Below are 144,179 nucleotides of genomic sequence, written 5' to 3' on the forward strand. Positions count from 1 at the left end.
AAATTCTTGAATTCTGGGACAGGACCAGACAGCATGTACTAAGTCCCCTTTATCCACCTCAGTGCCAGCATTCAGGGGTGTTTTTCAACCCTAATCTATGTAACCTTGCTGGAGTCCAGTAGAAACGGTGTAGGATCTTAAACTGAATAAGGCACACGCTCAGGTCTCTTGACATTGTTTTGACATTTTTGCCAATTTTGTCCCACTCTTTTGTCTCAGAAGTCACAACTCAGGTCTTTTTCCCATGCTCTTTTAAGACCCAACAGAACTTTGTCAGAGTAAATTTATTATCGAAGTACATGTATCAAGTTGAAATTTAATCGTCACTCAAAGCAACAGACGGAAAAACGCTTGGAGGGGCTCAGCAGTTCGGGCAGCATCAATGGAAATGAGCAAGCAGTCGACGTTTCGGGCTGAGACCCTTCATCAGGACTGAAAAGGATAAGAGAAGATGCCAGAATAAAAAGGTGGGGTGGGGGGGTGTTCAGTTTACTTCCCCTCAATAGATACAGCCCGACCTGCTGAGTTCCTCCAGCATTTTGTGCCTACCGCCCTGGGTTCAATAAGAACTTTCAAAGGGGAGCGGTGTTAGTTGGAGTGGCAGGGGGCTGAGGGGAGATCTGATGGGGTTGTGATCCGACAAGCTTATGAGAGGCACGGACAGCGTGGACAGTGTTTCCCAGGTCTGAAGTGTCTTAATACCAGAGGGCGTGCATTGGAGGTTTGAGAGGGGTTGAGTGCAGAGGAGATGTCAGGGGCAAGTTTTGTTCTACTCAGAGAGAGAGATGGGTGCCCGGAATGCGCTGCTTGGGGAGTTGGTAGAGGCAGAAACATTAGGGACTTTTAGATAGGCAGATGAATACAAGGAAAATGTCGGCTGTGGTCGGCTGCTTCCAAAGCATCGGCGGTTGTCGGTACCTGGAGGTTTATGGCAGGGATTTTCTCCCTTTTGCCGTCTGCTATCGGGGACTCGGGAGTCGATCGAATCGGGGACTTTTGAGATTTTATTTACTGTGCCCATGGTCTGTTCTTCATCAAATTATGGTATTGCTTTGTACTGCTGTAACTATATGTTATAATTATGTGGTTCTGTCAGTGTTAGTCTTTGGTTTGTCCTGTTTTCTGTGATATCTTTCTGGAGGAACATTGTATCATTTCTTAATGCATGTATGCATTTCTAAATGACAATAAAAGAGGACTGAGTGTTCTCATAATCTGAAAAAATGGAAGGATATGGACATTGCGTAGACAGAAGGGATTAGACCACAAGACCATAAGACAAAGGAGCAGAAGTAGGCCATTCGGCCCATCGAGTCTGCTCCGCCATTTTATCATGAGCTGATCCATTTTATCCTATTTAGTCCCACTGCCCCGCCTTCTCACCATAACCTTTGATGCCCCGGCTACTCAGATACCTATCAATCTCTGCCTTAAATACACCCAATGACTTGGCCTCTACTGCCGCCCATGGCAACAAATTCCATAGATTCACCACCCTCTGACTAGAAAAATTTCTTCGCATTTCTGTTCTGAAAGGGCGCCCTTCAATCCTGAAGTCATGCCCTCTCGTACTAGACTCCCCCATCATAGGAAACAACATTGCCACATCCACTCTGTCCATGCCTTTCCACATTCGAAATGTTTCTATGAGGTCTCCCCTCATTCTTCTAAACTCTAAGGAATACAGTCCAAGAGCGGACAAACGTTCCTCATATGTTAACCCTCTCATTCCCGGAATCATTCTCGTGAATCTTCTCTGTACCCTCTCCAACGTCAGCACATCCTTTCTTAAATAAGGAGACCAAAACTGCCCACAGTACTCCAAGTGAGGTCTCACCAGCGCCTTATAGAGCCTCAACATCACATCCCTGCTCCTATACTCTATTCCTCTAGAAATGAATGCCAACATTGCATTCGCCTTCTTCACCACCGACTCAACCTGGAGGTTAACCTTAAGGGAATCCTGCACGAGGCCTCCCAAGTCCCGTTGCATCTCAGAACTTTGAATTCTTTCCCCATTTAAATAATAGTCTGCCTGTTTATTTTTTCTGTCAAAGTGCATAACCATACACTTTCCAACATTGTACTTCATTTGCCACTTCTCCGCCCATTCTTCCAATCTATCCAAGACTCTCTGCAGGCTCTCCGTTTCCTCAGCACTACCGGCCCCTCCACCTATCTTCGTATCGTCAGCAAACTTAGCCACAAAGCCATCTATTCCATAATCCAGATTGTTGATGTACAATGTAAAAAGAAGCGGCCCCAACACTGATCCCTGTGGAACACCACTGGTAACCGGCAGCCAACCAGAATAGGATCCCTTTATTTCCACTCTGTTTCCTGCCAATCAGCCAACGCTCTATCCACGTATGTAACTTTCCCGTAATTCCATGGGCTCTTAACTTGTTAAGTAGCCTCACGTGTGGCACCTTGTCAAACGCCTTCTGAAAATCCAAATATACAACATCCATTGCATCTCCCTTGTCTAGCCTACTGGTAATTTCCTCAAAAAATTGTAATAGGTTTGTCAGGCAGGATTTTCCTTTAAGGAATCCATGCTGAGTTCTGCCTATCTTGTCATATGCCTCCAGGTACTCTGTAACCTCATCCTTGACAATCGACTCCAACAACTTCCCAACCACCGATGTCAAGCTAACAGGTCTATAATTTCCTTTTTGCTTCGTTGCCCCCTTCTTAAATAGCGGAGTGACATTTGCAATCTTCCAGTCTTCCGGAACCATGCCAGAATCTATCGACTTTTGAAAGATCATCGCTAATGCCTCCGCAATCTCCACAGCTACTTCCTTCAGAACATGAGGATGCATTCCATCTGGTCCAGGAGATTTATCGACCTTTAGCCTATTCAGCTTCCTGAGTACTTTCTCTGTCGTAATTGTGACTGCGCACACTTCTCTTCCCTGCCACCCTTGAGTGTCCTGCTGTCTTCCTCAGTGAAGACTGATGCAAAATACTTGTTCAGTTCCTCTGCCATCTCCTCATCTCCCATTACAATTTCTCCAGTATCATTTTCTATCGGTCCTATATCTACTCTCACCTGTCTTTTACTCTTTATATACTTGAAAAAGCTTTTAGTATCCTCTTTGATATTATTTGCTAGTTTCCTTTCATAGTTAATCTTTTCTCTCTTAATGACCTTCTTGGTTTCCTTTTTGTAAGATTTTAAAAACTTCCCAATCCTCTGTCTTCCCACTAATTTTTGCTTCCTTGTATGCCCTCTCCTTTGCTTTAACTTTGGCTTTGACTTCTCTTGTCAACCACGGTTGCATCCTTTTTCCACTCGAAATTTTCTTCTTTTTTGGAATATACCTGTCTTGCACATTGCTCATTTTTCGCATAAACTCCAGCCACTGCTGCTCTGCTGTCTTTCCCGCCAGTGTCTCTTTCCAGTCAACTTTGGCCAGTTCCTCTCTCATGCCACATTAGTTTAGTTAGTAATCTGATTACTAATTGGTTCTGTTTCTGTGCTGTATTGTTCTAGGTTCCAAACTGCTGTAAGGAGTTTTTTTGTGGTACTCACAAGTTCGGAAAGTGAGACTAATTGGCTAGCTCTGAAAGTACAGCATAGCTATAATGGGACGAATGGCCTGCGACATTATAGTGGGTCACCGGATCCCCTGAAGGGACAAATGTTCTCGTTTTGTCCGCAAGTGAACATAGATTATTAGATTAGATTATGAGGACACCCGGTCCTCGTTTATTGTCATTTAGTAATGCATGCATTAAGCCATGATACAATGTTCCTCCAGTATGATATCACAGAAACACAAGACAGACCAAGACTGAAAAAACTAACTAAAACCATATAATTATAACATATAGTTACAACAGTGCAAAGCAATAACGTAATTTTATAAAGACAGACCATGGGCATGGTTGAAAGACCATAGACAAGATTGACTGACAATCCCTTTGCCATATGCTTTCACTCAAAAAGGTGTTCACCGTGAAAATCTGTGCGCGGAGATGCCATTGGGAGTTCGATTAACTGACCATCTCTTTGCCGTGCGCTTTCAAACAGCAAGACGTTCACTATGAAAACTTCCTGTGCGCGGAGATGCCATTGGGAGTTCGATTAACTGACTGTCTCTTTGCCGTGCGCTTTCAGACAAACAGCAAGGCGTTCACCGTGAAAACCTCCTGCGTGCGGAGGCGCTATCGGGAGTTCGAGTGGCTGAGACGCCGACTACAGAAGAACGCCGGGCTCGTGTAAGTACAACCCGGAATGCGACTCCCGTCCGACCTTGGTTCCAGGGTGTTTGAGTTCGGATCCGGTCAGGGTTTGTTCGGCCCACGTAATTGAAACGGGTGGTGGAAGCCTGTCGTTTGCAACACGCCCAAGGGTGTTCTGAGGGGCAGCCCGCGAGTGTCGTTACGCATTCCGACACCAACGTAGCATACCCACGATATTTAACAGAACAGAATCAAAATCAGGCTTAATATCGTGCATTTTTTTTTGTGGCAGCAGTAGTGTGCAATGCATAAAATTCCTACAGTATTGTGTGCAAAAGTCTTAGGCTTATATATATATATATACACAACAAAGACTTTTGCACAATAATGTGTAACCCTATGGTTTGACCAGCGGTGTTAATCTAGGGGAAGACAGCCAAACTTGAGAAATCTTGTTGGGTGAATGCTGCGCGATGTGTTCCCCTGTTACAACTCAGTACCATGAAATCACAAGCAGTACACCATATCACCATATGCGACTAAACGATTGAGCTTTATAATTCTTAATTTCTCTATAGGGTTAGTAAAGAAAAGAAAAAAAGAGAGAAAGGGCCCATTCTCATGAAACAGCCTTAATGCACAGCGGTTTTCTCATCCGTTCGTTTCCCCATCGATTTCCCCCCGGGGCGTCGTCGACTCCCGACCCCCATTCCAAGTCCGCTCCGTCTTGCAATCTACGATTTCCCCGTTCTGGCACCTTCTCTCTCCATCTTCCGCTGAACAGAAGCCCGTGAATCCCTCGCTCTCGGGCACGCAAGAAAGAAGAACGCTCCCCCTCATTGGACGCCGCACATTCCAAAGCCCCCCGTCGTCGTCACCAGTCATAACCCAAACACAATGCTGCTACAACGAAACCACTACATTAGCAGTGATCCCTTTCCCAGGGCGTTATTAAAAGAAGGAGAGTAAAACAACAGTAATGAGAAAATAGCGCGTAGCCCTCCGGTAGGCCTCAGGCTCGCTCAGCTCGCTTTCGTCTAGGGGGAGCAGCCAAACTGGGTAATCAAATTTGTGTGGATGCTGTGTGATGTACCCCGCCATGCCAAATAACAGACAATACACCATATGGGATTAAATGATTACACTTTATAGATCCTACTTTGCCTAGGCCGGGTGCAGCCACAGATCACAGCCCCAGTGCTGGAATCCCATGAACCCCTGGACCCCAATTACCTCTCCCCAGTTACCCTTCACAATAACCAGACCATACACAGGTACAGAATTTAGGCCATTCAGCCCCTTTGCCATTCCATCAGGGCTGATTTACTGTCCCTCTCAACCCCATTCTCCTGCTTTCTTCCCGTACCCTTTGACGCCCTGACTAATCAATCTCTGCTTTAACTATACCCGGTGACTTGGCCTCCACAGCCGCCTGTGGCGATGAAATCCACAGATTCACCACCCTCTGGCTAAAGAAGTTCCTCCTCATCTCTGTTCTGGGGGGGCCACCCTAATTTAAGGCCGTGCCCTCTGGTCCTAGACTCCCCCCACTATCGGAAACATCCTCTCCACATCCACTCTATCTGTGCCCTCTGGTCCTAGATTCCCCTACGATAGGAAACATCCTCTCCACATCCACTCTATCTGTGCCCTCTGGTCCTAGACTCCCCCACTATAGGAAACATCCTCTCCACATCCACTCTATCTGTGCCCTCTGGTCCTAGATTCCCCTACGATAGGAAACATCCTCTCCACATCCACTCTATCTGTGCCCTCTGGTCCTAGATTCCCCTACGATACGAAACGTCCTCTTCACATCCACTCTACACGACAGTGAGAGTAGGAATGCAATGAGGTGGAGTATAAATGCGTGACTGAGGGATTGGAGCAGGGGGCAGGGATTCAAGTTTTTGGATCATTGGGACCTCTTTTGGTGCAGGTGTGACCTGTACAAAAAGGACGAGTTACACTTGAATCCAAGGGGGAGAAATATCCTGGCGGGGAGATTTGCGAGGGCTACTGGGGAGACTTTAAACTAGAATGGTTGGGGGGTGGGAATCAAATTAAAGAGACTCGGAGAGAGGAGGTTATTTCACAAATAGAGAAAGCTAGTAGACGGTGTGTGAGGGAGGATAGGCAGGGGACAGAGATCAGGAGCACTCAGACCAAAGATGTAGGGGACAAGGAAGAAAAAGATAAAGTTGTTTGCTCCATTAAGGATAAACAGAGAGTAAGAGGTGGAGAGTTTCTTAAATGCATCTATTTTAATACTAGGAGCATTGTAAGAAAGGTAATGAGCTTAGAGTATAGATTGATACCTGGAAATATGATGTTGTAGCTATTAGTGAAATGTGGTTGCAGGAGAGGTGTGATTGGCAACTAAATATTCCAGGATTTTGTTGCTTCAGGTGTGATAGAATAGGAGGGGCAAGAGGGGGAGGTGTTGCATTGCTTGTTAGAGAAAATATAATAGTGGTGCTCTGGCAGGATGGATTAGTGGACTCGTCCAGGGAGGCTATTTGGGTGGAATTGAGGAATAGGAAAGGTGTTGTGACGCTTATAGGGGTGTATTATAGACCACCTAATGGGGACTGAGAATTGGAGGAGCAAATTTGTAAGGAGATAGCAGATATTTGTAGTAAGCACAAGGTTGTGATTGTGGGAGATTTTAGTTTTCCGCACATAGACTGGGAAGCCCATTCTGTAAAAGGACTGAATGGTTTGGAGTTCGTCAAATGTGTGCAAGATAGTTTTTTGCAGCAATGCATAGAGGTACCAACTGGAGAAGGGGCAGTGTCGGATCTCCTGTTAGGGAATGAGATAGGGCAGGTGATGGAGGTATGTGTTGGGGAGCACTTCGGGTCCAGTGATCACAATACAATTAATTTCAATATAATTATGGAGAATGATAGGACGGTTGAGATTTTGGATTGGAGAAAGGCTAACTTTGAGGAGATGCGAAAGGATTTAGAAGGAGTGGATTGGGACAATTTGTTTTATGGGAAGGATGTAACAGAGAAATGGAGGTCATTTAAAGGTGAAATTTTGGGGGTACAGGATCTTTATGTTCCTGTTAGGTTGAAAGAGAAGGTTAAATGTGAAAAAGACTAAGGAGCAGGTGGCAGACCTGAGGAGAGCTAAGGTACCGGTGACCCCTGTTTCCATCCAGGGTGTCAGTGTGGACATGGTGGAGGATTACAAATACCTGGGGATACGAATTGACAATAAACTGGACTGGTCTAAGAACACTGAGGCTGTCTACAAGAAGGGTCAGAGCCGTCTTTATTTCCTGAGGAGACTGAGGTCCTTTAACAGCTGTTGGACGATGCTGAGGATGTTTTACGAGTCTGTGGTGGGCAGTGCGATCATGTTTGCTGTTGTGTGCTGGGGCAGCAGGCTAAGGGTAGCAGACACCAACAGAATCAACAAACTCATTCGTAAGGCCAGTGATGTCGTGGGGGTGGAACTGGACTCTCTGACGGTGGTGTCTGAAAAGAGGATGCTGTCTAAGTTGCATGCCATCTTGGACAATGTCTCCCATCCACTACATAATGTACTGGTTGGGCACAGGAGTACATTCAGCCAGAGACTCATTCCACCGAGATGCAGCACAGAGCGTCATAGGAAGTCATTCCTGCCTGTGGCCATCAAACTTTACAACTCCTCCCTTGGAGGGTCAGACACCCTGAGCCGATAGGCTGGTCCTGGACTTATTTCATAATTTACTGGCGTAATTTACATATTACTATTTAACTATTTATTACTATTCTATTACTATTTATTATTTCTATGACTATTACTATTTACTAATGGTAATATTACTATTTATGGTTCTATTACTATTTATTATTTATGGTGCAACTGTAATGAAAACCAGTTTCCCCTGGGATCAATAAAGTATGACTATGACTAAAAGTTTGAGAGAGCCATGGTTTTCAAGAGATATTGGAAACTTGGTTCAGAAAAAGAGAGAGATCTACAATAAATATAGGGAGCTTGGGGTTAATGAGGTGCCGAGGAATATAAAGAATGTAAAAAGAATCTGAAGTAAGAAATTAGAAAAGCTAAAAGAAGATATGAGGCTGCTTTGGCAAGTAAGGTGAAAATAAATCCAAAGATTTTCTACAGTTATATTGATAGCAAAAGCAGAGTGAGGGATAAAATTGGTCCCTTAGAGAATCAGAGTGGACGGCTATGTGCGGAGCCAAAAGAGATGGGGGAGATTTTGAACAATTTCTTTTCATCGGTATTCACTAAGGAAAAGGATATTGAATTGTAAAGGAAACAAGGCGGGTAGTTATAGAAAGCATGACGATTAAAGAAGAGGAAGTACTGGTGCTTTTAAGGAATATAAAAGTGGATAAGTCTCCCAGTCCGGACAAGATATTCCCTGGGACCTTGAGGGAAGTTAGTGTGGAAATAGCAGGGGCTCTGACAGAAATATTTCAAATGTCATTAGAAACGGGGATGGTGCCGGAGGATTGGCGTATTGCTCAGGTTGTTCCATAGTTTAAAAAGGGTTCTAAGAGTAAACCTAGCAATTATCGGCCTGTGAGTTTGACATCAGTGGTGGGTAAATGTTTGGAAGTATTCTTAGAGATGGTATATATAATTATCTGGATAGACAGGGTCTGATTAGGAACAGTCAACATGGATTTGTGCGTGGAAGGTCATGTTTGACAAATCTTATTGAATTTTTTGAAGAGGTTACTCGGAGAGTTTACGAGGGTAAAGTGGTGGATGTTGTCTATATGAACTTCAATAAGGCCTTTGACAAGGTTCCACGCAGAAGGTTAGTTAAGAAGGTTCAATCGTTGGGTATTAATATTGAAGTAGTAAAATGGATTCAGCAGTGGCTGGATGGGAGACGCCAGAGAGTGGTGGTGGATTAATGTCAGATTGGAGGCCGGTGATTAGTGGTGTGCCTCAGGGATCTGTACTGGGTCCAGTGTTGTTTGTCATATACATTAATGATCTGGATGATGGGGTGGTAAATTGGATTAGTAAGTATGCAGATGATACTAAGATAGGTGGAGTTGTGGATAATGAAGTAGGTTTTCAAAGCTTGCAGAGAGATTTAGACCAGTTAGAAGAGTGGGCTGAAAGATGGCAGATGAAGTTTAATGCTGATAAATGTGAGGTGCTCCATTTTGGTAGGACTAATCAAAATAGGACATACATGGTAAATGGTAGCGCATTGAAGAATGCAGTAGAACAGAGGGATCTAGGAATAATGGTGCATAGTTCCCTGAAGGTGGAATCTCATGTGGATAGGGTGGTGAAGAAAGCTTTTGGTATGTTGGCCTTTATTAATCAGAGCATTGAGTATAGGAGTTGGGATGTAATGTTGAAATTGTATAAGGCATTGGTAAGGCCAAATTTGGAGTATTGTGTACAGTTCTGGTCACCGAATTATAGGAAAGATGTCATTAAAATTGAGAGAGTACAGAGGAGATTTACTAAAATGTTGACTGGGTTTCATCTCCTAAGTTACAGAGAAAGGTTGAACAAGTTGGGTCTTTATTCTTTGGAGCGTAGAAGGTTGAGGGGGGACTTGATAGAGGTGTTTAAAATTATGAGGGGGATTGATAGAGTTGACGTGGTTAGACTTTTTCCATTGAGAGTGGGGGAGATTCAAACAAGAGGACATGAGTTGAGAGTTAAAGGGCAAAAGTTTAGGGGTAACATGAGGGGGAACTTCTTTACTCGGAGAGTGGTAGCTGTGTGGAACGAGCTTCCAGCAGAAGTGGTTGAGACAGGTTTGATGTTGTCATTTAAAGTTAAATTGGATAGATATATGGACAGGAAAGGAATGGAGGGTTATGAGCCGAGTGCAGGTTGATGGGACTAGGTGAGAGTAAGAGTTCGGCACAGACTAGAAGGGCCAAGATGGCCTGTTTCCGTGCTGTAATTGTTATATGGTTATATCTGTGTCCTCTGGTCCTCGGCTCCCCCACCATAGGAAACATCCTCTCCACATCCATTCTATCTGTGCCCTCTGGTCCTAGACTCCCCCCACTATAGGAAACATCCTCTCCACATCCACTCTATCTGTGTCCTCTGGTCCTAGACTCCCCCCACTATAGGAAACATCCTCTCCACATCCACTCTATCTGTGTCCTCTGGTCCTAGACTCCCCCACTATAGGAAACATCCTCTCCGCATCCACTCTATCTGTGTCCTCTGGTCCTAGACTCCCCCACTATAGGAAACATCCTCTCCACATCCACTCTATCTGTGTCCTCTGGTCCTAGACTCCCCCACTATAGGAAACATCCTCTCCGCATCCACTCTTTCGAGGCCTTTCAATATTCAATAGGTTTCAATGAGATCCCTCCCCCACCCCCCCATTCTTTTAAAATCCAGTGAGTACAGGCCCGGAGCCATCAAATGTCCTCATACGGTAACCCTTTCATTCCTGGGGTAAATCTAGAGTCTCTCTGGACCTTCACTAATACCAGCACGTATTTTCTTAGATAACAGGACCAAAACTGCTCACAACTCTCCAGCTGTGATCTGATCAATGCCTCATGAACCCTCGTTATTAATGACAATCGGGGTGATAAATGACCGTAATATTTCATGAGCTAAATAATCCTTGCTAATGCAAGTGACCTATTTCACTTCTTGTTTTGATGTAGGCATGACAAGCAAAGGTAATCTTTAATCTTTGTCAAGGGTTTCCTATAGTGGGGGAGTCTAGGACCAGAGGGCACAGATAGAGTGGATGTGGAGAGGATGTTTCCTATAGTGGGGGAGTCTAGGACCAGAGGACACAGATAGAGTGGATGTGGAGATGATGTTTCCTATGGTGGGGGAGTCGAGTACCAGAGGACACAGATAGAGTGGATGTGGAGAAGATGTTTCCTATAGTGGGGGGAGTCTAGGACCAGAGGACACAGATAGAGTGGATGTGGAGAGGATATTTCCTATAGTGGGGAAGTCTAGGACCAGAGGGCACAGATAGAGTGGATGTGGAGAGGATGTTTCCTATGGTGGGGGAGTCTAGGACCAGAGGGCACAGATAGAGTGGATGTGGAGAGGATGTTTCCTATGGTGGGGGAGTCTAGGACCAGAGGGCACAGATAGAGTGGGTGTGGACGGGATGTTTCCTATGGTGAGGGAGTCTAGGACCAAGGACACAGATAGAGTGGATGTGGAGAGGATGTTTCCTATAGTGGGGGAGTCTAGGACCAGAGGACACAGATAGAGTGGATGTGGAGAGGATGTTTCCTATAGTGGGGGAGTCTAGGACCAGAGAACACAGATAGAGTGGATGTGGAGAGGATGTTTCCTCTCGTGGGGGAGTCTTGGACCAGAGGACACAGCGTCAGAATAGAGGGGCGTCCATTTGGAATACAGATGAGGAGGAATTTCTTTAGTCAAAGGCTGGCGAATCTGTGGAATTCATTGCCACAGGAGGCCAAGTAATTGGGTACATTTATAGTGGACGTTGATAGGTTGTTTCTTAGGTTCTCAAAGATTACAGGGAGAAAGCAGAAGAAAGGGGTTGATAGGGATGATAAATTGGCCATGATGGAACAGCAGAGTTGATGGGCTGAATGGCCTATGTCTTATCGTCACATTCTTCTTCGGTACGTGTTGAATTTTACTTTTGCTTCTGCGTTTTCAGATCCCTCCCGGAACTGCCGGGCAAGAGGCCGTTCCTGCAGGTCAATGACGCCGAGAGCATCGAGAGGAGACGACAGGGTCTGCAGCAGTTTCTGCAGAGGTAAGCGCTGCCCTGGCGCCCTAGCCTGCGTGTCTGTGCTTCTCGGGCGCGGTGGCACTCTGTCCCGCGTCGCCGCACGGTGGCGTTTGGATCTGTCACCGGAATACCACCCGCCAGCTTCTCATCCAACTTTGTATGCGTCCGTGAGACACAGGTGCTGAGTGAGGTCGTTCACCCATCGACTCTGGCCGTCCGTTCCATCATGGCTGATTTATTATCCCTCTCAACCCCTGACTAATGAACCACAGCCGCATGTGGCAAGAAATACTACAGATTCACCGCCTATGATTTAAAAAAGAGTTTCTCCTCATCTCTGTTCTGTACGTCCCTCTATTCTTAGGCTGTGTCCTCTGGTCCTAGACTCCCCCCACTATAGGAAACAACATCTCCATATCCACTCTACCTGTGTCCTCTGGTCCTAGACTCCCCCACTATAGGAAACATCCTCTCCACATCCACTCTATCTGTGTCCTCTGGTCCTAGACTCCCCCACTACAGGAAACATCCTCTCCACATCCACTCTAACTGTGTCCTCTGGTCCTAGACTCCCCCCACTATAGGAAACATCCTCTCCACATCCACTCTATCTGTGCCCTCTGGTCCTAGACTCCCGCACTATAGGAAACATCCTCTTCACATCCACTCCATCTGTGTCCTCTGGTCCTAGACTCCCCCACTACAGGAAACATCCTCTCCACATCCACTCTAACTGTGTCCTCTGGTCCTAGACTCCCCCCACTATAGGAAACATCCTCTCCACATCCACTCTATCTGTGCCCTCTGGTCCTAGACTCCCTCACTATAGGAAACATCCTCTCCACATCCACTCTATCTGTGTCCTCTGGTCCTTGACTCCCCCACTATAGGAAACATCCTCTCCACATCCACTCTATCTGTGTCCTCTGGTCCTAGACTCCCCCCAACATAGGAAACATCCTCTCCACATCCACTCTATCTGTGTCCTCTGGTCCTAGACTCCCCCACTAGAGGAAACAACCTCTCCACATCCACTCTGTCTGTGTCCTCTGGTCCTAGACTCCCCCACTATAGGAAACATCCTCTCCACATCCACTCTATCTGTGTCCTCTGGTCCTAGACTCCCCCACTATAGGAAACATCCTCTCCACATCCACTCTATCTGTGCCCTCTGGTCCTAGACTCCCCCCACTATAGGAAACATCTTCTCCACATCCACTCTGTCTGTGTCCTCTGGTCCGAGACTCCCCCACTGTAGGAAACATCCTCTCCACATCCACTCTGTCTGTGCCCTCTGGTCCTAGACTCCTCCACTATAGGAAACATCCTCTCCACATCCACTCTATCTGTGTCCTCTGGTCCGAGACTCCCCCACTATAGGAAACATCCTCTCCACATCCACGCTATCTGTGTCCTCTGGTCCTAGACTCCCCCACTATAGGAAACATCCTCTCCACATCCACTCTATCTGTGCCCTCTGGTCCTAGACTCCCCAACTATAGGAAACACCCTCTCCACATCCACTCTATCTGTGTCCTCTGGTCCGAGACTCCCCCACTCTCGGAAACATCCTCTCCACATGCACTCTATCTGTGTCCTCTGGTCCTAGACTCCCCCCACTATAGGAAACATCCTCTCCACATCCACTCTATCTGTGCCCTCTTTCTCCACTTCCCTCCCACCCCATTCATCCCACCTCCAGTGAGTACAGGCTCAGAGCCATCAAACGCCCCACATACGTTAACCCTTTCATTCCCGGAATCATTTGGACGATCCGCCTCCCGGCCCTCTCCAATGCCAGCACATCCTTTCCCTGATGGTAGTCATGAGAAGACCAAACGACTACGAAAGCGGCAGCTCTGCGACGGTAAGTTGGGAGGGGTTGCAAACAGGAGTGTATCCGCGGTGTGCACCAAATGCTGGAGGAGTTCAGTGGGCCAGGAAAAGAGTGAGCAGTTGACGTTTTCGGGCCGGGACCCTCCAGCGGGTCCGGTACGGGTGCTGCTTCTGTCCATTATTGTTCGGTGTGCCCTCTGGTGGCTGAGCCGGGCGTATGCAAAGAGGTTGCATTGATACGGATACAGACAGGAGAGATTCTGCCGATGCTGGAAATGCAGAGAGAGATATACACACACACACACACACACACACACACACACACACACACACACACACACAATGGCAATGCTGGAGTAAGTCAGCAGCTCAGGGAGAGGGATCAACAGCCAGCGTTTTGGGCCGAGGCCCTTCGTCAGGACTGCAAAAGAAGGAGTAGGGGGGAAGATGTCAGGATAAGAAGTTGGGTGTACTCTCTTCTCGTTGCTGCCATCAGGGAGGAGGTACAGGAGCCTGAAGACACACACTCAACGATTCAGGAACAGCTTCTTCCCCTCTGCCATCAGCGAGGAGGTACAGGAGCCTGAAGACACACACTCAACGATTCAGAAACAGCTTCTTCCCCTCTGCCATCAGGGAGGAGGTACAGGAGCCTGAAGACACATATTCAACGATTCAGGAACAGCTTCTTCCCCTCTGCCATCAGGGAGGAGGTACAGGAGCCTGAAGACAAACACTCAGCGATTCAGGAACAGCTTCTTCCCCTCTGTCATCAGGGAGGAGGTACAGGAGCCTGAAGACACACACTCAACGATTCAGGAACAGCTTCTTCCCCTCTGCCATCAGGGAGGAGGTACAGGAGCCTGAAGACACACACTCAGCGATTCAGGAACAGCTTCTTCCCCTCTGCCATCAGGGAGGAGGTACAGGAGCCTGAAGACACACACTCAGCGATTCAGGAACAGCTTCTTCCCCTCTGCCACCTGATTTCTGAATGGACATTGAACCCATGAACACTACCTCACTACTTTTTTCTCTTTTTGCAATGCTGATTTAATTCAACTTGTGTATATAAACTGTAAATTACAGTACAGGTATGCGTCACCTAACGTCCACGATATGTTTTGTGAAATGGGACGTTAAGTGATTTGGACTTTGTGCGAGCACCATATTATATACTTATCAAACCTATATGGAGTACTGCAGTGTGCCTGTATTGACTGCGATCGGGACTACGGACGTATATGCGATCGGACACGGTCGAAAGGTTGGATACAGAGGACTGTTGTGGGGGGGGGGGGAGTGGTTGTCGCAGTAAGAGTCACTGGACTCCCGTTGAAGAGAAAGTTTAAACACCTGCAGGGTAGGCAGCCCTCAAAGGGGACTCGCAGCGGAGCAGGAAACCAGAAAGGCAGGAGATTCCGGAGATGCCGGAAGTCCTCAGCAAATGCCGGAGGGACCCGCCATTGTCGACTGTGTGTTTTTTTTCTTTTTTCCTGTTTCAAGCGCGTAGACTGTAGAATTTCAGAACTGTCTAGAACTATAGAGTCCCACCATGTTTGCGCCTACTGTCCGATCGATTTAACTCTACCACACACTCAAACAAACACAAACACACACACACACACACACACACCCCCCACCCAGGTGCCTAATGTATCTGTCTCCACCACCACCCCCGGTACTGCACTCCACGTTCCCACCACTCTCTGTGTAGAAAAACGTACCTCAGACATTTCACCCCCCCCCCCGCCCAATATTTTTTTTATCTGCCTGTTACCCCGCTGGCATTTCGGGCAGCAACGAAGGTCCTCCATCTCGGTGTTGTTCATCGTGTCAGTAGCTTCCTCTCCGTTTTCACTACTGTCAGTCACTCAAGTCCCGGGTGGAGACTCAGGAATACCGTCAGCCCTCAGGCGTAGAAGGATTCCTCACTGCTGTTTCCGTAACAGTTTTGTCGTTAGCCCTGAGCTGAGCCCCCCCTCCCTCCACCACCACCCCCGACCGAACCTGGAGGGCCGGCGGGCCGCTCTCAGTCTGCCCTCTACCCTTTGACCCTGCTTGGCAGTGGGCGACCCGACCGCGAGCCGAAGCTCGAGGCCCTGGCTCCAGCCGGCGTAGCTCTCCGGGTCACCGAGGCAGGCAAGCCCCCCCCCCCGCCCAGCCCCTCGGTCAGGTGCTGGCCCTCTTGGAGGGTTTTCCCCTCTACTCTCACCCCCCCCCCCAGACAGGTTAGAGTGCTGACCATAGCAGCCGTCCCATCCTTGTACTTATCCAAACTTCCCTTTGGTGTTGAAATCGAGCTGGCATGCTCCACTTGTGTTGACCGTCCATCATGGCTTCCCGTGACCCTGATCGGGGGTGCTAATCAGGTGCCACACCTCACCCAGGGGTGACCCGCAGGCCAGCGGAGGGAAGGAGCGCCTCGCACCTCCTCCGGTAGAGTAGTTTCTCCGTCCTGTTGTTCCGACCCTTTAACCTAGTGTAAGATCAAACTATCCCTTCCCGCCCAGGTGGACATTCATTCGTGCATCCATCAACTGTTCGATGAGAATAGTATAGGAGCAAAGAGGTCCTTCTGCAGCTGTACAGGGCCCTGGTGAGGCCACACCTGGAGTATTGTGTGCAGTTTGGGTCTCCAAATTTGAGGAAGGACATTTTTGCTATGGAGGGAGTAGAGCGTAGGTTCACAAGGTTAATTCCCGGGATGGCGGGACTGTCATATGTTGAAAGATTGGAGTGACTGGGCTTGTATACACTGGAATTTAGAAGGATGAGAGGGGATCTGGATTGAAACATATAAGATTATTAAGGGATTGGACACGCTAGAGGCCGGAAGCATGTTCCCGCTGATGGGCGAGTCCAGAAACAGAGGCCGCAGTTTAAGAATAAGGGGTAGGCCATTTAGAACGGAGTTGAGGAAAAACTTTTTCACCCGGAGAGTGGTGGATATATGGAATGCTCTGCCCCAGAAGGCAGTGGAGGCCAAGTCTCTGGATGCTTTCAAGACAGAGGTGGATAGAGCTCTTAAAGATAGTGGAATCAAAGGTTATGGGGATAAGGCAGGAACTGGATACTGATTGTGGATGATCAGCCATGATCACAGTGAATGGCAGTGCCAGCTAGAAGGGCCGAATGGCCTACTCCTACACCTATTGTCTATTGAGATGTACACCTCTTATCAAATCTCCCCTCATTCCCCTGTGCTCTAGGGAATAAAGTTCTCACCTATTCGGCTGTAACTTCAGCCCTCCAGTCCCACCAGCATCCCTGTGAATTTATTTTTAGATTATGAGGACACTCAGTCCTCGTTTATTGTCATTTAGTAATGCATGCATTAAGAAATGATGCCATGTTCCTCCAGTATGATATCAGAGAAACACAAGACAGACCAAGACTAAAATTGACAAAAACCACATAATTATAACATACAGTTACAGCAGTGCAAAGCAATACTGTAATTTGATGAAGAGCAGACCATGGGCACGGTAAAAAAAAGTCTGAAAGTCCGGGTAGCCCCAACATCTCACGCAGACGGTAGAAGGAAGAAAAACTCTCCCTGCCGTGAACCTCCAGTGCCGCAAGCTTGCCGATGCAGCATCCTGGAAGCACCCGACTTGAGTTCGACTCTGAGTCCGTCCAAAAACTTCGAGCCTCCGACCAACCCTCCGACACCGAGCACCGAGCACTGCCGAGTGTTTTGGCCCCGGCCCCGGCCACCAAGCAACAGGCAAAGCCGAGGATCCATGGCCTTCCCCTCTGGAGATTCTCGATCGCACAGTAGCAGCAGCAGCGAAGCAGGCATTTCAGAAGTTTCTCCAGATGTTCCTCCGTGCTTCTCACGTCCGTCTCCATCAAATCAGGATTGTGCCCGGCCTCCTACTTGACGGATTACAGATATTCATTCCGGAGTGGCCGCTGTGTGCTGCGTCGCGCCGCCATCTTCTCCTCAGAAATTTTCTCTGCACTCTTTCAATCTTATTGACATCTTCCCTGCAGGTAGGCGTCTGGAGCTGCAGACAGTACTCCAGGTTAGGCCTCACCAACGTCTTGTATAACTTCGCCACGGCATCGCAACTGCTGTGCTCAGTGCTTTGATCCTCGAAGGCCAAAGTGCTAAGAGCCCCTCTTTACGACCCTCCCTTTGACGCCCGCTGTCAGGCAATTGTGGACCTGCATTCCCAGATCCCTCTGTTCTATCACAGACCACTCACCAGGCAAGTCCTACCCCCAGCATCCCGCGTCCAGCACGTCTGCTGGCGCGAGCGGAAATTACTTCTAAAGTCCGCTGTGCCTTCTCTCCAGATTCGTATTTGCATATGTATTCGCCAACTGGAAAGGGGGCGACGCACGCGTTCGGGCGCCAACTTGCGGTAATTCCCTCCCCCTCCCTTCCCCTATCCCTATGTCACTCTGCCCCCTCCCCCAGCTGCCTATCACCTCCCTCATGGTTCCGCCTCCTTCTACTACCCATTGTGTTTTCCCCTATTCCTTCACCTTTCCTGCCTATCACCTCCCTGCTTCCCCTCCCCCACCCCTTTATCTTTCCCCTTACTGGTTCTTCACCTGGAACCTACCGGCCTTCTCCTTCCCACCCTCCCCCCACCTTCTTTATAGAGCCTCTGCCCCTTCCCTCTACAGTCCTGATGAAGGGTTCCGGCCCGAAACGTCGACTGATCGTTTCCATGGATGCTGCCCGACCTCCTGAGTTTCTCCAACGTGTTGTGGGTATTGCTTTGACCCCAGCATCTGCAGATTATTTTGTGTTTACTTTATTAGAGCTAGCATAAATGCAGTGCAGAAAGGAAAAAAAAATTCTGTAGTGGTATATAGTACTGTATATGGTAACATGTATGAACTGTGCAATTTGGTACGTATGTCATGGGGTGAATGGTCTGTGCATGTGACGTACCATTCTACGTTCTATATGACCCATCCGTTGGGCAGGGTAAACAGCAGATAGTTTGTGTTCTGCTTACTTAAATCCGGTTAATCAGGACACACAGGGACCACTATATTTTGGCCTAATCAACTTTGCCCCAAAGTTTCTCGGAAAGAGTTAAAAACGTGTATATAAAAAAAAACACAAACTGAGTAACAAATTATGAAATACAAAACAAATCAGAGGGCTATCAATACTATAAAAGTACTATAAAACTGTATATTAGTTCCTGATAGTCATCAATGGAGGAATTCATCCAGTGTAGTCTGCTGTGTTCTTTTGATTATCTGTAGACGAACAAAGCCAGTGCTGACACCCACTGCAGCTAGTGGACTGCCTTGATGCAATGCTTTCAATGCTTGCATCCGCCAAATCTTCCTTTTCGTTGCGAAATTCCGGATGATTGTCGATACCTTTAAAATCTTCGTAGTACCTAACTTGTTGAAGTCGCAAAATCGTTTAATTTCACTCCCGACCGTTTTTTGTCATTTCTAAGATTAACGGCGTTTCCAGTACGCAAGTGTAAAGGAGAGCTGTTACTCTGGATCCAATAGCACAAAGAAAAAAACAAAATAAGATAAAGAACACAATAATAAAAAAAATAGCTGAAACTTTGACAAACTTCTATAGATGTGTGGTGGAGAGTATATTGACTGGCTGCATCACGGCCTGGTCTGTAAACACCAATGCCCTTGAATGGAGAACAGTACAAACACTCGTGGATACAGTTTAGTCCATCACAACAAAAGCCCTCCCTGCCACTGAGCACATCTACACTGAGTTACAGGAAAGAAACATCCATCATCGGGGACCCCCACCTCCCAGAGCTTGCTCTCTTCTCGCTGCTGCCATCAGGAAGATGGCACAGGAACCTCAGGAAGGAGGTACAGGAGCCTCAGGACCCACACCACCAGGTTCAGGAGCAGTTATTACCCCCTCAACCATCAGGAAGGAGGTACAGGAGCCTCAGGACCCGCACCACCAGGTTCAGGAACAGTTATTACCCCTCAACCATCAGGAAGGAGGTACAGGAGCCTCAGGACCCACACCACCAGGTTCAGGAACAGTTATTACCCCCTCAACCATCAGGAAGGAGGTACAGGAGCCTCAGGTCCCACATCACCAGGTTCAGGAACAGTTATTACCCCTCAACCATCAGGAAGGAGGTACAGGAGCCTCAGGACCCACACCGCCAGGTTCAGGGACTGTGATTACCCCTCAACCATCAGGAAGGAGGTACAGGAGCCTCAGGACCCACACCACCAGGTTCAGGAACAGTTATTATCCCTCAACCATCAGGAAGGAGGTACAGGAGCCTCAGGACCCACACCACCAGGTTCAGGGACTGTTATTACACCTCAGCCATCAGGAAGGAGGTACAGGAGCCTCAGGACCCACACCACCAGGTTCAGGAACAGTTATTACCCCTCAACCATCAGGAAGGAGGTACAGGAGCCTCAGGACCCACACCACCAGGTTCAGGGACTGTTATTACCCCTCAACCATCAGGAAGGAGGTACAGGAGCCTCAGGACCCACACCACCAGGTTCAAGAACAGTTATTACCCCTCAACCATCAGGAAGGAGGTACAGGAGCCTCAGGACCCACACCACCAGGTTCAGGAACAGTTATTACCCCTCAACCATCAGGAAGGAGATACAGGAGCCTCAAGACCCACACCACCAGGTTCAGGAACAGTTATTACCCCTCAACCATCAGGAAGGAGGTACAGGAGCCTCAGGACCCACACCACCAGGTTCAGGAACAGTTATTACCCCTCAACCATCAGGAAGGAGGTACAGGAGCCTCAGGACCCACACGACCAGGTTCAGGAACAGTTATTACCCCTCAACCATCAGGATTGAGGTACAGGAGCCTCAGGACCCACATCACCAGGTTCAGGAACAGTTATTACCCTCAACCATCGGGAAGGAGGTACAGGAGCCTCAGGACCCACACCACCAGGTTCAGGAACAGTTATTACCCTTCAACCATCAGGAAGGAGGTACAGGAGCCGCAGGTCCCACACCACCAGGTTCAGGAACAGTTATTACCCCTCAACCATCAGGAAGGAGGTACAGGAGCCTCAGGACCCACACCACCAGGTTCAGGAACAGTTATTACCCCTCAACCATCAGGAAGGAGGTACAGGAGCCTCAGGACCCACACCACCAGGTTCAGGAACAGTTATTACCCCCTCAACCATCAGGAAGGAGGTACAGGAGCCTCAGGACCCACACCACCAGGTTCAGGAACAGTTATCACCCCTCTGTTGAACCAACTTTCCTCGCCCCCTCACTGAACTGATCCCACAGCCTGTGAACTCACTTTCAAGGACTCGTCATCTCACGTTCTCGATATGTGTTGCTTATTTATTTATTATTGTTATTATTATTATTATTATTGCTTTCTTTTTGAATTTGTTTTTTTGCTCATTGGTTGTTTGTCCGTCCCGTTGCAGTCGTCTTTCATTGATTCTATTGTGCTCCTTGTATTTCCTGTGAGTGTCTGAAAGAAAATGAATCCCAGGTTGTATATGGTGGTATAGGTGTACTTTGATAATAAGTTTACTCTGATAAGGAGCACAATAATAAGTACATGAGGTAGTTTACACACACAGATTGATTGTGTGTCCATAAAGTGACGCTGGGCACAGGAGTGTCTGTACATGAGGTGACTCTGACAGGAAATGATAAAGTAGTGGTGATTGGGTGTGTGTGGAGGGGTGGGTCAGTGGGTGGAGGTGTTGATCAGCCTCACTGCTTGGGGGGGAAGTGAAAATACAAACTCGAGGAAATCTGCAGATGCTGGAATTTCAAACAACACACATAAAAGTTGCTGGTGAACGCAGCAGGCCAGGCAGCATCTATAGGGAGAGGTACAGTCGACGTTTCGGGCCGAGACCCTTCGTCAGGACCAACTGAAAGAAGAGCTGGTAAGAGATTTGAAAGGGGGAGGAGGAGGAGGAGATCCAAAATGATAAGAGAAGACAGGAGGGGGAGAGATAGAGCCAAGAGCTGGACAGTTGATTGGCAAAAGGGATATGAAAGGATCATGGGACAGGAGGCCTGGGGAGAAAGAAAGGGGGAGGGGGGGAAGCCCAGAGGATGGGCAATAGCTGATGGGGTACGAGGGGGAGGTGGGGCATTAGCGCAAGTTAGAGAAATCAATGTTTATGCCATCAGGTTGGAGGCTACCCAGATGGAATATAAAGTGTTGTTCTTCCAACCTGAGTGTGGCTTCATCTTTACCGTAGAAGAGGCCGTCGATAGACATGTCAGAATGGGAAGGGGACGTGGAATTAAAATGTGTGGCCACTGGGAGATCCTGCTTTCCCTGGTGGACAGAGCGTAGGTGTTCAGCGAAACGGTCTCCCAGCCTGCGTCGGGTCTCGCCAATATATAGAAGGCCACATCGGGAGCACCGGACGCAGTATATCACCCCAGTCGACTCACAGGTGAAGCGTTGCCTCACCTGGAAGGACTGTCTGGGGCCCTGAATGGTGGTGAGGGAGGAAGTGTAAGGGCATGTGTAGCACTTGTTCCGCTTACACGGATAAGTGCCAGGAGGGAGATCAGTGGGGACGGATGGGGGGGACGAACGGACAAGGGAGTTGTGTAGGGAGCAATCCCTGCGGAATGCAGGGGTGGGGGGAGGGAAAGATGTGCTTAGTGGTGGGATCCCGTTGGAGGTGGCGGAAGTTACGGAGAATAATATGTTGGACCCGGAGGCTGGTGGGGTGGTAGGTGAGGACAAGGGGAACCCTATTCCTCGTGGGGTGGCGGGAGGATGGAGTGAGAGCAGATGTGCGTGAAATGGGGGAGATGCATTTGAGAGCAGAGTTGATGGTGGAGGAAGGGAAGCCCCTTTCTTTAAAAAAGGAAGACATCTCCCTCGTCCTGGAATGAAAAGCCTCATCCTGAGAGCAGATGCGGCGGAGACGGAGGAATTGTGAGAAAGGGGTGGCATTTTTGCAAGAGACAGGATGAGAAGAGGAATAGTCCAGATAGCTGTGAGAGTCCATAGGCCTATAGTAGACATGCCCCACCTCCCCCTCGTACCCCATCCCTTATTGCCTATCCTCTGGGCTTCCCCCCTTCCTCTTTCTTTCTCCCCTGGCCTCCCACCCCATGATCCTCTCATATCCCTTTTGCCAATCACCTGTCCAGCTCTTGACTCCATCCCTCCCCCTCCTGTCTTCTCCTATCATTTCGGATCTCCCCCTCCCCCTCCCACTTTCAAATCTTCTTTCAGTTAGTCCTGACGAAGGGCCTCGGCCCGAAACGTCGACTGTACCTCTTCCTAGAGATGCTGCCTGGCCTGCTGCGTTCACCAGCAACTTTTATGTGTGGCTTGGGGGAAAGTGACTATTTTTGAGTCTGGTGGTCCTGGCGTGAATGCTGCGTAGCCTCCTCCCCGACGGGAGTGGGACAGACAGTCCGTGAGCATCCTTCATGATATTACTTGGCCCCTTTCTGTATCTGTGTACATGATGATGGGTAGGCTGGTGCCAGTGATACGTTGGTCAGTTTTGACTCCCCGTTGTCCAGTCTTCCTGTCCTCCACAGTCCAGTGTCTGAACTGGGCAGTGATGCAGCTCGTCAGGGCGCCCCCTACTGGTCACCTGGAGAAGTTCTTGTCTATATATCGGAGTGTTTCGATTTCCAGTACGCTTTCTTTCCAGGACAACAGGCTTCCAACATGCTCCCGGTATATTTGTATTTTAAAAAAAAGCATTAACTAGTGAAACTAGTTGGAAGCAAACCAGAGCGTTCTGGATTGCTGATCAACTTTCCTCCTAGATGTTTGTGTCAGAGCCTGCCTTAATAGTGTTTGGAAACGGGAGGAGGGGTAATGTGTAAACCTGTAGGATATAGGAGCTGAATTAGGCCTTTCAGCCCATCGTGTCTGCCCTACCTCTTGTGCCGAGATGAGGCCACACTCAGGGTGGAGGAGCAGCACCTCATATTCCATCTGGGTAACCTCCAACCTGATGGCGTGAATATTGATTTCTCCTTCTGGTAAAAAAAAAGATTCCCTCTCCCCTCCCTCCTTCTATTCCCCACTCTGGCTTCTAACCTGTTCTCACCTGTCCCTGGGTCGTCTTCCCTTTCTCCCACGGTCCTCTCCCCTCTCCTGTCAGATTCCTTCCTCTCCAGGCCGTTACCTTTCCCACCCACCTGGCTTCATCTATCGCCCTCGAGCTACCCTCCTCCCCCCCCCACCTTTTTATTCTGACCTCTTCCCCCCCTTCCTTTCCAGACCTGATGAAGGGTCTCGTCCCGAAATGTCGACTGTCTATTCATTTCCCTGGATGCTGCCCGAACTGCTGAGTTCCTCCAGCATTTTGTTGCTCTGGATTTCCAGCAACTTGTGAAGTGAATATATTCTGGCCCTGGAAACCTCCATGAAATAACCACACACCGACCAACTTCTGCCTGAAACGCTCCCAATGGCTTGGCCTCCACGGCCGTCTGTGGCGATCAATTCCACATATTCACCACTCTGCAGCTAAAGAAATTCCTCCTCATCTCCGTTCTATAGGGTGCCCTTGTGGCCTGAGGCTTGACAGGCTAAGCCCACAGTCCCTCAGCAACGTGTTGACCCAAGGCACTGTCAGTGGGCTTCCAACCACCAGCATCTAGTGTGAGAGCGATCACCGTGGTGGGAAGGGTTAGACCAGAAACGGTGGGGGGTGGGGTGGAATTCAAACTCTTGAGGGGCGAAAGAGACTTGGAGATCCTGGTGCAGGTTACCCTGCAGGTGAGCTTTCAGCTTGAGCTGGTGGTGAGGAATGCAGATGGAAGTCTCAGGAAGGACGTTCAGGTATTGGCGAGGGTCCAGAGGAGGTTTCAAGAGAATGGTCCTGGGAATGAAAGGGTTAACCTATGAGGAGTGTTTGACGGATCTGGCCTTGCCCCTCCCAGAGTTTAGAAGAATGAGGGGATATCTCATTGAAACCTGTTGAATATTGAATGGGCTAGAGCCAGTGGATGTGGGGAGGATGTTTCCTATAGTGGGGGAGTCTAGGACCAGAGGACACAGATAGAGTGAATGTGGAGAGGATGTTTCCTATAGTGGGGGAGTCTAGGATCAGAGGATACAGATAGACGGGATGTGGAGAGGATGTTTCCTATAGTGGGGGAGTCTAGGACCAGAGGACACAGATAGAGTGGATGTGGAGAGGATATTTCCTATACTGGGGGAGTCTAGGACCAGAGGACACAGATAGAGTGGATGTGGAGAGGATGTTTCCTATACTGGGGGAGTCTAGGACCAGAGGACACAGATAGAGTGGATGTGGAGAGGATATTTCCTATACTGGGGGAGTCTAGGACCAGAGGACACAGATAGAGTGGATGTGGAGAGGATGTTTCCTATAGTGGGGGAGTCTAGGACCAGAGGACACAGATAGAGTGGATGTGGAGAGGATGTTTCCTATAGTGGGGGAGTCTAGGACCAGAGGACACAGATAGAGTGAATGTGGAGAGGATGTTTCCTATAGTGGGGGAGTCTAGGATCAGAGGATACAGATAGAGTGGATGTGGGGAGGATGTTTCCTATAGTGGGGGAGTCTAGGACCAGAGGACACAGATAGACTGGATGTGGAGAGGATGTTTCCTATAGTGGGGGAGTCTGGGACCAGAGGACACAGATAGAGTGGATGTGGGGAGGATGTTTCCTATAGTGGGGGAGTCTAGGACCAGAGGACACAGATAGAGTGGATGTGGAGAGGTTGTTCCCTATAGTGGGAGAGTCTAGGATCAGAGGGCACAGATAGAGTGGATGTGGAGATAATGTTTCCTATAGTGGGGGAGTCTTGGACCAGAGGACACAGGTAGAGTGGATATGGAGAGGATGTTTCGTATAGTGGGGGAGTCTGGGACCAGAGGACACAGATAGAGTGGATGTGGGGAGGATGTTTCCTATAGTGGAGGGAGTCTGGGACCAGAGGACACAGATAGAGTGGATGTGGAGAGGATTTTTCCTATAGTGGGGGAGTCTAGGACCAGAGGATACAGCCTTAGAAGGAAGTCCCTTTGGAACAGAGATGAGGAGGAATTTGTTTCGGCAGAGGGTGGTGAATCTGTGGAATTTGTTGCCACAGACAGCTGTGGAGGCCAAGTCATTTGGTATATCTAAAGCAGAGGTTGATAAGTTCTTGGTTAGTCAGGGTGTGAAAGGTTACGGCGAGAAGGCAGGAGAACAGGGTTGAGAGGGATAATAAATCAGCCATGATGGATTGGCGGAGCAGAATTAGGCCATCCAGCCCATCGAGTCTGCTCTGCTGATTTACTATCCCTCTCAACCCCATTCTCCTGCCTCCTCCCCGTAATCTTTGACATCCCTACTAACCAAGAACCTGTCGACCTCTGCTTTAAATGCGTTTACCCCAATGACGGCCTCCACAGCCGCCTGTCTCTGTCAGCGTTGGTCACCCAGGGCTGCTTGGGGTTGGGAGTTTAACTGTTCGCTGCAGATTAGCCCCCCAGAGTGAGGGCAGTCGGGGGCAAAGAGACGGCACGTAGAGCTGGTGTGGGCTTGAAGGGGCACAGGAGATCCTGCAGATGCTGGAAATCCAGAGCAACACAGACACACACACACACACACACACACACACACACACACACACACACTCACACACACGGACACACACACTCACACACACTCACACTCACACGGACACACACACACACACACCACACACACTCTCACACACAGACACACACACACACACACACACACACAGACACACACACACACACACAGACACACACTCACACACACGGACACACACTCACACTCACACACAGACACACACACACGGACACACTCACACACACACACACAGAAACACACACACACACACTCACACACACACACGCACTCACACACACTCACACACACACACGCACTCACACACACACACACACCACACACACTCTCACACACACGCACTCACACACACACACACCACACACACTCACTCTCACACACACAGACACACACCACAGACACTCACTCTCACACACACAGACACACACCACACACACACTCTCACACACACACACAGACACACACACATACACACTCACACAGACACACACGTGCGCGCACACATGCACAGACAGACATACAGACACTCGCGCGCGCGCACACACACACACACATACAGACACACGCACGCATAGATACACACACGCACAGACACACACACGCACAGACACACACGCACAGACACACGCACAGACACACACACACACACAGACACAGAGATACACAGACAGACACACACACACCCTCACACACTCTCACACACAGACACAGACACACACACACACACAGACACACATGCGCACACACACACAGACACACACACACATGCACAGACACACACTTACACACACACAGATACACAGTCACACACACAGTCACACACACACACACACGCGCACAGACACACTCATGCACAGACACACACACAGACACAGACACACAGAGACACACACAGACACAGACACACACATACTCACACAGACACTCACACAGACACACACTCACACACACACAGATACACACACAGACACGCACACACACGGATACACACACATAAAGTATGACTATGACTATTTAAGGGGGCCATGAGGGGAAACTTCTGCACTTGGAGGGTGTTGAGAGTGTGGATGGAGCAAGTTTCAACATTTAAGAGAAGTTTGGATCGGTGCATGGATAGGAGGGATATGGAAGGCTGTGGTCGATGGGAGTAGGTAGATTAAATGGTTTGGCATGGTCTAGATGGGCTGAATGGACTGTTTCCCTCCTGTGGTTTTCTGTGACTATGTAATAATGATTGAGTTGTCGGGGATGATAAACTGATTGTCAATAGTGGCTCTACTCAAGCCGATTTAGGTGCTGCAGTCTGGAGTGCTTGAGTTGGCAGAGTTGGGAACAAAGAACAACGCCCTGATGCAGGGTTTCCACTTGAGTTGTCGGCAAATCCTTCCCCACCCTCGGGCGCTGCTGTCTTCTTGCTGCTGCCAGCAGGAGGAAGCTACAGCGGCCGCTGGCCTCCATAAGGTCACGCAAGGCATAGGGAGCAGAATTAGGCCATTTGGCCCATCGAGTCTGATCCACCAATCATGGCTGATCCTTTTCTCCCCTCCTCAGCCCCACACCCTGGCCTCCTCCCTGTAACCTTTGATGCCATGTCCAGTCAAGAACCTATCAATCTCAACCTTAAATACACCCAATGACCTGGCACGTGGCAACAAATTCCACAAATTCACCACCCTCTGGCTAAAGAAATTTCTCTACATCTCTGTTTTAAATGGACGCACCGCTAGCCTGAGGCTGTGCCCTCTTGTCCTAGACTCCCCCATCATGGGAAACATCCTTTCCACACCTACTTTCAACATTTGAAAGGTTTCAATGAGGTTCCCCCTCATCCTTCTGAATTCCAGTGAGTACAGACCCAGAGCCATCCAACGTTCCTCCTCTCGTAACCCCGGAATCATCCTTGTGAACCTCCTCTGAACACTGTCCAGTGCCTGAACATCTTGTCTTAGATGAGGAGCCCAAAACTGTTCACAATACTCAAGGTGAAACATCACCAATACCATATAAAGTCTCAGCACCACATCCCTGCTCCTGTATTGTGACCTTTTGAAATGAATGCTAACATTGCATTTGCCTTCCTCACCACCGACTCTACCTGCAAGTTAACCTTTAGGGTGTTCTGCACAAGAACTCCCAACCCTTTGCATCTCAGATCTTTGAATTTTCTCCCTGTTTAGAAATTAGTCTGCACATTTATTTCTACTATCAAATTGCATGACCATGCACTTTCCAACATTGTATTACATTTGCCACTTTCTTGCCTATTCTCCTAATCTGTCTAAGTCCTTCTGCAGCCTACCTGTTTCCTCAACGCTAACCGCCTGCAAACCTGGCAACAAAGCCATCTATTCCATCATCTTAAATCATTTATATACAGCATACAAAGAAGTGGTCCCAACACTGACCTCTGCGGAACACCACTAGTAACTGACAGCCAACCAAAAATGGACCCTTTCGTTCCCACTTCTTGACCCCTACCGATCAGCCAATGCTCTAACCTTGCCAGTAACTTTGCTGCAATCCCATGGGCTTCTAACTCGGTAAGCAGCCTCATGTGTGGCACCTTGTCAAAGACCCACACCACCAGGTTCAGGAGCAGTTATTGCCCTGCAACCATCAGGAAGAAGGTACAGGAGCCTCAGGACCCACACCACCAGGTTCAGGAGCAGTTATTACCCCTCAACCATCAGGAAGGAGGTACAGGAGTCTCAGTACTTACACCACCAGGTTCAGGAACAGTTATTACCCCTCAACCATCAGGAAGGAGGTACAGGAGCCTCAGGACCCACACCACCAGGTTCAGGAACAGCTATTACCCCTCAACCATCAGGAAGGAGGTACAGGAGCCTCAGGACCCACACCACCAGGTTCAGGAACAGTTATTACCCCTCAACCATCAGGAAGAAGGTACAGGAGCCTCAGGACCCACACCACCAGGTTCAGGAACAGTTATTACCCCTCAGCAATCAGGAAGGTGGTACAGGAGCTTCAAGACTCACACCACCAGGGTTCAGGAATGGTTATTACCCTCAACCATCAGGCTCTTGAACTAAAGGGGATAACTTCATTCAAGAGAAAAACTGCGGTGCTGGAAATCCAAGCAACACACACAAAATGCTGGAGGAACTCAGAAGGCCAGGCAACATCAGTGGAGGAGAGTACAGTAGACGTTTTGGGCCGAAATCCTTCAGCAGGAGAACCTGCTGAGTTCCTCCAGCGTTTTGTGTGTGTAACCTCACTCAACTTCACTTGCCCCATCACTGAAATGTTCCCGCAGCCAGTAGAGTCACTTTCAAGGACTCTTCACCTCATGTTCTCAATATTTATTGCTTATTTAGTAATTGTTATTTATTTTCGTATTTGCACAGTTTGTTGTCTTCGGCACGCTGGTTGAATGCCCGAATTGATGCGGTCTTTCATTGTTTCTGTCATGGTTGTTATTGTATTGTGGATTTATTGAGTATTCCCACAAGAAAATGAATCTCAGGGTTGTATGTGGTGACGTGTATGTACTTTGATTTTAAAATAATTACTCTGAACTTAGACTCACTGAGTCCCGCCAGCTGATTGTTCCTTGATCATTGATATCGTCGAGTTGTTTGAAATGAAAAAAAAAGAGCGAGAGAGAGTTTTTGGTCGGATCACAAGTACTTTTACCCAGAATTTGTATCCATTTTGGTAACTGGAACACACACGTGTCACTGAGAAGCCGTGTCCAATCCAGAGGTGGCACGGTAGTTTGGCGGGTCGTGTTAACGGTGTTTACAGTGCCGGAGGTCGGGGTTCAATTCCCACCGTGGGCTGTAAGGAGTTTGTATGTTCTCTCCGCGACCGCGTGTGTTTCCAGCTAAGGCTACGTTGGCGCCGAAGGAGTGTCGACGCTCGCAGCCCAGAACATCCTCGGGCTGTGTTGGCCATTGATTGAACGATGCTTTTCGCTGCATGTATCTGTGACAAAAAAAGCTAATCTTTAACATCAGGCATACCGGAAATTATACCAGCGAAGGAAAACTGTTGATGGGATCAATCACCGAGCAACGCGCACGAAACGCTGGGGGAACTCAGCACTCCAGGCAGCGTCTGTGGGGGAAAAGAAGGGAACAGATGACCCTTCGGGCCGAGACCCTGCGGCGGGACTTCGGTTCCGGGCCCGAAACGTCGACCGTTTACTCTTCTCCGCACACGCTGCCTGACCCGCTGAGTTCCTCCGGTGTTGCTCCGGATTTCCAGCGTCTGCAGATTCCCTCGTGTCTGCCATGCGATCACAAGTGCTTTTTTCCGGCTTTTAAAATTTATTTTAGAGATAACAGTGCAGACCGGCTCAGCAACCCCGCGATTTAAACCCTCGCCGAATCGTGGGACAGTTGACAGTGACCGATTAGCCGCCCAGCCGGTACGTCTTCGGACTGTGGGAGGAAACCCACGCGGTTCACGGAGGAGAGTGTGGAGGCTGCTTGCGGATGACCCCGCAGTCTGGCAACCCGAGCTGTAAAGGGCGCCACGCTGCCCTCCCGCTCTGCGGGTACACTGCCCAGAATTTATTTCCATTTTGGACGCTAGTATGCGCTTGTGTCACGGGGCAGCCAGGCCCAGTCCCAGGGGGGCGGCACGGTCGTGTCGTGGTTGGTCGGGGACACGGGCTACAACGCCTGGCGCTGTCTGTACAGGGTTTGTACGTTCTCCGGTTCCCCTTCCACCTTCCAGAGGCGCACGGGTTAGGGTTCATACCTTGCGAGAGGGCTACGGTGGCGCTCATCGATGCAGGCAGCGCGCCGCGCCTTACGCATCGATGTAGTCTCTTAATCCTTAACAGCGTCGACTCGTTTGGAAATAAACAGGGGCGAGGGAGAGATTTTGGTCGGATCGCAAGTATTTTATCTAGAATTTCTGAGCATTTTGCGAAGCAGATTCCTGGGGTCTGGCGAGAGACTGGCTTGTAGCCAGCGAACGCGACCCTGTGCGAGCGGCAGCACCCCCCCGGCCCGGTTTCGAAGTCACTTCTCCTGGAGTTTCAGCTGCTGCAAGGCGGCCTTGAAGTCGAACTCTCTGATGGGAGGCCCGTGCACGGCGATCCTGAGCAGGTTGCCCAGCGCCTCGGCGGACAGCGAGCCCCCCAGCAGGTCCCTCAGCGCCCGCTGCCTGCCGAAGAGTGCCTCCAGCTGGTCGGAGGGGGTGGGCAGGCTGAGGAAGCGCTCCGCCAGCGAGCCCACCAGTGGGAACGTGAGCCTCTGCCCGAGGGCCAGCCGGCACACGTCGCCGACGCTGCCCAGGGCGCGCACGCCCGGCCGGGACTCCACGAAGTCCAGGAAGCTGACCAGCTCCTGCCGGCAGCTCATCCGGAAGTGCTCCCCCTCCCCTCGGCCCAGGCCCGACAGGTAGCCGGTCAGGGTGTGGACGTGCCGGGTCTTGGAGTCCGGCGGGTGCGCGGGGTCGAAGACCGCGGTCATGGCCGTCACCACGTCGGCGTCGCCGGCCTCCGAGAACCTGGCCCTCAGGTCCCGCGTGAGGCTCTCCAGGAAGGCGGCGCAGGCGGCCTCCGCCTCGACCCGCTGCCGGGAGCCGTCCCTGATCACCTGCCCCCGGAAGGTGAAGGAGCCGTCGGGCGGGCAGGCGCCGGCCGGCAGGGCGGCCAGGAAGTGTTTCAGCGCCTCCCCGGCGCCCGGTTTACTGACGGTGGTCACCGTCGACTTCAGCAGGGGGTGGACGATGGAGAAGTCGGGGTCCGGCCTCTGGTAGCTCTTCCCCAGGATAGAGAGCTGGTGGAGGACGTCTGCCAGGAAGTGGCTGCAATGCAGGAATTTGTAGGTGCACAGGGTCTTGGCCAGGCCGGCACCCGCAGCCGAGCCCCCCTCGCGGAGCAGAGGGACGAGCCTGCCGAAGTTGCGGAGGACGGCTTCCAGTGGAGCCCTCGCCGCCAGCCAGTCAGGCAGGGTGGAGTCCCTGCTCTGCTCGTCCCGCAGGCCCAGGGCCTCCTCCACGGCCTCCAGCCCGCTCCCGCCGCAGGGCAGCTCGGCGAGGTGCGCGTAGAGGGAGTTGAGGGCCTGCCGGTACTTCACCAGGTAGGGGACAGTGTCGGCCGCCGTCGCACCGCTCAGGGTCAGCCTGTGGGCCAGGCAGCGGATGCACAGCAGGCCGGGCGCCCGGGCCCTCAGCTCGGCCTCCACGCCGTCCCGGCACTCGGCTGAGAGGTCCGTGCCGTCCAGCGCCAGGCCGCACATCAGCCTCGGGTCCAGGCCCTTCCGGGTCAGCGCCCGGCTCACCGCCGCCGTGATCGCCTCCGCCGTGGCCTCCCCCGGCACCTCCTCGACCGACAGCAGGTAGGTCCGGGGCTCGTACGCGGCCCGGGCGCCCTCCACGACCCGCAGGTAGAGGAAGAGGCGGGGCCGGGCGCGGCGGTCCTGGGGCACGTCGATCAGGACGCTGTAGCAGTTCAGCGAGCGCACCCGCTCCAGGACTGCCCCCTCCAGCACGGCGGCGATGGCCCGCTGGAACCCCTCTACCGGCCTGCGGCGCTGGCAGGCGCTGAGCTGGCCGGCCAGGTCTCCCGGGCCCTGGAGCAGGTACAGCTCGTTCAGGGCCCCCACTGAGGAGCTGGGGAGCATCTCCTTGGCCGCAAAGTACACGTTGCGCAGGAGGGCGGTGGCGGCCTGCTCGGTCTTGTCGGTGCACCCCGCCGGGACTTTGGGGCCCAGAGGCGGCTCCTTCCAGTAGCTTCTCTCGCCTAAAGGGTGAAAACAGAAAGGGAAACCCGTTCAGTCTGAGGGCCAGAGAGATTCTGCCCCATGTTAGTGCTCAGCCTTTCCCAGTTAACATCTGAGGCGATTCGGTCCCGGTTAATCTATGAGGTGCACTTGATGGCTCTGGGCCTGTCCTCACTGGAGTTTAGAAGAATAATGGGGGTAGGGGTTTGGGATCTCATTGAAACCTATTGGATTTTGAAAGTCTCTAGTAGAGTGGACGTGGCGAGGATGTTTCCTACAGTGGGGGGAGTCTAGGATCAGAGGACACAGATAGAGTGGATGTTTCCTATAGTGGGGGGAGTCTAGGACCAGAGGACACAGATAGAGTGGATGTGAAGAGGATGTTTCCTACAGTGGGGGGAGTCTAGGATCAGAGGACACAGATAGAGTGGATGTGGAGAGGATGTTTCCTATAGTGGGGGGAGTCTAGGACCAGAGGACACAGATAGAGTGGATGTGGAGAGGATGTTTCCTATAGTGGGGGAGTCTAGGACCAGAGGACACACATAGAGTGGATGTGGAGAGGATGTTTCCTATAGTGGGGGAGTCTAGGATCAGAGGACACAGATAGAGTGGATGTTTCCTATAGTGGGGGGTGTCTAGGACCAGAGGACACAGATAGAGTGGATGTGAAGAGGATGTTTCCTACAGTGGGGGGAGTCTAGGATCAGAGGACACAGATAGAGTGGATGTGGAGAGGATGTTTCCTATAGTGGGGGGAGTCTAGGATCAGAGGACATAGATAGAGTGGATGTGGAGAGGATGTTTCCTATAGTGGGGGAGTCTAGGACCAGAGGACACACATAGAGTGGATGTGGAGAGGATGTTTCCTATAGTGGGGGAGTCTAGGATCAGAGGACACAGATAGAGTGGATGTTTCCTATAGTGGGGGGAGTCTAGGACCAGAGGACACAGATAGAGTGGATGTGAAGAGGATGTTTCCTACAGTGGGGGGAGTCTAGGATCAGAGGACACAGATAGAGTGGATGTGGAGAGGATGTTTCCTATAGTGGGGGGAGTCTAGGATCAGAGGACATAGATAGAGTGGATGTGGAGAGGATGTTTCCTATAGTGGGGGAGTCTAGGACCAGAGGACACACATAGAGTGGATGTGGAGAGGATGTTTCCTATAGTGGGGGAGTCTAGGATCAGAGGACACAGATAGAGTGGATGTTTCCTATAGTGGGGGGAGTCTAGGACCAGAGGACACAGATAGAGTGGATGTGAAGAGGATGTTTCCTACAGTGGGGGGAGTCTAGGACCAGAGGACACAGATAGAGTGGATGTGAAGAGGATGTTTCCTACAGTGGGGGGAGTCTAGGATCAGAGGACACACATAGAGTGGATGTGGAGAGGATGTTTCCTATAGTGGGGGAGTCTAGGATCAGAGGACACAGATAGAGTGGATGTTTCCTATAGTGGGGGGAGTCTAGGACCAGAGGACACAGATAGAGTGGATGTGGAGAGGATGTTTCCTATACTGGGGGAGTCTAGGACCAGAGGACACAGAGTGGATGTGGAGAGGATGTTTCTTATAGTGGGGGAGTCTAGGACCAGAGGGCACAGCTAGAGTGGATGTGGAGAGGATGTTTCCTAGAGTGGGGGAGTCTAGGACCAGAGGACACAGATAGAGTGGATGTGGAGAGGATGTTTCCTACAGTGCAGGATTTAAAGCAGAGGTTAATAGATTCTTGATTAGCCCGGGTGTCAAAGGTTATAGGGAGTATGGACTTGAGAGGGAGAATAAATCAGCCAATGTGGAATGGTGGAGCAGGCTCGATGGGCTGAATGGCCTTATGGTCTCTGCAGACCTTTACCCTAGGGTGAACCTGGGTCGCCAGGCGCAGACTTTCGTGACTCCAATTGTACTTTATAAAGGCGACACTACAAAAAGGTAGTGTCCACCATGAAGGACCCCCCACGCCATCGTCTAGGACATGACCTTTTCTTGTTAGGGAGGAGGTACAGGAGCCTGAAGACACACACTCAACGATTCAGGAACAGCTTCTTCCCCTCTGCCATCAGGGAGGAGATACAGGAGCCTGAAGACACACACTCAATGATTCAGGAACAGCTTCTTCCCCTCTGCCATCAGGGAGGAGGTACAGGAGCCTGAAGACACACACTCAACGATTCAGGAACAGCTTCTTCCCCTCTGCTGTCAGATTTCAACGGGATGCAATATCGTGCAGGGAGTCTGCCTGGGAGTCGGCTGCTGTCAAGAGAGTGCTATCAATATTAACAAGGAGCGACCGTCTCGCCTTCAGCTGATGTCAGTAGGACACTCAGCAAACCTCTGCAGACGTACCACGGACAGCATTCCGGGTTTCCGAGGCGCAGAGGGGATTGGGAGTCGTCGTGGAAGGGCTCCTTGAAGGACCTGCAGGTGGAGGCCGCCCAAATGCCGTGCCAGCACTCGTTCCGAGAGGACTGGAATACGAGGGGGAGGGCGTGACGCTGAGGCTCTGCGAGGCACTGGTCGGATGGCGCCTGGAGTGTTGCCAGCGGCGTTGGGCCCCTTTGTTCAAGTAAGTCCAGTGAAGATCCAGGAGAAGGAGCAGCAAATAAGACGATAAGATACAGGAGCAGGAGTGTGTCGAGTCTGCTCCACCATTCAATCATGAGCTGATCCAATTCCTCCAGTCATTCCCTCTCCCCTGCCTTCTCCCCACACCCCTTGATGCCCCGGCTAATTTGATGGCTCTCTGGACTGTTCTCGCCGGAGTTTACGAGGAATGGGGAGGGGGTGGTGTCATTGAAATCTAGCGAATATTGAAATATTAATTGAACACGATCTCGTGGCTGGTTGCACCGTTGTCTGCTGTGGAGCAGCTGCGGCACAGGACTGGAGGAAGATGCGGGGGGTTGTAAACTCGGCCAGCTCCGTCCCAAAGGACTGGCCTCTCCCCCCCCCCCCCCCCCCAGCATCGAGGACGTCTTCAAAAGGCTTCAAAAAAGATCAGTAAGGACCCCCACCACCCAGGGCACGCCCTCCTCTCATTACTATCATCAGGGCGGACATACAGGAGCCTGAAGGATCGCACTGTTGAGTGGTTTAGGAGCAGCTTCTTCCCTCTACCATCAGAATCCCAATGGCCCCCCCCCCCCCGTGAACATCATCTTAATACTTTCCTGTCTTTTCCTGTGCCCCCCCTCCTCCCAGATGAGGTGGTAAAGAGAGCTTTTGGTACCTTGGCCTTTATAAATCCAAAGTATTGAGTATAACAGTTGGAACGTTATGGAGAGGTTGTATAAGGCATTGGCGAGGCCGAATTTGGAGTATTGTGCGCAGTTTCGGTCGCCAATTTACAGGAAGGATATAAATAAGGTTGAAAGAGTGCAGAGAAGGTTTACAAGGATGTTGCCGGGACTTGAGAAACTCAGTTACAGAAAAAGGTTGAATAGGTTAGGACTTTATTCCCTGGAGCGTAGAAGAATGAGGGAGATTTGATAGAGGTGTATACAATAATGATGGGTATAGATAGAGTGAATGCAAGCAGGCTTTTTCCACTGAGGCCGTGGGTGGAAAAAACCAGAGGACATGAGTTAAGGGTGAAGGGGGAGAAGTTTCAAGGGAACTTTTTCACACAGAGAGTGGTGGGAGTGTGGAATGAGCTGCCAGACGAGGTGGTAAATGCGGGTTCTTTTTTAACATTTAAGAATAAATTGGACAGATACATGGATGGGAGGTGTATGGAGGGATATGGTCCAGGTGCAGGTCAGTGGGACTAGGCAGAGAAATGGTCCGGCACAGCCAAGAAGGGCCAAAAGGCCTGTTTCTCTGCTGTAATGTTCTATGGTTCTGTGAAGTCTTTGGAGATTCTGTCGCCATTTCTGTAGCTCTGTGTTTTTACAGGACGGGGTAGCTGGCCCCCATGCACATCTCTCCCACTTTTGCAGCCAGGCTTGGGTCCATGCATGGCGAAGTTACTTCTAATTAAAGTCTATAATAATATTTCTTAATGAATTGCACTGTACTACTGTTGCAAACCAACAAACTTCCTGAAATACAGTACTGTGCGAAAGTCTTAAGGTAACTATATATATATATATATATATATATAGTGAGGGTGCCTAAAGCTTGTACATGCAGTACTGTAGTAATTTTATGTATTGCACTGTACTGCCACAAAAAAAAAAGAACAAATCTCATGACATATGTGAGTGATGATAAACCCGATTCTGAGATGAGTCTCTGTTGTGGATTGAGAGTGGGAAGGGGGCAGGGAGAGGGGGAATTATGGTTGGGAAAAGGGGAGGGAGAGACATTCCGTAATGATCGATAAACCGATTGTTTGGAATCCAATGACCTTGCCTGGTGTCTCAGAGCTGGGTGTGCCTGCCCCCCCGACCCCCAACACTCCTTCTCTGCCACCTGTCCCACGCCCCTCCCGCGGGCGCTCCACCCTCGCCATTCCCAGTATCTTTGCTCCGGCCAGATTTACAAACTTGCTCTCCGCTGCACGTTGACAAATAAAGTACTGTGCTAAAGCCTTGGGCACCCTCGTTCTATATATATTATATATATCAGGTTTTCATTGTTTTCATTCCCACATCACATCAGACTGTGGGATCGGTTGGGGACTGAAAAGGAATTTTTAGGGACATCAGAGGCAAACAGGGTGGATGGTTGGTTGGCCAAAGAGCTTCAGTTCGTTTACATAAGAGGATCGAAATTCCGTCTACACACACGTCGGTAAAATATGCTGGTCACTTTCAGATCTACTTAATGCAAATATGAAACCAGCCAATTGTGTGTGGCAGCAACTCTGTGTAAAAGCACGCAGACATGGTCAACGGGTTCAGCTGTTGATCTTAAGTGACTTTGACCGTGGAATGGTTGTTGGTGCCAGATGGGGTGGTTTGAGTATCTCAGAAAATGCTGATCTAGGATTTTCACACTCAGCAGTCTCTAGAGTTTAGAGCGGTGCGAAAAGCAACAAAAAAAAATATTTTAATCCGGTGAGTGTCAGTTCTGTAGGTGAATGAGAGAGGTCAAGGGAGAATGGCCAGACTGGTTCAAGCTGACAGGAAGGCGACAGTAACTCAAATAACCACACGTAACAACAGCGGTGTGCATCTCTGAACGCACAGCACATCGAACCTTGAAGTGGACGGGCTACAGCAGCAGGAGATCACGGACGTCCACTTGATCCACTTTATTAGATGCAGGAGGTACCTGGTACAACAGACGACACTCGTCGTAACTGGGCTACATGAGAATACCTTTGCAGGACTGGTTTCTCTCCTCGAACGTGGAATCATCCCTTATCTGCCCCCTGTATTGGTCATGGGGTAGCTCTTCCGGCAGTTCGTACCAGCCTGGTAAAGGACGTTGAGACCCTAGCTGCTGAAGAGCTTGCGTGTGTATCTGCTCCCCTGGAAGAGAGAGTGGCACGAGACATGGATGCTGTTAACGCAGGAGATCCTGTAACACACGCTAAATGGTAGAGGGACTCGGCAGGTCCTGACAGCATCAATGGAGAGGAATAAACAGTGGACGTTTCGGACAAGGGCCTTAATTACGACTCTGCTCAAAACCTCAACTGATTATTCCTTTCCGTAGATGCTGCCTGACCTGCTTGAGTTCATTCGTTTGTTCCTTATGCGCCGTGTCATTATGACCTGGGTGGTCACGGTGACCATGATTGTTCTTGGCAAATTTTCCAACAGGAGTGCTTTGCCATCGTCTTCTTCTGGGCAGTGACTTTACAAGACGGGTGATCCCCCAGCCGTTATCAATACTCTTCAGAGATTGTCTGCCTGGGGTCAGTGGTCACATCACCAGGGCTTGTGATCTGCACCGGCTGCTCATACGACCGTCCACCACCTGCTCCCATGGTTTCACCTGACCCTGATCAGTGGGGGCTAAGCAGGTGCTACACCTTGCCCAAGGGTGACCTGCAGGCTAGCGGAGGGAAGGAGCACCTCACACCTCCTTTGACAGAGACGCCTAATGCTGAGTTCATCTATCATGTTTTGTGTGTGTGTGTGTTGCTGTAGATTACCAGCATCTGCAGAATCTCTTTAAAGTTAAGTCCCCTAGAGACTTAATGGATGTTTCCAGTATTTTGGAATTTTATTTCAGATTTCCAGAATTAGCGGTTTTTTCCCCATTCGCAGGCATTCCGTTTGCTGTTGTGGATCGATACGGAGAGAGTACCTTTGTGCGATGTACTCTGGCCGTTATACACACTCCTGCTCGTGCAATATTTGGTCCGGTCTATCGCGCCGTGCGATAAATCGGGGTCTTGGTCTTCACGATCTCATCTGATGGGATGTCGGGGCCGCCGCGGTTTGCTATTCTGGCCTGGCGCTTTCTTCCCCCGGCCTGTCCGAATGCCGCAAGTTATTTATTTCCGAGGGAGTGATCTCCAACCTGGTGAATTACAGCCCCGCCCTGCCTGAATCTACCTCTTTCTTGTGCAGCGTCAGCAGTGACTGGTTTAAAGGTCTTACTGATTAGCTTTGCTTGACACGCCCAAATACAGTGAAGGACTTGTGGAGTTCGTTGCCGCAAGCCACTGGGTGGCGGCCAGGTCACTGGGTGGAGGTTGATAATGTTCTTGACTGGGCAGGGTGTGGAAGGTTATGGAGAGAAGGCACGGAGAGTGGGGCTGAGAGAGGAACGGACTGGCCGTGACGAAGTGCCAGAGCAGACTCCTGGGTGGGATAAGCCTGCTTGGTGTGTCTTCATCTTCGCTCTCCTCGAGGTTTCACTTTCAACTTTTTTTTTATTTTCAACCATAAGACAGAGGAACAGAATTGGGCCACTCAGCCCATCGAGCCTGCCCTGCTGTCCCTCTCACCCCCATTTCCCTGGCTTCTTCCTGTAGACCTTGACTCCCTTACCTACTACACAGTTTTCACTGCCTCTTTTTAAACCCACGGGAGGTGGAGTGGAGATACCAAAGGAGGTGTAAGCTGCCAGTTCCCTCCTGGGCAAGGTGCAGCACCTGCTTAGCCCCCACTGATCAGGGTCAGGTGAAACCATGGGAGCAGGTGGTGGGCGGTCGTACGAGCAGCCGGTGCAGATCACAAGTCCTGGTGATGTGACCACTGACGCCAGGCAGACAATCTCTGAGGAGTATTGATAATGGCTGTGATCACCCGTCCTGTGAAGTCAATGCCCAGAAGAAGGCGATGGCAAACCACTTCTGTAGGAAAACTTGCCAAGAACAATCATGGCCACCCACGTCATACAGCGCGGCACATGATGATGATGTCATATGACATGGCACATGATGATGTCATATGACACGGCACATAACGATGAGCAAAACAGGCCTTTCAGCCCACATCACTCATCCCTGCTATCCCATCTCCTTTAACTCTGTTCTATCCGTGTACCTGTCCAACTGTCTTTTAAAAGCTCTCACAGCTTGTTCCATACGCTGACCAGTCCCAGTGGTCCCTCCAGCACCTTTCCTGCCTGTTGGAGAATTTCACAGAATATTGCATTCAGTTCCGGTCCCCTCACAAGAGGAAGGATGTGGAAGCTTTAGAGGGGGTGCGGAGGAGACTTACCAGGATGCCAGCTGGACTGGAGAATGTGCCTTATGAGGATCGGCTGGGCGGGCTAGGGCTTATTTTCTTAGGAGCGAAGGAGGGTGAGAGGCAACTTGTTAGAGGTGTACAAGACGATGGGAGGCATAGATTGAGTGGCCAGCCAGAGACCCCCCCCCCCCCAGGTGGAAACGACTGATGCGAGGGAGCGTAACTTGAAGGTAGATTGGAGGATGGCAAAGGGGGTTGTCAGAGCCAACTGTTTCACACGGAGTGGTGGGTGCGTGCAGCGTGCTTCCTGGGGCGGTGGTACAGGCAGACGCACGGGGGGGGGGCAGACATTTGAATGGGCACGTGCGGACGATAGAAAAACAGAGGGCTGTGTGGGGGGTGGGAAGGGCTAGTTTGACATTGTGGGCTGAAGGCCCTACACTGTTCTATGTCCAGGACCTCTGTTCCCCCTATCTCCCCGCTGCTGGTCGTCCGTGTCCTCCAGCTGAGTACAGAGGATATTGCGGGGAACTGCGTCGTAGGGAACGGCGGAACAGGTTTGGACTTTATTCCCGGGACAGCAGGAGACTGAGGGTGAGATGTGACAGAGGTGCGCCAGATTATGAGGGGTATGGATAGGGCTTTCCCCACTAGAACCAGAGGTCATGGGTTAAGGGTGAAAGGTGAAAAGTTCAAAGAGAACTGGAGGGGAAACTTCTTCACCTGGGGCAGGGGTTCCCCTTCTTTTCTGCGCCATAGACCACCAGCCAAGGGGTCCGTGGACCCCTGACTGAGAGGGTGGTGCGAGCGTGGACTGAGCTGTCAGCGGAAGTGCTGGATGAGGGTTCTGTGGTAACTCCTTCAAAGAGAAGTTTAAGGTTAGGCACGTGGATGGGAGGGCTATGGTCCAAGGGCAGGAGACCGGTCAGAATGGACTAGACGGGCCGAAGGGCATGGCTCTTTGCAGTGGAGGTCTACAAACACAGCCGCAGCATAGAAACCGGTCCTGGGCCCACCGTGTCTCTGTAACCCTCTTCTCTGTCTATACTAATCCCACCCATCTGCACTGAAAGCTCCACACCGTAGTCAGGGCTAGGCCTTGCCACTGGGGGGGAGGGGGTTCGATTTTACCTCCACAGAAGGGCTCTTCGTGCTTGACTGGAGCTGCTGCTCGACGGGTGGGGGGCTGCTTCACCGAGGCCTCATCGGATGAGGTGTCCGACGTGTCCGATTTCAGCTCCTGCTGGTCTGGGGGGTGGGTAGGGTGCGGGGGCAGAAAAAGAGACTGTGAGCGCCCAGAACCTGATAAGAACAACCGTTTCAAAAACGAGTTCACCAGTCGATCACTAAAGGAAAAAATCGGTGCACTCGGCAAGCCGGGCGGCATCCGTGGAGGAGGGTAAAACTGGACTGAAAGGGGTCCCAGCCCAGAAGGTCGACTGTTTCTCCCTTCCTGTGGATGCCGCTGGACCGGCTGAGGTCCTCTGGCACCTCTTGCGCGTCGGTCTGGATCTCCGGCGTCTGCAGGGCGGCTCGTGTTCAGTCTGGACTGCGTTTGCAGAATCAGAACGGGCCCTTTAAGACTGCACTTTCTGGGGAAGCTTAAACAAGCATCACTCCCCACAAACATCTTAACCACATTCTACAGAGGCGTGGTTGAAAGTGTGCTGACCTTTAGCATCACAACCTGGTACTCCAGCTGCAGTGCTGTCAACAAAAAAGCCTTGCAGAGGGTGGTTAGGGGAGCAGAGAAGGTTATTGGGGTCTCCCTACCTTCTGTCCAAGACCTCTTTCAGAGTCGATGCCTCCAGAAGACACGGTGCATCATTAAAGACCCTTCACACCCTCTCCATGAACTGTTTGTTCTTCTGCCATCAGGCAAACGTTACAGGAGCATCAAAACTAAAACCACAAGGCTTTAAACAGCTTCCTCCCACAGGCAGTCAGGCTGCTAAATAGCTGCTCCACCTGACTCTGCTTTGGACACTTTTAACTTGCACTGGACACTTATAACTGATTTTAACTGACATGTGGCTGTTGTGTTTTACTATTTATTGTTATGTTTATTATTTAGTGTTGCATTTGTTATGTTATGATTGCACTGCTGCTGGGAAACACTGTCTCATTCTGCCCTGCAGAGCTGATGTACAGTTAGAACGACAATAAAGTTTTTTGAATCTTTGAATCTTTAAAAGGTTGTTCCACACGACGGGCTTCAGGATAAATGCTGGCTCATTCCATGTCAAAAATAGACAAGTCGCAATCGGAATTAAATATCACTGGTGTATGTCATGAAATCTGTTGTTATGCGCTAGCAGTATCTAGTAATAAAATAAATCTCAAATTATTTTACACACACACGCACACATACACACGCGCTTAAATTGAAATCAGTTGAACATTGAACAACATTGAATCTAGAAAACAATCCATAAGAATTACAAACAGGAGAGATTCTGCCATTGTTGGAAGTCCAAAGCAACACACACGAAAGTGGGTCGCTGAAACTACGCCGGGTCTCGCAGAGGAGGCCGCGCTGGGGACTCCGAAAGTGGTAGTCAGATTCGCCGGTGAAGTGCGGCCTCACCTCCTGGGATTGTTTGGGTGGGGAAGGTGGGGAGGTGAAGGGGCTGCCGGCAGGGATAAGCGCCAGGAGGGAGGGAATCGTGGAGCGAGCGATCCCTGCGGAAAGCGGCGGGATGGAGACGAGTCTGGTGGCAAGATCACGCTGAAGGTGGGGATAGTTGCTGAGGTAAGGTGGGCTGGATACCTGGGCTTATGGGGTGGTAGGTGAGGACAAGAGGAACTCCGTCCCGGTTAATATCAGCAGGAAAATGGGGTGAGGGCAAATCTCCGGAGAGCGGATGAGACACAGTTGGTAGGGCAAAGGGAAACCCCATTCTCTGAGCAAGGAGAGCATTCTCCGATAAAAGCCTCATTCCCGGAGGCGGGGGACACTGAGAAAAGGCACTTTCACAAGCGACGGGGTTGCGAAGAGGGCGCGGGAGTCGGCGGGTTTATAAAGGACAACGGCCAGCAGCAGACCGCCTGTCTCGGGAGGTGGAGACAGAGGGATCGAGCGGAGGGAGAGAGGAGTCCGAAATGGGCCACTAAACAGAAATTATACCTGTTTATACACACACACAAAACAATTTAGAACCAGGAAAAAACACTGCCGGGCAAAGTGCTGTGACTGCTGTTAATATGTTTATCTTTCAAAGCTGATACATGAACCTCACCACTCTCTACTATCAGTTTGTTATCTGATTAGCATAGATAACGACGGCATGCTAGCAAAGACAAATCACGTTCTGTATTCTCCTGCTCCATTCCTTACTTCCCAATCGCTGAGGTCTATCGCCCTGTGTCTCTGACACTTCAGCCGGGAGCTTTAAAGAAACCCAGTCAGCTCTCCTTCTATCGATTTTGTCTTTGCAGTTAGACCACAAGCTGTCCAGGGTGATGAATTCCACAGTTTCACCACACTCTGGCGAAGAAATTCCTCATCTCTGTTCTAAATGGGTGTCCCTCCATCCCAGACTTCCCCACCATAGGAGACATCCTCTCCACATCTACTCTATCTGTGTCCTCTGGTCCCAGATTCCCCCACTACAAGAAACATCCTCTCCACATCCACTCTATCTGTGTCCTCTGGTCCTAGACTCCCCCCACGACAGGAAACATCCTCTCCACATCCACTCTATCTGTGCCCTCTGGTCCAGACTCCCCCACTATAGGAAACATCCTCTCTACATCCACTCTATCTGTGTCCCTCTGGTCCTAGACATTCCCAATATAGAATACATCCTCTCCACATCCACTTTATCTGTGCCCTCTGATCCTAGACTGCCACACTATAGGAAACATCCTCTCCACATCCACTCTATCTGTGTCCTCTGGTCCTAGACTCCCCCCACTATAGGAAACATCTTCTCCACATCTACTCTATCTGTGCGCTCTGGTCCTAGACTCCCCCACTATAGGAACATCCACTTCACATCCACTCTATCTGTGCCCCTCTGGTCCTAGACTCCCCCACTATAGGAAACATCCTCTCCACATCCACTCTATCTGTGTCCTCTGATCCCAGACTCCCCCACTATAGGAAACATCCTCTCCACATCCACTCTATCTGTGTCCTCTGGTCCTAGACTCCTCACTACAGGAAACATCCTCTCCACATCCACTCTATCTGCGCCCTCTGGTCCTAGACTCCCCACTATAGGCAACATCCTCTCCACAATCCACTCTATCTGTGTCCTCTGGTCCAGACTCCCCCACTACATGAAACATCCTCTCCACATCCACTCTATCTGTGTCCTCTGGTCCTAGACTCCCCCACGACAGGAAACATCCTCTCCACATCCACTCTATCTGTGCCCTCTGGTCCAGACTCCCCCACTATAGGAAACATCCTCTCTACATCCACTCTATCTGTGTCCTCTGGTCCTAGACACTTCCACTATAGAATACATCCTCTCACATGCACTTTATCTGTGCCCTCTGATCCTAGACTGCCACACTATAGGAAACATCCTCTCCACATCCACTCTATCTGTGTCCTCTGGTCCTAGACTCCCCCACTATAGGAAACATCTTCTCCACATCTACTCTATCTGGTGCCCTCTGGTCCTAGACTCCCCCACTATAGGAAACATCCTCTTCACATCCACTCTATCTGTGCCCTCTGGTCTAGACTCCCCCACTATAGGAAACATCCTCTCCACATCCACTCTATCTGTGTCCTCTGGTCCTAGACTCCCCACTACAGGAAACATCCTCTCCACATCCACTCTATCTGTGCCCTCTGGTCCTAGACTCCCCACTATAGGAAACATCCTCTCCACATCCACTCTATCTGTGTCCTCTGGTCCCAGACTCCCCCACATCCACTCTATCTGTGTCCTCTGGTCCTAGACTCTCCCACGACAGGAAACATCCTCTCCACATCCACTCTATCTGTGCCCTCTGGTCCCAGACTCCCCTACTATAGGAAACATCCTCTCTACATCCACTCTATCTGTGTCCTCTGGTCCTAGACACTCCCACTATAGAATACATCCTCTCCACATCCACTTTATCTGTGCCCTCTGATCCTAGGACTGCCACACTATAGGAAACATCCTCTCCACATCCACTCTATCTGTGTCCTCTGGTCCTAGACTCCCCCCACTATAGGAAACATCTTTTCCACATCTACTCTATCTGTGCCCTCTGGTCCTAGACTCCCCCACTACAGGAAACATCCTCTCCACATCACTCTATCTGTGCTCCTCTGGTCCTAGACTCCCCCGCTATAGGAAACATCCTCTCCACATCCACTCTATCTGTGTCCTCTGGTCCTAGACTTCCCCACTACAGGAAACATCCTCTCCACATCCACTCTATCTGTGCCCTCTGTTCCTAGACTCCCCCACTATAGGAAACATCCTCTCCACATCCACTCTATCTGTGCCCTCTGGTCCTAGACTCCTCCACTATAGGAAACATCCTCTCCACATCCACTCTATCTGTGTCCTCTGGTCCTCGACTCCACCACTATAGGAAACATCCTCTCCACATCCACTCTATCTGTGTCCTCTGGTCCTAGACTCCCCCACTATAGGAAACCACCCTCTCCACATCCACTCTATCTGTGTCCTCTGGTCCTAGACTCCCATACTATAGGAAACATCCTCTCCACATCCACTCTATCTGTGTCCTCTGGTCCTAGACTCCCCACTACAGGAAACATCCTCTCCACATCCACTCTATCTGTGTCCTCTGGTCCTAGACTCCCCCACTATAGGAAACATCCTCTCCACATCCACTCTATCTGTGTCCTCTGGTCCTAGACTCCCCCACTACAGGAAACATCCTCTCCACATCCACTCTATCTGTGTCCTCTGGTCCTAGACTCCCCCACTACAGGAAACATCCTCTCCACATCCACTCTATCTGTGTCCTCTGGTCCTAGACTCCCCCACTATAGGTAACATCCTCTCCACATCCACTCTGTTGAGACCTTTCACTATTCAATAGTTTTCGATGAGATCCCACCCCGCTTCACCCTTCGGAAATCAGCAGGTACTGGCCCGAGTCGTCAGACACTCTGCATGCGTTAACCCTTCCCTTCCCGGAAATATTCTTGTAAACCTCATCAGGGCCCTCTCCAATGTCAGCGCGTCCTTTCTTAGGGAAGGGGCCCAAAACTGCTCCCGATACTCCCAAGTGCGGTCTGCAAATGCCTTATAACTCTCAGTGTTACATCCTCACGTTGATAATCTCGTCCTCTTGAAATGAAGCCTGAAGACACACACTCAGCGATTCAGGAACAGCTCCTTCCCCCTCTGCCATCAGGGAGGAGGTACAGGATCCTGAAGACACACACTCAACGATTCAGGAACAGCTTCTTCCCTCTGCCATCAGGGAGCAGGTACAGGAGCCTGAAGACACACACTCAGCTATTCAGGAACAGCTCCTTCCCTCTGCCATCAGGAAGAGGTACAGGAGCCTGAAGACACACACTCAACAATTCAGGAACAGCTTCGTCCCCTCTGCCATCAGGGAGAGGTACAGGAGCCTGAAGACACACACTCAACGATTCAGAACAGCTCCTTCCCCTCTGCCATCAGGGAGAAGGTACAGGAGCCTGAAGACACACACTCAACGATTCAGGAACAGCTTCTCTGCCATCAGGGAGGAGGTACAGGAGCCTGAAGACACACACTCAACGATTCAGGAACAGCTTCTTCCCCTCTGCCATCAGGGAGGAGGTACAGGAGCCTGAAGACACACACTCAGCTATTCAGGAACAGCTTCTTCCCCTCTGCCATCTGATTCCCGAATGGACATTGAACCGTGAACACGACCTCACTACTTTTTTTGCCCTTTTTTTTCACACTAGTTAATTAACTTCTTAAATATATATATAGACACATACATACATTTCCTGTAAGTCCCAGCTTTTAAAATTATTGTTTATTGATATGTACCGCTGCCGCCTAACAACAAATTTCATGACATATGCCGGTGATATTAAACCTGATTCTGATGAATGCCAACATTCAGCTCGCCTTTCTTACCACAGACTCAACCCGCAAGTTAAACTTCAGGAAGCCCTGCAGAAGGGACTCCCAAGTCCCCTTGCACCTCTGATCTCTGAATTTTATCCCCACTTAGAAAGTTGTCCACGCCTTTATTGCTTCTACCAAAGCGCGTGACCGTACTCTTCCCGACACTGCCACTTGTTTGCCCCCGTTCTCCCAACCTGTCCAAATCCATCTGCAGACTCTCTGCTCCCTCAGTACTACCTGTCCCTCCACCTATCTTCGTGTCGTCCAGAAACGGGGCCTCAAAGCCATCAATTCGTGAAGTGTCGATAAGCTTTTCCCACCGTGCGAGAGCTTGACCTGCCCTGGGAACCACCAGTAGACCGATTTGGATTGAGAGCAGAAAGACGGGCCAATTGTCAGTCAGGCCCACCCCACCCCTGGCAACAGGAGACTGATCTGCATACGATTTATCACAAAAAGGAGGGCGTGAGGCTCATTCTATTCCACACCGATCAGAAGAGGCTCTCCAAATTCGTCTCACTGGAAGCCCTGCTAGTCGTGGATCTTCTCAGGCTCAAAATCAAGTCTCTTCCCCGAGCCGTCAGGCTGACCAGCAACGCCCGCTCATTAATCCACCCCGCCACCGTTAACATCCACAGCCCCTCAGCACCCTTCACCACCCTCCCGCCCCCGCCAAGCTCACCCTACCCTGTTTCTGGATTGTTTGTCCCGCACTCGTAGGCAATAAAATACCAAGAACCTGAGATGGAGAGTCCCGGGAAAGTGAGTCCTTGGGTTGTGGGAACAGTTCAGTGAGTGAAGTTATCCCCTCTGGTTCAACAGCCCGATGGTTCAGGGGGTAAGAACTGTCCCTGAACCTGGTGGTGTGGGTCCTGAGGCTCCTGTACCTCCTTCCTGATGGTTCAGGGGGTAAGAACTGTCCCTGAACCTGGTGGTGTGGGTCCTGAGGCTCCTGTACCTCCTTCCTGATGGTTCAGGGGGTAAGAACTGTCCCTGAACCTGGTGGTGTGGGTCCTGAGGCTCCTGTACCTCCTTCCTGATGGTTGAGGGGTAATAACTGTTCCTGAACCTGGTGGTGTGGGTCCTGAGGCTCCTGTACCTCTTTCCTGATGGTTGAGGGGTAATAACTGTTCCTGAACCTGGTGGTGTGGGTCCTGAGGCTCCTGTACCTCCTTCCTGATGGTTGAGGGGTAATAACTGTTCCTGAACCTGGTGGTGTGGGACATGAGGCTCCTGTACCTCCTTCCTGATGGTTGAGGGGTAATAACTGTTCCTGAACCTGGTGGTGTTGAGTCCTCAGGCTCCTATACCTCCTTCCTGATGGCTGAGGGGTAATAACTGTTCCTGAGCCTGGTGGTGTGGGTCCTGAGGCTCCTGTACCTCCTTCCTGATGGTTCAGGGGGTAAGAACTGTTCCTGAACCTGGTGGTGTTGAGTCCTCAGGCTCCTATATCTCCTTCCTGATGGTTGAGGGGTAATAACTGTTCCTGAACCTGGTGGTGTGGGTCCTGAGGCTCCTGTGCCTCCTTCCTGATGGTTGAGGGGTAATAACTGTTCCTGAACCTGGTGGTGTTGAGTCCTCAGGCTCCTATACCTCCTTCCTGATGGTTGAGGGGGTAATAACTGTTCCTGAACCTGGTGGTGTGGGTCCTGAGGCTCCTGTGCCTCCTTCCTGATGGTTGAGGGGCAATAACTGTTCCTGAACCTGGTGATGTGGGATCTGAGGCTCCTGTACCTCCTTCCTGATGGTTGAGGGGTAAGAACTGTTCCTGAACCTGGTGGTGTGGGACCTGAGGCTCCTGTACCTCCTTCCTGATGGTTGAGGGGTAATGACTGTTCCTGAACCTGGTGGTGTGGGACCTGAAGCTCCTGGGTGGTGGGGGTCCCCGATGATGGAGGCTGCTCTCCTGCGACAGTGTTTCATGTCGATGTACTCAAATGGTTGGTGGGGGGGGGTGGTGGCTTTACCCTGGTGATGGACCGGGTCGAATCCACTATATCCTAACTTCAGAACTAGCATCAAGCCCGAGGTTAATGTTTACTGGAAAACACACAACATCCGTCTCCTCGGCCAAGACCCTTCATCAGGACGTCGCCTGTTCACCCCCTCCATAGATGCTGCCTGACCTGCCGAGTTCCTCCACCGTTTTGTGTGGCTCGTTCCAGGTGTATCTCACCTCCAGAATCTCCTGCAATTATGATATTTCTACTTATTCCCAAAACGCCCGAGGAAGTCAGCAGGTCAGGCAGCTTCCGTGGGAATTGAATTACCAGTCGCTGTCTCCGTCGGAGACATGGACTGTTTATTCCCACCCATCGCGGCTGAGTCCCTGACGAGATACAGCCCGATTTTGCCGTACATCTCAGGGAGCGGGAAGTCGTACCTTTGTAAGGCTGATAGGCGTAGTCCCTCTCTGCTTTGACTCTTTCCGCCCTATTCCGGCTGCCTGCCGCGGCGTTTCCGTGTGACGTTCCAGGTACCTCCTGCTGACTTCTGAGATCCAGCGGTGCTGCGGACAAACAAAGCCCGACACGCTCGTCAAACGCAGCCCTGCACTCTCGCGTGCCAAGTCCGCGATTCACCTCGCAGCGGTGGCCCGGTGGCTCCCGCGGCCGCCCCGGTCACCCACGTGCAGTCCCGTTCACGGATTGAGGATTTGACCGACACAGGAGACCCCCGCAGGTGCTGGAAGCCCGGAGCATCGCGCGCAGAGTGCAGGGGGAGCTCAGCGGGTCGGGCAGCGCCTGTGGAGGGGAGCGGAGCGTCGACTTTTCATACCGAGACTCTCAGTGGGCTGGCTTCGTGCTTTCACCTCCGCTGTGCTGTTCATTTTCATTCATGCCCACATAACAGACACTGAGGCTGATCGCAGGGGCACAAGGGATTCTGCAGATGCTGAAAACCCAGAGCAACACACATAAAATGCTGGAGGAACTCAGCAGGTTAGGCAGCATCTATGGAGATGAAAAACTAGTCGGCGTTTCCGGCCGTAGCCCTCCATCGGGACTGGAAAAGATGGAAGAAGCCAGAATAATTCCTCTCCACAGATGCTGCCTGACTGGCTGGGTTCTTCCTGCATTTTGCGTGTCTGGCGTTGGATTCATTGTCTTCATCAGGACTGAAGAACGGAGGAGTCTCGGCCCGGAACATCGGTTGCTTGTTCTTTTCCCTGAGCTGCTGAGTTCCTCCAGCATTTCGTTTCTGTTGCTCAAAGATGCAACATTCAACATTGTCACTCTTTGGTACACGAGAGCGAAACGATTATTGCTCCCAGTAACACACATCAAAGTTGCTGGTGAATGCAGCAGGCCAGGCAGCGTCTATAGGAAGAGGTACAGTCGGCGTTTCAAATCTCCTACCATCTCTTCTTTCAGTGAGTCCTGACGAAGGGTCTCGGCCCGAAACGTCGACTGTACCTCTTCCTAGAGATGCTGCCTGGCCTGCTGCGTTCACCAGCAACTTTGATGTGTGTTGCTTGAAATTCCAGCATCTGCAGAATTCCTCGTGTTTGAGTGAATATTACTCCCAATCTGTTGCAGCATTAAAAAAAATCACAATAAGCATAAAGCACATTATTTAAAAAAAACAATAAATGTAAATTATATGAAAATCAATACAATTATATTATAGGTGTGCGCCGCTTAATGTCCATTCGGACAACGTTCGATCGCATATACGGCCGTAGTCCCGATCGGAGAACGTGACATAGCGGACATAACCAATCTTGTGTATCGCACATCACTTGAGTGTCGCAGCGTTCTCTCTCTGTTTAATTTTCTTCCAAAAATATTACCGTAAAGTGCATCATGGCTTCCAAATGCAGCAAAACCACTCCTACTGACAGCAGCAGCAAGAGGCAAAGGAAAAGTAGAGTATGGATTATGATCAGAGATTAAGGGAGCTAGGGCTTTACTCTTTGGAGAGAAGGAGGATGAGAGGAGACATGATAGAGGTGTACAAGGTAATAAGAGGAATAGATAGAGTGGATAGCCAACGCCTCTTCCCCAGGGCACCACTGCTCAAAACAAGAGGACATGGCTTTAAGGTGAGGGGTGGGAAGTTCAAGGGGGATATTAGAGGAAGGTTCTTTACTCAGAGAGTGGTTGGTGCGTGGAATGCACTGCCTGAGTCAGTGGTGGAGGCAGATACACTAGTGAAGTTTAAGAGACTACTAGGCAGGTATATGGAGGAATTTAAGGTGGGGGGTTATATGGGAGGCAGGGTTTGAGGGTTGGCACAACAATGTGGGCTGAAGGGCCTGTACTGTCCTGTACGATTCTATGTTCTATGTTAAAAGTATTGATTTGGAAGTGAAACAAAAGGTTATTAAACAATATGAAGGTGGAAAACCAGTGAATGCCATTGCTCAAAAGTGCGAGAGGGACCTATAATCGTATATGGAGAAATTGTTAATGACGTGGGTTGATGACCAAACATTGGTCAGCACGTTACGATCACTGCTAAGGGACGGAGCCTGTCGAAATGCTTAAAGAAAAAGCAGGACCAGATTACGATATCAAGTTTAGTGCTTCTACATACAGGTTTGCTAAGTATATAATATGGTGTCCGCACAACGTCCGGTTTCACAGAACGTATTGTGGTCGTTAAGCAACGCATACCTGTATATAATTGCTTCGTAAATTATATAAAACACAGTGTGCGGGTAACTGTTCTATATATAGACTGATTGTACATTGTTGGGTGTTTTGGGGGTTTAGCACATATAGCAGTTAACTTCGACAACTGACTTCAGCAACAAACCTTCAGATCTGAATATGGACGGTAGATTAAATTTGAAATGCAGCCCTGAACAATGGATTCTGAAGAGCCGTAAACCACAGTATAATTGGACGGACCCAGCCGTGCTGATTTAAATTCATTATTTGGGGCTGTCATTTAGGTGTCCGTAGTGTAGGTGCGAAACGGGAGCTGTGAAGGTTGTGGTGTAGTTCAAAGAAAGCATTGTAGATGCATTGTAAATATGGAATTGTTCTGAATTGCCCCTTGACCTTCAGCGTTGGGTCGGACAGGCCCTTTTCCTCTGAAAGGGGTCTCAGTGTGATACCTGCTGTGTCTCGTTTTGTCGTTTAAAAGAGACTCCTTCTCCCGGGTGACTTCATTCACGTGACAACGTACACAAAGTGACGCTGGGTGACACGTGTACAGTGTTGGTGGGGGTGGTGGGGTGGGCTGATGTGTGTGTGGCCTGCAATGTTGCCTGTGTGGCCTTTGCGTCTTCTCCCCTGAGTGCATGGGTTCTCCCAAGGGGCTCTGGTTTCTTCCCACATCCCGTAAGACATAGGAGCAGAATGGGACCATTCAGCCCATCGAGTCTACTCCCCATTCCATTGTGGCTGATTTATTATCCCCTCTCAACCCCATTCTCCTTTCTTCTCCCCGTAACCTTCAACGCTGTGAAAAATCAAGAATCTGTCTACTTCCGCTTTAAATGCACCCAGTGACTTGGCCTCCACAGCCGTATGTGGCAATGAATTCCACAGATTCACCATTCTCTGGCTAAAGAAATTCCCCCTCATTTCTGTTCTAAGGGGAGGTCCTTCTGCCTTGAACCTGTGCCCTCTGGTCCTAGATTCCCCCCACTATAGGGAACATCCTCACCGCATCCACTCTATCTGTGTCCTCTGGTCCTAGACTCCCCCACTATAGGAAACGTCCTCTCCACATCCACTCTATCTGTGTCCTCTGGTCCTAGACTCCCCCACTATAGGAAACACCCTCTCCACATCCACTCTATCTGTGCCCTCTGGTCCTAGACTCCCCCACTATAGGAAACACCCTCTCCACATCCACTCTATCTGTGTCCTCTGGTCCTAGACTCCCCCACTATAGGAACCACCCTCTCCACATCCACTCTATCTGTGCCCTCTGGTCCTAGACTCCCCCACTATAGGAAACACCCTCTCCACATCCACTCTATCTGTGTCCTCTGGTCCTAGACTCCCCCACTATAGGAAACACCCTCTCCACATCCACTCTATCTGTGTTCTCTGGTCCTAGACTCCCCCACTATAGGAAACAACCTCTCCACATCCACTCTATCTGTGCCCTCTGGTCCTAGACTCCCCCACTATAGGAAACATCCTCTCCACATCCACTCTATCTGTGCCCTCTGGTCCTAGACTACCCCACTATAGGAAACAACCTCTCCACATCCACTCTATCTGTGCCCTCTGGTCCTAGACTCCCCCACTATAGGAAACATCCTCTCCACATCCACTCTATCTGTGCCCTCTGGTCCTAGACTCCCCCACTATAGGAAACAACCTCTCCACATCCACTCTATCTGTGCCCTCTGGTCCTAGACTCCCCCACTATAGGGAACATCCTCTCCACATCCACTCTATCTGTGTCCTCTGGTCCTAGACTCCCCCACTATAGGAAACATCCTCTCCACATCCACTCTATCTAGGCCTTTCATTATTCAATAGGTTTCAATGAGATCCCCCCTCTGCTCCTCATAAACTCCAGTGAGTACGGGCCCAGAGCCACCAAACACTCCTCATCTGTTAACCCTACCAATCCCGGGATCATTCTCGTGAATCTCCTCTGGGACCCCCCCCCCCCAATGCCAGCATGTCCTTTCTTGGATAAGGAGCCCAAAGCTGCATCGCAGTACTCCCAGGTGCGGTCTGACCGCTGCCTTATGAGGCTGTTGGGTTAGTTAGCTGTTGTGGGCGGACAGCGGGAGGTTGGAGGGGTGTCGACGGGCGTTTGAGCGAGAACGGGGTACAGGGAGATCAGAGGGATGTTGAATAGGTTTCAGGGAGTCGACAGAGGCCCCCTGCTCTCCTTCAGTGCTGTGAACAAATGTGCAAAAGAACCGAATTCAGGCTTAATATCGTGAAATTTGTTGTTTTGCGGCGGCAGTACATGGCAATACATAATAAAAAGCTGTAAATCACAGTACGAAGTGTATACTGTGGGCTACTGGCAGAACGGCAATGGCTGCAGTTTCTGGGGGCAACTCGGAAGGCACAGGATAGATACCTCCCTGAGATGAGGAGGTGTTCGAAATGGATGACGAGCCAACTGCGACTGACAAAGGAGGTCAAGGAAGACATAATGCAGCAAAAATTAGTGGGAGTTAGGGGGCTGGGAAGTTTTTAAAAACCAACAGAAAGCCATAAGGGGGGAAGAGATGAAATAATGAAGGTAAGCTAGCCAGTAATATGGAAAAGGACAGTGAAAACTTTTTCAGATGTAGAACATAGAAGAGTACAGCACAGGAACAGGCCATTCGGCCCACAGTGCTGTACTGACCCGGCTAAAAAGCAAATCAAAACCACCCAAACACTAATCCCTCCTACCTACACCATGTCCGTATCCCTCCATCTCCCTCACATCCGTGTGCCTATCCGAACGTCTCTTAAAAGCCTCTAATGTATTTGCCTTTACCACCATCCCAGGCAGCACATTCCAGGCATCCACCACTCTCTGAGTGAAAAACTTACTCCTCACATCCCCCCTTGATCCTATCCCCTCTCACCTTCAATGCATGCCCTCTGGTATTGGACACGCTAGAGGCAGGAAACATGCTCCCGATGTTGGGGGAGTCCAGAACCAGAGGCCACAGTTTACGAATAAGGGGTAGACAATTTAGAACGGAGTTGAGGAAAAACTTTTTCACACAGAGGGTTATGGTTCTGTGGAATGCTCTGCCTCAGAAGGCAGTGGAGGCCAATTCTCTGGATTCTTTCAAAAAAGAGTTAGATAGAGCTCTTCAAGATAGCAGAGTGAAGGGATATGGGGAGAAGGCAGTTAAAGGGTACTGATTGTGGATGATCAGCCATGATCACAGTGAATGGCGGTGCTGGCTTGAGGGGCTGAATGGCCTACTCCTGCATCTATTGTCTATTGCATTAGATATTTCAACCCTGGGAAACAGATACTCTCTGTCCACTCTATCTATGCCTCTCATAATCTTATAAACTTATATCAAATCCCCCCTCAGCCTCTGGCGCTCCAGAGAAAACAACCCAAGTTTATCCAGCCTCTCGTGATAGCACACGCCCTCTAAACCAGGTAACATCCTGGTGAACCTCTTCTGCACCCTCTCCAAAGCCTCAACATCCTTCCTATAGTGAGGTGACCAGAAATGTTCGCAATGCTCCAAATGTGGACAAACCGGAGTTTTATAAAGTTCAGATAAAGATATATAAAGTGTAAAAGAGAGGCGAGGGAAGGTATTGGACTGCTGGAAAATGATGCTGGAGAGGTAGTAATGGGGGACAAGGAAATTACAGGCGAGCTTGTTACGTATTTTGCATTATTCTTTACTGTGGAAGATAATAAAAGTATGCCAGAAATTCAAGAGTGTCGGGGGCAGAAGTGAGTGTCGTTGCTATTACTAAAGAGAAGTTACTTGGGAAGCTGAAAAGTGTGAAGGTAGGTAAGTCACCTGGACCAGATGGACTGCACACCAGGGTTCTGAAAGAGGCAGCTGAAGAGATTGTGGAGGCATTAGTAGTGATCTTTCAAGCCTCGCCAGGTTCTGGAGTGGTTACGGAGGACTGGAAAATTGCAAATGTCACTCCACTCTTGAAGGAGGGGAGGGAGAAGGGAGGAGATTATAGGCCTGTTAGCCTGACATCAGCAGTTGGGAAGATTTTGGAGTCCATTATCAAGGATGAAGTTTTGGGGTGCTTGGGGCCACATGATGAATTAGGTCAGAATCAGCATGTTTTCCTGAAGAGGAAATCTGACAAATCTGTTGCAATTCTTTGAGGAAATATCAGCCTGGTAGCAGAGTGTCAGTGGAAGTTGTTTACTTGGGTTAACTAATGGTTGAAGTGCTTAACAAGATGGTAAACCTGTGGTATTACAGGAAAGATACTAGCATGGATAGAAAATTGACTAATCGGTAAGAGGCAAAGAGTGGGAATAAAAGGGGCCTTTTCTGGTTGGGTGCCAGTGACTAGTGGTGTTCCACAGGGGTCAGTATTAGGACTGCTACTTTTAACATTATATGTCAATGATGTAGATGACGGAATTGATGGCTTTGTGGCCAAGTTTGCAGACGATGCGAAGATAGGTGGAGGGGCAGATAGTGCTGAGGATGCGGAGAGTCTGCAGAAGGACTTAGATAGATTAGGAAAATAGGCAAAGAAGTGGCAGATGGAGTATAGTGCAGGGAAGTGTATGGTCATGAATGTTGCGAGAAGTAATAAAGGTGTTGACTGTTTTCTAAACAAGGAGAAAATTCATAAACCAGAGGTGCAAAGGGACTTGGAAGTCCTCGTGCAGGATTCGCTAAAGGTTAACTTGTGGGTTGAGTCGGTGGGAAGGAAAGCCTAGACAGAGTGGATGTGGAGAGGATGTTTCCTATAGTGGGGAGTCTAGGACCAGAGGATACAGATAGAGTGGATGTGGAGAGGATGTTTCCTGTAGTGGGGGAGTCTAGGACCAGAGGACACAGATAGAGTGGATGTGGAGAGGATGTTTCCTGTAGTGGGGGAGTCTAGGACCAGAGGACACAGATAGAGTGGATGTGGAGAAGATGTTTCCTATAGTGGGGGAGTCTAGGACCAGAGGACACAGATAGAGTGGATGTGGAGAGGATGTTTCCTGTAGTGGGGGAGTCTAGGACCAGAGGACACAGATAGAGTGGATGTGGAGAGGATGTTTGCTGCAGCGGGTGTGCCTGCATTAAATACATCAAGGTAGTTACAAATCAGCACCCACCTGTGTAAGACGGACAGCCGGGGCCTGACTGCGGGGGCAACCCCTCCTTCTTAACCCGCTTTGGTCTGCGCTGCGTGTCCGCGGCCGGCTGTCCGGCTGGAGTCTCGTCAGAGGAGCTGTCGGATGACCCGGCCCCTGCTGCTCGCCACTGGCCCCGTGGGAGGCTGGGCGTCGAAGAGAACTGGGCGCCACCTGGAACGAGGAAATGCCCCTGGTTAGCAAGCCTATCATGGGCGCAGCGCCTCAGCCAGTGCAGCCGAGCTGTGACCTGAGCAAGACTTCGTCGCTGAAACAACAGAGCATTAGTTAACGTTGAGGCCAAGCTCCTTAATATCCCGTGGACTCAATGTCAGGCATTCTACAATTCACCTTCTCAGTTTCTTTCGGTTTATCTATCTATTTAATATTGTTAATTCATCTATCTATCTATTTATAGAACATAGAAATCTACAGCACATTACTGGCCCTTTGGCCCACAATGTTGTGCTGACTGTATAACCTACTGTAGAAACTGCCCAGAATTACCCTACCGCGTAGCCCTCTAATTTTCGAAGCTCCATGTACCAGACTAAGAGACTCTTAAGAGACCCTATTGTACCCATTGCCGGCAGTGCATTCCACGCACCCATCACTCTCTGTGTGGAAAAACTTACCCCTGACATCTCCTCTGTACCTACTTCCAAGCACCTTAAAACTGTGTCCCCTCGTGCTAGCCATTTCAGCCCTGGGGTAAAAGCCTCTGACTATCCACACGATCAATGCCTCTCATCATCTTATACACCTCTATCAGGTCACCTCTCATCCTCCGTCGCTCCAAGGGGAAAAGGCCGAGTTCACTCAACCTATTCCCATAAGGCGTGCTCCCCAATCCAGACAACGTCTCCTCTGCACCCTCTCCATAGCAACCACATCCCTCCTCTACTGAACACTGAAGCCTTTTTGTCTGTTTTTAGGGTTTTCTTTTATTGATTTATAGTTTGTTTTCTGTATTTGCAGAGTCTGTCTTTTGCACGGTAGTTAGTTGTCAGACTCTGTGTCTGTTTTCACACTGGGCCTATTGTATTTCTGTTCCTCAACTCTGCTGTGAGTGACGGCAAGAAAAGCAGCATCAGGTTGAAACACCACCGGCCTATGTTGTGAAATTGGTTGTTTTGCCGTAGCAGTACATTACAATACGTAGTGATGATAGAAAAAAAACTACCAATTGCAATAAGAAATATATATTTAAAAAAATAAATTAAACAAGTAGTGCAAAAAGAGAGCAAAAAAAAAACACGAATCTCAGGGAAGTATATGGTGACATGTAGGTACTTTGATAATAAATTTAGTTTGGACTTCAAAGCCTGCTCGGGGTAATATCAGGACGCACTTGTTCTCATAAAGGGGAGTGGGTAATCCGGGGCACGAGAGTGATCCCGGGGATGAAAGGGTTAATGAATGGGGTGCGTTCGATGGCTCTGGGCCTGTGCTGGCTAGAGTTTCGAAGAGATGGGGAGGGATTTCCTTATCGAATATTGAAAGGCCTAGATGATGTGGAAGTGGAGAGGATGTTTCCGGTGGTGGGAGAGTCTCGGACCAGAGGACACAGATAGAGTGGATGTGGAGAGGATGTTTCCTATAGTGGGGGAGTCTAGGACCAGAGGACACAGATAGAGTGGATGTGGAGAGGATGTTTCCCATACTGGGAGAGTCTCGGACCAGAGGACACAGATAGAGTGGATGTGGAGAGGATGTTTCCTATAGTGGGGGAGTCTAGGATCAGAGGACACAGATGAAGTGGATGTGGAGAGGATGTTTCCTATAGTTGGGGAGTCTAGGATCAGAGGGCACAGATAGAGTGGATGTGGAGAGGATGTTTCCTATAGTGGGGGAGTCTCGGACCAGAGGGCACAGATAGAGTGGATGTGGAGAGGATGTTTCCTATAGTGGGGGAGTCTAGGACCAGAGGACGCAGATAGAGTGGATGTGGAGAGGATGTTTCTCATAGTGGGGGAGTCTAGGACCAGAGGACACAGATAGAGTGGATGTGGAGAGGATGTTTTTTATAGTGGGGGAGTCTAGGACCAGAGGACACAGATAGAGTGGATGTGGAGAGGATGTTTCCTATAGTTGGGGAGTCTAGGACCAGAGGGCACAGATGAAGTGGATGTGGAGAGGATGTTTCCTATAGTTGGGGAGTCTAGGATAAGAGGGCACAGATAGAGTGGATGTGGAGAGGATGTTTCCTATAGTGGGGGAGTCTAGGACCAGAGGGCACAGATAGAGTGGATGTGGAGAGGATGTTTCCTATAGTGGGGGAGTCTAGGACCAGAGGACACAGATAGAGTGGATGTGGAGAGGATGTTCCTATAGTGGGGGAGTCTCGGACCAGAGGGCACAGATAGAGTGGATGTGGAGAGGATGTTTCCCTACAGTGGGGGAGTCTAGGACCAGAGGGCACAGATAGAGTGGATGTGGAGAGGATGTTTCCTACAGTGGGGGAGTCTAGGACCAGATGGTGCAGATAGAGTGGGTGTGGAGAGGATGTTTCCTATGGTGGAGGAAGACTAGAACCAGAGGACCCAGCCTCAGAATGGAAGGACAGACCTTTTGAACAGAGATGAGGAGGAATTTCTTTAGCCAGAGGGTGGTGGGTGTGTGGAATTCATTGCCTCAGACGACTGTGCAGGCCAGGTCATTGAGTTATTCAAAACGTTGGCCGACAGGCTCTTGGATTAGTCAGGGTGTTAGGCTACGGGAAGAAGGCAGGAGAATGGGGGTTGAGGGGGACAATAAATCATCATGATGGAATGGCGGAGTTGAGTGGATGTCTGATCGGCCTAATTCTGCTCCTGTGTCTCATGGTCTTCCCAAAAATGCTGTAGGCGGTGGGCAAAATGGACTGAGAATTTTTTTGTTTGCAGATGGCTATGAAGGAATACGGGACCACAAACGTAAACAGGGTTAAGATGCGTGATAGAACAAGGAAGGGCGATGTAGGAGGGACGGGTTCGATCGGAGTAGGTTAAAAGGAGACCAAAGGGGTTTGTACTGTGTTGTAATGTTTTGTGTCAAGGTCAACGTCAACCCTTGTCAAAGTGGTTGGTGGTGCAGGCTTGAGGGTCTCGATGTCTCTCTCTGTTCTTATATGCCACACAGACCTGGAATTGATGTGGACACCGTGATAGCACAAATTGCATCTCAGCCTTTAGCCTCAAGAACTGAGATAAAAAGCAGAAAATATGGGAAACGCAGTCAAAACGTTTCAGGCAGCAGGGGCAGGGCCCATGGCCTGTAACCTTACCCCCGTTTCTCTCTACTCAGACGCTGCCTGACCTGCTGAGTGTTTCCAGCGTTTCCTGTTCTTAAACACAAGAGATTTTGCTGATGCTGGAAATCCAGAGCAAAAAAAAAACACACACACACACACACAAAACGCTGGAGGAACTCAGCAGGTCAGGCAGCATCTATGGAGAGGAGTAAACAGTTGACGTTTTGGGCAGAGATCCTCCATCTGGACTGGGGAGGAAGGGGAAGATGCCAGAATAAAAGGTGGGGTTGGGGAAGAGGGTGGAGGAGAGGTGGAAGGTGATAGGTGAAACCAGCTGGGTGGGAGAAGTAAAGGGCTTGAGAGGGAGGAATCCGATCGGACAGGAGTGCGGACGGTGGGAGAGAGGGACCCAGGGGTGAGGTGATAGACAGGCGAGGAGGTCAGGGTAGGGATTAGAAGAAGAGGACAAGGGGGAGGGAACTGGAAGGAGAAGTCGATATTCCTGCCATCAGTTTGGGGGCTACCCAGACAGAATATAGCACATCACAGACACTTTTAGTGCAGGACTTTTAACACATGTCAGTGAATCTCAGGACTGCATTTGGCGACGTGTGTACTTTGATAATAAATTTGCTGCTTCTAACTTCCCTTCCCCGCCTGCGGTTTACAGTTTATGCGAAGAACTGAAGCCTGGCTCTTGTTTGAATTGATCACTGCTGTACTCACGTTACCCCAGAGCACCCCCCTGGCTGTTGGGTTATCGGAGGATTCGCGGGGGGGGGGGGCCCGCTCCTCCGGCCCCGTGCACTCTGCAGCCTGGTCATGGGAGTCTTCCTCCGCCTCCTCCTCCTCCCGTGGCTGCGTCGAGGTTCCTTCTCTGCAGCACTCTGGGGCAGGCTGCCCGTCTTGCGGGTAGAGCGGTGAGGTCGCGAGCACGGGCAGACCTGAGATGGCCAAGGCGTGTTTACGGGGAGGGGGCCGCTAATGCCGCGAAGGACCCCACCCACCCTGCTGACGGACTGTCTATCCCACTCCCATCAGGGAGGAGGCTACGTAGCATCCACTCCAGGACCACCAGACTCAAAAACAGTTACTCTCCCCAAGCAGTGAGGCCGATCAGCACCTCACCACTAACCCATAACACCAGCATGCCATTAGACAGTGAAGAAAGCTAATGGCATTGCTGGCCTTCATAACAATGGGAATTGAGTATAGGAGCAAAGAGGTCCTTCTGCAGTTGCACAGGGCCCTGGTGAGACCACATCTGGAGTACTGTGTGCAGTTTTGGTCTCCAAATTTGAGGAAGGACATTCTTGCTATTGAGGGAGTGCGGCGTTGGTTCACGAGGTTAATTCCCGGGATGGCGGGACTGTCATATGTTGAAAGACTGGAGCGACTGGGCTTGTATACTCTGGAATGTAGAAGGATGAGAGGGGATCTGATTGAAACATATAAGATTATTAAGGGACTGGACACGCTGGAGGCAGGAAACATGTTCCCGCTGATGGGTGAGTCCAGAACCAGAGGCCACAGTTTAAGAATAAGGGGTAGGCCATTTAGAACGGAGTTGAGGAAAAACTTTTTCACCCAGAGAGTGGTGGATATGTGGAATGCACTGCCCCAGGAGGCTGTGGAGGCCAAGTCTCTGGATGCTTTCAAGAAAGAGCTGGATAGAGCTCTTAAAGATAGCGGAATCAAAGGTTATGGGGATAAGGCAGGAACAGGATACTGATTGTGGATGATCAGCCATGATCACAGTGAATGGCGGTGCTGGCTCGAAGGGCCGAATGGCCTACTCCTGCACCTGTTGTCTGTTGTCTATAACCCAGCCCTCCACACACACACCCCCAACCACCACTACTTTATCATTTCCTGTCAGAGTAACCTTGCGTACAGGCATTATTTCCACCTCCTCCAGACGTTCAACAATCTCGAGTACCGAACGCGAATTGACTTTGTGGGGAAAAACTAGGAAGTGGCGGTGGACGGTCGGGCTGGCTGAATGGCTGCTGGTGTGCCACAGATTCCGCGCTGGGCCTGCTATCTGTAGCAACGGTCCGGGCGGTGATGTGGCCAGCGCGTCGGCTAGCTTGCGGATGGCACCAAGGCCGTGGGCTATTCCGGGCCCCGGTCTTTGGAGAGGGTTCCGGAGGAGGTTCACAAGAATGATCCTGGGAATGAAAGGGTTAACGTTTGTGGAGTGTTTGATGGCTCTGGACTCACTGGGGCTTACGGGGGGTGCAGTCGAATCACATTGAAACCTACTGAATATTGAAAGACCTAGATGGGGGGCAGGTCCCAACCTCTAGGTTTAACGGTCGGGGTCGGTGGGTTAAAAAAAAAGGTCGGGAATCCCGGACCTAGATTGAGTGAACGTGGAGATGTTGTTTCCTGTCTTGAGAGAGTCCAGGACCAGGGAGCACAGCCTGAGAATGGAAGGGCGCCCCTATAGAGTGGAGAGGAGGAGGGATTTCTTTTGCCAGGGGATGGTGAGTCTGCGGAATTCATTGCCAGAGATAGCATTGGGTGCATTTAAAGTGGAGGTTGGTAGCTCCTTAATTCGTGAGGGAGTCGAAGGCATTCGTTAGTCTTGCGAGACCATGGATCTGCGCCTGGAAAGTCTTCACTCTCCAGGGCGCAGGCCTGGGCAAGGTTGTATGGAAGACCGGCAGTTGCCCATGCTGCAAGTCTCCCCTCTCCACGCCACCGATGTTGTCCAAGGGAAGGGCACTAGGACCCATACAGCTTGGCACTGGCGTCGTCGCAGAGCAATGTGTGGTTAAGTGCCTTGCTCAAAGGACACAACATGTTCCCTCGGCTGGGGCTTGAACTCACAACCTTCAGGTCACTAGTCCAATGCCTTAACCACTTGGCCACGTGCCCGCATATAAGGCAGGAGTCGAAGGCAGGAGAAAGGGATTGGGGGGGGGGGGCGCGGGGAGATAATGAATCAGCCATGATGGAATGGCGGACCAGACTCGATGGGCTGAATGGCCTGATTCTGCACCTATGTCTAATGATCAAGTGACCTTAAGATTTGTGCGTTTCCTCTCTGCAATTGGAAGCTCTTGTCCTAAATACAAGAGACTTTGCAGGCGCTGGAAACCCAGAGTAAAACACACACATACACACACACACACACACACACGCAAAACGCTGGAGGAACTCAGCAGGCCAGGCAGCATCTAACGGAGAGGAATGAACAGTCGAAGTGTTTCGGGCCGAGACCCCTTCATCGGGATCTCTTGTCATTATCGTGACAACTGTTACGATCTCTGTTCGTTGGCGTCTCCTGTCACGTAATTCACGGTGCAGGGGTTTGATGGAGTCACCATGTGGTCTGATTGGGACAGAAGCCGGCAAATTTTATGGGAAAATTGGATAATTTTATGTGTGGTTGTCATAGCTGGAGAAGGTAATGGAGACGAGCCCCCACTACCTATTAAATGCTCCCAATGTCGTGCACCTCAAACAGCCTCTGATAACCAAGTCCAGCTCCCGGCCTTCACGTGTGGTTTAGCTACTAAGCCCGGCGGAACCGTGTCTACTGACAGGAGGAGGGGCAAAGGCAGGTTACTGGCACCTTAAAACCAGTCGCTCCGGCAGACGGGGCTCGTCAGCCGTGGATGGCAGCTCATCTAGGAGAAGGAAAACTCTGTTCTCAAACCTCCTGCTGCCTTGCAGCTACACCCACTCGTGGGGAAGGCTCCGGGAGTGAACCCCGAGGGAAAAATCTGGAGCAGGAGTCCCTACGTTGAGTTCAACGCTGACCGGCAACTCCTGGTGTTGGTCCCCGCTGTTCCTTTGCGTTGGAGAGGGGGAGCTTGCTACAAGGGCAACAACTTGCTCTCTGTGTTGTACTGCCCTGGCTTGCGTATCTAGACAGCTGGGATGCAGTATCCATGGTCGACCGAGGCCAGCGGAGGCCTCAACAGCATAACGTCTAGTGTGGGCTATTCTGGAATCAACGATCAGGATTTAGTTCCCTCTTGCCTCCTGTAAGGAGTTTGTACGTTCTCCCCGCGACCCGGTTTCCTCCCACAGTCGAAAGACCGGTCGGCAGATTAATCGGTCTCGTTGTAAATTGTCCCGTCATTAGGTTGGGGTTAAATCGGGGGCGGGGGGGGGGTGCCAGGAATTACTGGGCGGTGCGGTTTGAGAGGCCGGAAGCGTCTACTCCTTTTTGCATCTCAATAAATAACTACAGAAACAGCATTTAAACAAAAATATTATTTTTTTCTCTGCTAGATTATGTATTGCATTGAACTGCTGCTGCTAAGTTAACAAATTTCATGTCACATCCAGTGATAATGAACCTGATTCTGATTCTGAACAGATTAGATATGGCAAAGTTATTTCCCATGGTAGGGGAGTCTAGGACAAGAGGGCACGACTTCAGGATTGAAGGACGTCCATTTAGAACAGAAATGCGGAGAAATTACTTCAGTCAGAGGGTGGTGAGTCTGTGGAATTTGTTGCCACGAGTGGCCGTGGAGGCCAAGTCATTGGGTGCATTTAATGCAGAGATAGATAGGTTCTTGATTAGCCAGGGCATCAAAGGGTATGGGGTGAAGGCAGGGGAGTGGGGATGACTGGAAGAATTGGATCAGCCCATGATTGAATGGCGGAGCAGACTTGATGGGCCGAATGGCCCACTTCTGCTCCTATATCTTATGGTCTTGTGGTCTTGCTCTTTTCCTAGACGCTGCCTGGCCTGCTGAGTTCCTCCTGTGCGTAGCGCGATTACAGAAGTCAGTTGGGAAACACCAAAGGAAACATTTCACCGGAGGGTGCTTTTTTTAAAAAAAATCTATTGGGAAACATTTCATCATGAAAATGCTACACTAACTGTTTGGTAGTCTGCGCGGCCTACGTGCCGTCCCGTCCTGATTTGTAAGCCTGCCTGATCGGTCTGGCTGTTTGTCATCCCCTGCGTGAGAAAGTCCTCCTGTAATCCACCCGGTATTTACTTTTCCCCAGCTCCAAGTTCGACCTTTGCTTTCGTCACTCTGTCGTATCGCAAAGTAACTCTTAGGAATTCTACTACCTCAGATGTTCAACACTTTATATACTTCAATCGGATCCCTCACGGCCTCCCGCCCTTCGCCCTGCTCCTCCTAACGCGTTGTCCCTCCATCCGCAATCATTCCCGCTCTCGATTTTTAAAGTGAATAAGTCACGTGCATTGCCCACACATTCTGCAGCACCCACCATCCAGGCCAATCTCTTGCCATCGGGTAGGAGGTACAGGAGCCTCAGGTCCGACTCCACCAGGTTCAGGAACAGTTATTACCCCCTCAACCATCAGGAAGGAGGTACAGGAGCCTCAGGACCCACACCACCAGGTTCAGGAACAGTTATTACCCCTCAACCATCAGGAAGGAGGTACAGGAGCCTCAGGACCCACACCACCAGGTTCAGGAACAGTTATTATCCCTCAACCATCAGGAAGGAGGTACAGGAGCCTCAGGTCCCACACCACCAGGTTCAGGAACAATTTTTACCCCTGAACCATCAGGAAGGAGGTACAGGAGCCTCAGGACCCACACCACCAGGTTCAGGAACAGTTATTACCCCTCAACCATCAGGAAGGAGGTACAGGAGCCTCAGGACCCACACCACCAGGTTCAGGAACAGTTATTACCCCTCAACCATCAGGAAGGAGGTACAGGAGCCTCAGGACCCACACCACCAGGTTCAGGAACAGTTATTATCCCTCAACCATGCAGAAGCAGATTTACCAGGATGCTGCCTGAATTGGAGAACACGTCTCATGAGGATAGGTTGAGTGAGCTGGGGCTTTTTTCTTTGGAGTGAAGGAGGATGAGAGGGGACTTCATAGAGCTGTACGAGATGATAAGAGGCACAGATCGAGGGGGCAGCAGAGACTTTTTCCCCAGGACAGAAGGGGCTACTACAAGGAGTAAATCTCCTCTGCGCCCTCTCTGAAGCTGCCACATCCTCCTGTAACGAGGAGACCGGAACTGAGCTCAATTCTCCAAGCGTGGTCAAACTGGAGTTTTATAGAGCTGCGACATTATTTTGTGGCTGTTGAACTCAGTCCCCCGGCTAATGAAGGCCAACACACCTCAAGTCCAGGGGTGCAGTGCTAGCTGGAGCGCGTCTGGCACCTCTTTAAGAAAAAAACCGAAATAAACAAGCTGATTAATTAGGCGCCTCCCAGGGTGATTTGAGTCTCTCAGAAGCTGCTGATCTGCTGGGATTTTTACGCACAACAGACTCTAGAGTTCAGAAAGAATGGTGCCAAAAACAAACAAAAAAAAATCCAGCGAGTGGCTGTTATGTGAGCGAAAACATCTCGTTAAATCCACTCATTGGGTGCCTGGAATGAGCTGCCTGGGGTGGTGGTAGAGGCAGAAACAGAGGGGACTTTTGAGAGATGTTCAGGTAGGTACGTGAACGTGAGGGGAATGTAAGGACGTGGACATTGTGTAGACAGAAGGGATTATTTCAGTTGGCTCTTTGATTACTAATTTAACTGGTTCGGCACAACACTGTAAGCCGAAGGGCCTGTTCCCGTGCTGTACCATTCTGTGTTCTAAACAGCAACTTAACATTGCCGTTGTGGCCTCACGAACCAAGCATTGCCCCCCCCCCCACCCGACCATCCTTCCAATCAGATCAGACTGTGTCTCACTGACACACAGTCTGACCTGAAACCGGTCTTGATTTTATCGAGAGAGAATTGAGGGTTTTATTTCCACCGCCCCTCCGCTGGGCATGGGACTGATGAGGTGGGTATACATATGAAACAGCAGGATGTGATTTTTAATTTAGATAACTTGTAAAAGGATCCTCCGTCGTTGGCCTGGAAGGGCTGTGCCGTTAACCCTATCAGTGCTGTGTTGCTGGGGCGGTTCCAATTCCAGCCGTTGCCTGCAGGTCCCTGGATCTCTCACTTCCATTTATCCCCGTCCTCTCCCTCCCTCACGCGTTACGTCAGCTTGTTTCAACCAGACAGAAGCTATACGTATACATTATAGATATAAATATATATAAAATAGTTAAATTAATTAAGTAGTGCAAAAATAGAAATAAAAGGGTAGTGCGGTAGTGTTCATGACGCTGCCCCACAAGAAGGCGATGGCAAACCACTTCTGTAGAAGGATTTGCCAAGACCAACCACGGCCAAGGAAAGACCGTAGCCGCCCTCGTCAGAACGACACGGCACGTAATGATGATGTCATACAGAAGAGCACGTAACGATGATGTCATACAACACAGCACAAGATGACGTCATACGACGTGGCACATGATGATGATAATACGTTTACAGCCGTTAGGAATTTGCTGTGCCGTGTTGATCATGACATGACATTCGACAGTTATAAAGCATTACTGTATATAGAAGTAATTATATATTTTAAAAAATCACTGTCCTGCCCTATCAGATTCCTTCATCAGACGTTTACCACCGTCACCTATCACCTCCCAGCTTCTTACTTCACTACACCCTCCCCTCCCTTCACCCTCACCTGATTTCACCTGTCACCTGTCGGCTTGTCCTCCTCCCCCTCCCCTACCCACCCACCTTCCCCCTCACCTGTCACCTGTCAGCTTGTCCTCCTCCCCCCTCCCCCACCCACCCACCTTCCCCCTCACCTGGTCTCAGTTGTCACCTGTCAGCTTGTCCTCCTCCCCCCTCCCCCCACCCACCCACCCACCTTCCCCCTCACCTGTCACCTGTCAGCTTGTCCTCCTCCCCCCTTCCCCACCCACCCACCTTCCCCCTCACCTGGTCTCACCTGTCACCTGTCAGATTGTCCTCCTCCCCCTCTTCCCCACCCACCCACCTTCCTCCTCACCTGGTCTCACCTGTCAGCTTGTCCTCCTCCCCCCTCCCCCACCCACCCACCCACCTTCCCCCTCACCTGGTCTCACCTGTCACCTGTCAGCTTGTCCTGCTCCCCCTCCCTCACCCACCCACCTTCCCCCTCACCTGGTCTCACCTGTCACTTGTCAGCTTGTCCTCCTCCCCTTCCACTCCCTGCCAACTCTCCTATTCTGGCTTCTGCCCCTTCCTTTCCAGACCTGATGAAGGATCCTCAGGCCTGAAACATCGACAGTTTATTCCTCTCCATAGATGCTGCCTGACCTGCTGAGTTCCTCCAGCATTTTGTATGTGTGTGTTGCTTTGGATTTCCACCATCTGCAGAATCCCTTGTGCTCGTCTTCAATCGTGAGGCAAATCTTATTGTACCGATCGCATAGTGGGTGCTGTGGCTGTCCCATCGCGGTGTGGCACCGTAGTGTAACTGCTAGCCTATCGGTACCACTGTGCCGGCGAACCGGGTCCAGCTCACGCTGCTGTCTGTAAAGGGGTCGCTGCGTCCCTCCCCGTGACCGTGTGGGTTTCTTCCGGGTGCTCCGGGTTCCTCCCCCCACTCTAAAGACGTGCCGGCCGGTCGGTTGATCAGTCACGTAAACGCGAGAGGTTCTGCCGAAGTTTTGAGATTCGGTTTACAAATAGGTTGTGCAGAGCCACAATAATAAAGTCAATTTATTATCTAAGTCCACATACGGTGCCGATAGAAAGTATTCACCCCCCCCCCCACACTTTGGAAGTTTCATGTTTTATTGTTTTACAGCATTGAATCACAGTGGATTTAATTCGGCTTTTTTTTAACACTGATCGACAGAAAATGACTCTTTGGTGTCAAAATGAAAACAGATCTCTACAAGGTGACCTAAATTAATTACAAATATAAAACACAAAATAATAGATTGAGTAAGTATTCTCCCCCTTCCAAGTCAGTACTTAGTAGATGCACCTTTGGCAGTAATTACAGCCTTGAGTCTGTGTGGATAGGTCTCTATCAGCTTTGCACATCTGGACACTGCAGTTTTTCCCCTTTCTTCTTTACAAAACTGCTCAAGCTCTGTCAGATTGCATGGGGATTGTGAGTGAACAGCCCTTTTCAAATCCAGCCACAAATTCTCAATTGGATTGAGGTCTGGACTCTGACTTGGCCACTCCAGGACAATAACTTTTTTTGTTTTTAAGCCATTCCTGTGTAGCTTTGGCTTTATGCTTGGGGTCATTGTCTTGCTGGAAAACAAATCTTCTCCCAAGTCACATTTCTCTTGCAGACTGCCTCAGGTTTTCCTCCAGGATTTCCCTGTATTTTGCTGCATTCATTTTACCCTCTACCTTCACAAGCCTTCCAGGGCCTGCTGCAGTGAAGCATCCCCACAGCATGATGCAGCCACCACCATGCTTCACGGTAGGGATGGTGTGTTTCTGATGATATGCGGTGTTTGGCTTATGTTTAGTCTGATAGCCAGAAAGCTCAATTTTGGTTTCATCAGACTATAGAGCCTTCTTCCAGCTGACTTCAAAGTCTCCCACATGCCTTCTGGTAAACTCCAGCTGAGATTTCATGTGAGTTTTTTTTCCAACAGTGGCTTTCTCTTTGCCACTCTCCCAGGAAGCTGAGACCGGGCAACAGTTGATGTACGCGCAGTCTCTCCCATCTCAGTCACTGAAGCTCGTAACTCCTCCAGGGTTGTCATCGGTCTCTTGGTGGCCTCCCTCACTCGTCCCCTTCTTGCTCAGTTTTCGAAGACACTCGGTCACTCAGTTCTTGAGGATGGCCTGCTCTGGGTAGTTTCATACCTGTGCCCATATTCTTTCCATTTCTTGACATTTGACTTAACTGTTCTCTAAGGGATATTCAGCGACTTGGAAATTTTCTCGTATCCATCTCCTGACTTGTGCTTTTCAATAACCTTTTCGCAGAGTTGCTTGGAGTTTTCTTTTGTCTTCACAGTGTAGTTTTTGCCAGGATACTGACTCACCAGCAGTTGGCCCTTCCAGATACAGATTACTACAATCAATTGAAACACCTTGACTACACACGGTGATCTCCATTTAACTAATGATGTGACGTCTAAAACCAGTTGGGCTGCACCAGTGATGATTTGGTGTGTCATATTAAAGGGGGGGAGAATACTAATACGATCATAAGTATTGTGGTTTGTATTTATAATTAATTTAGATCACTTTGTAGAGATCTGTTTTCACTCTGACACGGAAGAGTTTTTTTTGTTGATCAGGACCCAAACAAAAGGCAAATTAGATCCACTGTGATTCAATGTTGTAAAACAATAGAGCATGAAAACTTCTGGTGGGGAGGGCTGAATTCTTTTTATAGGGCTGTGTATCTCCTCCCGTTCCCTGGCCTGGGGCTGAATCTGGCTCTTAATGACTTGGGCGTCTTGATTGTCATCACTGAGCTTCCGACCCTAATCCCCCCAAACCCCCCCAAAGCAAAAAGACCACCTTGGCCCCCTCTCTCTCCCGCCGCCCTTTGCCTGTGCCCAAGGGAAACACTTACGGCAGCGCATTACAGCATCAGTGACCCGGGTTCGATTCCCGCTACTGCCTATAAGGATTTTGTATGTCTGCCCCCGACCCTCATGTTCCAAAGATGTAGCGGTTGGTTGGGTTGATAATTGGTCACACAAGACAGGAGATTCTGCAGATGCCGGACATCCAGAGGAATGCGCGGCACACACACAAACACAAGGTGCTGGAGGAACCTAGCAGGGCCAGACAGCATCTGTGGAGCCATTTCGGCTGTCGAGATTTTGGGCTGAGACCCTGCTTCGGGACTGGGAAGGGAAGGGGGAAGATGGCGGAGTGAAACGGTTGGGGGGGTGGGGAAGATGGGTGAGGGAGGACGAGCGGGAAGGCGATAGGTGGGTGAGGGAGGGGAGGAGAAATGAGAAGATGGGAGGTGATAGGTGGAAAAGGTCAAGGGGCTGAAGAAGACGTGTTCTGATAGGAGAGGAGGGTGGACCATAATTGGTCAGGTGGTGTGATTGGACGATGTAGGCTCCATATATGCTACGTCTCTCAGTAAACTAAGTTGCTCTTCGGGTCCCTTTTAAATCTTTACCCTCCACCCACCCCCTTATTTCGTTCAAGGAAGAGGCTGTTTGGCCCATCAGGCTGTGCTGGATAGCAGGCAGCGTCACAGCCTAACGCCGTCCCTTGTTCAATTCCAGCCCTGTCTTTAAGGAGTTTGTACGCTCCCCTCTTCCCCTCCCCCCCCCGCCCGTGATCGCATGGGTTTCCTCCGGGTGGGCTGGTTTCCTCCCCCATCCCAAAGACGTACGGGCTAGTAGGTTAACTGTCCCACCGACTCCATGGGCCAAGAAGGGCCTGTAAATCTGCTGCATCTGTGAACGAACTTCGAACATGAGCCGTCTCTTCTCACAGTGCGGCGACCAGATCTGTACACAACAGCCCCCACCCCACACCCCCCCGCCTCAGCCACAAGACGTGGCTCGGTGCAGTTTCCGGGTAATCGAGCCATCATCGCGCAGATGGGCTTTTCCCAGGAAAGTGAGGCGTCCTGTGTTCTCCGCAGTGACATGGGATCGAAATAAGCTGCAGAGTCGTAAACTCAGCCAGCTCCATCACGGGCGCCAGTCTCCCCAGCGTCTGGGACATCGTCAAGGAGTGGTGCCTCAAAAAGGCAGCGTCCATCAGTAAGCTCCCCCACCACCCAGGGCGTGCCCTCTTCTCATTGCTACCATCAGGGAGGAGGTACAGGAACCTGAAGACACACACTCAACGATTCAGGAACAGCTTCTTCCCTTCTGCTGTCAGGGAGGAGGTACAGGAGCCTGAAGACACACACTCAGCGATTCAGGAACAGCTTCTTCCCCTCTTCCATCAGGGAGGAGGTGCAGAAGCCTGAAGACACACACTCAGCGATTCAGGAACAGCTTCTTCCCCTCTGCCATCAGGGAGGGGGTACAGGAGCCTGAAGACACACACTCAACGATTCAGGAACAGCTTCTTCCCCTCTGCCATCAGGGAGGAGGTACAGGAGCCTGAAGACACACACTCAGAGATTCAGGAACAGCTTCTCCCCCTCTGCCGTCCGATTTCTAAATGGACATTGAACCTGTGAACACTACCTCACTAATTTTTCTTTCCTCTTTCTGCAGTACTTATTTTATTTAACTTTTTAAATATATATACTGTAATTTAGAGTTTTATTTATTACGTATTGCAATGTAGTGCTGCAACAAAACAACAAATTTCACGACATAAGCGGGAGATGTTAAACCTGATTCCGATTCCTCGCCATCTTGTCAAGCTGAAACGCATGGCCGTTTTTCAACACTTCCAAGGACTATTCTAATACCGGGGCATTTGTGGCACGGTAGCGGTTAGCGTGACGATATTATACTCGTCCCGGGTTCAATTCCTGCCCGCTGCCATTAGGGGTTTGTAAGTTCTCCCCCCTCCCCCCCACTGTGACCGCGCAGATTTCCTCCGGGTGCTCTGGTTTCTCCCACAGGGAGGTCAGTCGGTCACAGGGTTGTGTGTCTCAAACAGGTAAAGAAAAAGACAAGGTACCGGTCCTGTGGGGGCCGGCGGTCCGGCCCTCGCCCCTCTCCCTGGCGCCCGCCGGTAGGCCAGGTTGTTGCGGTTTTTCCAGGCGGCACAGCCACCCGTTGGTGGGCTTGAAGTCGACCCCCATCTCGTCGGCCAGCGCCTTGGCCTTGGCCATCAGCACCGGCCCCGAGATGGGCCCCTCCTCCTTGCTGGCCAGCCAGAACAGCTGAGCAGGGCGTCGTCGGACGGTCTGGTTCTTGCCCTCGCGCTTCCGCTTGCGCTCCAGGTTCCCGCCGCGCAGCCACTCCTCCAGGATCCCCTCCTTCTTCTTGGCGATCTTGGAGATGGCCGAGGCGGTCAGCCCGTACTCCTGGGCGACCTCCTTCTGCTTGAAGGAGGGGTTGTTCAACTTGAGGATGATCTGGACCTTCTGGGCCAGGGTTATGGCCGTCCGCTTGATCTTGACTGGCGCTTCCATGCCCACGCTGGGATGGCACAGAAGAACGTTTTATACAAAGCCAGCTCCTCAACTCCTAGCCATAATCCACTTTCTTTCAAACCGCCTGGCAGCCAATTGCAGTTGTGTAATGGGTGTTTCTCTTTGTGCGTGTGTGTGCGTGCAGCGGTTACGACTCAGGCGTCATGGCAAAGGCGTTGCAGGCTCCAAACGCGGCTGATGGCGGGAGCGTGGGCAGAGGCAGAGAGTGCTCCTCGGATCGCCGTGCTCAGCTCGGGAACAAAGAGGTCTGTGAGACGTGAGGCTGGTGCTGAATAGCGAAGTGCTTTGTGTGATCTCATCTGAAATTTGATACCACGCATCAGCCCTGATAATATCACTCCCCCCGCCCCCCCAAACCCGGACCCACTCTTGAGGATGTGCTGTGGCGGCGGGGAGCTTATGTGCCGCGTTGTCCACAAGGGAAGCAGGCTGTGGTCGCTCCCTGTGGGATAATTGTAGACGAGAGCCCCGGGAGGTGGGGGGAGAAGAAAATGCCACAGCCTCATCTCAAACAGGCTCCCGGTGCATTAGCAGTCAGGAGGCAGAAGGAGAATTTTAAATAGGCCTTAACCGTCTCACTACTGAGCGATGCGCAGTATTGAAAAAAAGGATTAAGAACAGAGAAAAGGGAAAAATTAAAGGCACGTGTGTTTCGCTGGCAAAACTGAACATTATAACTTTATACTTGATTATCGCCAAACAATTGATACCAGAACGTACAATCATCACAGCGATATTTGATTCTGTGCTTCCTGCTCCCTGGAGTACAAATATTAAAAATAGTAAAAATTAGTAAATATTAAAAATTTAAATTATAAATCATAAATAGAAAATAGGAAAATTGGAAGTAAGGTAGTGCAAAAAAAAAAACCGAGAGGCAGGTCCGGATATTCGGAGGGTACGGCCCAGATCCGGGTCAGGATCCGTTCAGCAGTCTTATCACAGTTGGAAAGAAGCTGTTCCCAAATCTGGCCATACGAGTCTTCAAGCTCCTGAGCCTTCTCCTGGAGGGAAGAGGGACGAAAAGTGTGTTGGCTGGGTGGGTCGTGTCCTTGATTATCCTGGCAGCACTGCTCCGACAGCGTGCGGTGTAAAGTGAGTCCAAGGACGGAAGATTGGTTTGTGTGATGTGCCGGGCCGTGTTCACGATCTTCTGCAGCTTGCTCCGGTCTTGGACAGGACAACTTCCATACCAGGTTGTGGTGCACCCTAGAAGAATGCTTTCTACGGTGCACCTATAAAAATTAGTGAGGGTTTTAGGGGACAGGCATTAAAAGATACATACATATAAAATATAGCTCCAAGTAATTTTTTAATCAAAATGAATCTCAGGGTTGCGTATGGTGACATATGTGTACCTTCATAATAAATTTGCTTTGACTTTATATGTCACCCTGAGAGCCATTCTCTTGCGGGCCTGTTCAGTGAATCCACGATAACCATAATGGAATCAATGAAAGACTGCGCCAACTGGGGCGTCAACCGGCGTGCTAAAGACCACAAACTGTGCAGATACGAAAAGGAAGAAATAATAATAATAATAAATGAATAAGCGGTAAATATTGAGAGCACGAGATGAAGGGTCCTTGAAAGTGAGTCCTGAACACTTCAGTGATGTGGGCGAGTGAAGTTCGTTTCAAGAGCCTGATGGTTGAGGGGGTAATAACTGTTCCTGAACCTGGTGGTGTGGGTCCTGAGGCTCCTGTACCTCCTTCCTGATGGGTGAGGGGGGAATAACTGTTCCTGAACTTGGTGGTGTGGGTCCTGAGGCTCCTGTACCTCCTTCCTGATGGTTGAGGGGTAATAATTGTTCCTGAACCTGGTGCTGTGGGACCTGAGGCTCCTGTACCTCCTTCCTGATGGTTTAGGGGTAATAACTGTTCTTGAACCTGGTGGTGTGGGATTGAGGCTCCTGTACCTCCTTCCTGATGGTTGAGGGGGTAGTAACTGTTCCTGAACCTGGTGGTGTGGGTCCTGAGGCTCCTGTACCTCCTTCCTGATGGTTGAGGGGTAATAACTGTTACTGAATGTGGTGGTATGGGTCCTGAGGCTCCTGTACCTCCTTCCTGATGGTTGAGGGGTAATAACTGTCCCTGAACCTGGTGGTGTGGGTCCTGAGGCTCCTGTACCTCCTTCCTGATGGTTGAGGGGTAATAACTGTTCCTGAACCTGGTGGTGTGGGTCCTGAGGCTCCTGTACCTCCCTCCTGATGGTTGAGGGGGTAATAACTGTTCCTGAACCTGGTGGTGCGGGTCCTGAGGCTCCTTTACCTCCTTCCTGATGGTTGAGGGGTAATAACTGTCCCTGAATCTGGTAGTGTGGGTCCTGAGGCTCCTGCATGTTCTGCTTGATGGCAGCAGTGAGAGGAGAGTGTGTCCTGGGTGGCGGGGGGCGGGGTGTCCCCGATGGTGGATGTTGCTTTCCAGCGACAGTGTTCCTCGCAGATCTGCTCAGTGGTGCTGAGGGCTTTACCCGTGATGGACTACACCAGGACTGGATTGGGGACTCTCAGTAGCTACTTTATTGTGTACCTTCTGTACCTGATAACGCGGCCAGTGAGTGGACGTCCATGGTCTTCAGCCCATCCACTTCAAGGTGTGACACATTGAGCGTTCAGAGATGCTCTTCTGCACACCGCTGTTGTCAGGTGCAGTTATCTGAGTTACTATCACCTTCCTGTCAGCTTGAACCAGTCTGGCCATTCTCCTCCGACCTCTCTCATTTATAAGGCATTTTCACCCACAGAACTGATGCTCACTGGGTGTTTATTGTTTTTTTTTGCTTTTCCCATCGTTATCGGTAAACTGTGGAGACGGTTATCTGTGAAAATCCCAGGAGCTCAGCAGTTTCTGTGGTACTCAAACCACCCCGTCTGGCACCAACAATCAGTCCACGGTCAGAGTCACTCAGATCATATCTCTTCCCGCGTTCTGATGTTTGGCCTGAGCAACTGCTGAACCTCTTGGCCGTGTCCGCGTGCTCTTATGCATCGACCTGCCGCCACGGGATTGGCTGATTAGATACTTGCGTTAGCGCGCAGGTGGTACGGCTGACTGTGCTGGAATAAACGGCGGAGATGTTCGGCTCTGCAAAGGGTTGGATGTGCAGCAAAGACCGACGACCTTGGGGAGTGAGAAATAAAGCACGAATGTTGCCGTGCAGAAGGAGAGCGAGGGGCATATTCTTGGGTGAAAGCATCGGTGAGGGATGCCAGAGGTGACTTGAGACTGATGTACAAGATGATAAGAGGCGTAGATCGAGTGGACAGACAGAGTCTTTTCCCCAGAGTGGAAACAAGAGGGCGTAGGTTGATTGGAGGGAAGTGCAGGGGTGATGTCAGAGGTAGATTTTTTTTTAACACAGAGAGTTCTTTGAACACCCTGCCACTCTCTGTGTTAAAAAAAAACTACCTCTGCTGGCTATCTTGTGATTGTAAGAGGGTCACGCCTCCGGTTGGCTCTGCAGTGGCCGCTGCGACTCCCGGCGCGCCGCCGTCTCCCCACGGATTATTGCAGCCACGTGGACGCGCGTGTGGAAGGTAGGCATTAAAAGTACAGGCGTATGTGAAGTGGCGGGGGGGGTGGGAGGCGGAGAAGGTCACAGTTCGTGCGCACAGGAACAGGTACAGAGCTGAAGTAATCGGAACCGGGTTCACTATCGCTGATGCATATCGTGAAACTTGTTGGTTTGTGGCAAGTCGTAAAAATGACCATTTTATAGGCATCCGTTAGTCTCGTGAGACCGTGGATTTGCGCCTTGGAAGGTTGTATGGAAGACCGGCAGTTGCCCATGCTGCAAGTCTCCCCTCTCCACGCCACCGATGTTGTCCAAGGGAAGGGCATTAGGACCCATACAGCTTGGCACCAGTGTGGTTAAGTGCCTTGCTCACGGACACAACACGCTGCCTCAGCCGAGGCTCGAACTAGCGACCTTCAGATCACTAGACCGACGCCTTAACCACTTGGCCACGCGCCCCAACAACAAAAATGACCGTAAACGTACCGGAAAGGGGTACAGCACAGGAACAGGCCCTTGGGCCTGCAATGTCGGGTCTAACCCATTAAATTAGTCGTCAGAAGGCCAACTGAACTAATCCCTTCTGCCCGCACAATGCCCGCATCCTTCCATTTCCCTCACACCCATGTGCCTATCTTGGAAGTCTCTAATGTTTCTGCTTCTACCACCACCCCGGTCATCGCATCCCAGGCACCCACCACTCTCTGTGTAAAAAAAAACTTGCCCCTCACATCCCCGTGGAAATTACGCCCCCCATCCCCGTCCCTGCCCCCACATTCACCTTCAATGCTTGGCCTCTGTTTTTTTCTCGTTTGTGCTGTATTGGATCCGGAGCATCAATTAATTTCGTTCTCCTTTACGCTGGCCTGCGGGAAATGACATTAAATGATCTCGAATCTTGATTAGGCGTTTCGGCCCCCTTGGCAAAAGGCACTGTCTGTTAAAACCACATCCTGCTCGGCAGTAACTGCTGTGAGGCATTCCAGGTTACTAACGTTAATCACCAGTGACTGAAACGTGTTTCCACCCGCCCCCGAGTCATTCAGCAGTAACAGAAGAAAGTTTCTCCCTGCATTTCTCGGTGACTCTGATTTCTCCCTGTTTTGTTTTTCTGCGCTATTTATCTATTTGTCTGTAAACTTGTATCTCAAAACCTGCTGATCTCCTGGGATTTCCACACACACACACACACACACACACACACACACACACACACACACACACACACACACACACACACACACACACACTCACACACACACACATACACACACTCACACACACACACACACACCACACACACACACACACACTCACTCACTCACAGACACACACACACTCTCACAGACACACACATACTCTCACACACACTCACAGACATACACACACACACTCACTCACTCACAGACACACACACACTCTCACAGACACACACATACTCTCACACACACTCACAGACATACACACACACACACACTCACTCAGACACAGACACACACACTCACAGACACACACATACTTTCACACACACTCACAGACATACACACACATACACTCACACACACACACTCACTCAGACACACACACACACTCACAGACACACATACTCTCACACACACTCACAGACATACACACACATACACTCACACACACACTCACAGACACAGACACACACACTCACTCACACGCAGACATACACATACACACACACACTCACTCACAGACACACACACACACTCACAGACAGACACACACATGCTCTCACACACACTCACAGACATACACACACACTCACTCTCTCACACACACATACACATACACACTCACAGACATACACACACTCACACAGACACACAGAAACACACATACACTCACAGACATACACACACTCATACAGACACACTCACAGAAACACACACACACTCACAGACAGAACCACACACACACACACACAAAACAGTCTCCAGAGTTTACAGAAAAGAAAAGACCATGAAGACATCCAGTGAGTGGCAGTTCTGTGGCTGAAAAAGCCTTGTCCTGAGAGAGAGAGAGAGAAAGTGTGGGAGAGAGAGATAGATAGATATCAGAGGAGAATGGCTGGGCTGGTCCAAGCTGGCAGGGAGGTGACAGTAACTCAAACAACCACTCATTACAGCAGCGTTTGTGGCAAAGGGCAGCTCCAGATGCCCAGGTTCCACTCCTGTGGCCACTTCACTCCTGTATCTAGTAACGAGGCTGCGTTTGGAACATACTCACTGATACAGTGCAGGGGACTAGTCAACTAGTCTGGGACGCAACAGGGTTCTACAAACAGAAATGATAAAAACGGGCAGATGAATGTTTAAAGAGGTCGCTTGAGGGATAAATGTTGGCTGGAATCACCTTTTCAGAGGAGTAGTTTAAGATCTTTCAATTAGAACATAGGAACTAGGAGCAGGAGTTGGCCATCTGGCCTGTCGAGCCTGCTCTGCCATTCAATAAGATCATGGCTGATCTGACCATGGACTCGTCTCCACCTCCCTGCCTTTTCCCCTTAACCCTGAATTCCCTTACTGTGCAAAAATCTATCCAACCTTGCCTTAAATATATTTACTGAGGTAGCCTCCCCTGCTTCCCTGGGCAGAGAATTCCACAGATTCACCACTCTCTGGGAAAAGCAGTTCCTCCTCATCTCCGTCCTAAATCTACTACCCCCCCTCCCCGAACCTTGAGGCTACACCCCCGAGTTCTAGTCTCTCCCCTCCCAGTGGAAACAACTTTCCTGCCTCTATCTTCTCTATCCCTTTTCTTTCTTATCCCACTTATTAATCGAATCAGCGTGTGAGTTGGACTCTGTAGTCCAAGTTATGCTGTGTTTCGGGTTTCTGGTTCCCTCCCCCCTTTTTTTGTTTGTTCCTACTTCGGGCGATTTTTATCGGGCAGTCTGCAGGTAACGAACAGCACAGCGCTGGATTGAGCTGAACCGAATGCGTGCGGCCCCCTTACGTTTTGTGTTTCATATTCTGCATTATTCATACATTTTACACAATTAGTTTCTTTTTCGTGTTGGAGAGGGGGTTGGTTTTTCCTCTCCGAGCTGGTTCCATGGTGTTTCTTTGTTTCAAGGCTGACTCTGGAGAGGACCAAACTCGGGGTTGTATACTGCAAACGGACTTTGGTAATATATGTACGTTGAATCTTTCAAGTTTTAACAAGGCACCTGGAACTCTCACTGTGGCAGCTCAGTACTCCCTCTACATTGTACGACAGCTTTAAACCAAATTCAGAGCCCATTTTAGTCAAAGGAACAAGTTATTATCAAAGGGCATATGTGTCACCATATACAAATTTGAGATTCATTTTCTCGCAGGGGTTTACAGGAATGTAAAGAAACGCAGTAGATTTTATAAAAACTATACATAAACAAGGACTGACAAACAGCCATTGTGCAAAAGAAGGCAATCTTTGCCTGTTAAAAAAAAGAATTATTTTGAGAACATGAGCTGTAGAGTTCTTAAAAGTGAGTGCGTAGGTTGTGGAGTCAGTTCAGGGTTGAGGTGAGTGAAGTTATCCACTCTGTGATTCAGGAGCCTGATGGTTGAGGGGGTAATAACTCTTCCTGAACCTGGCGGTGTGGGTCCTGAGGCTCCTGTACCTCCTTCCTGATGGTTGAGGGGTAATAACTGTTCCTGAACCTGGTGGTGTGGATCCTGAGGCTCCTGTACCTCCTTCCTGATGGTTGAGGGGGTAATAACTGTCCCTGAACCTGGTGGTGTGGATCCTGAGGCTCCTGTACCTCCTTCCTGATGGTTGTGGGGTAATAACTGTTTCTGAACCTGGTGGTGTGGGTCCTGAGGCTCCTGTACCTCCTTCCTGATGGTTGAGGGGTAATAACTCTTCCTGAACCTGGTGGTGTGGGTCCTGAGGCTCCTGTACCTCCTTCCTGATGGTTGAGGGGTAATAACTGTTCCTGAACCTAGTGGTGTGGGACCTGAGGCTCCTGTACCTCCTTCCTGATGGTTGAGGGGTAATAACTGTTCCTGAACCTGGTGGTGTGGGACCTGAGACTCCTGTACCTCCTTCCTGATTGTTGAGAAGTAATAACTGTTCCTGAACCTGGTGGTGTGGGTCCTGAGGCTCCTGTGCCTCCTTCCTGATGGTTGAGGGGTAATAACTGTTCCTGAACCTGGTGGTGTGGGTCCTGAGGCTCCTGTGCCTCCTTCCTGATGGTTGAGGGGTGATAACTGTTCCTGAAGCTGGTGGTGTGGGTCCTGAGGCTCCTGTACCTCCCTCCTGATGGTTGAGGGGTAATAACTGTTCCTGAAGCTGGTGGTGTGGAACCTGAGGCTCCTGTACCTCCCTCCTGATGGCTGAGGGGTAATAACTGTTCCTGAAGCTGGTGGTGTGGGTCCTGAGGCTCCTGTACCACTTGCCTGATGGCAGCAGTGAGGAGAGAGCACGGCCTGGAATACATATTCAAATCGCTCTTGTGGGATTTGAACTCAAGTGTTGTCTGACTCCAAGTTAATATCTGAACCAGCAAACCAAGCCTGGCGACCACTTTGTTAACTCAGTTAGTATATCTGTGAGATCTTATTGCAAATGTTTGAGCCTCAGAATTGATTAGCATCTCCTGTGTATCGTTTTAAAAATAAAATAAAATTAAACACTGCCTCGGAGACCCACTGACTGCAGGAGGAGGTGGGCAGAGCCCTGTCCCTCACAGGAAAGGCCTTCCCCACCACTTACAAGGAACGCCGTTCGGAGAAAGCAGCATCCTTTGTCAAAGACCCCCAATCACACAGGCTATGCTGTTTTCTCATCAAGGAGGAGGTACGGGGGTCCTCAGGTTTTGTAGACGGGGACAGTGTCCGTACAGCTCCTGGGCTCCGGAAGGTTCTTTGCCGGCCCGTGCTCGGGAGGTGGACGGCGGGCGCGTGAGTGCAAAGCCTGTCTTCACCAAAGGGGAGGGGGGCCGAAGTTCAGATAATTGGAGCCTGCCAGTCTGGTTGTGGTCGTGGACTGGCCTTTACGCGCAGAGTAATGGTCCTCGAATTACAAAGTGGTCCTGCTGCCTTCGCTGAGGCTTTCTCAGTGAGCTGAGCAAATCGAATTGCGTCTGAAAGATTAACTTTCAGAAATTTGTTGCTGACAAGGATGTTATTAATAGACCTCCCACCCCCCACTTCCCATGGTTCAGAATTACACCGTTGATTCGAGCCTGCCGAATGTTTTAATGGAGGTGAAGTTATAACTCTACAAGTGTGTTAATGAACCATGACAGTTTTGCGTTCTCCACTGCCTCGCCTCGCAGGGAATGTTGGAGCAGAGAACACACTGCAGGACATAGTACAGGCCCTTCAGCCCACTATGTTGTGCTGACCCTTTAACCTCCTCTGGGATCAATCGAACCCTTCCCTCCTACACATTCCTTCGTTTTGTCTATCGTCCACCTGCCTCGTTAGGTTAGATTAGATTATGAGGACACTCAGTCCTCGTTTATTGTCATTTAGAAATGCATGCATTAAAAAAATGGTACAATGTTCCTCCAGAATGATATCTCAAGAAAAGCAAGACAAACCAAGTCTAAAACTGACAAAACCACATAATTCTAATATTTACACGAGAAAATCTGCAGATGCTGGAAATTCAAGCAACACACATCAAAGTTGCTGGTGAACGCAGCAGGCCAGGCAGCATCTCTAGGAAGAGGTACAGTCGACGTTTCGGGCCGAGACCCTTCGTCAGGACTAACTGAAGGAAAAGCTAGTAAGAGATTTGAAAGTGGGAGGGGAGGGGGAGATCCAAAATGATAGGAGAAGGCAGGAGGGGCAGGGATGGAGCCAAGAGCTGGACAGGTGATTGGCAAAAGGGAGATGAGAGGATCATGGGACAGGAGGTCCAGGGAGAAGGAAAAGGGAGCGGGGGGAAAAACCCAGAGGATGGGCAAGGGGTATAGTCAGAGAGACAGAGGGAGAAAAAGGAGAGAGAGAATATATATATATAAAATAGTAACAAACAACAAAATAAAACGGATGGGGTGGTGGGGCATTACCGGAAGTTAGAGAAGCTAATGTTCATGCCTAACATATTCTAACATACAGTTACAACAGTGCATCATCCACCTGTGACGACCCTTTCACCTGCTCCTGAGATCAATCGAACCCTTCCCTCCTGCCCAGTCCTGGTGAGGGGTCTCGGCCCGAAACGTTGACGGTTTATTCCTCCCCATCGATGCTGCCTGGCCTGCTGAGTTCCTGCAGAATTCTGTGTGCGTTGCTTCCCCCCTAGACAGCCCCACCCCCGTTTTTACGGTCCTCCACGCTTCTTGAATACCCCTAATGTGCCTGCCTCCACCACTACCCTTGGCAGGGTGTTCCACGCACCCACCACTCTCTGTGTAAAAAACTTGTCCTTCTGTTTATTGAGATACAACAGGCCTCCCAGCAATCCCCCGATTTAACCCTAGCCCAATCACAGGACGATTCACAAAGACCAATTATCCTACCAATCAGTACATCTTCGGACAGTGGGAGGAAACCAGAGCACCCGGAGGAAACCCACGCGCTCACGGACACCTTACAGGCAGTGGCGGGATTTGAACCCGGGTCGCGTGTACCGTGAAGTGTCGTGCAAGTCACTATGCTACCGAGCCGCCCCTTATCACTAACAATCCCCACCCCCCTCAATACTTTCCTCTAATTACCTTAAAATTATGTCTCCCATTATTAGTCATATGCATCTTGCGAATAAAATCACCGGTGGCCTCCAACACCCAGGACATGCTCTCTTCTCACTCCTGCCATTGGGTAGGAGGTACAGGAGCCTCAGGACCCACACCACCAGGTTCAGGAACAGTTATTACCCCTCAACCATCAGGAAGGAGGTACAGGAGCCTCAGGACCCACACCACCAGGTTCAGGGACAGTTATCACCCCTCAACCATCAGGAAGGAGGTACAGGAGCCTCAGGATCCACACCACCAGGTTCAGGGACAGTTATTACCCCTCAACCATCAGGAAGGAGGTACAGGAGCCTCAGGACCCACACCACCAGGTTCAGGAACAGTTATTACCCCTCAACCATCAGGAAGGAGGTACAGGAGCTTCAGGACCCACATCACCAGGTTCAGGAATTGTTATTACCCCTCAACCATCAGGAAGGAGGTACAGGAGCCTCAGGACCCACATCACCAGGTTCAGGAACAGTTATCACCCCATCAACCATCAGGCTCTTGAACAAAAGGGGACAACTGCACTCATTTGCCCCATCATGAGATGTTCCCACAACAAATGATCTCACTTTAAGGACTCTTTATCTCATGTTCTCGTTATTTATTGATATTTATTTATATTTGCGTTTGCACGGTTTGCTGTCTTCTGCACTCTGGTTGATCTTTCATTGGTCCCGTTTACAGTTACTGTTCTATAGATTTGCTGAGTTTGCCCGCAGGAAAATGAATCTTGTGTTCTTTGATAGTGAAATTTACGTTGTAGTTTGAAGTGGAACATAGCGTACAGAAGTGTATGGTCATGCACTTTGGCAGCAGGAATCCGGCCGTCAGCTCCTGGAGCTGTGTCAATCGCCTCGGCAGCTTCTGTCTGTGGATTCTACAGTCTGGTGTTTTAATGTTCTGTTTGTTATTTTTGCTGTTGGTGTGTGAAACCCTCCCCCCCACCACACCCCCTGGTTTCCTCGGCTGCGTAAGTCCAGGGAAGACACTCTCAAGTTCCGCCAAACACGTGAGGTTGTGACGGCTCGATCCCTCCCCAAACCCCGGTCTGTGCGGACGCTGTGTGATTCGCTACCCTGTCACGAATCAGCGCCGCAAAATACCGGACAGTAAACCGCATACGATTAAAGGAATTATATTCATGAATCTTAACTAAAGGGTTAGTAAAGAATAACAAAGAGAAAAGGGCCCATTCTGATCAAACAGTCAAACGTGCGCAAGTTGAACTCCTCCGTCACTCGCGGGCTGGGCCCTCGGTCCGCGTGAACGGCCACACCGCCTTCCGAACATCGCTCGCAATCCGTCTCGAACTGACGGGTCTCCCCACCGGACCGTGTGCTACCCAGAGTCTTCTCTCTTCATCTTCTCTCGAACAACAACCTCAACCCCAACCTTACTGTCCCTCACCAAGAAAACACCCCTCGCCCCGCTAATTGGACGGTGCACGTTCTACATGATCCCTTACCTGCAACAGTAATCCGAACAGGCTGAAAGCAGAGCAGACGGCCCCCGCAGAGCTGCTGGGTGAAATACCTACAGCACAACAGGAAAGATATGAACCAGGGCGTTAACACGTGATTAGTTCTTTTTTTTTGGTAGGTTTGATGGTCCTTGTTGCATAGGGGTATTTTCTTTCAACGTGTTCCACGGCAGCCGTCCCCAAACACCAGGCCGCAAAGCCTGTGCTACCGGGCCGTGAGGAAACGATACGAGTCAGCTGCACCTTCCCTCATTCCCTGTCACGCACTGTTAAACTTGAACATAGGGTTGCCAACTGTCCCGTATTTGCCGGGACATCCCGTATATTGGGATAAATTGGTTTGTCCCGTATTTCCCCGCAAACGTAGAGCGTTCCTATGAAACCTTTTGTGCCGAAATGGCATTAAGGGAAGAAGCAATTACCATTAATTTATATGGGAAAAATTTTTGAGCCAAAAAAACCTACCAAACCATACCAAATAACACATGAAACCGAAAATAAATAGCACTAACATATGGTAAAAGCAGGAATGATATGATAAATACACAGCCTATATAAAGTAGAAATAATGTATGTACAGTATAGTCGGGAAGATAAAGGCAAAACCGATTTGTGGGGGGAAAAATCAGCACGTCACGCATGCGCACACAGGTGCCCGCGCAAGACTTCATGGTCACGGTCGTCTTTCCTGGGGTAAACACAGGTGTCCTGTATTTGACTGCTACTTTTGTCCCTTATTTGTGAGTGAGAAAGTTGGCAACTCTAACTGTAAAAGACATGTTGAGGTGAGTTTAACCCTACTTGAACAACCCTCCCCCCGCCGGTTGGCCGGTCCGTGGTGCAAAAAAGGTTGGGGGACTCCTGTTCTATGGTGTTATTTTGTTTTGTGGCTGCTAGCCACAAAAGTGATTGTACTTTACACTTTGAAAAGCATAGACTAAGTTCCAAACAGGGAGAAAAATCAGAAATCAGAGGTGCGAAGGGACTTGGGAGTTCTCGTGCAGGATCCCTAAAGGTTAACTGGCAGGTTGAGTCTGTGGTGAGGAAGTCAAATGCCATGTGAGCGTTAATTTCAAGAGGACGAGAATACAGAAAGGGAGGATCTAACGCTGAGGCCTTGGCAAGCATTGGTCAGACTGCATTTGGAGTATTGTGAACAGTTTCGGGCCCCTTACGTAAGAACAGATTGGGCAGGATCCAGAGGAGCTTCATGAGAATGAACCCGGGAATGAAAGGGTTAATGTAGGAGGAGTATTTGATGGCTCTGGGTCTGTACTCGCTGGAATTTAGGGGAGTGAGGAGGGATCTCATTGAAAACTATCGAATATTGAAAGGCCTCAATAGAGTGGATGTGGAGAGGATGTTTCCTATAGTGAGGGAGTCTAGGACCAGAGGGCACAGATAGAGTGGATGTGGAGAGGATGTTTCCTATAATGGGAGAGTCTAGGACCAGAGGACACAGATAGAGTGGATGTGGAGAGGATGTTTCCTATAATGGGAGAGTCTAGGACCAGAGGACACAGATAGAGTGGATGTGGAGAGGATGTTTCCTATAGTGGGGGCGTCTAGGACCAGAGGACACAGATAGAGTGGATGTGGAGAAGATGTTTCCTATAGTGGGGGAGTCTAAGAGCAGAGGACACAGGTAGAGTGGATGGGGAGAGGATGGGGGAGTCTGGGAGCAGAGGGCACAGATAGAGTGGATGTGGAGAGGATGTTTCCTATAGTGAGGGGAGTCTAGGACCAGAGGACACAGATAGAGTGGATGTGGAGAGGATGTTTCCTATAGTGGGGGAGTCTGGGACCAGAGGACACAGATAGTGTGGATGTGGAGAGGATGTTTCCTATAGTGGGGGGAGTCTAGGACCAGAGGACACAGATAGAGTGGATATGGAGAGGATGTTTCCTATAGTGGGGGAGTCTAGGACCAGAGGACACAGATAGAGTGGATGTGGAGAGGATGTTTCCTATAGTGGGGGAGTCTGGGACCAGAGGGCACAGATAGAGTGGATGTGGAGAGGATGTTTCCTATAATGGGAGAGTCTAGGACCAGAGGACACAGATAGAGTGGATGTGGAGAGGATGTTTCCTATAATGGGAGAGTCTAGGACCAGAGGACACAGATAGAGTGGATGTGGAGAGGATGTTTCCTATAGTGGGGGCGTCTAGGACCAGAGGACACAGATAGAGTGGATGTGGAGAAGATGTTTCCTATAGTGGGGGAGTCTAAGAGCAGAGGACACAGATAGAGTGGATGGGGAGAGGATGGGGGAGTCTGGGAGCAGAGGGCACAGATAGAGTGGATGTGGAGAGGATGTTTCCTATAGTGGGGGAGTCTGGGACCAGAGGGGCACAGATAGAGTGGATGTGGGGAGGATGTTTCCTGTAGTGGGGGAGTCTCGGTCCAGAGGACACAGATAGAGTGGAGGTGGAGAGGATGTTTCCTATAGTGGGGGAGTCTGGGACCAGAGGACACAGATAGAGTGGAGGTGGAGAGGATGTTTCCTATAGTGGGGGAGTCTGGGACCAGAGGACCCAGATAGAGTGGATGTGGAGAGGATGTTTCCTATAGTGGGGGAGTCTGGGACCAAAGGGCACAGATAGAGTGGATGTGGAGAGGATGTTTCCTATAGTGGGGGAGTCTGGGACCAGAGGACACAGATAGAGTGGATGTGGAGAGGATGTTTCCTATAGTGGGGGAGTCTGGGACCAGAGGGCACAGATAGAGTGGATGTGGAGAGGATGTTTCCTATAGTGGGGGAGTCTGGGACCAGAGGGGCATCCATTCAGATCAGAGAAATCGAGGAATTTCTTGAGCCAGAGGGTGGTGAATCTGTGGAATTCGTGGCCACGTTCATCTCTTTGGGCATATTTAAAGCAGAAGCTGATAAGTTCTTGATTAGTCAGCATATCATAGGTTACGGGGAGAAGGCAGGAGACTCGGGGTGAGAGGATAGTAAACCAGCCATGATGGAATGGCGGAGCCGACTCGATGGGCTGGAGCAGCTTCGGGGGGGGGGGGGGGTGCACTGGTTATGTAAGAGGCCCGATATAAACTCATGCCTTTTGTTCTTTCAGGGTCCTGCACACAACTGTCCTCCTGTCCGACAGCCAGCTCCACCTCTTCCTGCAGACGCAGCTGTCAACAGCCGAGATTGAGTCCTGCGTCCAGGGCCGCACGGCCTTCTCCGTCAACGAGGCCATCCTGAGCAGCGCCCACTGCAGGAAGAGCCTGGCCCGCCGGGGGGAGGCGGAGGCGGACTGCCCCATCGGCTACGAGTCCGAAAGGTAATGCAGCACGACCTCCTTCTGGTCCTCCGTCTCACGCTCCCGTGGTCTTGTGCAAGGGGGGATGTCAGAGGGAGTTGAACACACCGCCAGGTCTGGCAGTGGAGGCTGTAAAACAGTACAGCGCAGGAGCAGGCCCTTCGGCCACAATGCTGTGCTGGACCAAATCAGGATCAGGTTTTATATCACCAGCGCATGTCACGAAATTTGTTAACCTTACTGCAGCAGTACAATGCGATGCATGATAAATTTTGGGGAAAAAAACTGAATGACTGTAAGTATATTTAGTTAAAAGTTAAAGTCTGTCACGAGCCTTGTGGCCCAGCAGGCCAGTACTTATGCTGGTTTCCGTAGCGTGAAGCGACTGAGAGTACGAGACTCGCCCCCAGATAGGATGCCAGTCTATCGCGAGGTTAACCCCCAGCTTTTTGCTGGTACCCCATTCTCAGCTGGGTGGACTGGAGCATTGTGTGGTTAAATGCCTTGTGCAAGGACACAACACGCTGCCTTGGCCGAGACTCGAACCCACCACCTTCAGGTCATGAACCCAACGCCCTAACCACTTGGCCACGTGCCACACATATATGGATATTAAGTAGCCAAAACAGAAATTAAAAAGTAGTGAGATGGTGTTCACGGGTTCAATGTCCATTCAGAAATCAGATGGCAGAGGGGAAGAAGCTGTTCCTGAATCGCTGAGTGTGTGTCTTCAGGCTCCTGTACCTCCTCCCTGATGGCAGAGGGGAAGAAGCTGTTCCTGAATCGCTGAGTGTGTGTCTTCAGGCTCCTGTACCTCCTCCCTGATGGCAGAGGGGAAGAAGCTGTTCCTGAATCGTTGAGTGTGTGTCTTCAGGCTCCTGTATCTCCTCCCTGACGGCAGAGGGGAAGAAGCTGTTCCTGAATCGCTGAGTGTGTGTCTTCAGGCTCCTGTACCTGCTCCCTGATGGCAGAGGGGAAGAAGCTGTTCCTGAATCGTTGAGTGTGTGTCTTCAGGCTCCTGTACCTCCTTCCTGCTGGCAGAGGGGAAGAAGCTGTTCCTGAATCGTTGAGTGTGTGTCTTCAGGCTCCTGTACCTCCTCCCTGATGGCAGAGGGGAAGAAGCTGTTCCTGAATCGTTGAGTGTGTGTCTTCAGGCTCCTGTACCTCCTCCCTGATGGCAGAGGGGAAGAAGCTGTTCCTGAATCGCTGAGTGTGTGTCTTCAGGCTCCTGTACCTCCTCCCTGATGGCAGAGGGGAAGGAGCTGTTCCTGAATCGTTGAGTGTGTGTCTTCAGGCTCCTGTACCTCCTCCCTGATGGCAGAGGGGCAGAAGCTGTTCCTGAATTGCTGAGTGTGTGTCTTCAGGCTCCTGTACCTCCTCCCTGATGGCAGAGGGGAAGAAGCTGTTCCTGAATCGTTGAGTGTGTGCCTTCAGGCCCCTGTACCTCCTCCCTGATGGCAGAGGGGAAGAAGCTGTTCCTGAATCATTGAGTGTGTCCCTTCAGGCCCCTGTACCTTCTCCCTGACGGTAGCAGTGAGAAGAGGGAACGTCCTCGGTGGTGGGTGTCCTTAATGATGGACGCCGTTGCTCCTCGAAGATGTCTTGGATGCTGCAGAGGCTAGTGCCCATGATAGAGCAAACCATTTTTACAACTTTCTACAGCTTACCTTGATCTTGTGCAGTAGACCCCCCCCCCCCTTTCCCACCCCACACCAGACGGTGATGCAGCCAGTCAGAACGCTCTCCAGGGTACATGTGTAGAAGTCTTCAAGTGTTTTAGGTGACAAATCTCCTCAATCTCCCAATGAAGTATAGCCACTGTCTTGCCTTCTTTATAGCTGCGTCGATATGTTGGGACCAGGTTAAGTTAGTAATCAAATGGTAAACTGAACTTATTCCTTCTGCCTACACAATGTCCATATCCTTCCATTTTCCTCACACCCATGTGCCTCTCTACATGTCTTTTAAAAGTCCCTAAAGTATCTGCTTCTTCGTTAGATAAATCACCATCATCATTATACGCACTACCTTACTTTCTCTTTTCTATTTTCTATTTATGATTTATAATTAAATTTTTAATATTTACTATCGATTTGTAGAGCAGAATCAAATATCGCTGTGATGATTGTATGCTCTAGTATCAATTGTTTGGCGGCAATAAAGTATAAAGTATTCTTTAGTATTTTGCTCAAGTGCTTGAACATGCATTTAGCAATCTCAATCCTCCTTCGAATTTCGACATCAGCCCTATCGTCAGATGTTATTGTGCTCCCCGAGTAATTGAACTTACAATTTGTTTAGTTCCATTGCCTACTTTCTGTTCATGTTTCTGTATGACCTCCTTCTTTGTGACAAACATACACTCGTTCCTCTGCCTTTGATGGTCGTTCCTCTCTGTGCAACTTCTCCGACGACTTTATCTAGTATTTCCTGGAGCTTCTCCTTAGAAGCAGTCATATTAGAAGTACTGGGGGGGCTGTTGTGACTGTCAACAAGGTCACCGGACAGAGACTCAAGTCTTTATTCAGCAGTTGTCATATCTGAGACACACTCGGAAGACGAGGCCTGCCTGACCCAATATCACACGACATGATTATGTGCTGAAGGTCGAAGATAACAGCAGGACAGTTCTAGAGTGACACTGGAAATACGATGCTTCCCTTGAATAACATATAATTTTCACCCACCTCCATCTCCGCTACCACACTCCAGGCACCCAGAATGAATGTTAATTCCCACTGATGCTGGGTTGCATTCATGCATATGCAGACATCTCAGTTCCAGGAAGACCAATGTTCAGAACTGAATATTAAATTCAACCTACAATCCACCTTCAGGTCTGCTGTTAAGAGTTAGCATTTGCTATATACCATGACTCCAGAGCACACCCGAACAGGGACATTTAAGAGGCTCTTAGATTGGCAAATGGATGATAGGAAAATGGAGGGCTATGCGGGAGGGAAGGGTTAGATTGACCTTAGAGTCGGTTAAAAAGAACCTGTCCTATATTCTTTGTGTCCTGTCATATGTTATGCTGCTCATGTGGACATGGAGGAAGTCCATCCATCACTGGGAACTAACTCGCCCTTTGTTTGTACGTAGCTCGCCCTGCCACGCTGTGCTGACCAGCATCGAAGGCGCTCCAGGGAACTCTGAGCCCGTGGAAACGCCGGCCGCCTCGGGAGGGCCGTGAGGTCCACGCTGGAGTGAAATACTCTGCACGGTCGCGAGCACACCCCGAGTTCTCAGACTCCTGCGGACGACTGACTCCCGTTCACTGTCAAAGCACTTCAAATTGTCAACTGGATTGAACACCAGATGTGTGTCCTGAGCACCAACCTGTCCTCTGTAACCCCGGGATCTGGGACTACCAATCGATTGATACCCCCCTGTTGTCTCAGTAACAGGCGCGCAAAAGTCAGTCAGGCAAGAGCTTTGCGGCAAGTCCCGAAATGCCCTGGGTGGCTCTGGGACCTCCCAGCCGAGGCACCCTGTTAGTGGAGTGTCCCATACTCTGGGGGGGGGGGGGTTGCCGTGGTTACTTGAGGATAACCAATCCCCGATCTTCCACTGACCACCTACTCTCCTCTACGGACACCGGCTCACCCCGATTCCTGCAGGCTGGCCCCAGGCTACTCTACTTCCTCGTGTCAGCTGGGCTGGCTGTCTACTCTCCTCTACAGACACGGGCTCACCCCGATTCCCGCAGACTACCCCGTTCACTCAGCCCTTCCTCGTGTTTGCTGGCCCGTTTGCCCTGGTTTGTTCCGACAAAAACTCCAGTCTAACATTGAACGCCCGTGTCCTCAGCTGCCACCTCCCCCCCCCCCACCCGCCATCCCCACCACTCCAGCCCCCAAAGCCCTCCGAGGTCTCTGCATGCCTCAGCTTCTTTCATGGACAAAATCAGTATCACTCCAAAGGTGTCAATACCCACGGTGGCTGACAGCTCTTGCGTTCTGCTCCTCTAGGACTTAATTTAAAATCTACCTCTTGTACCAGACGGTGGTTTTACTGTCCCCAGCCCAACGGCACTGTGTCAGATTGTGGTATCCTGTGAAACACTTTCAGATGAATCACTGCAATAAAGGATTATGTTACTGTGTGAAACTATGTCGACTTTTAGCAATGGAAACTGCTTGAGCCTTGTGTAAGTGTTTGTGTGTGTGTGTGTGTGTGTGTGTGTGGGTCTGTGTGAGTTTGTGTGTCTGTGTACCTGTCTATATATGTGTGTCTGCGTGTTCTGTGTGTGTCTGTGTGTTCTGTGTATGTCTATGTGTTTGTGTGTGTCTGTGTACCTGTCTGTGTGTGTGTGTCTATGTGTTTGTGTGTGTGTGTCTGTGTACCTGTGTGTGTGTGTGTGTGTGTTTATGTGTTTTGTGTGTGTGTGTCTGTGTACCTGTGTGTGTGTGTGTGTGTGTGTTTATGTGTTTGTGTGTGCGTCTGTGTATACCTGTCTATATGTGTGTGTGTGTGTGTGTGGGGGGGTCTGTGTGAATTTGTGTGTCTGTGTACCTGTCTATATATGTGTGTGTGTGTGTGTGTGTGTGTGTGTAACTGTCTATATGTGTGTGCGTGTTCTGTGTATGTCTGTGTGTGTCTGTGTGTTCTCTGTATGTCTATGTGTTTGTGTGTGTGTGTGTGTGTTTATGTGTTTGTGTGTGTGTCTGTGTACCTGTCTATGTTTGTGTGTGTGTGTGTGTGTGTGTGTGTGTGTGTGTGTGGGTGTGTGTGTGTGGGTGGAGGGGGTGTTGGTGAGGAAGGACGGTACTTATGTGACACTGAACCATCAGAGCTCAGAGTGGAATGAGGCCATTCCATCATGGCTGATTTATTATCCCTCTCAACCCCGTTCTCCCCGTAACCTTTGACCACCATACTGGAATGGAGTGCTAGTTTAAACACCTTGCCCTGGTCAATGTCTGCTTGCATTTACCCTATCTAAACCCCTCATCATTCTGTACAACCTCCATCAAATCTCCTCTCACTCTCCTACACTCGAGGGAATAAAGTCCGAACAACAGACAATAGGTGCAGGAGTAGGCCATTCGGCCCTTCAAGCCAGCACCGCCATTCACTGTGATCATGGCTGATCATCCACAATCAGTACCCTTTTCCTGCCTTCTCCCCGTATCCCTTCACTCCGCTATCTTTAAGAACTCTATCTAACTCTTTCTTGAAAGAATCCAGAGAATTGGCCTCCACTGCCTTCTGAGGCAGAGCATTCCACAGAACCACACCCTCTGGGTGAAAAAGTTTTTCCTCAACTCCGTTCTAAATTGTCTTACCCCTTATTCTTAAACTGTGGCCTCTGGTTCTGGACTCCCCCAACATCGGGAACATGTTTCCTGCCTCTAGCGTGTCCAATCCCTTAATAATCTTGTATGTTTCAATCAGATCCCCTCTCATCCTTCTAAATTCTAGTGTATACAACCCCACTCGCTCCAATCTTTCAACATATGACAGTCCCGCCATCCCGAGAATTAACCTTCTGAACCTACGCTGCAGTCCCTCATTAGGAAGAATGTCCTTCCTCAGATTTGGAGACCAATACTGTACACAATACTCCAGACCAGGCAGCATCTCTAGGAAGAGGTACGGTCGACGTTTCGGGCCGAGATCCTTCGTCAGTGTCTTCTTTCAGTTAGTCCTGACGAAGGGTCTTGGACTGAAACGTCGACTGCACCTCTTCCTAGAGATACTGCCTGGCCTGCTGCGTTCACCAGCAACTTTGATGTGTGTTGCTTGAATTTCCAGCATCTGCAGATTTCCTCGTGTTTGCACAATAATCCAGGTGTGGTCTCACCAGGGCCCTGTAAAACTGCAGAAGGATTTCTTTGCTCTTATACTCAATTCCCCTTGTTATGAAGGCCGACATGCCATTAGCTTTCTTCACTGCCTGCTGTACCTGCATGCTTACAGGTGACTGATGAACAAGGACACCGAGATCTCATTGTACTTCTTTTCCTAACTTGACACGATTCAAATAGTAATCTGCCTTCCTGTTCTTGCCACCAAAGTGGATAACCTCACATTTATCCACATTAAACTGCATCTGCCCACTCACCCAACCTGCCCAAGTCACCCTGCATTATCTCAACATCCTCCACACATTTCACACTGCCACCCAGCTTTGTGTCATCTGCAAATTTGCTAATGTTACTTTTAATCCCTTCATCTAAATCATTCATGTATATTGTAAATAGCTGAGTCCCAGCACTGAGCCTTGCGGTACCCCACTGGTCACCGTCTGCCATTCTGAAAGGGACCCATTAATCCCTACTCTTTGTTTCCTGTCTGTCAACCAATTTTCTATCCATGTCAGTACTCTACCCCTAATACCATGTGCTCTAATTTTGCCCACTGATCTCCTATGTGGGACCTTATCAAAGGCTTTCTGAAAGTCCAGGTACACTACATCCACTGGCTCTCCCTTGTCCATTTTCATAGTCACATCCTCAAAAAAAAACCTGTTCAACCTTTCCCTATAACTCGGGTCCTCAAAATCCCGGCAACATCCTGGTAAATCTTCTCTGTACTTGTCTCACCCAACCTCAGTGGTAGAAGCCCGCTTGTGTTTACGCTTTCTATTCCCCTCATAATATTGTACACCTCTATCAAATCTCCTCCCAATCTTCTACGCAAGTCCTAACCTGTTCAACCTTTCACTACAGCCGAGGCTCTGAAGTCCTGGCAACACCCTTGTAAGTTTCCTCCGCACTCTTCCAATCTTACTTACATCTTTCCTGTAGGTAGGTGACCAAAACTGCGCACAATGTTACAAATTAGACCTCACCAATGTTTTACACAACATTAGCATAACATCCCATCCCCTGTACTCAATGCGACGATTCAATGAAGGCCAACGTGCCAAGACCTTTACTTACGATTCTATCTACCTGTGGCCCCACCTTCAACGAATGGTGGATCTGTATTCCCAGATCCCTCTGTTCTACTGCACTCCTCAGTGCCCTACCGTTCACTGTGCAAGTTCTGGTTTGTCGCTCCCAAAGTGCAACTCCTCGCACCTGTCTGCATTTGGCAATGCAGAAAAGTTTTTCTGGCTGAGAATGGGCAGCCAACTCTTTGCGAGTGGTACCCACCTGCATGTAGACCAGAAATCTTCGAACACCATCTTTTTAGTTTTACTCAGAGACACGGCCCAGTAATAAAGCCAAAAGACCATCCAGCATAGCATCAGGAGTGGACCACTCGGCCCATCGGGTCTCCTCTGCTATCCCATCATGGCTGATTTTTTTAAAAAAATCTCTCTCGAACCTCGTTCTCCCCGTAACCTTTGAGACCCTTACTGCACCGGAGTACGAGACTAGATTTTGTGGCCATGTCCGAAATGGGACGGGGGCCACCGCCTTCAGGTTCGGCTGCGGGAGAGCTCCACATTGTATTCAGCTGTGAGGCCACGCACCATACTGCAGGATCGGTGTGGTGATAGCGGTTCCTCCCGACTACCCCGTGACTTAATCGTGCATAATATTATTTTATGAAGTGCACCTGCTTATTAATGCAAGTATCTAATCAGCCGGCCCTGTGGCAGCAGCTCAACGCATAAAAGCACGCAGGCACGGTCAAGAGGTTCTGATGTTGTTCAAACCAAACATCAGAATGGGTGGGGGGACCGGAAGAAATGTGATCTAAGTGACTTTGAACGTGGCATGTGGCATGATTGTTGGGATGGTTTGAGTATCTCAGGAAGTGCTGATCTCCTGGGGATTTTTCACGCGCAACAGTCTCTAAAGTTTACAGAGAACGGTGCGAGAAACAAAAAGAATCCAGTGAGCAGCAGTCGCAGAAAAAAAAGACCCTCCCCGCCCCTTGCAGCCCAGCTGCCCAGCAAACTTGCCTAATCACAGGGACAATTTGTAATGACCGGTAGGTCTTTGGACTGTGGGAGGAAATTGGAGCACCCGGAGGAAACCCACTCGGCCACAGGGAGGACGTTACAGACTCCTGTACAGGCAGTGGCGGGGATTGAACCCTAGGTTGCTGGTACTGTAAGGCGTTGTACTAACCACTACACTACCTTGTCACCTCCCTCCACCCCCCGCCCCGTCTGTGGGTGAAAAAACGCCTTTTTTAATGAGAGCGGTTGGAGGAGAACAGCCAATCTGACAGGACGGCGACAGTAACTCAAATAACCAGGTGTTACAACAGTGGTGTGCAGAAGAGCATTTCTGAACACACACCACATCGGACCTTGAAGTGGACGGGCCACAGCAGCAGAAGACCACGGACGCACGCTCAGCGGGCGCAGGAGGTAGCTGAGAAAGCGGCCGCTGAATGTCCTTAAGTTACCTGGAGAATCTCCGTGGTAATCAATTGGCGATTATTTCGCAATTAGGCCCACAACAAAGACAGAAATGCTGACCTCTGAAGTGTGACCACCAGTGGGCGTCAGCGAGGAGGAGGCAAACTGACGCCAAGTGGCGGGCAGGCACAGGCAGGGAGAGGGAGCGCAAGTGGGCTGATGATAGAGGTTGTAACAGGAGACATGAAGAGCGTGCCCGCAGTAATCCAATTGCAGTGTCTGGGAGATTAGATTACTGCCTTGCAATCACTCCCCTGACGATAATGTACCGCTGTTAGCGATGATTTCACTATCAGTCCCAGAATAATGTGACATAGACTCATGGCACACTACAGCACAGAAACAGGCCCTTCAGCCCATCTGGTCCATGCCGTACCATTAATCTGCCTACTCCCATCAACCTGCACCCGGACCCGTAGCTCTCCACACCCCTCCCATCCATGTACCGAGCCAAACTTCTCTTAAACATTGAAATCGAGCCGCATCCACCACTCCCTCTGGCAGCTCGTTCCGCACCCTCACTGCCCTCTGACTGAAGTTCCTCTTTCACCCTTAACCCATGACCTCCAGTCTCACCCAGCTTCAGTGGAAATCGCCAACTTGTGTTTCCCCTATCTATACCTCTCATCCTTCTGTATACCTCTACCAAATCTCCCCATCATTCTCCTACGCTCCAGGGAATAAAAGTTCGAACCTGTTCAATCTTTCCCTACAATTCAGGTCAAAGTCCTGGCAACATCCTTGTAAATCTACTCTCTACTTTTTCAACCTCACTGAGATCTTTCCTGCAGGTCAATGACCCACACAGTGACCGACTGCTGCTCACCGGATTCTTTTTGTTTTTTGTACCGTTCTCTGTAAGCTTTCTTTACGATCCTATCTCGTTTGTACCTGTGGTGCCTCTCTCAGGGAATTATGGACCTGTATTCCCAGATGCCTTAGTTCTACCCCACCCCTCAGTGCCCTACCGTTCACTGCGTTAGACCTACCCTAGTTTGCCCTCCCAAAGTGCAATTCCTCACACTTGGTTAGGGAAAATGGAGAGGACATTTAGGCATCCAGCTCTTTGAAAGTGGGTTCCACCTGCATGTAGACCAAAATACTTTGAACAGAATCTTGTGTTTTTATTTTTCCCTCGAGCTCTTCCAAGAGGACCACGACCTCATCAATGGGTTTGGAGTCTTGTGTTCCTCAATGACTCAGAGAGCTATGTTGGCTGGAGTCAGGGCTTTGTGCTTTGGTTCTTGGTGGGGTCACTCATGCCAAACAGGTCAAAGGGTAGAGGTCAGACTAAGAGTGGTCCACCGGTCCTCCAGGTTCAGGGGTTCAGCTCAGGGCCAACAACCCTGACTGGTCAAATAAAATTGTTACGGAGACAGCAATAAAGAATCTTTCTACATCTGAGTGGCTGTGGACACACAGGGATCGGGGGGGGGGGGCCTTCATTGCTGCCCCAAACGCCAGCGGCGTAAAGGGCAGTAAGTAAGAATCGGGCCATTTGGCCCATCAAGTTTGCTCTGCTATCCCATCATGGCTGAATTATTATCCCTCTCAACCCCGTTCTCCTGCCTTCTCCCTGTATCCTTTGATGCCCTAACTAATCAGGAACCTATCAACCTCCGCTTTAAATATACCCAACGAATTCCACAGCCGTCTGTGCTAATGAATTCCACAGATTCTCCACTCTGTAGCGAAAGAAATTCCTCGTCATCTCCGATCTAATGGGGCGTCCCTCTGGTCTTGGACTACCCCACTATAGGAAACATCCTCTTCACATCCACTCTATCTGTGTCCTCTGGTCCTAGACTCCCCCACTATAGGAAACATCCTCTCCACATCCACTCTATCTGTGTCCTCTGGTCCCAGACTCCCCCACTATAGGAAACATCCTCTCCACATCCACTCTATCTGTGTCCTCTGGTCCCAGACTCCCCCACTATAGGAAACATCCTCTCCACATCCACTCTATCTGTGCCCTCTGGTCCTAGACTCCTCACTATACGAAACATCCGGGCAGCATCTTGGTAAATTTCCTCTGCACCCTCTCTAATCGAGGCAGCATCCTGGTGAATCTCCTCTGCATCCTCTCTAATCCAGGCAGTGCCCTGGTAAATCTCCTCTGCACCTTCTCTAAACCAGGCAGCAACCTGGTAAATCTCCCTCTGCATCCTCTGTAATCCAGGCAGCATCCTGGTGAATCTCCTCTGCACCCTCTCTAATCCAGGCAGCATCCTTGTAAATCTCCTCTGCACCCTCTCTAATCCAGGCAGCATCCTTGTAAATCTCCTCTGCACCCTCTCTAATCCAGGCAGCATCCTGGTGAATCTCCTGTGCACCCTCTCTAATCCAGGCAGCATCCTGGTAAATCTCCTCTGCACCCTCTCTAATCCAGGCAGCATCCTGGTGAATCTCCTCTGCACCCTCTCTAATCCAGGCAGCATCCTGGTGAATCTCCCTCTGCACCCTCTCTAATCCAGGCAGCATCCTGGTGAATCTCCCTCTGCACCCTCTCTAATCCAGGCAGCATCCTGGTAAATCTCCTCTGCACCCTCTCTAATCCAGGCAGCATCCTGGTGAATCTCCCTCTGCACCCTCTCTAATCCAGGCAGCATCCTGGTAAATCTCCTCTGCACCCTCTCTAATCCAGGCAGCATCCTGGTGAATCTCCCTCTGCACCCTCTCTAATCCAGGCAGCATCCTGGTGAATCTCCCTCTGCACCCTCTCAACGTAGGACTTCCTCAGGGACTCCAGCTCCAGATTTTTTCCTCGGGGTTTATTCCCAGAGCCTTCCCTGTGAGTGGGTATAGTTGCAAGGCAGCGGGAGGTTTGAGATCAGATTTTTCCTTCTCCCAGATGAGCTGCCAGCCACGGCTGACGAGCCCCGTCTGCCCAGAGCGACTGGTTTTAAGGCGCCAGTGACCCGCCTTTGCCCCTTCTCCTGTCAGTAGAAACAGTTCCACCGGGTTTAGTAGCTAAACCACATGTGAAGGCCGGGAGCTGGTTGTCAGAGGCTGTTTGAGGCGCACGACATTGGGAGCATTTAATAGGCAGTGGGAGCTTGTCCCCACTACCTGCCCTGGATATAACAGCCTCAAGGATCCAGTTGTGGACGGAGAGAGCATCAATTCAGTCCCTGGTGGGAACAGAGATAATGATATGATAAAATGATTTTTTTAAAAAAATTAGTTCCACAGGAAGCTGGAGTGTTAAATCTGAGCACATTAAACGATGAAGTCACAAGGGACGAGCTAACTAAGGCTGGCTGGAAAGGTACGGTGTAGAGAATGGAGTTCAAAAAGTTCAGAGTAACTTTATCATCGAACTACGCCACTCGCCACATACAAGCCCTGAGACTCATTTCCTTGCAGGCATTGATGGTAAAACAAAGAAATACAGTAGAATCAATGGAAATCGACGCAGGAAGACCGACATAACCATTGATGTTCAGGAAGACAAATTGTGCAAATACAGGACGTGGAACGACTTTGTTATGAAGAGGCATTTATTTATTCCGATCGTGGTTAATATCACCGGCATACCAAACTGTTTGTGAGTGTGTGTGTGTGTGTGTGTCTGTCTGTGCGTGTGTGAGTGCCTGCGTGTGTGTGTCTGTGTGTGTGTGTGTGTGTGTGCGTGAGTGTGTGTGTGTGAGTGTGTGTGTGTGTGCCTGTGTGTGTGCGTGTGTGTGTGTGTCAGTGGGTCTGTGTGTGTGTGTGTGTGTGTGTGTGTGTGTCTGTGTGTATGTGTGTGTGCGTGAGTGTGTGTGCCTGTGTGTGTGTGTGAGTGTGTGTGTGTGTGTGTGTGTGTGTGTGTGTGTGTGTGTGAGAGTGTGTGTGTGTGTCAGTGGGTCTGTCTGTGTGTGTGTGTGTGTGTCTGTGTATATGTGTGTGTGCGTGAGTGTGTGTGCCTGTGTGTGTGTGTGAGTGTGTGTGTGTGTGTGTGTGTGTGTGTGTGAGAGTGTGTGTGTGTGTCAGTGGGTCTGTCTGTGTGTGTGTGTGTGTCTGTGTGTATGTGTGTGTGCGTGAGTGTGTGTGCCTGTGTGTGTGAGTGTGTGTGTGTGTGTGTGTGAGTGTGTGTGTGTGTGTGTGTGCCTGTGTGTGTGCATGAGTGTGTGTGTGTGTGTGTGTGTGTGTGTGTGTGTGTGTGCGCGCGTAGCTGGGGTGTCTAAGACTTTTGCACACAGTACAGTATTTGTCAACATGGAGCAGAGAGCGAGTTTGTAAATCTGATGGGAGCAAAAGGTGTTGGGAATGGCGAGGGTGGGGCGCCGCGGGAGGGGTGTGGGGACAGGCGGCAGAGAAGGAGTGCCAGGGGTGGGGGGAGTGGCAAACATGCCCAGCCCTGAGACACCAGGCAAGGTGATCTGATTCCAAACAATGGGTTTATTGATCATTACTTTAAGTTCCTCGTGCTCAATATCACAAATGACCTGACTTGGTCCAACCAAGCAGAGTTCACTGCCAAAAAGGCCCACCAGCGCCTTTACTTCCTGAGAAAGCTAAAGAAATTTGGCCTGTCCCCGAAAACCCTCACTAATGTTTATAGCTGCACCGTAGAAAGCATTCTTCTAGAGTGCATCACAACCTGGTATGGAAGTTGTCCTGTCCAAGACCGGAAGAAGCTGCAGGAGATCGTGAACATGGCGCAGCACATCACACAAACCAATCTTCCGTCCGTGGACTCACTTTACACCGCACGCTGTCGGAGCAGTGCTGCCAGGATAATCAAGGACACGACCCACCCAGCCAACACACTTTTGGTCCCTCTTCCCTCCGGGAGAAGGCTCAGGAGCTTGAAGACTCGTACAGCCAGATTTGGGAACAGCTTCTTCCCAACTGTGATAAGACTGCTGAACGGATCCTGACCCGGATCTGGGCCGTACCCTCCAAATATCCGGACCTGCCTCTCGGTTTTTTTGCACTACCTTACTTCCCATTTTTCTACTTTCTATTTATGATTTATAATTTAAATTTTTAATATTTACTAATTTTAACTATTTTTAGTATGTTTAATATTTAATATTTGTATTCAGGGAGTGGGAAGCGCAGAATCAAATATCGCTGTGATGATTGTACGTTCTAGTACCAATTGTTTGGCGACAATAAAGTATAAAGTATTACAGAATGTCTCTCTGGTGCTTCCCGCTCCCTCCCCTCTCCCTTCCCCTTTTCCCAACCAGGATTCCCCTCCCTCTGCCCCTTCCCCACTCTCAGTCCACGATAGAGACCCAGATCAGAATCAGGTTTATCATTACTCACACATGGCATGAAATTTGTTTTATTTTTGCAGCAGCAGTACAGTGCGATACATAAAATTACTACAGTACTGTGTGTGAAATTTTCAGGCTCCCGAGCTATATACATTTGGCTCAGACCTGTGCCCAGTATGTTGTGAAATTTGCTATTTGCGGATGCAGTATATTACAACACATCATTAAAAGACTACAAATTACATAGAGAAATAAATATAATTAAATTAAATAATTAGTGCAAAAATTGAGAAGAAAAAAGTAGTGAGGTAATATTCATTCCGAAATCGGATGGTAGAGGGGAAGGAGCTGTTCCTGAATCGTTGAGTGTGTGTCTTCAGGCTCCTGTAACCCCTCCCTGATGGCAGAGGGGAAGAAGCTGTTCCTGAATCGTTGAGTGTGTGTCTTCAGGCTCCTGTACCTCCTCCCTGATGGCAGAGGGGAAGAAGCTGTTCCTGAATCGCTGAGTGTGTGTCTTCAGGCTCCTGTACATCCTCCCTGATGGCAGAGGGGAAGAAGCTGTTCCTGAATCGTTGAGTGTGTGTCTTCATGCTCCTGTACCTCCTCCCTGATGGCAGAGGGGAAGAAGCTGTTCCTGAATCGGTGAGTGTGTGTCTTTATGCTCCTGTACCTCCTCCCTGATGGCAGAGGGGAAGAAGCTGTTCCTGAATCGCTGAGTGTGTGCCTTCAGGCTCCTGTACCTCCTCCCTGACGGCAGAGGGGAAGAAGCTGTTCCTGAAGCGTTGAGTGTGTGTCTTCAGGCTCCTGTACCTCCTCCCTGACGGCAGAGGGGAAGAAGCTGTTCCTGAATCGCTGAGTGTGTGTCTTCAGGCTCCTGTACCTCCTCCCTGATGGCAGAGGGGAAGAAGCTGTTCCTGAATCGCTGAGTGTGTGTCTTCAGGCTCCTGTACCTCCTCCCTGATGGCAGAGGGGAAGAAGCTGTCCCTGAATCATTGAGTGTGTGTCTTCAGGCTCCTGTACCTCCTCCCTGATGGCAGAGGGGAAGAAGCTGTTCCTGAATCGTTGAGTGTGTGTCTTCAGGCTCCTGTACCTCCTCCCTGATGGAAGAGGGGAACAAGCTGTTCCTGAATCATTGAGTGTGTGTCTTCAGGCTCCTGTACCTCCTCCCTGATGGCAGAGGGGAAGAAGCTGTTCCTGAATCGTTGAGTGTGTGTCTTCAGGCTCCTGTACCTTCTCCCTGATGGCAGAGGGGAAGGAGCTGTTCCTGAATCGTTGAGTGTGTGTCTTCAGACTCCTGTACCTCCTCCCTGATGGCAGAGGGGAAGAAGCTGTTCCTGAATTGTTGAGTGTGTGTCTTCAGGCTCCTGTACCTCCTCCCTGATGGCAGAGGGGAAGAAGCTGTTCCTGAATTGTTGAGTGTGTGTCTTCAGGCTCCTGTACCTCTTCCCTGATGGCAGAGGGGAAGGAGCTGTTCCTGAATCACTGAGTGTGTGTCTTCAGGCTCCTGTACCTCCTCCCTGATGGCAGAGGGGAAGAAGCTGTTCCTGAATCGTTGAGTGTGTGTCTTCAGGCTGCTGTACCTCCTCCCTGATGGCAGAGGGGAAGAAGCTGTTCCTGAATCATTGAGTGTGTGTCTTCAGGCTCCTGAGCCTCGACACCGACAGCCATCACAGCTCAGGAACTGCAGGCTGGACCTTCCCAGCCAGTGTGGGAACTGGAGCACGGTGCTTAAGCAGCCGGTCGAGGGGCTGGAGGTGAAGAGTTCAAATCCCAGTGGGGGATTTAAACTCCAGGCAGAGGAACGAAAGTCCCCTCAGTCACTGTGTCTGTGGAATCACCAGATCCCCACAGAACCCCTCTGGCTGACGGATCTTCTATGGCCAGGCTCCGTGTGAGGGGGTGAGGAGACTTTGCGGCATATTGGGTGTCACTGTTGTTTATTGTGTTCGGAATTTTCCCACTGCCCAGTTTAACCCGGTTTCTTGTTTGTTTTGTATCTCATCTCCCAGGACTTGTCCCCTTCTCATTGTTACCATCAGGGAGGAGGTGCAGGTTATATACATGTGTAACAGGGGCATGTATAGATACATACACGTGTAACATAGACATGTACAGATACATACAGATGGAACATAGGCATGTAGAAATACAGACACGTGTAACAGTGATACGTACAGAAATTTACACATGTATGTAAAGTGTATAACACACACACACACTCACACACACTCACACACACACACACACTCACACACACTCACTCACACGCACACTCGTATAGACACACACCCATGACTGGGCACACACACACGTACAGATACAAGTAGACACATACACTCACACAGACAAGATCACAGATGCAGACATGACATGACAAACATAGACACAATTAGGCACGGACAGACACACACACACATGAGTGATTACACATGCGTGACTGTAACACTACACGTGTGTACATAGACAAAGGCAGACACACTAAGCATTTAAACATGTATGACTGCTATAACTCTACACACATGTACACACGCAGTATGTAATGTTACACAGAAAGACACACACACACACACACACACACGTATGACTGTAACTACACGCGTGAACACATAGGTAATGTTACACAGACAGAGAGACACACACACGTGCGTATTTGTACACACATGACTGCATCAAGGAGTCTGAGTATGTTGGGGAAGTTTGGACAGGATCGTGGTTGGGAGGGCTATGGGGGCCTGTGGTCCGGGTGTAGGAATGGGGGTAGGCAGTTTAAATGGTTCGGCATAGACTAGATGGGCCAAATGGCCTGTTTCTGAGCTGTACTTTTCTATGACTGTATGAGTCCAGGACTAACTCACCACAGAGACTGAGAGTTCAAACCCCAGCTCGGTAACCCATGGACTGAAAACAAAGACCTGGTTAGTCTTTCTCAGCGGTTCGAAGCCGTCAGTTCCAGGTATCAGACAACTCATTAACGGCTGAAAAGGAAGCGGCCGTTGGCGTCTGGTTCAGTAGGAGGTGAGCGCGTTGTGACTGGGCTCAGTAAAGATTGAGATCGATTTATCACAACATGTCGAAATGTAGAGCGACCTGCATCCTCTGTGTTAACAAACTGACACAGCCTAGGGGTGCACTCGGAGGGGTGGGGGGGAGCTGCCCACAAGCGTCCACACACACACACACACTATAGCGTCAACACCGCGTGGCCATGATGCTCGACAGAACAGCGTGGAACACAACAGGCAACGAAGTAGCAGCAAAGCAAACCCCTTTCCTTCATCCCTCCCTCCCACCTACACACCCATATACATGGACAGTCCTCCAAATCTAGGGCAGGCTTTGGGCCTCCAGTCTCCAGGCCTTGGGCCTCCAGTCTCCAGGCCTCAAACCCCCAGTCTCCAGGCCCGGGCCTCCAGTCTCCAGGCCCCGGACCTCCAGTCTCCAGGCCTCGGCCCTTGGCTCTCGACTTCCGGGCTACCGATCGACCTTCGGTTTCCAAGCACGGGCATCGATCAGAAAGAATGGAAGCAGGAATTAACTCAGGGCGCTACTTTAGAGCAGGGTCGTGCATCTTGAGTGTGCAGAAGCTCAGTATAGGGTTTAAAATCACTGGCATATGTTGCGAGAGATGGTGTTTTGTGACAGCAGCACAGGGCAAGGCAGAATTAAACAAAAACTGTGAATTTGAATAAGATACATATAAATATAATACTGTGCAAAAGTCTCCAGCACATACTGTATCGCACCATGTACAACCGTAAGATTCACCTTCTTGCAGGCATTCACAGTAACTACAAGGACCACAATGGAATCAGTGAAAGATTGCCACAACGGGACGCACAAATTACCCGTGTGCAGGAGACAGCAAACTGTTCAAACACAAAAAGAGAGGACATAAAGCAATATATATCGAGAACGTGAGACGAAGAATCCTTGAAAGTGAGTCCATTGGTTGTGGGAACATCTCAGTGCTGGGGTGAGTGAAGCTCAGTGAAGTTATCCCCTTTGGTTCAGGAGCCTGATGGTTGAGGGGTGATAACTGTTCCTGAACCTGGTGGTGTGGGTCCTGAGGCTCCTGTACCTCCTTCCTGATGGTTGATGGGTAATAACTGTCCCTGAACCTGGTGATGTGGGTCCTGAGGCTCCTGTACCTCCTTCCTGATGGTTGAGGGGTAATAACTGTTCCTGAACCTGGAGGTGTGGGTCCTGAGGCTCCTGTATCTCCTTTCTGATGGTTGAGGGTAATAACTGTCCCTGAACCTGGTGATGTGGGTCCTGAGGCTCCTGTACCTCCTTCCTGATGGTTGAGGGGTAATAACTGTTCCTGAACCTGGAGGTGTGGGTCCTGAGGCTCCTGTATCTCCTTTCTGATGGTTGAGGGTAATAACTGTCCCTGAACCTGGTGGTGTGGGTCCTGAGGCTCTTGTACCTCCTTCCTGATGGTTGAGGGGTAATAACTGTTCCTGAACCTGGTGGTGTGGGACCTGAGGCTCCTGTACCTCCTTCCTGATGGTTGAGGGGTAATAACTGTTCCTGAACCTGGTGATGTGGGTCCTGAGGCTCCTGTACCTCCTTCCTGATGGTTGAGGGGTAATAACTGTTCCTGAACCTGGAGGTGTGGGTCCTGAGGCTCTTGTACCTCCTTCCTGATGGTTGAGGGATAATAACTGTTCTTGAACCTGGTGGTGTGGGACCTGAGGCTCCTGTACCTCCTTCCCAATGGTTGAGGGGTAATAATTGTTCCTGAACCTGGTGGTGTGGGACCTGAGGCTCCTGTACCTCCTTCCCAATGGTTGAGGGGTAATAATTGTTCCTGAACCTGGTGGTGTGGGACCTGAGGCTCCTGTACCTCCTTCCTGATGATTGAGGGGTAATAACTGTCCCTGAACCTGGTGGTGTGGGTCCTGAGGCTCCTGTACCTCCTTCCTGATAGTTGAGGGGTTGAAGTTAGAGAAGTCAATGTTCATGCCATCAGGTTGGAGGCTACCCAAACGGAAAATAAGGTGCTGTTCCTCCAACCTAAATGTGGCCTCATCAGGACAGTGGAGGTGGCCGTGGATGGACGTATTGGAATGGGAATGGGAAGTTGAATTGAAATGGATGGCCACTGGGAGATCCTGCTTGTTCTGGCGGACGGAGTGAAGCAGTCTCCCGCTCTCTGCTGGGTCTCACCGATATACAAGAGGCCACATTGGGAGCACCGGATGTGGTAAATGACCTGTCTACACATATTACACATCTATAGATGTTTGTTGAAGTTTTCAATATCGTGCCAGATCTCGGCAAACTCCTGAGGAGGTAGAGGCACTGCCGCGCTTTCTTCGAAATCCAGGATCCAGGGCAGGTCCTCCGAAATGATAACACCGAGGAATTTAAAAGTTCCTGACCCTTTCCACCTCTGATTCCTCCGAAGAGGACTGGCTCACGGACCTCTGATTTCCTCCTCCTGAAGTCAGTCATCAGCTCCTTGATCTTGCTGACATCGAGTGAGAAGATGTAGCAATCTCCCTCCTTTGTACAATTTCTTCACCACCTTTGATTCAGCCAACGACATAATGCTGTGCTGAGCCTCCGGTAGAAAGTGAGCAGAGCAGGGGCTAAGCACACAGCCTTGTGGTGCACCTGGGCTGATGGAGATTGTGGAGGAGATGTTGTTGCCAACCCAAACTGACTGGGGTCTGCAAGTGAGGAAATCGAAGATCCAATGACAGAAGGACGTATTGATGTCAAGGTCTCGAAGCTTATTGATTAGCTTTCAGGGGATGATGGTATTGAATGCAAAGCTGTGGTCGATTTGAAGCGTGCAACCTGATGTCTGCATCTTCACAGCCCAGATGTCCCGAGACTGAGTGAAGAGCCGATGAAATGCCTTCTGCTGTTGACCTGTTGTGCCGTACGCACGTGTAGTGAAGGCTGGAACTTCGACCAGGAAAAGGCAATGTGGTGCCAGTATTTAAGAATCAGGTCGACTATCAATGGCATTTCATTTCATTTTTAAATCTTTTTATTAATTATTATTGAAAATCAACAACAAAAAAAACAATAAAATAATCAAGACAACATATCAATATGTAGAATAAGAGTTAAACTATCAACCAAGCTAAACAGTATATCAATAATAATAATAAAAACACAAAATGTTAAAGCTTTTTTTTTGGAATAAAGAAAGAAGGAAAAAAGAACCTCTACTAACTAAAACAAATAAAATCCTACTAACAAAAAAAACAAGAAAAAAAACCCATTTGGAGCACAAACCCGGAGCTATACGCCATACAAGCTTCCATAAAATGAAGACATCAATCCGCCAACCAAATCCATTTACCCAAGAATCAGAAAAGGAAACCATCTTAATTAACTCAAATCAAATGATAGTAGCGGGCAAAAGAACCCCACCTTTTCTCAAAGTCAAATCAAGGATTAAAAGTTCGACTTCTGACTTTCTCCAGACTAAGACATAACATCACCTGAGAGAACCGTTGTATCAAAGTGGGAGCAGAGGCAGCTTTCCATTTCAATAAAATAGCCCTTCTGGCCAACAATGTGACAAATGCAATTACGTGTTGGTCTATCAATGGCATAAAGGTGTTTGTGGAACTGGGTGACGACCTTCTGTTCGTCCACGAAACAGTTTAAATATCCCATTCCCGTGTCTCTTTTTCGCCCTTTTCAAAGTGGCTGGGGTGCCGTCGGGGTCTCTGATCTACAGCTGGGCTCAAACTATGTTCCTCACGGGCGGTGGATTATCACTCTCGGATCTCGCAGAGCGGCCTGGCATTTCAGAATCTTCAGGAGTGGCCTGGAAGGCGTGTGCCTTTGGACACGCGGCCCTGTGGGGTGACCTGGTTTCCTCACTGCTGTTGCTGACTGAAGGGCCATGGGAAATCGAAACATCGAGGCAGGGGGCAGTGTGATCTCTCTCTCTCTCTCTCTCTCTCTCTCTCCCCGTCACTCTCACTCACTCCTTGTCTCTCTCTCTCTCTCACTCTACCTCTCTCTCTCCCTCACTCTCTTTTTCTCTCTCTCTCTCTCCATCCCTCTCTCTCTCTCTCTCTCTCTCCACCTCTCCCTCTCTCCTCATTCCAAAATGCTGGCAATATATCCAGGGTAATAAATGCCGGCAGTCGATCCAGGGATGGGTAATAAATGCTGGCAGTGGGTCCAGGGATGGGTAATAAATGCTGGCAGTGGGTCCAGGGATGGGTAATAAATGCTGGCAGTGGATCCGGGGATGGGTAATAAATGCTGGCAGTGGGTCCAGGGATGGGCAATGATGGTTTTAGAAACAGCATGGGGTGCTACGGACAGGTTAGGGTTCAGGATCAGGGATGAAGAATTGAAGATTCAGGATCATTTCCAGTACATAAGGTGTAAAGGAGAATAATATATTTGTTACTCTGGATCAGATGCAGCAGAAAACAACATACAATAAGATAAAGAACACAATAATAATTAAAAAATAACACAATGAATTTAAATACATAAGATAGCTTATACACACAGATTGATTGTTTGTCCATAAAGTGACGCTGGGCACAGGAGTGTCTGTACATGAGGTGACTCTGACAGGAAACGGTAAAGTATTAGTGGTTGGGGGTGTGGAGGGGTGAGTCAGTGGGTGATCGGGGGTGTGGAGGGAGGGTCAGTGGGTGATTGGGGGTGTGGAGGGGTGGGTCAGTGGGTGATTGGGGGTGTGGAGGGGTGGGTCAGTGTGTGATTAGGGGTGTGGAGGGGTGGGTCAGTGGGTGATTGGGGGTGTGGAGGGGTGGGTCAGTGGGTGATTGGGGTGTGGAGGGGTGGGTTAGTGGATGATTGGCTGTGTGGAGGGTGGGTCAGTGGGTGATTGGGGGTGTGGAGGGGTGGGTCAGTGAGTGATTGGGGGTGTGGAGGGGTGGGTCAGTGGGTGATCGGGGGTGTGGAGGGGTGGGTCAGTGTGTGATTAGGGGTGTGGAGGGGTGTGTCAGTGGGTGATTGGGGGTGTGGAGGGGTGGGTCAGTGGGTGATTGGGGGTGTGGAGGGATGGGTCAGTGGGTGATTGGGGGTGTGGGGGGTGGGTCAGTGGGTGATTGGGGGTGTGGAGGTGTGGGTCAGTGCGTGGTTGGGGGTGTGGAGGGGTGGGTCAGTGGGTGATCGGGGGTGTGGAGGGGTGGGTCAGTGGGTGATCGGGGGTGTGGAGGGGTGGGTCAGTGGGTGATTGGGGGTGTGGAGGGGTGGGTCAGTGGGTGATTGGGGGTGTGGAGGGGTGGGTCAGTGCGTGGTTGGGGGTGTGGAGGGGTGGGTCAGTGGGTGATCGGGGGTGTGGAGGGGTGGGTCAGTGGGTGATCGGGGGTGTGGAGGGGTGGGTCAGTGGGTGATTGGGGGTGTGGAGGGGTGGGTCAGTGGGTGATTGGGGGTGTGGAGGGATGGGTCAGTGGGTGATTGGGGGTGTGGAGGGGTGGGTCAGTGGGTGATTGGGGGTGTGGAGGTGTGGGTCAGTGCGTGGTTGGGGGTGTGGAGGGGTGGGTCAGTGGGTGATCGGGACTGTGGAGTGGTGGGTCGGTGGGTGATTGGGTGTGGAGGGGTGTGTCAGTGGGTGATCAGGGTTGTGGAGGGAGGGTCAGTGGGTGATTGGGGGTGTGGAGGGGTGGGTCAGTGGGTGACTGGGGGTGTGGAGGGGTGGGTCAGTGGGGGATTGGGTGTGTGGAGGGGTGGGTCAGTGGGTGATTGGGGGTGTGGAGGGGTGGGTTAGTGGATGATTGGCTGTGTGGAGGGTGGGTCAGTGAGTGATTGGGGGTGTGGAGGGGTGGGTCAGTGAGTGATCGGGGGTGTGGAGGGGTGGGTCAGTGGGTGTTCGGGGGTGTGGAGGGGTGGGTCAGTGTGTGATTAGGGGTGTGGAGGGGTGGGTCAGTGGGTGACTGGGGGTGTGGAGGGGTGGGTCAGTGGGGGATTGGGTGTGTGGAGGGGTGGGTCAGTGGGTGATTGGGGGTGTGGAGGGGTGGGTTAGTGGATGATTGGCTGTGTGGAGGGTGGGTCAGTGAGTGATTGGGGGTGTGGAGGGGTGGGTCAGTGAGTGATCGGGGGTGTGGAGGGGTGGGTCAGTGGGTGTTTGGGGGTGTGGAGGGGTGGGTCAGTGTGTGATTAGGGGTGTGGAGGGGTGGGTCAGTGGGTGATTGGGGGTGTGGAGGGGTGGGTCAGTTGGTGATTGGGGTGTGGAGGGGTGTGTCAGTGGGTTTTGGGGGTGTGGAGGGGTGGGTCAGTGGGTGATAGGGGTGTGGAGGGGTGAGTCGGTGGGTGATTGGGGGTGTGGAGGGGTGGGTCAGTGGGTGATTAGGACTGTGGAGGGGTGGGTCAGTGGGTGATTGGGGGCGTGGAGGGGTGGGTCAGTGGGTGATTGGGGTGTGGAGGGGTGGGTCAGTGGGTGATTGGGGGTGTGGAGGGGTGGGTCAGTGGGTGATTGGGGGTGTGGAGGGGTGGGTCAGTGGGTGATTAGGACTGTGGAGGGGTGGGTCAGTTGGTGGAAGTGTTGATCAACCTCACAGCTTGGGGAAAGTAACTGTTTTTGAGTCTGGTGGTCCTGGTATGGATGCTACGTAGCCTCCTCCCTGATGGGAGTGGGATAGACAGTCCGTGAGCAGGGTGGTGCGGCCTCCTCTGCATCGGTGAAACCCGACGCAGATTGGGGGACCACTTCGTCGCGCACCTCTGCTTCGTCGAGCCAATACAGACAGGATCTCCTGATAGCCACCCACTTCAACTCTGCTTCCCATTCCGATATATCCATACATGGCCTCCTCTACTGCCATGATGAGGCTAAACTCATGTTGGAGGAGCAACACCTCATATACTGTCTAGGTAGTCTCCAGCCCCTTGGTATGAACATAGAATTCTCCAACTTCCGGTAATTCCCTCCCTCCTCCCTTCCTCTATCCCTATGTCACTCTGCCCCCTCCCCCAGCTGCCTATCACCTCCCTCATGGTTCCGCCTCCTTCTACTACCCATTGTGTTTTCCCCTATTCCTCCTTCACCTTTCCTGCCTATCACCTCCCTGCTTCCCCTCCCCCACCCCTTTATCTTTCCCCTTACTGGTTTTTCACCTGGAACCTACCAGCCTTCTCCTTCCCACCCTCCCCCCACCTTCTTTATAGGGCCTCTGCCCCTTCCTTCTACAGTCCTGACGAAGGGTTCCGGCCCGAAACGTTGTCTGATCGTTTCCACGAATGCTGCCCGACCTGCTGAGTTCCTCCAGCGTGTTGTGAGTGTTGGTTTGAACCCAGCATCTGCAGGGTATGTTGTGTTCTATTTCATGATATTACTGACCCTGTTTCCGGCCCCTTTCTGTATCCATGTCCGTGACGGTGGGTGGGCTGGTGCAGATGGTGAGTTGGTCAGTTTTGACTCCCCATTGTCCAGCCTTCCTGCCCTCCACAGTCCAGTGTCTGAACCGGGCAGCGATGCAGCTCGTCAGGGCGCCCCCTACTGGCCATCTGTGGAATGACAGGAGCATGGACGGACAAAGACCAGCTCCCTTCAGCCTCCTCAGAAAGTGGAGGCGTTGGTGAAATTTCCTGACTGTGTAGGAAGTGCTCTGATCTGACGAGAGTTTGCGTGAGATGGAAGAGGGGTGTGAGTGGTGTGTGTTCTCCTGAAGTCGACAACCATCTCCTTTCTCTTGCTGGCGTTGAGGAAGGGGTTATTTGCTTGGCACCAGGCCAGGAAATCTTCCACCTCCTCTCTGAAGGCTGCCTCATCGTTGCTGGTGACGAGCCCCACCGCTGCCGTGTCTTCAGTGAACTTAACGATGAGATATCTCGGGTGTTCGGACGAGGCCACCTCAAAGCCTCGGTACTCGACACGTCCGTGATCCTGGGAGTCAGGTCTGCAGGCGCCGTGGAGGCCAGAGATCCCCAGGTTCGCCGAGTCCTGGGGTCAGTAGCCCATACAGGCGGCCAGTCCCGGGTCCCCAAGTCACCGGGGTCGGAGGTCGGCGCGGGCCCGGAAAGTGCGGCCTATAGGTCAAACCTGGCGACGCCTGGAAAGGGCAGTGTCCGTGGTTGAAGTCCGGAGGAGGTAGCAGCCTGAGAGAGATACGAGGGCCCCAGTCGCCAACATGTGAAGGTCAAACCCGCGCTCAACAAGTCCTGGGGTGAAGCCTGAAGTCAGAGGCCCCACGTCTGCAATTCTGAGAATCCAGAGCCAAGAACTGGAGGTCTGGAGGTGCCCTGTCCCAGGGCTAGAGCCCAGTTTGTGTGTCCCCGTCTGCTGATTCCGATGTGGGAGCTGCATGGCCGCCTGGAGGCTCGGAGGTTGCGTTTCCTGTGGTTGAAGGCCTGTGTGTGTGGTGGCACTGATATTTTGGCACTTGAGTGTGTTGTGGAGGCCCGGAAGGGGCCTGTCCTGGCTGGGGTTTGTGGTGTGTGTGTGTGTATGTGTGTGTGTGTGTGTCTGCTGGCCCTGATATGTTTGCTATGCAGACCCTTGGAGACCCGGAGAAGGACTTTCTTGCGATTGAGGGCCTGTGTGTGTGGTGATCCTGATGTTTTGGAGCTTGTGTGTGTGGTGAAGGTCTCTGTGTGTGTGTGTGTGTGTGTTGATGTGCTAGTGTGTGCGTGTTTGTGAGTGTGGGTGTGTCTGTGTGTATGTCGGTGTGTATATATACAGACATCCCACCCTGCAAAAACTCATTTCAGAGAGGTAGCACCATCAATTTGCGGGAGACTCCCGGAACTTCCGGGAGAGGTGGGATGTCTGCAATAGAGTAGCTCCTTAGCAGCTGGCCAGCTAGTTTAAATAATGTTAGCTATGCTAATGAACGAATGACACCTGATAAACTCACCTCAACATGTCGTTTACATTTTAACCCACCATGGGCAATAGAAAAGTCACTGTTGCAAACAGTGCAGCGAGCAACACTGTCATTATTTTGACCCCTATTATGCAGGGGTACACTTTAGTGTAGTCTGGAGTGACGTACGTTTTATATTTTCTTTTTTTTGGAGCACTCTGCCATGGAGTGCTTTCTCTCTCTTTCTCTCTCTCATGCTCTCTCTCTCTCTCTCTCTCTCTCACTCGCACGGTCTCTCTTGTGCTTGCTCACTTTCTCTCCCCAAAAAATTGATTTCCGGGACATTTATATAATTTGCGGGCATCAGGGGGCCACTATTAATATGCAGGAGACTCCTGGAACTTCCGGGAGAGGTGGGATGTCTGAATATATATGTGTGTGTGTGTGTGGATGTATGCTGGCCCTGATGGGGCTACTACACAGCCTGCTGGAGGCATGGAGATGGGTTTTCCTGTGATTGAAGGCCTGTGTGTGTGTGGCGAAGGCCTGGATCGGGCCTGCCCTGGGGCTGGAGTCCTGTCTGCACACGTGCATGTGTGCTGGTCCTGATGTGGGTGCTATGCAGCTTCCTGGAGGCCCAGGGGTGGCTATTTCTGGGGCTGGAGACGTCTGTCTGTGGTGGTCTGATGTTTTTGGAAAGGGTAAGTGTCATGGAGGCCTGGAGGTGGCCTGTCCTGTGGTTTGTGGCATGTGTGTGTGTGTGTGTGTGTGTGTGTGTGTGTGTGTGTGTGTGTGTGTGTGTTTCTGTGTGTGTGTGTGTGGTCCTGACGTGTGTGCTTCCTAGCCTCCTGGAAGCCGGGAGGGGAGTGGGAGGTCATTCTGTCTGTTGTATCGGTGTTTCGTTGTTTACGTGGTCCTGCCGAGCACCGTTGCCGCCAACGTGTCGCAGGCTGCCCCCACCGCTTCCCCGGGCTGAGTCAGTCATTGACACAAACAACGCTCCTCACTGTGTGCTTCGACGTTTGTCAGGAAATTTATCTTTTGAGTAGCAGTACAATGCATTACATAATAAAAGGGAGAAACTGAGAATTACAGTGAGTGTATATATATATTTATTAAAAAGTTAAATTAAATAAGAAGTGTAGAAATAGAAATTAAAAAGTAGTGAGGTCGTGTTCAATGTCCAGTCAGAAATCTGACGGCAGAGGGGAAGAAGCTGTTCCTGAATCGTTGAGTGTGTGTCTTCAGGCTCCTGTACCTCCTCCCTGATGGCAGAGGGGAAGAAGCTGTTCCTGAATCGTTGAGTGTGTGTCTTCAGGCTCCTGTACCTCCTCCCTGATGGCAGAGGGGAAGGAGCTGTTCCTGAATCGTTGAGTGTGTGTCTTCAGGCTCCTGTACCTCCTCCCTGATGGCAGAGGGGAAGGAGCTGTTCCTGAATCGCTGAGTGTGTGTCTTCAGGCTCCTGTACCTCCTCCCTGATGGCAGAGAGGAAGAAGCTGTTCCTGAATCTCTGAGTGTGTGTCTTCAGGCTCCTGTACCTCCTCCCTGATGGCAGAGAGGAAGAAGCTGTTCCTGAATCGCTGAGTGTGTGTCTTCAGGCTCCTGTACCTCCTCCCTGATGGCAGAGGGGAAGAAGCTGTTCCTGAATCATTGAGTGTGTGTCTTCAGGCTCCTGTACCTCCTCCCTGATGGCAGAGGGGAAGAAGCTGTTCCTGAATCACTGAGTGTGTGTCTTCAGGCTCCTGTACCTCCTCCCTGATGGCAGAGAGGAAGAAGCTGTTCCTGAATCATTGAGTGTGTGTCTTCAGGCTCCTGTACCTCCTCCCTGATGGCAGAGGGGAAGAAGCTGTTCCTGAATCGTTGAGTGTGTGTCTTCAGGCTCCTGTACCTCCTCCCTGATGGCAGAGAGGAAGAAGCTGTTCCTGAATCGCTGAGTGTGTGTCTTCAGGCTCCTGTACCTCCTCCCTGATGGCAGAGAGGAAGAAGCTGTTCCTGAATCTCTGAGTGTGTGTCTTCAGGCTCCTGTACCTCCTCCCTGATGGCAGAGGGGAAGAAGCTGTTCCTGAATCGTTGAGTGTGTGTCTTCAGGCTCCTGTACCTCCTCCCTGATGGCAGAGGGGAAGAAGCTGTTCCTGAATCGTTGAGTGTGTGTCTTCAGGCTGCTGTACCTCCTCCCTGATGGCAGAGGGGAAGAAGCTGTTCCTGAATCGCTGAGTGTGTGTCTTCAGGCTCCTGTACCTCCTCCCTGATGGCAGAGGGGAAGAAGCTGTTCCTGAATCGCTGAGTGTGTGTCTTCAGGCTCCTGTACCTCCTCTCTGATGGCAGAGGGGAAGAAGCTGTTCCTGAATCGTTGAGTGTGTGTCTTCAGGCTCCTGTACCTCCTCCCTGATGGCAGAGGGGAAGAAGCTGTTCCTGAATCGTTGAGTGTGTGTCTTCAGGCTCCTGTACCTCCTCCCTGATGGCAGAGGGGAAGAAGCTGTTCCTGAATCACTGAGTGTGTGTCTTCAGGCTCCTGTACCTCCTCCCTGATGGCAGAGAGGAAGAAGCTGTTCCTGAATCCTTGAGTGTGTGTCTTCAGGCTCCTGTACCTCCTCCCTGATGGCAGAGGAGAAGAAGCTGTTCCTGAATCGTTGAGTGTGTGTCTTCAGGCTCCTGTACCTCCTCCCTGATGGCAGAGGGGAAGAAGCTGTTCCTGAATCTCTGAGTGTGTGTCTTCAGGCTCCTGTACCTCCTCCCTGATGGCAGAGAGGAAGAAGCTGTTCCTGAATCGCTGAGTGTGTGTCTTCAGGCTCCTGTACCTCCTCCCTGATGGCAGAGAGGAAGAAGCTGTTCCTGAATCTCTGAGTGTGTGTCTTCAGGCTCCTGTACCTCCTCCCTGATGGCAGAGAGGAAGAAGCTGTTCCTGAATCGCTGAGTGTGTGTCTTCAGGCTCCTGTACCTCCTCCTTGATGGTAGCAATGAGAAGAGGGCTTGTTCTGGGTGATGGGGGTCCGTAATGATGGACGCCGCCTTTTTGAGGCATCTCTCCTTGAAGATGTCCTGGATGCTGGGGAGGCCGATGCCCGTGATGGAGCTGACTGAGTTCACAATTTTCTGCAGCTTATTCCGATCCTCTGCAGTGGCCCCTCCACACCAGACGGTGATGCAGCCGGTCAGAATGCTCTCCACCGTACGTCTGTAGAAACTTGTGACTGTCTTTGGTGCCAGACCAAACCTCCCCAAACCCCAAATGAAATGTGGCCACCGTCGTGCCTTCTTCGTGACAGCGTCGACGTGTTGGGCCGCCAGAGATCTTGACACCCAGAAACTTGAAACTGCTCACTCCCTCCGCTTCTGATCCCCCTGTGAGGGTTCCCGGAGACCACAATCAGCCCTTTGGTCTTCCTGAAGCTGAGTGTGAGGTTGGAGCTGCAGTACCTCTCCTCCAGCTGATCTCCCTCGCTCCCGTACGCCCCCTCACCACCGTCGGAAGTTCTGTCCGCAAGTTGGCGTACTTTGGCTGGCATTTGAGCCGTGCCCAGGCCCCCCCAGTCGTGGGTGTAGAGGGAGTAGAGCAGTGGGCTAAGCACACGCCCTTGGGCTTGGCCCAGTGCTGAGCTGCAGCTGGATCTAACTGGCTGTTAGAGTGAGTTTTTTGGGTAGATGATTTGTTTACACTTAAATGACTTTTATTTGACAAAGTACTGTGGATTGAGTACTTTGTTTGGCCACCAGACTTTTATTTGACAAAGTACTGTCCACAACAATGTGCTTCCTAAAAAGGTGTGAATACCAGATGCTTCTGGTGCTGTAGTTTGACCTGATGCTGTAGTTTGACCTGATGCTGTAGTTTTGAAGACAGTATTATCGATACTTTATAAATATTAATTGTCTTCTATATTAGCACGGAAAATGCCAAATAAATGTATCATAGACTTAACTTGCATGTCTAAAGGCTGTGGATACCAACCCAGACATGTTGGCGTCACAAGGAAAGGATGCTGTGATATTTTGTAAACACGAGGAATTCTGCAGATGCTGGAAATTCAAGCAACACACATCAAAGTTGCTGATGAACGCAGCAGGCCAGGCAGCGTCTGTAGGAAGAGGTACAGTCGACGTTTCAGGCCGAGACCCTTCGTCAGGACTAACTGAAAGAAGAGCTAGTAAGAGATTTGAAAGTGGGAGGGGGAGGGGGAGATCCAAAAAGATAGGAGAAGACAGGAGGGGGAGGGATGGAGCCAAGAGCTGGACAGGTGATTGGCAAAAGGGATATGAGAGGATCATGGGACAGGAGGTCCGGGCAGAAGGAAAAGGGGGAGGGGGGGAGAAAAAAGCCCAGAGGATGGGCAAGGGGTATAGTGAGAGGGACAGAGGGAGAAAAAGGAGAGAGAGAGAAAGAATGTGTGTATAAAAATAAGTAACAGATGGGGTACGAGGGGGAGGTGGGGCATTAGCAGAAGTTAGAGAAGTCAATGTTCATGCCATCAGGTTGGAGGCTACCCAGACGGAATATAAGGTGTTGTTCCTCCAACCTGAGTGTGGCTTCATCTTTACAGTAGAGGAGGCCGTGGATAGACATGTCAGAATGGGAATGGGATGTGGAATTAAAATGTGTGGGCACTGGGAGATCCTGCTTTCTCTGGCGGACAGAGTGCAGATGATCAGCAAAGCGGTCTCCCAGTCTGCGTCGGGTCTCGCCAATATATAAAAGGCCACATCGGGAGCACCGGACGCAGTATATCACCCCAGCCGACTCACAGGTGAAGTGTTGCCTCACCTGGAAGGACTGTCTGGGGCCCTGAATGGTGGTAAGGGAGGAAGTGTAAGGGCATGTGTAGCACTTGTTCCGCTTACACGGATAAGTGCCAGGAGGGAGATCAGTGGGGAGGGATGGGGGGGGGGTCAAGGGAGTTGAGTAGGGAGCGATCCCTGCGGAATGCAGAGAGAGGGGGGGGAGGGAAAGATGTGCTTAGTGGTGGGATCCCGTTGGAGGTGGTGGAAGTTACGGAGAATAATATGTTGGACCCGGAGGCTGGTGGGGTGGTAGGTGAGGACCAGGGGAACCCTATTCCTAGTGGGGTGGCGGGAGGATGGAGTGAGAGCAGATGTGCGTGAAATGGGGGAGATGCGTTTGAGAGCAGAGTTGATAGTGGAGGAAAGGAAGCCCCTTTCTTTAAAAAAGGAAGACATCTCCCTCGTCCTGGAATGAAAAGCCTCATCCTGAGGTTAGATGCGGTGGAGACGGAGGAATTGCGAGAAGGGGATGGCATTTTTGCAAGAGACAGGGTGAGAGACCGGGCAAGAGACCAGCAACTTTGACGTGTGTTGCTTGTGTTATTTTGTATATAGCTTCAATAGGAAGCATTGTCTATGTATCGTCTATAAATTTTTAAGTAGCGATTGCCTTTTGTGTTTAGCATTTAAATGTCGAGCCCACGTTGAGCTGGCAGATCTCCCTACCGAAAGCGTCTCCGTCCGTAAGATGCCTGCTGTACCTTGTTGTGTCGAATAAAGAAGCTGCTTGGTATCTACCAGTGACTGTGATTTCACCCACGCTACAACATTGGCAATCGAACAGAGCGCGACGCTGTGATGGTGTTGGGGCAGGAGACCGAAAGCCCGGTCGGAGGGAGACGGCCATCGAAGGGATCTCTGAAACGATGAGAGTTGTGCACTGCCTCAGGGAGAGAGCTGGAGGATGGGTCCTCCCGGAGACGGGGTGTTTCCTGGTGGAGTGAGAGGCTCGGAGGGGAGGGGGGAACGAGGGCAGTGAAAGAGGCCGCGAACCAGGCAAATTGGAGCTGGAGGAGGCTGTGAGCCGCCAAGCAACGGGTCCACGTTCAGATGAGGAGAGAACATTTTAAAATCCTGCGGCAGGAACGGCGAGAGAGAGAGTGGGGTTCTGGTCTGTGCATCTGACCCAGCGACAGGCCTGCCAGCTGGCCGAGGAATTAAAACCTGCGTTCCCAACTGTCCCGTCATCAACTCCGGGAGATCTCGCCTCCGGGCGATTTGCAAATCCCTCCGTTCCAATTTGCCCCAAAGCAGCAGCTGCTATCCGGTCCTTATCAGCTGGCGTCAAACTCGCCTCTCCCTCCCCTCTTCCCGCTCTGACTTTGTCCTCCTCCGCGCTCTCCACACATCTTTTCACACTGCCTTCTTATAGTCTGTCCTTCACCATTCCCTCGCTCTCTTCCCTCTCTCTCTCTCTCTGTCAGTCCCACTGTCTCCCCTACTCCCTCTACCTCCCTCACCCTCTCTGCTTCTCTCACTCTCTTTCTGCCTCTAGCTTTACCCCCCCCCACTCTCTCTGTCCCACTCTCTCCCCCACTCCTTCTACCTCCCTCACCCTCTCTGCTTCTCTCACCCTCTTTCTGCCTCTAGCTTTACCTCTCTCTCTCTCTCTCTCTCTCGGTCCCACTCTCTTCCCCACTCCCTGTACCTCCTTGACTCTCTCTGCTTCTCTCTCAGTCTCTCTCCCTCTTTCTACCTCTAGCTTTTCCTCTCACTCCCTCTATATCTCTCTCTCCCCTTTATCTCTCTCTCCCCCCTCTATCTCTCTCTCTCTCTGTCTCTGATTCCCTCTCTCTCCATCTGTCTTCCCCTCTATCTCCCTCCGTCTCTCTCTCCCTCTGTCTCTCTCTCTCTCTCTACCTCTCTCTCTATCCCCCTCCCCTCCCCCTCTTTGTCTCTCTTTCCCTCTATTTTTCTCTCTCTCCATCTCTCTCTCTGTCTATCTCTTTCTCTCTCCCTTCCCCGTCCTTCTCTCTCCCTCAGCGTATCCCTGTCTCTCCCCACTCCATCTCTCTCTCCCTATCTCTCTCTCTATCTCTCTCCCCCTCCCGCCATATCTCTCTCACTACCTCTAACCCCCTCCCCTCCCTCTCCGTATAGAGAGGGACAGGGAGAAGCAGAGACAGAAACGGATATCTCTCCCTCTCTCCCTCTCTCGATATCGTACACTCTCTCTCTCTCTCCACTCCCACGTCGTTCCTCAGTTTCTCAACAAAGAAAGACGAGGTCTATTTGTCACATGTACACCGAAACATACGGCGAAAGGCGTCGCTTTGCGTCAACGACCCACACAGTGCGAGTTTGTGCTGGGGGGCAGCCCGTGATTGCCGCCACACTTCCAGCGCTAACGCGGCATGCCCGCAGCTCCCGAGCCCCGACCCGCACGTCTTTGGAACGTGGGAGGAACCCCGCGCGGTCTCGGCGAGAACGTACAAACTCCTGACGGGCAGCGACGGGAATCAAACCCCCCTCGCGATTATCGCTGGCGTTGTGGGTGTGTCATGCTAACCACTCTGCTATGGGTCTGTGAGAAAAGGAATGTAATATTGTGATTGTAGGTGCTGTAAACCGTTGAGCTAACCACCACATCACTGTAGTGCTCTCTCTCCCTCCATCACTCCATCTCTCCCTCCATCTCTCCTTCTCTCTCCCTCCATCTCTATCCCTCCCTCCATCTCCCTCCCTCTATCTCTCTTTCTCTCTCTCCCTCCACTTCTCTATCTCCCTCCATCTCTCTCTCTTTCTCTCTCCCTCCATCTCTCTCTTTCTCTCTCCCTTCATCTCTCTCTCCCCATCTCTCTCTCTTTATCTCTCTCTCCCCTCCATCTCTCTCTCCCTCCATCTCTCTCTCTCTCCTTCCATCTCTCCCTCACCTCTCTCTTTTTCTCTCTCTCCATCTGTCTCTCTTTCTCTCTCTTTCCATCTCTCCCTCCATCTCTCTCTCTCCATATCTCTCCCCCTCCATCTCTCCAACTCTCTCTCCATCCATCTCTCTCTCTCCATCTCTCTTTCTCTCCCTCCATCTCTCTCCCTCCATCTCTCTTTCTCCATCTCTCTTTCTCTATCTCTCTCTCCATCTCTCTTTCTCTCCATCTCTCTCTCCATCTCTCTCCCCTCCATCTCTCTCTCCCTCCATCTCTCTCTCTCCATCTCTCTTTCTCTCCCTCCATCTCTCTCTCTCCATCCATCTCTCCCCCCTCCATCTCTCTCTCTCTCTCTCCCCCCCTCTCTCACTCCCTCCATCCATTGATAACGTTCCCTCAGTTCTCCTCTCTGCACTACAGACAATGAGTGTTTATGTCCCTCTGCACGTTACAATACCTGACCGGGTTCAATTCCCGCTGATGCCTGTAAGGAGTTTGTACGTTCTCCCCGTGACCGCGTGGATTTCCTCCGGGTGCTCCAGTTTCCTCCCACAGTCCGAAGACGTACGGGTTAGGGTCAGTGAGTTGCGGGTAGGCTACGTTGGGACTGGAAGAGTGATGACCCTCGCGGGCCGCCCCCTCCCAGCGCATCCTCGGACTGTGTCGGCCGCGGACGTGAACGGTGCATTTCGCGGTGTAGGAGACTCGCGCCTGTATCCCGTCCGCATTGCATTCTGCCTTGCACGACTATCGTGTCCATTGTGGTAGCCAGTCACACAGGCGGGCGTGGGGCGGGGGGGGGGGGATGCGCGGTAAGAAGCGAAAGGAATGAGTTACGTGCTCCCGCTTCTATTTGCTCAGTTTTGGAGCTGGGGCCGCTTACCCCCGCTGAGCTGCGCTGAATTCCACTTTAGTTTCATGGCTGCAGGGCCGACAGCTTTGCCAGTGAAGGATCGAATGCAGTTCTTCAACTTTACTATCGTTACGGGAGTGACTGGATGGTGCGCCCCCCCCCTCGCTAGGGTGACAATCCGTGGGGCAAGGTGGTGGGGGGAGTCAGATTTGTTAGAATTGGCTGCTACACTTCGATCTTTCGCGGTGGGTGGGCGTCCAGGGCTCCTGCCTTCTGCGGCAGACCGGCTGAAGGTGCCCGGCTGGGTCTCACTGATGCGGAGGAGGCTGCATCGGCAGCACTGGATACAGACAGACTTGCTGCTGAAGTGTCGCCTCACCTGGAAGGATATCGGGGGCCAAGAACGGTGAGGGTAGGGATACGTCTCTACCAAAGGAGGTGTGAGGTGCTCCTTCCCTCCGCTAGCCTGCAGGTCACCCTTGGGCAAGGCGTGGCACCTGCTTAGCCCCCCCCCCCCCGCGATCAGGGTGAAACCGTGGGATCAGGTGGTGAATGGTCGTACGAGCAGCCGGTGCTGATCACAAGTCCTGGTGATGCGACCACTGACGCCAGGCAGACACCCTCTGAAGAGTATTGATAATGGCTGGAGGTCACCAGTCTTGTAAAGTCACTGCCCGGAAGAACACGATGGCAAACCACTTCTGCAGAAAAGTTTGCCAAGAACAATCATGGTCGTGGAAAGACAGTGATTGCCCGCGTCGTACGACCCGGCGCATAATGATGACACAACACATAATGATGATGTTGTACGACACACCATATAATGATGATGTCATGATGACACAACGCACAGTGATAATGTCACACGGCAAGGCACGTACTAGTCGTACTAGTCGTACTGGTCCTAGACTCCCCCACTATGGAAACATCCTCTCCACATCCACTCTATCTGTGCCCTCTGGTCCTAGATTCCCCCACTATGGAAACATCCTCTCCACATCCACTCTATCTGTGCCCTCTGGTCCTAGATTCCCCCACTATGGAAACATCCTCTCCACATCCACTCTATCTGTGCCCTCTGGTCCTAGATTCCCCCACTATGGGAAACATCCTCTCCACACCCACTCTATCTGTGTCCTCTGGTCCTAGACTCCCCCACTATAGGAAACATCCTCTCCACATCCACTCCATCTGTGCCCTCTGGTCCTAGACTCCTCCACTATAGGGAACAACCTCTCCACATCCACTCTATCTGTGTCCTCTGGTCCTAGACTCCCCCACTATAGGAAACATCCTCTCCACATCCACTCTATCTGTGCCCTCTGGTCCTAGACTCCCCCACTATAGGAAACATCCTCTCCACATCCACTCTATCTGTATCCTCTGGTCCTAGACTCCCCCACTACAGGAAACATCCTCTCCACACCCACTCTATCTGTGTCCTCTGGTCCTAGACTCCCCCACTATAGGAAACATCCTCTCCACATCCACTCTATCTGTGCCCTCTGGTCCTAGACCCCTCCACTATAGGAAACATCCTCTCCACATCCACTCTATCTGTGCCCTCTGGTCCTAGACTCCCCCACTGTAGGAAACATCCTCTCCACATCCACTCTATCTGTGCCCTCTGGTCCTAGACTCCCCCACTACAGGAAACATCCTCTCCACATCCACTCTATCTGTGCCCTCTGGTCCTAGACTCCCCCACTGTAGGAAACATCCTCTCCACATCCACTCTATCTGTGCCCTCTGGTCCTAGACTCCCCCACTACAGGAAACATCCTCTCCACATCCACTCTATCTGTGTCCTCTGGTCCTAGACTCCCCCACTATAGGAAACATCCTCTCCACATCCACTCTATCTGTGTCCTCTAGTCCCAGACTCCCCCACTATAGGAAACATCCTCTCCACATCCACTCTATCTGTATCCTCTGGTCCTAGACTCCCCCACTACAGGAAACACCCTCTCCACATCCACTCTATCTGTGCCCTCTGGTCCTAGACTCCCCCCACTATAGGAAACACCCTCTCCACATCCACTCTATCTGTGCCCTCTGGTCCTAGACCCCTCCACTATAGGAAACATCTTCTCCACATCCAGTCTATCTGTGCCCTCTGATCCTAGACTCCCCCACTATAGGAAACATCCTCTCCACATCCACTCTATCTGTGCCCTCTGGTCCTAGACTCCCCCCACTATAGGAAACATCCTCTCCACACCCACTCTATCTGTGCCCTCTGGTCCTAGACTCCCCTACTATAGGAAACATCCTCTCCACATCCATTCTATCTGTGCCCTCTGGTCCTAGACTCCCCCAGTATAGGAAACATCCTCTCCACATCCACTCTATCTGTGCCCTCTGGTCCTAGACTCCCCCCACTACAGGAAACATCCTCTCCACACCCACTCTATCTGTGCCCTCTGTACACCCTGATCAAGTCCCCTCTCATCCTCCTTCACTACAAAGGGAAAAGCCCTATCTTACTCAAAGTTTCCTCATAAGACACGCTCTCCAATCCAGGGAGCATCCTGGGAAATCTCCTCTGCACCCTCTTTTCCATGTAGTATCCTGCATAACACACACAAAATGCTGGAGGAACTCAGCAGGCCGGGCAGCATCTATGGAGAAAAGTACAGCCACCGTTTCGGGCCGAGACCCTTCGGCAGGTCTTCAGAAGGATTTCGGCCCAAAACGTCGACTGTTTACCCTTTGTCACAGATGGAGCCTGGCCTGCTGAGTTCCTCCAGCATTGTGTGTGTGCTGCTCTGGATTTCCAACAACTCATTTGTGATTGCGCCCCGTCTCTTCCAGGCCCTATCCTGCCCCAGCCTGGGCCTACAGGTGACTCCAGTCTCGGACCAGGGCTAAATTTACCTGCGGCGAGGCTGCTGGGCACCCGACCCCAGCCGCGTCAGCACGCTGAGGGGGAAGGAGCAGTTGGACGTCGAATTCGACAGCACAGCCCTCGACCCCTACAACAAGGCCCCCCGCCCGTAGGAGCTATTTTCTGTCTGTGTTGTAATCTGTGCTGTGGGCTTATTGTGGGTTCCGGTGATTTGCCGCACGGGTTGGGGCGCAGTGGAAACGCTTAGGAGGAGAACGGCGCCTACTTTGCTCACATCTTCGGAAACAGCTCAATTTTCTATTTTTAATATCTTTATTTTTCCCTTTCAGGGTTCTCTTGAAGACCCTGACCTGGAGTTACACGCTGACTATGGTTCCTTGTGGAAATGGGACCCGCTCTCGGGGCCTCACGACCGGCCGTTTTTCGATTTTCCAAGGACGCAGCCTGGAAGACTGGCGCGCCTTCAGGGTGCCGGATTTTCGTGGCTCGGGAGGCGGGTGGATTTGAGGTCGCTGCAGTCACCTGATGCGTCGTGGGAGACGGAAGGTTGAAAGCGGCAAGCTGGCCGCGTGCCCAGAGACCCGAGTTCTTTGGGCACAGAGCTCTCGGAAAAAAGCGACACAACGGACTTTTAACATCATAAACCAGCGAGTTGTTTGTTAGGTCTCCCCCCTTGCTGTGAAATGGGGATGCCTCTTTTTCCGTTATTGGGGGAGAGAGAGAGAGAGAGCCTGTGGTTGGGGGGGGGGTGATTGATAAATATGTGGCCTGAGGTAGAAGGAGTCAATCTTAGAAAACCCAGCACATTTATTTTTCAACATAGTCCCCTGCTGCATGTCCACACTTAGTCCAGTGGTCGTGGAGCATACGGATCCCTTCTTTGTAGAAGTGGTCCACAGCAGGGGTGATTGATAAGTTCGTGGTCTAAGGTAGAAGGAGATGAGTTATTACAGCTCTCGTTACATGCACGTGCAGTTCAACTCTTTGAGTGATTACGTAGAAAGTTTGAAGTTAAATAACTCATCGCCTTCTACCGTAGGCAACGAACCTATCAATCACCCCTGCTGTCAACCACTTTCTGGAGGTCCAAGATGCCGACTTCTACAAAGAAGGGATCTGTATGCTCCACGACCGCCGGACTAAGTGTGTAAATGTAGGAAAAATAAATGTGCTAGGTTTTTCTAGAATTGACTCCTTCTACCTCAGGCCACAAACTTATCAATTACCCCTCGTATGCTGAATTACCGGGTGAGCGGATAGTCTTTGGGGTACTGCAAGTCTGTGTCTTTATCGATGCTTTGCTGCACACTCGAGTGCTCAGTGGGGGGGGGCAATGCTTTTTTACTGGTGGGGGGGTCGTTGCTTTGCTGCTGCTTATGCGTGGGAGGGGGAATTGGGGGGGGCTTTGGGGTTCTAACATTTAACCATCATTCATTCTTTGGGGCACTCCTCTGTTTTCGTGGATGTTTGCGAAGAAAAAGAACTTCAGGACGTACATTCTCTGACACTGAATGCACCTATGGAAGATAAGTCTCGCCACATTGTCACCCTGCCCTGCTGCATCTTCAGACCCGAGCCTCACACACAGAAGGGTTAAACAAAAGGCTACCAATTTTATTCACAAAAGAGACAAATCGAACCAGTAGAACCTGCGAGGACTTGCATAACTTGGAGCCACTCGGCCAGAACCTCACTCAGGAAGGGTCAGGGCAACTAAGCCAATGAGGGGGTTACACTACTCCCTTTAAAAACACTCCAGGGCACGAAAGAATCTGCGCCCTGCTGATCGCATCTGACTAATTACAAGCTAACAAGTAACCATTCTAAGAAGAGACAAAAGTTAATCGGACCCTGCGAGATCTCGGAGAATCAATCAAGGCCAACTGCGACTGAAAGATAAGCAAGTGAAGACCCAACAGTAACACATTAGAAAAACCCCAAAGCATGAAACCACAGCTAATTATAATTCATAAAATGCAGACAACGCCAAAAGAAAGCCAAGCAGCATAAAAAACCCCTCAAGAGTCATCAGCATACTCAACCAACAACCCGAGTTCATGACACACCCTCTGTCCTCATTAGTAAGTTTAGTTGAGAGGGGGAGCTGGCCATATCGCTAATTTAATTTCGTTGCTTCTTTTTTTTTAGCGCTATAAAATCGTTCATCTTTGCTGGTGTGGTAAACCATATATATATATGTTGTAACTGGGTTACCTGTCTGGACACGCCCCTCTGCTGACTGCCCCTGTGGCTCCTCCCACAGAGTCCTGTATAAAGGTGTTCGCCTTGCCCCTTCGCCTCAGTCCGGGGGCAGACACTCACCATGGAGGTTGTGTTGTACAGCGAATGAAAGCCTTTCAGTATTTTACCCAACCTCAATCTTTTGGAGTTATTGAAGGTGCTTCAGCTGGTTTTGTAATAAAGGATCCGGCGGGGTCGGGGTGTATGGGGAGGGGTGTGTCCAGGGAAGGGTAGTGGCCCCTGGTGACGTGGCTTGTCCTGTGTCCATTTCAGCGGGGGCTGGGGGGCTCACTCACCTTTGGTCCCCTCACCGGACACTCGGCTCTCACCAGCGGCTCCGAGTTGCCGTCCGCACGCTTCATCGGCCGCGCACCCCAGTGCCTCCGCTTCTTACGGGCGGTCTGAAGCAGGCGAGGGTAGCCGGCGGATCGTGGGAAGGAGAGAGGGGAGGCGTCGCGCCTCCTGCAGATGCCACGGGGAAGACGCCGAAAGAAAGCCGGGGACGGAAGTGTGGAGTCAAGAGGAGGTGGCTCCAGTCCTACTGACGGGCTTTGGCCTGAAACGTCGACTCTTTTCCCACGGACGCTGCCTGGCCCGCTGAGTTCCTCCAGTATTTTGGTGTGTGCACGATGCTCTGGACTGCTAGTGTCGGCAGGTTTTCTCGTGCTTGCCGTCAAAATGCTGAAGGGGCGGGGAGGGGGAGAAACTCCTTGTGGGGGAGTCTCACGAGGAGGCGCCGACGTCCTCCGTTACAACAAGGGCGAGGAGGAATTTCTTTAGCCAGAGGTGGGCGGATCTGTGGAGTTCATTGTCGCCGGGGCCAAGTCGTTGGGTACAATTAAGACAGAGGTTAATGGGTTCTTGATTAGTCAGGGCATCAAAAGTTGATGGGAGAAGGCAGGAGAGTGGGGGCTGAGAGGGATAATAAATCAGCCATGATGGAATGGCGGAGCGGACTTGATGGGCTGAATGGCCTAATTCTTATGTCTTATGGTCTTATGTTTGCGGTCTTTGTTTATTCTATTGTTTAGAGCTGTATGGGTCCGAATGCCCTTCCCTTGGACAACATCGGTGTCGTGGAGAGGGGAGACTTGCAGCATGGGCAACTGCCGGTCTTCCATACAACCTTGCCCAGGCCTGCATCCTGGAGAGTGAAGACTTTCCAGGCACAGGTCCATGGTCTCGCAAGACTAACAGATTGTTTAGTGTTGTGCAAAAGTCTTAGGCGCACACATATAGAGCAAGTACCTTGTCAAATGAGCAAGTACACCTCCAGAAAGACGAACATCCCACAATGTGTGATGAAGATCGGAAATACAAACATCAAACAAGTCAACAAATTCAGGTATCTTGGCAGCCTGATAGCAAGTGATGGCAGGTGCGACACAGATATCAAATACAGAATAGCACTGGTGAAAGAAGCTTTCCAAAAAATTAACAGACAGAAAGATGAGCACGTACACTAAAAACAGAATACCGCAGTGTTACATTTGTTCTATCCTGACTAATGGAAGTGAATGCTGGACCGTTTCTCCAGCAATGGAAAAGAGACTAGAAGCAGCTGAATTATGGTCCTACAGGAGAATGTTAAAAATATCACGGACCACACACACATCAAATGAAGAAGTTCTCGGAAGAGCCCAAGCAGTTCGATCACTCATACCAACAATAAGAGAAAGACAACTCAGATTCCTCGGACACATCATGCGGAAAGATGAGCTAGAAAAACTCATACTCTCTGGAAAGATTGAGGGGAGCAAACCTAGAGGAAGACCTCAGCTTATGTACATCAAAAGCCTAGCCAGGTGGCTACACATCGAGGAAATGGAAGTCATCCAAAGAACGAGGGATAGATCTATATGGAAAACCATGGTCTCCAACATCCACATCGGATATGGTACCTAGACAGACAGACATTGTCAAAGGATGTATAAATTACAGAATTTTGAGATTTGCTTGGTCACAGGCAGCCACAAAGCAAGAAACCCGAAATAACCCAATTTAAACAAAAAGAAGGATAAAAATAAAGTCAGCAGACCAACCATGAGCAAGAGAAAGAAGAAAAAAAAATATGAATCGTGCAAACAATTGAAGCGAGTAACAGCATTCCGAGCCAAAATTGAGTCCTCGGATCCGAACCCGGAGTAGGCCCGAAGCCTCAGGAATCTGTTCATCACGTTAGCAGGCATGGAGCGCAGCAGGTGGGGTGGCCTGCATCACCTCAGGGCCATGGACAGAGGAGTAACCGTCGCGGAGAATGAGCGAAATCACCTCTCGTCCCGACCGACTCCTGGTCCTTTCAGTGTATCTGGGCCGGGCGTTTAAGTTGACCCCAACGACAGAACGGTGAGAGGCTCTGGCGCCCTGGAGAGCTCGGTGACCATCGCACCACAGAGAGCGAGCGAAATCGGCTCTCGCCTCACATTTAAACCGCCTGAACAGCGCGTCGTACCTTGGACTAGGACCCGGCTGCAGCGAAAGGCTCGGGGCCTAGGCCACGAGGTGGTCTACAACTCGCTCCGGGCCCAGATTTCGCCGCCCCAGCCCCAAAGCCGCTCTTGTGCTCTTCAGATCGGCTCAGCACCCAGAGTGATCCAACCTCGCGCCCCTGGTCAGTAGTATGGACACAAGTCTCCTCTGCTCAGGCCTGACCTCTCCTCTTGGTGCCCAGAGTGATCCAACCTCACACCCGGGCCATCTGTCCGAGCAACAACCCTGCAACACTCCATCTTGCAGACATCCCACCCTGCAAAAACTCATTTCAGGGAGGTAGCACCCCTGCCCCCCGCAACCCCATATCCCAGCCCTCCCCGGTCGACCTCCAAGGGTGTATGTAATACTTTGTTTTGTGATGTTGTCTAATCTGTAAACCACACTGGGTACATGCAGAAAATGTGACATTATCATGTTTATTCTATGACAACTTTAAGCAAGTCTACAGGGAGTTTGGCCTCATCACTTAGGACGTCAATAGCATAGCTCCTTAGCAGCTAGCCAGCTAGTTTAAATAACGTTAGCTATGCTAATGAACGAAGGACACCTGTTAAACTCACCTCAACATGTCTTTTGCATTTTAACCCACCATGGGCAATAGAAAAGTCACTGTTGCAAACAGTGCAGCGAGCAACACTGTCATTATTTTTGAGGCCGACTCTAAAGCCCGTCCACAGAGAAAACTGATAGGTCCACTTAGCACGAAGAGAGACCAATCTGGATGCTCCCTCTCCCTCTCAAAAAAATGGATTTCCGGGATATTGTACATAATTGCCGGGCATCAGGGAGCCGCTATCAATAAGCAGGAGACTCCCGGAACTTGAGGAAGAGGTTGGATGTCTGATATTGACTCATCCCCCGAACTCACCTCGCTGTCGGTCGCCCCTTTGCTCTTCGCGGTGATAATTTAACACAATTTACCCCAGGAGCGGTATTTTTAAGGGATGTTTCTTTTTATGAGCCAGATTTCTTAGCTTATTGACAAGCAGAAAACTGTCTCACACATTCGGTCGCGCCATCTTAACCGGAAGTCCTTTAGCACACAGTACTGTATCTGTCAACATGGAGCTGAGAGCGAGATTATAAATCTGGCGGGAACAAAGGATGCTGGGAATGGCGATGGTGGGGCGCCGCAGGAGGGGTGTGGGGACAGGTGGCAGAGAAGAAGTGCCAGAGGTCGGGGGGTGCAGACACACCCAGCCCTGAGACACCAGGCAAGGCCATTTGATTCCAAACAATCGGTGTATTGATCAATACAGAATGTCTCTCTGCTGCTTCCCACTCCCTCCCCTCTCCCTTCCCCTTTTCCCAACCATGATTCCCCTCTCCCTCCCCCTTTTCCCCCATGATTCCCCTCTCCCTCCCCCTTTTCCCAACCATGATTCCCCTCTCCTTTCCCCTTTTCCCAACCATGATTTCCCTGTCCCTCCCCCTTTTCCCAACCATGATTTCCCCTCTCCCTTCCCCTTTTCCCAACCATGATTCCCCGCTCCCTCCCCCTTTTCCCAACCATGATTCCCCTCTCCCTCCCCCTTTTCCCAACTACGATTCCCTTCTCCCTGCCCCCTTCCCACTCTCAGTACACAATAGAGACCCAGATCAGAATCAGGTTTATCATCACTCACATATGTCATGAAATTTGTTTCCTTTTGCAGCAGTAGTACAGTGCAATGCGTAAAATTACTACAGGTCTGTGGGAGGAAACTGGAGCACCCGGAGGAAACATGCATGGTCTTGGGCACCATATATATATACCTAAGACATTTGCACAGTTCTGTGTTGGCGCGTGGCCAAGTGGTTAAGGCGTCTGTCTAGCGATCTGATGGTCGCTAGTTCGAGCCTTGGCTGAGGCAGCGTGTTGTGTCCTTGAGCAAGGCACTTAACCACACATTGCTCTGTGATGACACCGGTGCCAAGCTGTATGGGTCCTAATGCCCTTCCCTTGGACAACATCCGTGGCGTGGAGAGGGGAGACTTGCAGCATGGGCAACTGCCGGTCTTCCACACAACTTGCCCAGGCCTGCGCCCTGGAAACCTTCCAAGGCGCAAATTCACGGTCTCAGGAGACTAAACGGATTCCTATTATTATTATTATTTTTGCTCAGTTCTGGAAGTCTTTGTTCTCCTTTGGGTTACTGTAGGAAAATGAATCTCAAGGTTATGTATGGTTTATTAGTCCGTCTGTCTGTCTGTCCATCGGTCTGTCTGTCCGTCCGTCCATCTATCTATTGAGATACGGTGCAGGACGGGCCTTTCTGTACCTTCGAGACGCGCTGCCCAGAAATCTCCCCGATTTAACCCTGGCCTAATCACAGGATTAGACTAGATTATGAGGACACTCAGCCCTCGTTTATTGTCATTTAGAAATGCATACATGCATTAAGAAATGATACAATGTTCCTCCAGAGTGATATCACAAAAAAAAACAGGACAAACCAAAGATTAACACTGCCAAGACCACATAATTATAACATATAGTTACAACAGTGCAAAGCAATACCGTAATTTGATAGAGAGCAGACCATGGGCACGGTAAAAAAAAGTCTCAAAGTTCTGATCGACTCCCGATAGTCCCGATAGCAGGCGGCAAAAGGGAGAAACTCTCCCTGCCATAAACCTCCAGGGGCTGACAACTGCCGATGCATTGGAAGCACCTGACCACAGCCGACTCTGAGTCCGTCAGAAAACTTAGAGCCTCCAACCAGCTCTCTGACACCGAGCACCATCCTCTGCCGAGCGCTTTGACCCTGCCCCGGCCGCCGAGCAACAAGCAAAGCCGAGGACTCGGGACCTTCCCCTCCGGAGATTCTGGACTACACAGTAGCGGCGGCAGCGAAGCAGGAATTTCAGAAGTTTCTCCAGATGTTCCTCAGTACTCTCACGTCCGTTTCCATCAAATCAGGATTGTGCACGGCACCCTACTTGACAGATGAAAGATATCATTCACCGGAGTGGCCGCTGCGCGCTGCGTCGCGCCGCCATCTTCTCCTCCTCCCACTGTGATTTGCGATTTGCAATGACCAGTTAACCTCCCAACCGGTAGGTCTTTGGACTGTGGGCGGAAACCGGAGCACCCAGGGGAAACCCCAGGCGGTCACGGGGGAAAACATCCAAACTCCTTACAGGCAGCGGCGGGAATGGACCCCGGGTCACCGGTACTGTAGAGCGTCATGCCAGCCAGTACGCCACCGTGTCACCCCATCCATTGGCACGCGTACTTTGACAATAAACTTACTTTGAAGGACCTCGGCCCGAAACGCCGACTGTACTTTTTTCTCCCCCCACAGATGCTGCCTGGCCTGCTGAGTTCCTCCAGCGTTTCTGCGTGTGTGCGTGTGTGTGTGTGTGTGTGTTGCTTTGAACGTTGAGTTAACCAAGCACAATCGTGTTGGACGTAGAGGCTGGCAGGTGGGCGGTGGAGGAGGAGGTGGGTAGGAGCAGAAGTGCTGATATCACTGGACAACACTTTTTTTCAAAAGTGTTGCTTCCTCAGAATTTTTTTTGTTTATGATGGACTGCTTGAAGATGAACACAAATATAATTTCAGACTACTTGTATCACGTAGGAATTTGGAGAAACAACAAATTAACTTTTATTGAATACAATGTGTTTTATTACATAATGGTGCTGATGCTTTGCAATAGCTCAACTAAGTTACAAATATTTTGTTAATGACTTTCATTTGTACTCAGTGTCTGAGGCTTCTCGCTTAAGTGTCCAACAATAATTCACCAGCATTGATGGATTCCAGTTGCCCTGGTATCTTTTCTCCATGACCGCAATGTCCTGGTGAAACCTTTCACCGTGCTCGTCCCTGACAGCACCAAGATTTGCAGGGAAGAAGTCTAAATGGGAATGCAGAAAATGAATCTTTAGTGACATGTTGCATTTCATGGTTTTATATGCTCGAAGCATGCTTTCAACCAGCTGCATGTAGATTGGTGCTCTGTAGATGCCAAGAAAAATTTCAACAATTTCCTTGAATGCCTTCCGTGTGATTTTCTCCCGTCCCACTAGAAATTCTGCAAATTGCCTGTCATTGATGACCTGTTTGATTTGTGGACCAACAAAAATGCTTTCCTTAATGTTGGCATCAGTTATTCTGGGAAACATCTGTCTCAAATATCAAAAACCTTCATGGAAATTTTTGTGCCTGGTGATAGTAAATTCCATCCCTACAGTCCTGAACCCAATAATTATTACTAAAACCTGTCCTGCCATGCAGCAGCCGCGCAGCCTAAGCATGCCTGGACAAGATAGGAAACTTTCCAGCTTACATTGTAGGCAACATTTTAATTGACTTGAATTATGAATTGAAATAATAAACACAAGTGATTTCAAAAAATGGTGTGTGATAGGGAAATTAGATTAGATTAGAATATGAGGACACTTAGTCCTCGTTTATTGTCATTTAGAAATGCATGCATTAAAAAATGATGCAATGTTCCTCCAGAGAGATATCACAGAAACACAGGACAAACCAAGACTAAAACTGACAAAACCACATAATTATAACATATAGTTACAACAGTGCAAAGCAATACCGTAATTTGATAAAGAGCAGATCATGGGCATGGTAAAACAAGAAGTCTCAAGTCCCGATAGACTCATCATCTCACGCAGACGGCAGAAGGGAGAAACTCTCCCTGCCATGAACCTCCAAGCACCACAAACTTGCCGATGCAGCACCCTGGAAGCACCCAACCACAGTGGACTCTGAGTCCGCCTGAAAACTTTGAGCCTCCGCCCACTGACACCGAGCACCGAGCACCATCTCTACCGGGCGCTTCGACCCTGCCCCGGCCGCCGAGCAACAAGCAAAGCCGAGGACTCGGGGCCTTCTCCTCCGGAGATTCCGGATCACACAGTAGCAGCGGCAGCGAAGCAGGCATTTCAGACGTTTCACCAGATGTTCCTCAGTACTCTCACATCCATCTCCATCAAATCAGGATTGTGCACGGCACCCTACTTGGCAGATAACAGACATCACCACCGGAGTGGCCGCTGCGAGCTGCGTCGCGCCGCCATCTTTTCCTCCCGAATTTCCACGGTGATTTTCATGATCAGCAGCCCAAAATCCATAAGATACACCTAAAGGTATTCAGGAAGCGAAATCTTTGTTGTCCAGTGTAATTTGTGTTTACCTAGTTGGTTCGTGGATGTGATGCTCTGAACGACTGGTACCTACTGCCCTCCTCGGCGTGTAGGCATCACCTTCTTCAACCTTAGGAGAGAGTGTGGTCCATCTGGGAGCTTCAGCAAACACAAAGGCTTCTGCAGATGCTGGAAACCCAGAGCACCAGCATAAATAGTTCATTAAGATTGTTGGGGGGGTCATGGGGACAAGCTGCCACTACTTATCAAATGCTTCCAATGGCGTGCGCCTCAAATAGCCTCTGACAACCAAGTCCAGCTCCCGGCCTTCACGTGTGTACGCCAATAATTTTGGATGGTGGAGTTGCTGGCTTTGAGGCTGTAGCTGTGGACGGTACGAAGGTAGGTGGAGGGGCAGGGTGGTGTTGAGGAAGTGAGGAGTCTGCCGTAGGGTTTAGACCGATTAGGAGAATGGGCATCGAAGTGGCAGATAGAACACACGGTCAAGCACTTTGGTAGAAGGAATAAAAACATGAACTGTTTTTTAAACAGAGAGAAAGTTCAAAAATCTGAGGTGCAAAGGGACTGGGGGGATTCACCGTGCAGGATTCCCTGAAGATTAACTTGCAGGTTGAGTCGGTGGTGAGGAAGGAAAATGCCATGTTGGCATTCATTTCGAGAGGGCCGGAATACAAGAGCAAGGATGTAATGCTGAGGCTTCATAAGGCACTGGTGAGGCCCCACTCAGAGTCTTGTGAGCAGATTGGGGGCTCCTTATCGAAGAAAGGATGTGCTGATGTTGGAGAGGGTTCAGAGACTGATTCCCGGAATGAAAAGGTTATCATATGAGGAGCGTTTGATGGCTCTGGGGCTGTACTCACTGGAATTTAGAAGAATGGTGGGGAGGTGGGGGATCTCATTGAACGTTGGAAGGCCTCGATAGAGTGGATGTGAAGGGGATGAATCCTTTGACCGGAGGACACAGATTCAGAATAGAGGGGTGCTCATTTAGAACAGAGATGGGGAGGAAATTCTTTAGCCAGAGAGAGGCGAATCTGTGGGATTCGTTGCCACAGGCGACTGTGGAGGCCAAGTCATTGGGTATATTTAAGGCAGAGGTTGATGGGTTCTTGATTAGTCAGGGCGTCAAAGGTTACGGGGAGAAGGCAGGAGACTGGGGTTGAGAGGGAACGTGGATCAGCCATGATGGAATGGCGGAGCAGACTCGATGGGCCAAATGGCCTAATTCTGCTCCTGTAAGATCAGTCTTCCCTCCTAAATAGCCCTCCATTTTCCTATCATCCTTGTGCCTATCCAAGCGTCTCTTAAATCTTCCTAAATTTAATAATCCCCTGCCTCTACCACCAACTCTGGTGGTGAGTTCTATGAATTTAGCACTCTCTATGTTGAAAAACTTACCTCTGACATAACCCCCCACTCTTTCCTCCAATCACCTTAAAATTATGCCCCCTCGTATTAACCATTTCCACCGGGGACCAAGTCTCTGAGTCTCCACTCAAACAAGCCCTCTTGTCCTACACATCGGCTAAGTCACCTCTCATCCTCCTTTGCTCCAGAGAGGAAAGCCCTTGCTCACTCAAACTTTTCCTCATAAAGCCAAACTCGCATCTCCTGGGGTCAATAAGCATTACTTAGGTCGGGCTGCTGTTTATTGATTGCAGCTCAGAGTTCAGCACAACCAAACCCTCAGCATTAATCGATAACCTCCAAAACCCGGGCCTCCGTGCCTACCTCTGACAGTGGGACCCTCGGCTTCCTCATCAGGCTGTGAAGGTGGAAAGTAGCGTCTCCTCCTCACTGACAGTCAACGCTATCACACCTCAAAGACCCGTGCTCAGCCCACTCCCCTTCTCTCCCTCTACACCCATGACTGTGCGGCTAAGCCCAGCTCAGACGGCATCTATAAACTTGCTGGCAACACATCCATTGCAGGCAGAAACTCAGATGGTGACAAGGAGGCGCACAGGGGCGAGGTAGATCAGCTGGAGGAGAGGTGTCGCAGCGATAACCTTACTCTCAACGTTGGTCAGACCGAGGAATTGATTTGTGGACTTCAGGAAAGGGAAGTCGAGGGAACACACACTCCAGTCCTCATCGAGGGATCAGAGGTTTCAAGTTCCTGGGTGTCAGTATCTCTGAGTATCTATCCTGGGCCCCACGTTTCGGTGCAATTGCAAAGGAGGCACGACAGCGGCTATATTTCATCAGGATTTTTGAGGAGAGACCAAAGACACAATGGAGATCATTGGAACTGGTTTCATCTGGGCACAGGATTGGAGAAAGCTGCAGGAAGTTGCACACTCAGCCAGGTCCATCACGGGCACCAGCCTCCGCATCATCGAGGGCATCTTCAAAACACAAAGTCCCACAAAGGTGGCGTCTGTCATTAAGGACCCCATCACCCAGGATGTGCCCTCATCTCATTGCTACCGTCAGCGAGGAGGTACAGGAGCCTGAAGACACAAACTCAATGATTCAGGAACAGCTTCTTCCCCTCTGCCATCAGGGAGGAGGTACAGGAGCCTGAAGACATACACTCGACGATTCAGGAACAGCTTCTTCCCCTCTGCCATCAGGGAGAAGGTACAGGAGCCTGAAGACACACACTCAGCGATTCAGGAACAGCTTCTTCCCCTCTGCCATCAGGGAGGAGGTACAGGAGCCTGAAGACACACACTCAGCGATTCAGGAACAGCTTCTTCCCCTCTGCCATCAGGGAGGAGGTACAGGAGCCTGAAGGCACACACTCAATTGTGTCAGGAATAGTTTCTTCTCCTCTGCCATCAGATTTCAGTGGAAACCTCAATATTTTTTCTCTTTTTTTTTTGCATGACATATTTAATTTATATAAATATATAATTATCGGTGTAATTTATAGATTTTAAAATTATGCACTTTGCTGTTGCTGCAAAACAACAAATTTCCTGACGAGTGCTGGTGACGTTAAACCTGATTCTGATTCCTGTAGACCGGACCGGTGTAGGAACAGCTGGATTCCCCTCCTGAGGTTCAGAGTGAACTGCAGCCCAGAACTTTCGCACTCCACATTGCAGAGCCCTGCATATTTTCTAACTACCACTCTTATTTAATAGCTTGAAGTTCTCCTCCTGTGGAGGGATTTGAACCCATGTCTCAGGGTCACCAGTCGAGTACCCCGACAGCTTGACTGGCAATTGAGTCAAAAACCAAAATTCTGCAGAGGCTAAAAGTCTGAGATAAAATTCCGAATCAGAATCAGCGACATACGCTCAGTGGCCACTTTATTGGGTACGCCGGCCGGTTAATGCAAATACCTAATCAGCCAGTGACATGGCAGCAACTCCATGCATGAAAGCATGCGGACACGGTCAAGAAGTTCAGTTGGTCAGACCATCAGAATGAGGAAGAAATGTGATCTAAGCGACTTTGACTGTGAAATGCTTGTTGGTGCCAGAGTGGGTGGTTTGAGTATCTCGGAAGTGACTGATCTCCTAGTATTTTCTTGCACAACAGTCTCCAGAGCGGGAGCCCCCTAACCTGGGATCCGCAGACTCCTCGTTTAATGGTAGACGTCAGAAACAGCAAAACAAACAACGAAACAAACAGTAAAACAACCAACAGGAAAACAAACAACAAAACATACAGCAACACAAACAAAGCAAACAGCAAAACTAACAGGAAAACAAACAACAAAACATACAGCAACACAAACAAAGCAAACAGCAAAACTAACAGGAAAACAAACAACAAAACAAACAGAAGAAGAACAACAAAACAAACAGCAAAACAAAGAACAACAGCAAAGCAATCAACACACACAAAAAACACTGGAGGAATTCAGCCGAGACCATTCTCTGGTCCTGATGAAGTCTATTGGCCCGAAACGTAGATGCTGCCTGACCTGCTGAGTTCTTCCAGCATTTTGTGTGTGTTGCTCTGGATTTCCAGGAACTGCAGATTCTGTCATGTACAGCAAAACAAGATTGAGGTGTATAAGATGCTGAGAGGTATTGATCATGAGGATAACCAGAATCTTTTTCCCAGGGCTGAAATGGCTAACACGAGGGGAGCATAGTATTCAGGTGCTTGGAAGTAGGTAAAAGGGGGATGTCGGGGTTAATATTTCCACACAGAGAGTGGTGGGTGTGTGCCAGCAAAGATGGTACAGGTGGAAGCAGATACAATAGGGTCTCTTAGGTAGGTACATGGAGCTTAGAAAAATAGAGGGCTATGCGGTAGGGAAATTCTAGGCTGCTTCTAGAGTAGGTTACATGGTCAGCACAACATTGTGGGCCGAAGGGCCTGTAATGTGCTGTAGATTTCTATGTTCTACATTGTATGTTAAGACCATCTTCCCACTCTCCCATCCACCCCTCTGGGCCTCCAGTCTTGGACACATACTTTCCTTTCCCTCTGGACTAGATGACTTCAGTCTTTGACCTGAGGACATGAGCTACGGGGAGAGGTTAGACGAACAAAATCAGAATCAGAGACAGGTTAAATATCACTGACAGATGTCACGAAATTTGTTGCTATACAGAGCAGTACATCGCGATACATTTTGATAAACACTGTAAACTACAAGTAAGAAGTATACGTACAGTGTATGTGTGTGTGTATATATATATATATATATATATATATATATATATAAAAAAAGTTAAATAAATGGTGGAAAAAGAGAAAAAAAGTAGTGAGGTGGTGTTCATGGGTTCAATGTCTGTTCAGAAATCGGATGGCAGAGGGGAAGGAGCTGTTCCTGAATCACTGAGTGTGTGTCTTCAGGCTCCTGTACCTCCTCCCTGATGGCAGAGGGGAAGAAGCTGTTCCTGAATCGTTGAGTGTGTGTCTTCAGGCTCCTGTACCTCCTCCCTGATGGCAGAGGGGAAGAAGCTGTTCCTGAATCGTTGAGTGTGTGTCTTCAGGCTCCTGTACCTCCTCCCTGATGGTAGCAATGAGAAGAGGACATGTCCTGGGTGGTGGGGGCCCTTAAAATGGACGCCGCCTTTTTGAGGCATTGCTCCTTGAAGATGTCCTGGATGCTGGGGGAGACTAGTGCCCATGATGGAGCTGGCTGAGTTTACAACTCTCTGCAGCTTATTTTGATCCTGTGCAGTGCCCCCTTCCCCCTCACACCAGACGGTGGTGCTGCCAGTTGGAAAGCTCTCCTCGGTACATCTGTGGAAATTTGTGAGTGCCTTTGGTGACGTACCAGATCTCCTCAAACTCCTGATGAAATACAGCCGCTGTGGTGCCTTCCTTGTAACTGCATCGATGTGTTGCCCCCAGGGTAGACCCTCAGAGACGCCGACACCCAAGTTCAACTTGTGGTTCCTCACCCTCTCCGCTTCTGATCTCTATATGAGGATTGGCGCGTGTTCCCTCGTCTTACCCTTCCTGATGTCCACAGTCAATTCCTTTGTCTCGCTGGCACTGGGTGCCAGGTTGTTGCCGTGACACCACAGCACTGGTGGATTCACCTCGCTCCTGTACGCCTCCTCGTCCCCACGGGTTGTTTCTCAGGAGCATCGGAATTTGAGGGGAGACCTGAATGAGGTTTATGAAATTATGGCGGGGGGGGGCATATGCCCATGGATGGGCTGGGGGGGGGGGAGCAGTCCGCCAGCGTCACCACGCACACCCCGCTGATCTGCTATCTCCCTCCCGGCCCCATTCTTCTGCCTTTTCCCTGTTACCCTTGACGCTCCGACTAGTCAACAACTCATCAACCTCCGCTTTAAATGCAGCCAGTGACTTGGTCTCCACAGCCGTCTGTGGCGATGAAATCCACAGATTCTTCTGGTGATTCCTTAAAGGTTAACGTGCAGGTTGAACCTGTGGTGAGAAAGGCAGATGCAGTGTCGGCATTCACTTCGAGAGGACTGGAACGTCAAAGCAAGGATGCAGTGCTGAGGGGTTTATAAGGCACTGGTCACAGGCCAGACCTGGAGTACTGTGAGCAGTTTTGGGCCCCTTATCTAAGAAAGCGGGCACTGGCATTGGAGAGGGTCTGGAGGGGGGGATTGTGATAACGATCCCGGGAATAAAAGGGTTAACGTATGGACAGTGTTTGACAGTTCTGGGCCTGTACTCGCTGGAGTTTAGAAGAATGAAGGGGGGATCTCATCGAAGCCTACTGAGTATTGAAAGGCCTAGAGAGAGTGGAGAGGATATTTCCTTACGTCTTTGGACTGTGGGAGGAAACCAGAGCACCCAGAGGAAACCCACGCGGTCACGGGGAGAGCGTACAAACTTCTTGTGGGCAGCGGCGGGAATCGAACTCGGGTCGCCGCAGCCCAAATAGCGTCACGCTGCCTGCTACGCGGGGTTAACTATCGCCCAGGGTTAAGAGGGAGTCCGCTGCTTCTCGCTGCTCGCGGAGAGCCCCGGGGAGTTTTACCCCTGCTGGAAGAGATCTTTCATCAGTCAGGAATTTCTCACCAGATCCGTCTGTCCCACTCCCTCGTTGTGGAGAGGCTTGTGTGGTCCTGAGATCCCGAGAGTGATGCTGCCTGGAGCTATGCTCCTGGTAGGGTCACCCATGGTGGTAAGGTCGAGGGTGAGGTCCCTGACAAAGAACAATCCAACCAAGACCTCAATGGTGGAACAGGCGGACGAAGTTACTTCGAACTCAACGGCTGTGAAGGCGGATGAAGGCTGCAACAAATCCATCAGCTCCAATCGTGGTGGTTTCCATGCCATTGGAATCAGTTGGTTGATTTGTGAAGCATCGTGTGCTTCTTGGAGTGCAACATCAAGTACACGTTAAACAAATACACGCACAGGCGTCTTCACTCTGTGGTCCTTTTCTTCAGAACAAAGACCATCATCCTCAACCTCGAGGGATAGCCACGACGACGAGAAAGAGAGAGAGAGAGAAAATTTTTTAAACTTGCTGTTTATGTTATATTTTATATATAAAATATATCATATCTATCCAGAAAGAGAGAAAGAGAGATATAGAGATGCATATTTAGAAGTCTTGTAAATATATATAAACCTCTAATCACTATGTATACAGTGCCTAAATATAAAAAAAATTATAATACAGAGCATTAAATAGTAAAAAAAATCTAAATCAACTCTATATTTGGTGTGACCACCCTTTGCCTGTAAAATGGCATCGATTTTACCGTCAATAAGCTAACTCCTATTGACATCGATTGATCTGGGGTTGAGAGGGTGAACTGCTTCAAGTTCCTCAGCATACACATCACCGAGGATCACACGTGGTCAGTACATACCGGCTGGGCGGTGAAAAAGACACAACAGCACCTCTTTCACCTCTGACGGTTGAGGAAGTTTGGGACGGGCTCCCGAATCCTAAGGACTTTCTACAGGGGCACGACTGAGAGCATCCTGACTGGCTGCATCACTGCCTGGTATGGGAACTGTACTTCCCTCAATCACAGGACTCTGCAGAGAGTGGTGCGGACAGCCCAGCGCATCTGTAGATGTGAACTTCCCACTATTCAGGACATTTACAGAGACAGGTGTGTAAAAAGGGCCCGTAGGATCACTGGAGACCCGAGTCACCCCAACCACAAACTGTTCCAGCTGCTACCATCCAGGAAACGGTACCGCAACATAAAAGCCAGGACCAACAGGCTCCGGGACAGCTTCTTCCACCAGGCCATCAGACTGATGAACTCACGCTGATTTGAGTGTACTCTATATTACATTGACTGTTCTATTTATTATGAATTATTATAAATTACTATGATTGCACATTGCACATTCAGATGGAGGCGTAACGTAAAGATTTTTACTCCTCATGTATGTGAAGAATGTAAGAAATAAAGTCAATTCAATTCATTTCTCTCGGTCCACTGTCGGCACTTTTATAGGAAAATCGACTGGTACATACTGTGCATTTCCAGTTAATTGGGATACATCGGGACCAGTACATTTTGGCCCAATCAAAGAGCTGCCCTAATTAGACAAAATCTCATGGAAATAGTTTAAAAGGTATTAAAAAAAGACAAACTACTGTTAAATGGATTAACAAATTATGCATTTAAATGAACTACTACTACGTCGACTCAGGCCTAGGGGGCCAGCGTCGGGCACGATGATGGACTCTCCACTTCTCCCTCTCTCTCATCAGTGTGTTCAGTTCATCTACATTAGCCGCGCCGCTGTCTTCTAGGAGCGTGTTGACCATAGTCTTGGGAGGGCGCCCAGGGTTCATCCTCCCGTGCTTGGGCTCCCATATGATGACTAGGCTGGCAGGTAGCTCGGGGTGGCGTAGACAGTGCCCCGCTAGTTGCAGTCTTCTCGCCTCGATTTTAGTGGAGAGCATTGATAGGTTGTTATAGAGCTCGACGTTCATTATGTGCTGTTGCCAACTCACGTCAAGAGCCATCCGGAGCATTCGTGTATAGCAACCATCTAGAGACTTTCACATCGTCTTGGTGAGTGTCCACGTCTCACATCCGTACGTGAGAATGGACTCTATGACTGCTATGAAAACCCTCTTTTTAAGCCCTCTGGTCAGGTTCGACTTCCAGATTTCCTTCATGTCGTTCATAACCCTCCACGCCAGCACCTTCCGTATCTTTATGTCCTTCTCCGAGCTCGTCATTCTTGACCTGAGGTACCTGTAGTCAAAGACTTTCTTAATGGTATCATTCTCTACGGTCTTGAGAGTACCTTTGTCGCAGTTAAACGCCATGTACTCTGTCTTTTTAGTGTTTAGGTGAAGTCCAACTTTATTGCACTCAATTTCCACTTTTGTCAGTAGCTGCTGTGCTTCCTCCATCTGGTCAGAGAGCAGGACTATGTCATCTGTAAAATCGCGATCTGTGAGCGTAACTGGTCTGACCCTGTTGGTTTGTCCTGGTTTTATGGTAAAACCAAGCTTGTCATGATCTTTGGTAGCTTGACGTAGAGCGTAATCAAGGACGATTATAAAGATATCGGGTGCCAGAGTGTCTCCTTGCAGCACACCAGCTAGGAGCTCGAACACTGCTGTTTCTCCATCTGGTGATATAATTTTTGCCATGGTTTTGGTATAGCTGGACTCTATTGCTCTCAGTAGATGGTCTGGCACTCCGTAAGCTTTCAGGATCTCCAGCATTTTACCTCGGTGAATGGAGTCAAAAACTTTGTGAAAATCGATGTAAGTAAGCACGGCTCATAGGTTGTTCTTCTTGACTTCCTCGATGATCCTACGAAGAGCAAGTATTTGCATTACTGTTGTGCGCTTCTGCCAAAAACCATTCTGATTGAATCTTAGTTTAGGGCCAATGGAATACAGAACAAATCAGAACACTAACAATTCTACTATAGTACTATAAAACTGTGTGTTAGTTCCTAATAGTTATCGAC

General features: G+C 50.3%; 2 protein-coding genes across 2 annotated transcripts; one reads left to right on the top strand and one right to left on the bottom strand.

The window, feature by feature from the left end:
- Positions 1-870: 870 nt before the first annotated feature.
- LOC140191857 (sorting nexin-10B-like) lies at positions 871-92,492 on the top strand. Its single transcript, XM_072249651.1, has 5 exons — positions 871-924; positions 4,040-4,227; positions 11,825-11,923; positions 88,200-88,409; positions 91,491-92,492. The coding sequence occupies exons 1-5, from the start codon at positions 871-873 to the stop codon at positions 91,579-91,581; spliced, it is 642 nt and encodes a 213-aa protein (XP_072105752.1). The 3' UTR covers positions 91,582-92,492.
- Positions 31,289-73,643, bottom strand: LOC140191819 (uncharacterized protein C17orf113-like). The gene is made up of 6 exons (XM_072249612.1): positions 72,936-73,643; positions 57,289-57,480; positions 49,970-50,095; positions 41,663-41,779; positions 38,261-38,413; positions 31,289-33,015 (listed from the first exon to the last, which is right to left on the bottom strand). The coding sequence occupies exons 1-6, from the start codon at positions 73,390-73,392 to the stop codon at positions 31,289-31,291; spliced, it is 2,772 nt and encodes a 923-aa protein (XP_072105713.1). The 5' UTR covers positions 73,393-73,643.
- Positions 92,493-144,179: the final 51,687 nt, after the last annotated feature.

This window comes from Mobula birostris, chromosome X, assembly GCF_030028105.1.
Source record: "Mobula birostris isolate sMobBir1 chromosome X, sMobBir1.hap1, whole genome shotgun sequence".
Taxonomy (NCBI): domain Eukaryota; kingdom Metazoa; phylum Chordata; class Chondrichthyes; order Myliobatiformes; family Myliobatidae; genus Mobula; species Mobula birostris.

What these genes read in the sequence shown, in the direction of transcription:
- LOC140191857 (XM_072249651.1), top strand. Translation starts at nt 871, where the DNA reads ATGTCGGCTGTGGTCGGCTGCTTCCAAAGCATCGGCGGTTGTCGGTAC. An exon ending in GCGGTTGTCGGTACCTGGAG is followed by an intron (nt 925 to 4,039) that starts GTTTATGGCAGG and finishes GCTTTCAAACAG; the next exon opens with CAAGACGTTCACTATGAAAA. An exon ending in CAGAAGAACGCCGGGCTCGT is followed by an intron (nt 4,228 to 11,824) that starts GTAAGTACAACC and finishes CTGCGTTTTCAG; the next exon opens with ATCCCTCCCGGAACTGCCGG.
- LOC140191819 (XM_072249612.1), bottom strand. Translation starts at nt 73,392, where the DNA reads ATGGAAGCGCCAGTCAAGATCAAGCGGACGGCCATAACCCTGGCCCAG. An exon ending in CGGCTGTCCGTCTTACACAG is followed by an intron (nt 50,096 to 57,288) that starts GTGGGTGCTGAT and finishes GTTTGTCCGCAG; the next exon opens with CACCGCTGGATCTCAGAAGT. An exon ending in GAGAAACCAGTCCTGCAAAG is followed by an intron (nt 33,016 to 38,260) that starts GTATTCTCATGT and finishes TTCACCCTTTAG; the next exon opens with GCGAGAGAAGCTACTGGAAG.